Here is a 144179-nt window from a genome sequence, read left to right as displayed (position 1 = left end):
TATACCAGATCTGTTTTATCCATTTATCAGTTGATGGACATTTGGGTTGTTTTCACTTCGGAGCTATTATAAATAATGCTGCTATGAGCACTTGCATAAAGTTTTTGTTTGACCATATGTTTTCAATGATCTTGGGAATAAACCTAGGAATGTAATTGCTGGGTCATATGGTAATTCTCTGTTTAGCTTATTGAGGAACTGCCAAACTATTTTCCACAGTGACTGCGCCATTTTACATTCCCACCAGCAATGTATGAAGGTTCCAAGTACTCCACATCCTCATCAACACTTGCTATTTTCCTTTTTTAATTTTAGCCATCCTAGGGGGTATAAAGTGATATCTTGCTTTGGTTGGTATACCCCTAATGACTGATGATGTTGAACAATTTTTTTCATGTGCAATATGGACATTTGCTTTTCTTCCTTGGAGAAATGTCAATTCTGGTCATTTGCCCAAATTTAAATTGAGTTTCTTTTTCTTATTGAGTTTTAGTTCTTTTTATATTCCAGATACTAAACTCCTAATATACGATTTGCCAATATTTTGTCTCATTCTAGTGTTTGTCTTTTCACTTTATTAATAATGTCATTTTGTGCACCAAAGTTCTTAATTTCAATGAAGTCCAATTTTCTGATTTTTTTTCTTCTGTGACTTATACTTTTGATGTTACATTTTAAAAAATCATTGCCTAATCCAAGGTCATAAGGATTTATACCTATGATTCACCTATATTTCCTTCTAAGAGTTTTATAATTTTAACTCCTATATGTAAGTCTTTGATCCATTTTGAGTTACTTTTTTGAATATGGTATGTGGGGTATAAATTAATCCTTTCTCATGTGGATATTCAGTTGTCCTAGCACCATTTTGAAGACCGTTCTTTCCCCCATTGAATGGTCTTGGCACCCTTCCTAAGAAATCAATTGACCAGGAATGTATGGAGTTAATTCTAGACTCTCAATTCTGTCCCATTCATCTATAGGGCTGACATTATGCCAGCACTTCACTGTTTTGATTACTATAGCTCTGCAGTAAATTTTGAAATCAGAAAGCGTGAGTCCTCCAACTTTGTTCTTTTTTTCCCCCCAAGATTGTTTTGGCTATTTTCTGTCCTTTACAATTCCATGTGAATTTTAGGACCAATTTGTCCATTTCTGCAAAAAAGATCACTAGAATTTTGATAGGTGCTATGGTCTGAATATTAGGGTCCCTCTCCACACCCAAATTCATTTGCTGAAATTCTAACCTCCAAGGTTGTAGTCTTCAGAGACCTTTAAGAGATGATTAGTTCATGAGGTCAGAGCCCTCATGACTGAAATTGGTATCCTTATGAAGGATAACACACAGAGCTAGCTCTTCCCTTCCACCATTTGAAGACACAGCAAGAAGGCACTGTCTATGAGCCAGAAAGTGAGCCCTTCCCAGATGCCAAATCTGCCTTGATTTTGGATTTCCCAATCTCCATAACTGTGATAAATAAATTCTGTTGTTTATTAGTGACCCAGTTTCTATTTTCTTGTAGCAGCTCAAGCAAACTAAGACTATATGCCTTGAATTTAATCTGTAGATTAGCTTGGGTAGTGTTGCCATCTTAACAATATTGTCTTTCAACCTATGAACATGGCATGCCTTTCCATTTATTTAGAAATATTTGATTTTTTCCAACAATTTTTTGTAGTTTTAGTGTACAAGTCTGACATTTCCTTAAATTTATTTGTATTTCATTCTTTTTGATACCACTATAAACAGAATCATCTTTTTAATTTTATTTTTAGATTGTTTATTGCTAAAGTATAGAAATACAACTGAGTTTTGTATATTGATCTTATATTCTGAAACTTTGCTAAACTTGCTTATTAGCTCTAGTAGTTTATGTTGTGCATGGTTCTTTAGGGTTTTCTATATGTTAAGATCATGTCATCTTTGAATAGAGAAAGTTTGTGTCTTCTTTTACAATCTGCATGGCTTTTATTTCTTTTTCTTGCCTAATTGCTCTGGCCAGAACTTCCAATACCATGTTAAACAGAAGTGGTGAGAGTAGGCATTCTTACCTTGTTTCTGATCTTAGGTGGAAAGACTTTAATCTTTCACCATTGAATATAATGTTAGCTGTAAATTTTCATACATACCCTTAAGGTTGAAGAAGTCCCCTACTATTTCTAGTTCATTGAACTGTACATTTCTCCTTTCTATTCTGTCAGTTTTTGCTTTTATGTATTTTTGGGCTATGTTGTTAGATGTATGATATTCATAACTATTACAATTATCTTACAAGATTGACCCTTTCATAATTATATAATATTCTTCTTTGTCTCTTATAACAATTTTTGCCTTGAAGTCTATTTTGTCTGATGTGTAACTACTCCAGCTCCCTTTTGGTTACTGTTGTCTGGAATATATTTTCTAAATTCCCCTTTTCAACCTATTTGCTTCTTTGAATATAATATCAATCTCTTGTAGACAGCATATAGTTCTGCCAAACCCTGCCTTTTAAATGAAGAGTTTAACCCATTTTCTTTTAAAGTTATTGATGAGGAAAGGCTTGTTTCTTTCATTTTGCTATTTGTTCTATATGTCTTATATCTTTTTTGTTCCTCAATTCTATAGTACCATCACTGCCTTCTTTTGTGTTAAGCAGATATTTTCCAAAATACCATTTTCATTCCTTTGTTTCTTTTGTGATATAGTTTAGTTCATAGTGGTTACTCTGGATGTTGTAATTAACATCTTAATTTATAACATTCTAGTTCAAATTAATATCAATTTAGTTTCAATAGTATTTAAAATCATTGATTCTATATTACTCTGCTCCTTTTTATGTTGCTATTGTCACAAATTACATGTTTATATATTGTGTGCCCATCAACTTTGATTTATAATTATTGTTTTATGCAGTTGTGTGTCTTTTTAAATCACATAGGAAAAAAGAGGAGTTACAAATGAAAAAATAGATTAATAATAAATTTTGTATTTACCCATGAAGTTACCTCTAACAGTCTTCTTTATTTCTTTGGGTATATTTGAGTTATTGTCTAAAAGACATTTCTGCTCAAAAGAGTATTTCTTTTAGGGAAGATCTACTAGTAACTATTCTCTTAAATTTTGTTTATCTGAGAATATTTTAATGTCTCCTTTATTTTTGGAGCATAGTTTTGCCTCATATGGAATTCTTGGTTGATAGAGTTTCTTTTTTTTTCCTTCAGCATTTTGAATGTGTCATCCCACTGCCTTCTGACCTCCATGGTTTCTGATAGGAAATCAGCTGTTATTCTTATTGAAACTTAACAATTACACATGATGAGTTGCTACTCTCTTGCTGCTTTCAAGATTCTCTTGTCTTTAATTTATACCTTGATTATTACTTTCTGCTTGTGTAGCAAACTCCACGTAGGAGTAGCTTCTTGGATGTGTAGATTAATGTTTCCATCAAAATTGGGAGGTTTTCAGTTATTATTTTTAAAAATATCCCTCTATCCCTCTTTCTCTTCTCTCTTGTGACTACCATTGTGCCTATGTTAGTATGCTTGATGTTATCCCACAGGTCTTTTAGGCTTTTCATTTTTCTTCATTTTTTTACTTTCTGTACCTCAGACTGTATCATATCAATTATCCTATTTTCAAATTTGTTGATTCCTCCTTTTCTTTGCCTAGATATGCTATTGAGCACATCTAGTGGATTTTTCATCTTGGTTATTGTACTTTTCAACTCCAGAATTTCTATTGGTTCCTTTTTATAATTTCACTTTACTGATATTCTCTATTTGATAATACATCATTCTGATGTCTTTCTTTTCTTTCTTCCTTCCTTCCTTCCTTCCTTCCTTCCTTCCTTCCTTCCTTCCTTCCTTCCTTCCTTTCCTTTCTTACTTTCTTTTATGCCCATGGTTTCCTTTAGCTCTTAGGGCATATTTAGAATAGTTGATTTAAAGGTCTTGGTCTAGTAAGTCCAACATCTAGGCTTCCTCATGAACTATTGATTGCTCTTCTTCCTGGGTATGAGCCATTTGTTTTATTTTTTGTTGTTGCCAATTGGACATTTTGAATATTATAATGTGGCAACTTTGAGGTTGTATTTTTTGTCATTTGTGACTGCTGAAGCCTCTGTTCTATTAGCTTAGTAGTTAGCTAGTGATTGAACAGAGGTTTTCTTAAATATCTGAAACAAGTAAGCAAACAAAAAACAAATCTCCCAGTCTTTGAAGGTGGGCTCTGTGTGTGTATTGGAGCATACCTTCAACACTCAGTCAGGCAGTTGACAACTCTGCCTCAGCCTTTATTTTCTGCTTATGCAGCATCTGAAGGTCAGCCAGAAGTGAGGAGTCAGGATTTCCTCAGGTCTCTCCTGAGCATACAACTATCCCTGGGCATGCTTGTAGCCCAAGAAAGTGTCAGACCTTTTTAAAGCTCTAATTTCCCAAAGCACCTCATTGCCTAGCCTTTCCTCACAAGCATTTTGGTTAGTCTACTGTTTTTTCAAACTGCTGATAGAGACAATAGGTAAAAGAATAAGGCAAGGTCTTTTGCCCTAAGGAGGTCACAATACTTAGGATGAATGAAAATTCTTGATGAAATATTCTGGTTGTATACGACAGCAAAATAATGCTCCATAAAAGTAATAGTCATATATTCAGATGCACCTCCGCCTTTTCTTCTCACCCTCTCCTTTCCTTCTCTCCTTTCCTTCTCTCCTTTCCTTCTCTCCTTCCTTCCTTCCTTCCTTCCTTCCTTCCTTCCTTCCTTCCTTCCTTCCTTCCTTCCTTCCTTCCTTCCTTCCTTCTCTCCTTCCACAAATATAAGATGTGCTAGGCACTGCCTACATAATAAAAATAAAGCACTAACCAAAACAGATTTGGTTTCTACTCTCATGAGACATACACTCTGGTGGTTGAGTCAGGAATTAAAAAGACAATCACAAATGATTAATTACCATTGAATATTGATAACAACAGAGATTTGTGACCCAATCTCAAGGGTCATAAGTTGTGTCCTCAGAGAAAAGATACTTACTGTAGGATTTCAGAAAAGGAGAAATAAGAGTGATGAAAGAGAATAAGTAAGGGGGATGCTCAGGAGCAAGAACTAGGAGATATGCAAAGGCCCTGAGGCAGGAGGACATCTGAGGGTAGGGAATGGAAAGCAAGGCCAGTGTGCCCAGCACCCAGAGGGAGGGAAAGCAATGGTACCATGTGAGAGTAGAAAAGGAATGGTGCAGGGGACATGCCACCCAGGGGCTCATGGTACAGATTTGGTCCTTATCCTAAAAGCAATGGAAGCTGTAACAATCCTGATCCCTAGTGGGGGTGAGGTACTCACAGCTAATTCTAAGACCCAAATGTGTCTCCAGAATGTAACTTTTTCCCTATAACTAATGTCAACATGACCTTGCACCTCCACCACAGAGAAATAAAACACTCACATTTGACATTCTTAATATCTCAGTTGTCTCCAATTTAAAATAATTTCTTTAAGGTTAACTCTTTGTGATAAATATTTGGTCTTTTCAGAAAGTGCTCTCAGTTAATTCTAGAGTTTTCTTACCCCATCTTCAGCCCTTCTCCCTGGGGCAGTCTAGCTGTTCATTGTTGTTGTTTCTTCATTTGTTTGTTTGTTGTGGGGGTGGGGCTTCTGTCCCATCCTGGCATTGTGGAGAGGTGTGTCCAATGGGTTTCTCTTCCTTGTGCCACCCATGGGTCTTCACCAGCCTCTCCAGATATGTTTCCCATCCCTGGTCCCTGGGGGCTGGTACCCACTGAGGTGGGACTGGGCCAGGCTCCCACTAAGTCCACACACTCTGTAGCCTTCTTCCTCTCCCTTCCTTCCCTTCTATGTGGTCAGTGTACCATTTGGGAATTAAAGATGAACCCTCAAATAGTGGCCCATGCATTCTGACCCAGTCACTGGGATGGGTTACTTTGATGCACTCTGTACTCTCACCCCTGCTAGGCTAAAGGATTGTGTCTGAGTTTTAAAACTGAAAATTCCATGCTTGGGAAACCCTCTGGTCCCAGGCAAACAGAGCTGATTAGTCTCCCTTCACCCATGCCTCCTTGCAGCCAGTGGCTAGAAGTCAGGTGGCCAGGGTTAGGAGTTACACAAAGAATGGAGATTGATCCAGAGAAGGAAGGAAAGTGGTCCACACTTACATAGCCATGAGGCTTCCATGTAGGTTTCATTCCACGCTGGTGAGAAAATAAAACAATCTCCTTGCTTGCATTTTTGGCCAAGGAAGAGATATTTCTCAGCATAAATGGATTTGATTAAATAAATAAATAAATAAATAGACACATGCTTTAAAGTGTAGAGATTAAGTAGCTAAGCCTTATGCTGAAGTAAGAAGAAAAACAAGAATCTTAGGTCATGTATCTAAGTTTAAACAAACATCATCTAATTCTTATTTATTTGGATAACACTTTGGAGCAGGAGAAAAAAGTCAAATGTTACAGTTACAGCATCAAAAACATATGTAAAGAAGCTCTTACTAACCCACGCGGTTGATGGGAACTGCCCTTTTGGAAGGGGCACGGAAGAATGCCTTTGTGCTGTGGAGTTTTTCTGTTCTTGACTTACCAGATCAAGGACAGATGTGAATGTATTTTTCAACTTCATAATCAACAGGGAGTATTGCAACCTCAAGCAGCTGGGGAAGAAAGCTGTGTATAATACAACGTTCTTTCTGGAAACTGACTTTTATTTCAATGGGCAAACTGGGAGACGTCCAGGGGGTATATTTTGATTCACTGGGTGAAATATGGTTTTGGCAGGGGATGTCTCGGAGTTTCTCCTGGGGTTCGGAGAAGTCGCTTTTGCCCCCTTAGGGAAAGGCTCCCTCTTCAAATCAGTGCCTGGCTGTCTTTTCTGTCTGCGCCAAACCTGGTAGAAATGCCACCTGAGGGTAGGGGCCAGGCACGGAATTACTTACGGGGTGCCAAGGACTGTGCTGTGCTTTACATGTCAGCTCATTTGAGGGAGGCCGTGCAAGTCCTTGGGCCCTTACCCAGAAATGACTGAGGGCCAACATATTTTTAAATTGACCCTCTTTTTCTTTTTCTCTTTCATATTTTAGAAAAGGAATAATATGGGGCATACACAGTCCAGAGTTCCTCAAACTGCAGCCCACGGGCCACATGCGGCAGGCTGAGGACATTTATCCAGCCTGCCGGGTATTTTTGCCGCTGCCTGTCCTGCTTAGCAGCCGACTCGTCCCGGGCCCACAGTGCGCATGTGTGGAATGTGCGCCACACTCTCCACCGGTCTGAGGGACAGTGAACTGGCCCCCTGTTTAGAAAGTTTGAGGACCCCTGGATACATTACGTGACACCACCACCACCACCACCACCCTGGCCATAGGATCAAACACATTAGCACTTTGCATGAAAAACTATGACTATTCACATTTGGTGGGACAAATAAAAATTATAATTTGCCTTATATTAATTCAAGCCAGACTTTAGAACCAAATGAGTTTTAGTGCCAAACTTTTTGGGGGAAGAAAAGAGAAAGTCTTTCTGTTTTCAGAATTTTCTGCATTTCAGAACAAAAGGAAGGAACGTAGGAATTCTGGACCCCGATTATAATGCCTGTGTAACAGGTAAGGAAGTCGAATGTGCCCATTCGCTCACAGCTCAGTCACTTCTAATTTTCAACAACCATTTCAAGATTAACTCCATCTCTTTTGGGTCGATACTCAGTCTTTGTGGAATCTTGGCTGCCGTGGCTGAGTCTCGGTTGCTCAGCTAAGACCCCTGGCTGCACAGGCACCCGCCTCCAGCTCCCCCTACATCCCAACCGGTTCTCCCTCCTTGTCTCCTCAAGAAGGAGGGTCACTGGGCCAGCAGCAGACAATAATGCGGCTTGTTTTTACTAAAGTGAAACACCCATAGGCCTCCCTGCCTGGGACGATGCCAGTGACACTGTTCTGCTGGGTGACAGATCACTGCCGACTCCCCAATAACTCCCCAATTGCAGGCCGACAGGGGGTTGCGGGTCCTGGCTGGTGGCTCCGCAGGGTTGCAAAAAGTCAGGGAGCCACCAAATTCGCCTCTTGCCTCTTCCGGCAGCTCATGGCCGTCTTTCAAGAAGGTAAAAAGCCTTGCTGTCCAGGAGCGCTCGAGACAGAATAGCAAAGGAGCCCGACCGTGCCTGGGAAGAAAGCAAACTTCTCCCGAAGTGCAGAAGTACTGCGCTGTGTTTGGCTCCCCCGCTGACCCAGCTAATGTTCTAACTTTCAAAGAACCAGGTAGGAGTCTGACATGCTGCCTGCAAAAAGAGAGAAAAATCAAATCTTCCCCGAGAACTTTTAAAGTTACTTTCTTCTCTTCGTTTCTGAAGGGACTTGGGCCCAAGTTCTTGCCTGGAGAGAAAGTGCTCTCAGGAGCTCAGGGGGTGGGAAGAGAGCGTGTGGGCTTGGGAAGATGCCCCGGAGGCGGAGGGGAAGCTGACAGGGAAACAAGGGCTGATGCAGATAACAAAACCCCATCCTGGTCCCCTTGGATCTGAGCCGGGAGCTGTGCAGAGGGGGGACCATTATGCTATGTCATCAATTCTAAAACAAACCTCCATTGCAGGCTGTGACATCACCAAGCTTACAACTCATGGTATCTCAGCAGTGGGTCATAGTTTAAGCCACAGCATTTTTTTCTTTCTTTTTTTTTTTTTTACTTTTTTCAGTGGTACATAAAATAGTGGTGCATCTTATAACCAGCGGCAGATTAGATTTGTGCAAGTCAGGTGTTACCTCATCGTACAGATGAGGCCTGGAGAGGTTAGGACACCTGCCCAAGGCCACACGGCCACTAAGTGGACTTGAAACAAGGTCCGTCTGGTTCTCCGTCCCTGGCTGCCTGTGGGGTGGGAGCTGTGCGTCCCGTCCTGGAGCAGGGGGAGGTCCACTCTCCAGGCGAGCCTGAGGAGGGGAGGGGCCTTGCCAGACCTGGCCCAGCCTGCCAGTGCTGGGAGGGGCGCATGCGGGTGAGAGAACTAGACGGCACAGGGCTGCTCTCCATTTCCTGCACGCAGGGTTCTGTTTTTGTTGCTGCTTAGCTCTTAAGCATCGGCTGGTTTCAGAATCTGCCTCTGAGTTAGATGCACTTTAATTCAGAGTAGCCAAATTGTCAAAAATAATAATAACAGTGACTCCTTCCAGGGAGGCAGTGGGGAAATGGAAAGAGGCCAACTTGGAAGTTAGATGCATCCGATTAGAATCCTGGTTCTTGCTGCTAAAAGCAAGCTGGCAAGTTCCTTAGATTCTCCAAGCCTCAGTGCCCTCATCTGTAAAATGGAAGCAAAGAGAATGCCCACCTGGAGGTACTGCTGATTTCCTGAATGGAAAATGCCTGGGCTGTGGTAGAGCTCAGTAAATCAAAGTTACTCTTTTATCATTATTGTTATGTCATGATGATGATGATGATGATGGAGATGGACAGACACGACAGGCCCTTTTTCTCAATTGCCTCACATCTTTTGTACCCTCCCCCCCCAGGGCTCTGCCATCCGTCTCCCTTGTTGCTGGGCTGATGTCCCTCTCCTGCCCTCTCAGCCACAGGTGCACCCTGAGCGTGACCCAGGCAAACCCAACCTGCCCACTCTTGGGCTCCCCTAGAGAAGGAGCCCTCTGCAAAGAGGTGGCCAACGGGGCCATGAATGTCCCTCTGTTGTCCCCAGGGGCCACTCCCACATTCACTCCTTCTTTTGTTCACTTCAAACAGCTCAGCTCCCTGCTTCCTTGGGCTCAGGGTGGCCCCAGAGCAAATGACAGTGACAGCCTTGCTGGATAGTTTCTGGGTGCTGTGCCCACACTGGGGTCTCCCGTACTGGGGGGGCACCCAGCTTCCCCTGTGGGCTCCACGGGGGCGGTTAAGCTACAGCCCTCTGCCCAGGTGCTCCGGGCACCCGACATGCCTGGTCACTGCCCACAAGATACTCGGGGCTGCTGGCAACCCCAACTTAGGCCCTCCCTCGGGACCCGAGTTCACAGGCAGCTGCCTCTGCTACTCCTCACCACAGCCTAGGAGAAAGGGTCTGTAATTTCCATTTTCCGGATGAAGAAACAGAGGCTCAGAGAGGTTACGTGTCAAGTCCAAGTTTACGGCCGAGATACAGATAGAGCCTAGATTTGGGCTCAGGGCTGACCGTAGTGATCCTCTCCTACATCCAGCACCTTGGATCAACTGCCAGGGGGGCTGTCCTTTGCCACAGAATCAGGGCAGGGCACAAGCAAGAGAAAGGGGCGAAAGGCCACTTGGGGAGGAGAGCTCAGGGATAAAAGCAAGGCTGGAGACGTGGGCCGTGTTCCTGAGCAGAGAGCCTGGCAGGGGACCTGGAGGGCCTCTGAGCTCCTGCCAGCCTCGGTCCCTCTGGGCTTGCTACAGAGGAAGAGCCTTGATGCCTTCTCTGGGAACTCCCACAGATCTATTCTGGATGACGTTACAGAAGAACTTTCTAGAAAAGGTGGTCCCACTGCTCCCCTTCCTCCAGAGCCTATAGTTCAGCTCCCATGGATGGTTATAAACCTGACTCAAAAACACCAGGGAGAATTTTAGGAATCTCCATGCCAAGATAGCCGTCAAATTCCAGCCCAGGGCAAGCAGTACAAAGATCGGTTTCCACTCCAGTGACTTCTGTGGCTGCCGTTTCCTCTCCCCTCCATCTGGGGTTTCCGCCCTGGCCCCCTTCTCTATCTGAGGAGCTCCCAGGCCTTCTCCAAGACCCAGCTCGAATGCCACCTCCTCGGAGATGACCTCCTGACTCTTTCAGAGCCCAGAGCCTCCCCTGGTGCTTCGTACACCTGTTAGAAACCTGTACTAGAGTTGTCGGTCTGCCTGTCCATCATGCCCACTGGAGCACAGTGCTTGTGACACAGTAGCTGCTTAATAGATGCAGGTGGAATAAATACATGCACAGGTAAATGCCCGCTTTAGCTTAGTTTGTGCTGGAAATTGCAAGGAGGTCACCCATTAGATCTTTGATCAGCCTGATGAGGACTGCTCCACCTGAAGATTCTACAGCCCTGGCCGTTGTAAAAGGAGCCTTAAGTGCTGCCGAGGTCTCTGCCTGCACACGGCGCCCGTATGAAGAGGCTGGTAGGATTGGGTCCTGGTAGCCTTGTCTTTACTGCCCTCTCGTGGTCAGAAGTTGCTACTGCATCTGGAAAAGCTAGCAATTCCATTGAGGCAGCAGAGCCGGCTATTTTTGCCTCCTGGAGCAGTCTTTGTAGGATCCCTGAGTCATTTTGAGCCTTTTTGCAGGGCCTTGAAAATATGTTAAAACAATAGTAAGCAAGTAATTGATAGGGTCTGACCAACCTCAAAAAGAGCATTAGAGAGACTCCATGGACTCTGGCTTTGGGTTGTGTTAGGTGCTCGCATGTGGAAGGGGAGGACAGAACAAAGCATGTGACAGATTTCTGCCCTCAAAGACGTTGCAGTCTGTTTGTAACACCCTCACCAGAAGTGAGTGGTTCAGGATCACACTGAACACAACCACGCACTAAAGAAACGTGAACATATCTGTTAGTCTGGTGGCCAAGGTTCAGAATCAGGCAGCCCTGGGTGTTTCTCCTGGTCCCACCGCTTACTGCTGAGGTGACCTTGAACAAGTCACTTCCATCTCTCTGAACGTCGTCTCCTCATCTGCAAAATGGCCAGTGGGTGTACCTCTTCACAGAGCTGGAACAATGAATCGAGATGATACCTGGCAACACCTTGGCCCGGTGCTGGCAGAGAGGAAGTTCTCAAAAAGTTAGCTGTTATTATTATAACAAAGGTTTTTAATTTTCTGGTGCAGATAGAGAACAAAGTGAGATGTAATAAAGAGCTGGATAAATACAGTCCTAATCAGGGCCTTCTTAAGGGCAGGTCACCTTAGCTTTTTTTCCCTCTGAGAGTCCATTGCAATAAGAGTTTATTAATATGAGAGTCCGTCATGGTCAAGGTGATCCACATGGCTGCCATTGTCACAGGTGATGGAGGAGGCAGGCTGTCAGCTGGCTCTCGCCAGAGTCTACTTGCTTCAATCTCTCCTTCCTAGACCACGGCAGACATCACTAATCAATCATAGCTCTCCTTCGCGTAGATCGAGTATGTCATCTCAGAATTCTTCTCATTATAAAGCTCCAGGCAGTTACAACCATTAAGCAGAATGGGCAAATGGCATACAATCTAATTTACCTTTACAGGTCTTGGCACATGGGTAGATTACAGATGTATAGAGGATGGAGGAGGGCATTTTAGCCAGAGGCAGGGAAGTAAGCTGAATTATGAGTGAGAAGACATCCGATTGGAAAAGGAAGTAAATTAGAGAAGGGCTGTGTCACAGAGCCCGGTGACTTAAAGCAGCAGGCAACAGCAGGGAATCACCGCAGGTGTTGGGCTACTAGGCACATGGTGACAGTCCTTTGTGGGCAAGGTCTCTCAGGGGCCAGTGCCTTGTAAGTTGCACTGAGTAAATTGTAAACTGAGTCCAGAGGAGAGGTGAGGAGAGCTGGGGCTCAGGACAGGGTGTTAAGAGAGGCTGGGAAGGAAGGCTCGGTGGACTGGCTGACTCCTGGCACCTTAGGAATGAAGGAAGTGGTGCCATCCAAGTGGCTTCTCTGATCTTGAGCCCCACAGGCTGGGAGAACAATGGCACCTGCCACAGGAAGGTGGCTGGGCGCAGAGGAAAAGATGTGATTTGTGTCGGGCATGTTGAGTTGAAGCGCCCTTGGGACATCCACGGTAACTTCCATGGACAGCTGGGAGCCAGAGCTAGAGCTACAGATTTAGAGAGAGATGAGAGAAAACAGTTCAAGCTTTCCGGGTCCAGCCTCGCTGTTACTCAAAGCAGTTTGGGTAGCAAAAGAAAGAGCGACATATTCAGGAGAAAGATGACCTGGGTGAAGGTCATGGCTTAATTAAGAGGCATTTGCTACAATCTGGTTATTCCAAAAGACACTGCTTATCTGGGTCAAGTATCCTTTTCACAATATCACCTGAGATGAGTAGGAAAAAAAAATTTTTTTTTTTTTTGGTAATAGGGAATAGTAAGTTTCATGTACAGGACCCCTAATGTCCCAATTGCTAAGAAAGAAAGTATATATTTAACTGAAATACCCAAGCAATCAGAAGAGAGGTCAGAGGGACAATTCCTTTAATAGAAGACTCTATTTCCTAACGGGTAATAAAGTCAGTTGGACTCTAAGGTCAGACAGACCTAGATTTGAACCTCAGTTCCACCACTTCCTAGCTGTGTGACCTTGGACAAGATACTTAACCTCTCTGAACCTTGGTTCCCTCTTCCATAAAGTGGAGATAATAGAGTACCCAGTTCATAGGGCTGGCTGTGGTGGTGATCAAATGAAATAATGCATATAAAGGTTTAGTCCAGTACTTGCCACATAGTAACCATTGAGTGTATGAGAATTGTCTTTTTATCTAATACTGAACTTCTTTAGGAAGAGATTTTAAACAGCCAGTGCATCTTTTCATCGCGGACATGATTTCTGGGAAGTTCTCTGAGGGACACAGAGAAGCTCTACACTGATATGAAGCAACAAGGCGAATTTCCTTTGTCTAAGTCCACTGCATCACCCGGTAAGAGACGAAGTTGGAGAGGCTTTGGGAATTCTGCAGGAGTTAGAGGAAATGGAATTCCCAATTTCCACCAAAGTTCACAGACACAGGAGCTCCTGAGGGGTAACGTGGACTGTGCCACGGTCCCCTGACCTGTGGGTGGGGACACCCTACCAAACCAAAGGAGACGTCCCTGAGCCGCAGGCAGTGAGCAGGGAAACGGTCCCTTCTTGACCCTGGGCCTGGCCTTGAGGAGATCTTTGGGCAAGTTTTACCACTGATGACCAGCTGCAGACTAAAAATCTAGAAAGTTCTGGAAGTTTCCAGTTTAGAGTAGAAAGAAGATTTGTTGCGAAAGGGTTAAGTGTGCAATGCAATAGCAACACCTAACATTAACTGAGCAATTACTGTGTACCAGGAACCATTCTAGGTATGTACCGACTCACTCCATCCTCACCATGACCTGCGTGGGAATAACCATTCCACAGAGGGGCCCAGACATGTTAAGTACCTTGCCCTGGGTTCTCACAGTTACTAAGTAGCAGAAGAGAGACTCGAACCCAGGAAGTCTGATGTCGGAGCTCATGCCCTTAACTACTGTGCCTACAGCCCTGCCCACAGGCTGGGCCAGACCTGAGCCAGGAAGGGCTGGCATGAGACCTGCTGACCTTCTGAGGAAGGGCTCCACAGGTAAAAGGAAAGCTGTCCCAGGGCCTGGCCACGCTGCGGTGGCATGCTCTGCCCTGTGCCAGGCTTTCAGGTAAAGAGCTGTCCTATCAGATGAGTCACCCTCAGGAAGCTGCTGACACTTCTCAGGGACCTTGTTCTTTCATCTCCTTGTTCCTTTCCTGGGAAAAAATAGGACACTGAAAGAATTTCTCTAAGTCCTATATTTGCTCAGATATGCTTCTTACCCCCAAACATTTTTTAATAGGAAAGGTAAAAACATCCCTGTTGCATCATTTTCTTCTGAACTCGTGAGGGAACTGGGAGATGGCCCAGGGGTGGAGTTGAATGGCTCTCTTTGTTGAAAGTGTGACCGAGTGACGTGCCCATTCGTCCCTGCCTCCCCCCTGCTTGGAAGTGGCTGCAAGACTGAGCAACAGGAAGGGGCTGCTGCCCCCAGGCTCCCTGCTCAGGAGTAGGAGCTGAAGGGCTCGTGCGGCTCAGGGACACTGTATGTGCACACGAGTGTCTTGAAGCCATTGGCAGGAAGGTACCACGATGGGCCTTAGAACTCAGGACAAAGCTCAGGTAGGAACAGTAAAAGCAGGACCATGACAAGGTGTCTCGGCCACATAGGCCTTTGGAGACAAGGTGCACAGACGCCTCCAGATGCTATTCTGTCCCTGCGTCCTCTCTGAGCCCAAGTCAGGGGCAGGAAAGTTATGAAACAAAAGATTGCCATGCACTCACTCTCAGACTCACTTGTTCATTCCACAAACATTCGCCGAGTGCTTTCTCCGTGCCCAGAACCCTGCCATGAGCTTGGATGCAAAGCCAGGATGGACACGGTCCCCAAGGAGCCTGCAGTCTGGGAAAGAGCAGACTCTAGACACCCAGCCGGAGGCTCCCACATCCCCACATTGCTGTTTGGAAGCTCAGAGACCCAAGGAACCCTTCCTTTCTGCCCCCACTGGGAAGATGCATTGGCAAGGTGAGCTCACTAAGGGCAAGGAGGAGGCAAGTGGCAGCAGGCACCACCTGGGGTCCCCCAGGGAGTGGGCTGCTCACTGACCCTGGATCCATGCTCAGCTGACACCCCCCTCTCACCTCATCCTCGGGGAGCTCTGGGGTTGGCGGGGCTTGGCCAAGTGGAAGGTGTAAAGACACTCCTTCTTCTGTCCTCTGTTCCAACAGCACTGGCTCATGGGAAGAAGGCAACATGGGTCTCTGCAGGCTTCTGTCTAAGGGGCAGGCAGAATCTCGCAGAGCTTAGACAGAGATTTGGGGCCAGATCCATCTCTATTCCAATCCCAGCTGTGCCCCCTTGGGCCAGTGTCAACCTCTCTGAACTTCAGCTTCCCTGATTGCAAAACATTGCCAACAAGAGTCCCTCCCTCATGGGACCATGGCGACAACTAAATGAAACGATGGCTTCAGGGCTCTCAACACAGCACCTGGCACACTGGAGTCTGCAACAAATGGCAACTATTCTTGTGATAGCATTAAGTGTATGCTTACCATGCTCACATTCTTTGAAAAGTGAAGTGAACTTGGAATCAGAAGACCTGGCTCAAAATCTGGGTCCCAGTCCTTCCTCTGTGGCATTGGGGATTTCCAGCTAATTCTATCTTGTTGCCTCTCTCCGTCTCCTGTGACACTCTCAAGTCCCCCGTGGTTCAGCCCTACATCTCACACCTCTTCGCATGTAACCAGGAGTCGCCAGGCATTGCACACCGAGTGTGCTAAGCATTTTGTAAGCACCATCTCATGCTCTCCTCCCAACGACCCTGCAAAAAAAGGGCCATCATTACGCCCATTTGCTAGATGTAGAAACTGAGACTTAGAGGAGTTAAGCGGCTTGCCAAAGGCCTGCCAGCCAGGGCACGACTTTTTCACCAGGACCCACAGCAGGGATTGGAACCCAGGTCAGGCAGACCCCAGGCCAATCTCCTGGCCCCATTCAGAGTCGGGCCCAGGTGGGCACCAGCACATGCACTTTGCTTGGTTACTTCTAATGTCCATTTTATTCCCACCTCACACCCCAAAGAGTGAACTCTGTGCAAGAGTTCATAAATGATAACTACCGTGTTTCCCCAAAAATAAGACCCATAAAATAAGCCTAGCAGGATTTTGAAGCATTTGCACAATATAAGCCCTACCCTGAAAATGAGACCTAGTGGTGGGCGTAGCTACGCAGCGTGTCTGCACAACCCGTGCATTTCATCGAGGAGCGGTAAAGAAGATGAGCAGCCCTTCTCATCTGCCCCATGAGCGCTCTATTGCTCCACATGAGAGATTGGGGCCAATGGTTCTAAAGGAAATAGAGTCGCAAGAAATTCAGGATGGAATTCGAGGTTAGAGAGTTATGATGATGTTCCAGAAGACGACGACTTAACTATATTTGAATAAATGTAGATTGTTGTACCGTACTTAAAAAAAATAACACATCCCCTGAAAATAAGCCCTAGGGTGTCTTCTTCAGGAAAAATAAATATAAGGCCCTGTCTTATTTTCGGGGAAACACAGTACATGCCAGGCAAGGCAGAGAGCACACGTTGGTGGAGGATGGGGACACGACCCCTGTCTTAATTCCATCAACACATTTCTCAGCACGTGTGACGGCCAGGCCCTGTTTGAGGAGTTCGTAGTATGTATTCATTGTGTTTTTTATTTTCTGTATCTTATGAAGTTTTGACATTTCGGGGGGCCTTACAGACACGTGCGGAAGTCAAACAGAGAAACAAAACCATCTTTGTCCTTCCTGGTATAGACCAGCGATTCTCAACCGGGGATGATTTTGACCCACTCCCCATCCTAAAGACATTAATCATATCTGGTGACACTTTGGGTTGTCACAAGTGTGTGTGGGGGTTGCTACCAGCATCTCGTGGGTAGAGACCAGGGACAATGCTAAATATCCTAAATTGCACAATGAAGAGTTGTCTGGACTAAAGTGACAACAGTGCCCAGGGCGAGAACCCTGGTGTAGACGCAAGGACGGGCACCGTGCGCTCAGGAAGGTGGCAGCAGTTGGTAGATGCAGTGGCCCAGTCCCTGGGGCCCCTGAACCCCACCGCCCACCCCAAGGCAAATGTTCCCTGCATCACTGTTGGCATTTCCTTCCCTGCTCCAAAAACTACTCCACTGGGACACAGTCCAGGCCACTTCCTGCCGCTTGGCGCCCGCTGTGTGTCCCAGCTGAGGATGATGGATTTTCTGTGCTCGGGGCCGTCCGTGTGTGTACACAGCCCTGACGTCGTGTGTGTGTCCTGCATCCTGCAGTGTGATTTATTAGGTCTAATCCCTGTCTGCGGGGACGGCAAGTCTTCCCCGTAGAAATGCCGTGGAGGGGGATATGCCCCATTATTATTTCATTAGGACACCACCGGGCATTCCCGGAGTCCCTGAGTAGATATCACATGTTCCTGGGATGATTTAGAGGAGACAGCCCGGGGCCTCATTCCTCCCAAAACTCAGGAAAAACGTCCACGGATTTCCATAAATATGGCCCAGCCTCTCTTCTGATTACTAAATTCCTTCTTTTCACTGCATGCCAATTTGTCTTCCCACGTCAGTAGAATATACAAACATGTTAAAAGAAAGCATCGAGCACTAACTGCTTTCTCAACAATGCAAGTAATCGTCTCAAAAGCAAATGTCAGCAGGGAAGATTTCTCACCTCGGAACTTGTGTTTCCGGTTTCTCTCTGAAGTCAGCACCGACCCAGGCTTGGAGGCCAGTTCGCATTTCATAAGTTCCCTGTCCTGTCCTCCTTCTCCCCAGCCATGCAAACATGCGGAGTGAGGGGAAGGGCGTGGAATTATCAAGAGACTCCCAGCCTCTGTCACCCATGGGAAGAGCCAGCACTCTCTCAGTCACCAGCCTTGCCACCCACACACACACTGCCACCCTCCCCCCGCCCACGTGCAAGGTCAGCTCTAACACACCCAAGGTGGTTTTAATGTCCCCGGATTCTGACTGCCCAACTCACTAGGGTAAATGCTCTTTGCCTGAGCATTTCAGTTCAGAGACACCTTCTGGCTCCTTTTCTCTCCCACCCTGTTGTGGCGTCCGCGACCGATGCAATTTGGGAATGATTCCTGGATGCTGCTTACCTCGATGGTGCGAAGTGCTCACACCTGTCCACGGTTGCCCACCGTTACCCCACCTGCCTCCTTGCAGCTTCACCCATCACCACGGAAGCAGCTGGGCCAGGAATGAGCCCCAGGTGGGCTGTCGAGTGAGATCCTTGAGTTCAAATCCTAACCCTGCACCTGAGTAACTAGATCCCACGCGTAAGTCATTTCCCCTCTCCCAGCCTCAGTCTCCTCACCTGGAGAATGGGAATCACTGTGCTTGCCTTCCTGGGTTGTGGTGGGCAGCACAGGAAATGATGCATGAGAAAGCAGGTTTCAAACCGCAAGGTGCAACGTGGATGTTATGATCCTAGTCCAATATGTCATTTTGCTGTGAATTGGTGGAAACAGTAGGCTCGTGTGAAAGGAAGCGTCTCCTCCTCTCAGGGTAAGTTCAGAGTGCCCACGGCTTGGGCTGTGCAGGGGTCAAGCCAGCGGGCTGACCATCTTATCAGCTGAGTGGGTGGAGGGAGGGGGCCAGCCCTGCACCCCTGCCTCAAAGGCAGATTCAAGGTTCCATATTTGAACATCCCGAGGGTCAGCTTTTCCCCAGGAAGAAAACATCCGACAGTGTAAGACAACAGAAGGATTCGTTCCTTCCCCTTCCACTTGACATACAGCAATGCGGTCAGGGAGGAAAGTTCGCACGCTAAGTTTCGAAGTCATTTCTGTTTAGCTCATCAATAATTGCCTTATAAGAACCATTCCGTGCCTAAGAAGCATTTTAAGCCTTTTTAAGCTCCAAAGATTAGGGTGCAACAGGGAGGGGGTGGGGGAAGGACAGATAAACAACAGACCAGAGTGCATTCTCCATGCAGAGAAGTAGATTCTGTACTTGGGTTAGATTAATCCCCAAATTGAAACGGGCCCTGAGCATCATTCTGAGAAAGAAGAGCAGAGAGATAAGAAGGCCCTCAGCAAAGCCCGGCATTGAAATGCCGGCTGCGCCCTTTCCCTGCCGCCCAAGGACAGAAAGGCAGGCCCGAGGAGGACAAATAGAGGGTGAGAGTTTGCTTAAGGACAGTCGGGGAAGCAGCAGAGGGAAGAGAAGAAGGGGCAGCAGCCTAACACCCCACGAGCAAGCTGGCCCCTTCCTTGTGGCATGCCTGGTTGCCAACCCCAGCACGGGGCCTCCTCGGGGGAGGCAGGCTGTGCCTCCCGATGACTCAGGTCTGTGCGCGAAGGCTGAAGACTGTCATCCGGGGAGCTACCGGACGTGGGAGCTGAAGGTGGGTCCCAGCAGGATTCGCTGGACTGGAATTCCTGCGTCTTCCAAGAGGCCCAATCTAAGGGCACAGCACTCATTTGGAGGTGTCGGTGACTTAAAGTAACAGTCACATTATTTGATAGTCCCACCTGTAGAGACTGAACCGCAACGTCTGCAGACATGGCCCTGCAAGGCCCCGCAGTCAGGAGTGGGATGTGGCGGAATCCAGTGCCCAGGAGGGGCCCCACAGGCCAGGGCGAGGCTGGTGGGGAAGCCGAGCTCCAAGGGCAAACATGGAGCGACAATGTGGGAACAGAGGACAGGAGCAAGAGGGGAGAGGGAGGCAGCGCCTGGCTAGAGCAGACACTGTCGTTCTTCCTTTTCCCCTTATGTCTGAGGCTTTGAGAAAGGCCAAGCAGGGACACAGGGAGATGGGAGCCATGTTTGCAGGTCTTGACAGGTCTCCAGGAGGGTGACAACCAGGTGGCTATGTAGGGAGGGTGACCCAAGACGACGCTGAGCTCCCCATCCTCACCAGGGCTCTGCAGCACAAGGAAGGACAGACGCCCACTGCAAGGATTTGGACCCTTGGGGACCTTTCGATTTCCACGTACTGCTTGCTGACTCAGCTCAGGGCCACGTGGGCGTCTCTGTAATTAATTTTCTCTGCCCACAGTGACTTGGTGAAGAAAGGTGTTGGGGCTGCATGCCTGTCCAGGACCTGAGATACTCCCAGGAGCGCAGGGCTGGGGCGAGACCAGAGCAAACTTGCCAAAAAAGCGACAGTCCATGCAAGTAGTCTGGGCAACCTGGGAGAGGTACACCCAGGGCGAGTTACACAGTCTTAGCTTGTTTTCCAGATTTTTAAGTGGCATCTGGCACATTCCTTCTAACCTAGTCTCTTCTTCCTGCTGCAATGCCATCTGTCTTTGTCTTTTGAGGAGGAAAAATTATGTATTCATGTTATAGAAAATATAATATTAACATATTTTAAACATTGTATCAAAACCACTGATTGCACACTTAAAAATAAAAGATTTTTAAATATTGTATCAAAGTTATATGTACGTATAGTTAAAAAACAAGTAGCACTGGCTTATAATAATAATTTCTTAAAAACCCTCCCCTCTCAATTTCTTTTTAATTTTTAAAATTGTTTCTGTTTTTTATTTCTGCTGGTGATCACCTCCATATCTCCAAATAATCTGCTTTTACCCTTACTTCTTGCTTTATTCACTGTTCACTTGACCTTCTGCCTGGATAAATGAGGACTTGGCTCACTCGAAAATTCACCCACCTCTCCTCCCTCCTTCCCAAAACAGCTAAATCACAGTTCTTAGTTCCACTATTGGTTACCTGTGTCCAAATAATGCATGCACATGTATTATTTAAAAATACATACCATTTACATGCATGTATGTGTCTGTATGTCCATGCTGCTATGTCTTTCTTTTCTGTGTTTGATCATGTTTCTTACCAAGGCTTCATCTACATCTGTGGTCCCCAATCCCTGGGCCACAGACTGGTACTGGTCCATGGCCTGTTAGGAACCTGGCCACACAGCAGGAGGTGAGCCACGGGCCAGCAAGTGAAGCTTCATGTGTATTTACAGCTGCTCCCCATCCCTCACCATCCCCCCAACTCGGTCCTCGGAAAACTTGCCTTCAAGGAAACTGGCCCCTAGTGCCAAAAAGGTTGGGGACTGCTGATCTACATCATCTCAGAGTAGTTGAAAACATGTGTTGGGATGGGGGAATAACCACACACAGCCTTATTGCTGTCACATAGATGCAAAAAGAAGGAAAGAGTGAGATGCACAAGGAGCTGGGGTTCCCAGCCCTGGAAATTGACCCAAATAAAACAAAGGTGGCAAAGCTCATATGCACCCATGCTTACCACACACAGGGTTTGCCAGTGGAGGGTGAGACGCCTATAGAAAGGTGGGGCACTCCCGGAAACACGTCAGCAGAGGCCCTTCCCCCCCCCACCTTCTTTGCCAGACAACTCCTAGTTGGTAACTCTGTGTCCTCAGCCCCCGCGGACCAGTCACCTCCAGCAGGTCCCACTGTTCTTGCAGCAGCGTCCAGCTCTGCTTCCTGTTTTAGCCAGTCACTGATTCCACAGATATCCACTGAGCACCCACCCTGTGCTTAGACGCTGAGGACACCGGCTTGTGCAAGACACAGAAGGTCCCTGAATCCAGGGAGGGGGCGCTTAAGAGGCCAGGGAAAGGGACAGGCAATAAATAAGTTCATGACACATAGTGGGAATGCCATGAAGGATATTGAGAGAGAAAAGAATAGACCTGTCCCTGAAGAGCAATGCCTGCCCCCAGGCATGGAAGCTGAAGCCAGAGAATGCAAAGGAGCCAGGCTTGCAAAGAGCAGCCTGAAGGGAGGCACGAGAAGAGGAAAGTGAATGTGCAAAGGGCCTGTGGCAGTGATGGGCAGCAGGGTGTGTCCAAGGAGCTGAGAGGAGGCTGTTTAGCTACAGTGCAGCAGGCAAAGGGGAGACTGGTCCAAAGTGAGGTTGCCAGAGGCAAGGGCCAGATAGCAGGGCCTGGGTGACCGAGTAAGGAGTTTGAATTTTTGTCTAAGCACAATAGGAAGGCATCAAAGGATTTCAGCAGGGAGTGACCTGACCCGGTTTTTGTGCTCTAAAATGTTCGTCTGGAAGAATAGGCTGGAGGCAACCAGGGGGTCCCTCTGTCCTAACCAGAGGCACGGACACCTCGTTTTTGCAGGGAGAGGGGTCCGTCTCCTCCCCAGATGTTCCCATCTGTGGCCAGCAGATGGTTCAGGGGTCTGGAAGAAGGAGGGAGCTAAACAGGAGAGTGTTCAAACCAAGACGCCCGCCTGGCCATGTTTAACACGGCGACTCTCACATCACAAACCAACAAAAGGTGCACCTGGCTTTGAGCGTCCCCGCGGGGTGAGCGGGGTCTACCTGGGCAGGAGGCTGCCGCAGCCCGCTGCGTCCTTTCCCGGGGTTTCCAACTGGGAATTGGAAGACTGGAATTACAGACAGATGCATTACAGTCCTCTATTAACATCTTTTTTTTTTTTCTTCTTTATCACCTGAACTCCTTTCCGGCCTCCCCGGCTCCGCAGCAGGGGTCCGCATGTGATTTCTGCCGGGATCCACCCCCACTTTCAGGGAGCGGGGTTTGAGGTGCTGCCCTCCACTTTTCAAAGCCCTTCCCCTGGTCATCAGAGAGCGTCTCCTCAGGGCTGGGCTCTGTGAAACAGGGGACTTCCTCTCCCCGCCCCCCTCCCCGCCTCTCCCCTCCCTCCACCTTTTCTTTATATCGAGTTGAGTTACCTGTTCAAAGCAAAGCCATCTCTCTCCTGGAACTGCCTGGATGGGATCCTGTCTCCCATCAAAGCTGCAGAGTCTCTCTCGGGCCCAGCCAGTTGTGTCTGTCAAAACTGGGACTGCTGCCGCCTTTGGGGGCAGCACTGCCCGGTGGTTAGGGTCGTGGCTTGCTAATTAGAGCGAGGCTTGCGCCCCCCACACACAGACCTTCTGTGTAAGGCACACACCCTGCAGGGTAAGGTGAGCCAGGACCCCGAGCCAGGCTGCCTTGTTTCCCAATCTGGCTGCGCCATTGGGGACAGCAGTGGGCAAGTGAACCTCTCTGAGACTCAGTGTCCTCATCTGTAAAATGGGGCTGATGACTGCAGTGCCCTCTTCATAGGATTGTTAAGAGGATTAAATAAGATTAAGACCTATGGAAGGCACTTAGCCCGTGGAAGTATTCGAGGAAGTTCCCCATCATAGTAACCAGAATAATTCCAGATTCAGAGGGTGCTGAGATGATGGAGGAGACATGGAAGTTTCCAGAGATGCCACCAGAAGCAAAGGGAAGGGGAGGGACACCCTGGCTTTGCGATCCTTTGGTCCACCAAGCTCTCACCAGCGCCCCCCAGTGGCCAAACCCACCTGGAAGCCAGATGGCCAGAGAGGCTAATCAGTGTGGCTGCCTCCATGCCAAGTGAAGCCTGGGAGAAACAAGGAGCGGACCCAAGGATGAGCTGGCATCACGCACAGGGTGTGTGTTTTTGCTTTGAGCACACGAGAGCTGTCCAGAAAGTATCCAGCCATCGTCAATACAATTTTTCATAGCACATGGCTGGATACTTTCCGGACAGCGCTCCTATACAGTCTAGCTTGCATGTTCATAAATATAACACATCAGGAAATGACAGCAAAGCACTTTGCACAATCGACCCTATTTAATCGTCACAAAAACCCTATAAGGAAAGGAAAGTGGGGCTCAGGGGAATTGCTTTGCCCAAAGTCACACGAGCCTTAAGCGTGGGTCAGGAGTAGCAGCCCAGCCAGCTTTCCCCGGAGTCTGCACTCCCGACTGCACTGGTTGGCCCGGAAAGTTAGCTGGAGAGAGGCTTTTGGTCAAAGCTACAGACTGCAGGTGACCACACCCGCGCTGCTACAGGAAGGCAAACCCCGCCAAGGCAAACATTCCAGGGCCATCGCTCCTGCTTATATTTTTCTTGTATATGCGCTTACCATTTAGCATTGCTTCTTCAGCAACATTCAATCTAGCAATACAAAAAAGTAAGAAGAATCAATGACCATAGACAGAAGATTTGGGGAAGAAAAATATTCAATTCTGTTCAGATAAATGCAGCATAATTCATTTCTTTTTTTCTTTTCTTTTCTTTTCTTTTTTTTTTTTTTTTTTTTTTGAGACAGAGTCTCACTCTGTTGCCTGGGCAAGAGTGCCGTGGCATCAGCCTAGCTCACAGCAGCCTCAAACTCCTGGGCTCAAGCGATCCTGCTGCCTCAGCCTCCCGAGTAGCTGGGACTACAGGCATGCACCACCATGCCTGGCTATTTTTTTCTATATATTTTTAGTTGTCCAAGTAATTTCTTTCTATTTTTAGTAGAGACAGGGTCTTGCTCTTGCTCAGGCTAGTTTCGAACTCCTGACCTTGAGCGATCCTCCCGCCTCGGCCTCCCAGAGTGCTAGGATTACAGGCATGAGCCACCATCATAATTAGTTTCTGGTAAGAAATCCAAACACCTTCCACCACTCCCTTCTCTCACCCCTCCCAAAGACTGCAGGGAAGTCTGGGCAGGACATAGGGAAAAGGGGTGCACAGAGAGGAGTGTGCATGGTGGCTGCCCACCCCCTGCCCTCCTGTCCCCCCAGTAGCAAGCAGGGACTGGGCTGTTCTTCCTCAGCACCGAGGCCAGGGGCCAGGGAAGTCAGCAGACAGGCCAGCAAATGTGTTCTTTCTTCGGGGGGGAGAGGGAGGGTATAGGGTTGAAAAGAGGAGGGATGATGTCACCCTTATTTTTATAATTAATCACTTGGGCCGAGCCAGCAGGAAGCCCAGACTCTGCCCCCTCGGCAGCCTCCCACCACCGAGTTGTGTCATCTCCCAGGGGCCTGCCCAGTCCAGCGGGAGAATCCGCGCAGGATCCAAACACTGGGAGGAGAGAGAGCTGGGAGCAGAGCCCAAAGCTGGCCCTCAGATGTGCTCTAGGCGACGCCTACAATGTCAGCCCACGCAGGTTACAAATCAATGCATTCACTATCGACTTTTAGACGTGAGGAGATGTTAGGATTTCAGGCTTCTCTGGGAAGAGCTAACTCTCTGGCTACACTAGGCCCACATTCCTACAGGGCAACCACAAAATGAGCTTAGCTTCCAGAAAATACATGGTTTCTTCACAAGAAAATGATCCAGGGGTATAACGGTTGCGACAGCGATTTTTTCAGGGGCACACAAGGAGGAACCAAATGGAGAATGTCAGCGTCATGAAAGAATCACTCGGATGTCACACGAAGTACATTAATGATTTTCTCCTGCAATACACACGATTCCTACATTGTGGTGGTTGCATGTCTTGCTTTTAGACGGCCCACAAAAAGCACAGCTGCATTTATTGAGTGCTTGCTACTTGCAAGGTACTGCGAAAGACCTTCGCATGTGCTGTTTAATTCACTTGGTCTTAATAGTCCCAACTGTGGAATAACCAATCCCTAGAACACGGGGGCGGCAAGATCCAGCCGTCAAGATGGGCTTGCAGCAAAGATCTGCTCGGAGACAGTGGGAACCTCCAGTGGAGCCAGCACCTGCAGGAAGTGACAGACTGGGGACTCTCTGTTTCTGCAGGAATCAGTTCCTAGGGGCCCATTGACAAAGGCTCCTGCTCCTTTTATTTATTTGCTGTTGTTGACTTAGTCCCAAGTGTAGAGGTTGAGGATAAAAATCAGAACAGACTCAGACTGGATTTAGGGACCTGTCATGTCCAGAGGGCACTACAGCCGGTTGCTAAGCCTGCCTTCCTCCTTCCCTCTTTCTCCTCTCTTTGACCCCCTGTAAATGCCCCTCTGAGATCCCCGTCACATCACACACCCTTAAGGTGACATATGCACAGCTATGTCATTCAGCAATTATTGAACACCTACTGTGCGCCATGTGCTAGAGATCCAAAGATGAGAGAATCACAGTCTCAGCCCCAAAGTGTCCCCAGGAGTGGCACACCAGGGCCTTGGGGCCGTAAATGCACAAGATGCCAAGGAGTCCTCAGGGTCGAGAGCTGACTCCCACTTCCAGGGGAAGAAAGCTTCACACAGGAGATCCCAGAGCTGTGTTTTTAAGGAGAAAAGAATGGAATTCTCTACAGACCAGAGGTGGGAGAAGGCTCTCCCGACAGGGAAGCCATGGGTGTGAATAAACGAAGGCATCAGACAGGGTGGGAGCTCAGGAGGTGTCAGGGGAGTGGGGATGGGGAGGGTCAAAGCTGGGGGTGGGGAAGGGGAAGAGGAGAAAGTGGAAGTCCCAGGGGCCAGATCAGCCCGGCTTCCCACACCAGCTAATCAGTCCAGACTTTGTCCAGTAGACAGTGAGGCACGTGGAGGAGTTTTAGGCAGATGAGTGAGACAACTGGATTTGTATTGCAGAAGATCACTCCCCCAAGGCTGGGCTTGAGGGCAGGGCTGAGAAATCAGCGGCTACTGCCAAGGTCCAGGCAGGGTCTTGAGGGTGAGAGTCACATTCGCAGCAGTGAGGTGGGGGCTGAGGGGACAGACAGACAGAAACACCCAAACCTCAAGATCCCGCCTCCCTTTGAGGTTTTCTGTTATAACCTGAGTATTTGGTGGGTGCCCAAACAGATGCCCCACTCACATGTGTCCTCCGCAAAGTCCCCTGCCTGGGGTGGGCCAGGCCCACAGGCTGGAAGGTCCACATTCCGCAGAGCCCAGCCGGTTGGAGGAGAAAATGAACCCTGGAGGAAGAGGTGCATTCAAGTCTCGGGGCCAACTGATAAACAACGACTGCACAAGCAATTGTAGAAATGCCAGCTAGGGGCAAAGCTCGGTGACGGCACGCAAATCAATAACCAACGGTTCCGGGAAGGGGGAAATGGCGAGGCCAACAGAATACCCAACCCTCACGTTTGGGGAGGGCACTGCGTTTATGAAGCATGCCAGCACCTAATAACGACGTTGGCCAAACTGGTGAGATGAACTACATTTTACAGTTGAGGAAACTGAGCGTGCAGGGACGCTGCTGATTTACCCAGGGGTCAAAGCTGGTATGAGAGGGAGCTAGGACTACACCCCGAGCCCTGGAGGCCGAGTTTCGCTCTTCCTGACTGCCTCTTCTCCAATCCTGGGGCCCGTGTGTTCTGTTCCAGGTGATCTAACTCTTGCCCCTTCTCTAATTACGTCGTTAGGGTAGCGACACTGAACGCCGGGGGTCCGTGCTATGTGGCAGGAACTGTTCTAAACACTTTCTGTGTTGTGAACTGACCTAAGCCAATTTGTCCATTCAACGGCTGTCAGGCTCTTTTGGAAATAATAGGGGTCTCTGGTAATGAGAGGGAGATGGGACCTACACATCCTCCCCTCTCAACCTTGCTACTGGTGGCTTTACAATGAAAGTAGTGCTGCCACACGTACAAAGAGGCATAAAATCACCCACATGTGGGTCCGTGTCAGTCCCACTTTGCCTCTTCAGGCTCTCTGACATGCACTTTGCAGGAAAGTGTCATTTTGCAATAGTAGCTCAATGGCAGGGTCAGTGGCCCTCTGGCTGGACCAGGAGTCAGAAGCAAGAACAAATGGAAGCCTAGACCTGGAAGTCTTCTCTTCTAGGTGTCAGGCAGCCCGTTTTACCAGATTCTTTTATTTTGTTTATGCCAGGGTAAAGGTACCTAGCCAATCTTTCCAGCCAGCCCTATAGCTTGAGTATTGCTTATTGCATCAATGAAATGTATTTTTAACATCTTTTATGCTAATGAACTGGGGCGAGGATGCAAGGGCAGTTAGCAATATTTGGAGCTCCGCATAGACACTGCGGAGGGTAGGCCATTTAACAAATGTTCTCAGAGCACTCACTAGGAGTTGGCATGGTTCCAAGCACTTTGAACTTTACACATCCTAACCCATCATAACAACCCCATAAGGTATATACTGATATTTATCCTGATGTCACAGATGGGGAAACTGAGGCATGAATGTGACCGTGGCTGTGGTCTGTTCTCCCATCTCTATCCACAGACCCAAACCCTGGGCACACAATTAATACATGTTAGTAATAAATAGTAATCCCCCAAATGACCATTGGTCCTACTGAAAGGCTGGAGATTGGTTGGGAGTGGGTGTCTGCTGAGAGCTACCCAGTTGTATAACGGAACCCATTTGCATCTATGGTTTTTCTCATGTGCTTCTCTCCAATTCTCATGCATCATGTGGGGCTCAGAGTTGGCCTTGGCAATGACCTTCATTGATATCTGTAGAGTTGCCTGCTTAGGCTTCCCTCAACAGGGACAGAAGTCTCTTCTGCATCTTAGGATGCCATAGTACCCAGCACCCAAAACATTCACCTAAAATGAGTGAATGAATATGTGATTCAGGTAGAAGAATCACACAGCTCTGTGTGTATGTTGTTGTTTTATTCTATGATTGTCTAACTTTTTTTGAAATAAAAACTTGCTTCCTTGATTATCATGCCAATTTGGAGGAAGACTTAACAGTTTCCATAAAAAATTTAATAGAAATAATTTAAGCAATGGAATAGGAAAAGAAAGAAAGATAAATGAACACAAATCCAGCATTTTCACACATATCTTCTCATTTAATCCACGCAAAACTTATTCAAGACAGGCTCAGAGAGGTTGAGCAACTTGCCCAAGATCACACGGTAAGTAAATGGCTTTTCTGCTGGCTCTGTCTGATGCCATCCCAAGCTCTTGCCAGCACACTGCAGAGCTAGCATGCAAATGTGCTTAGGGAAGATGGCAACGCCAGGCGGTGTCTGGAAGAAGTACATTGTAAAGAGGTGTTCAGAGGTCTGCCTTCCCCAAAAGTGAGAAGGCCTTTGAAAACAGCACAGCACGCTCTGTTCAGAAGGCGGACAAGTCTAGACAGAAAGGGACCCCCAAATCTCAAGATCCCTCTTCTCTTTCAGGTTTTCTATTACATCGAAGCGGGGGGGGGGGGTGTGGGACTTTCCAACATGAAAAACGTATGCAGAATTTTATTCAAAAATGTTTATTAAATCAAAGATGCACTTAGAACAAGAAGCATCACACAGCCCAGGTGATGGGTCTTTGAGAGGCTGGAGGTCCGAGGAGGCCGGCTGGTGTTTCTGTCGCACTGATTGACGGGGTGGGAGGGATGGGGGGGATTGGAAGGTGGGGAATACACTCTCTGCCATGGACAGCCACCAAACAGAGGAAATTTATAATGCAAGAGGGAAGACTGAGGCCCCACTGAAAGATTAAAGAAAGGAAAGAAGTACAAATAGGCAGGTCAACTACCGTGTGAAGATCCTGAGTTGTTTAACTCGTATTGGGCTGGGCTGCACTTGGAGGCTACAAGTCGCACTGCATCCGTGGTTCTTACATCTTTCCAAACCTCGTACATCACAGGAGCCAGAACCACCCATGACTCAAAGCTGGGGTTCAGTATGGCAAGAGGGAGGCCTCTCTGAATTTGGAGTCCATGGCTTGGCCATGAGCCATTGCCAAGAGAAGCTATCATCTGTTTTCTGATCAGACGTGGCTGCCCACGGGACCTCTGTCCATCCATCCATCCCATAAGTGTTTATGAATGCTAACTCATGCCAGGTCCTGAGCTAGGGGATGAGCATAGGGCCATGAACACGACAGACACAGTCCCTGACCTTCTGGAGAACAGCGACATGGGTGATTAGGGCACAAAATGAGGCTAGAGAGGTAGAGAGAGTTCAGATCAAGCAGGGTTGGGGTAAGAATTGGGGACTTAATGCAAAGTGCAAAGGGAAGACATTGAAGAGTTTTAAGCAGGGTTGTGGCATAGTCTGATTATAAGATAAATGCAACTGGGTGGTGGAGAATGGATTTAACAGGAGGCAGGCATGGAAACAGGCAGAGAGGAGGAGGCCAGGTTGCAAGAAGTGAGGCAGGGGGTGGCGTGGGCTGGGCTAGGGTGGGGCAGCAGACGTGGAAGGTGCTGGAAGGATTTGAGATGCATTCTGGAGGTATTATAGAAACATGACAATGATTTGGGTTTGGGGAGGGGAGGGAAAGGAGGAAATCAGTGATGAGTTCCAGATTTCCCACTTGAAAAGCCCTGTGTGTACTAGCGCCATTTCTAAGACAGAGAACAGTGGAGCAGGCTATGCATTCCTCCCGTCCTCCAGGCGGCCCTACTGTGTGCTGGGATGCATACCTGCTCCTCAGAAAAAGAAGAGAATCGGTATCCCAGGTTCACCCAGACTCCCGCTCAGCCAGATAGATGCACACCCTTCATCTGGCCACGCTGAGGGGCCACAAGGAACCCAGGACTGTCACTGTGTCAGGGGACTTCTCATCCTGTTTAATCGACTCCAGCCTGCACTCACCTGCTCATGAGGTTTTTAAAAAAATCAAAATTGAACTGGAATTAGCCACTGGGGAGAAAATCCTTTACTTTTCCTGTAAAATCAACTTGCATCTGATGTAAATCATGCCAAATGATCTGATTTTTCTTTTTCCTTTGGCCAAAAAGCAGCTTAGCTATAAATTTGTAGTTCAGATTAATAACTGTTTAGCGTTGATGGTTTCCATAATGGCATTCTGCTTTTCTCCTTGCTATTGATAAATCCAACTAAACATCTGTCACTGTCTGCCCCATGGAGCAGCCTGGCGATGGCCGCGGCCCCCTGCCATCTCCACTTACACCAGGCATGGGCTGGGGACCTTCATCCCAAACCTGCCCCAGCCATTCGGGTCTCCTGAGTTGGGTACCTGAGCTCAGGGCTGTGAACTGGATTTCCGGCTCACGGTGGGAGTGGGGGTGCGCTGTGCCCACAGGTGCCGATTTACACATGAAGCACCCCACCTTTGTGCTGCCAGGTGTTGGCTGCTGAGGGCTCTGAGCTGGGAATTACCATTAACCAAACTATTAATATAATTTGGCTATATGTTATACTCATGATTTGTCCATATTATTCTCTGAGAATTACCCTTAACCAAAGAGAGCTGCTCAAAGTCACGCCCCTTCCATGGGGGCAGCTCAGATCCAGTGATGGGACCATCCCAGTACAAAGGCCCAGCCCTGTCGGCTCACGGCAGGAAGGCGCTAAGGGCCCTTCCGGCTCCAGAACTTTCTACGGAGGGGCCTCTGTTGCGACCGCATTGCAATTCTTCCCCTCTGCCCAGCCCTGCCTCCCGCCCTCCCCCATGCGAGCTGATTCTAAGAGCATCACAGTCCCTGCACGCAGACCCCAGCGTCCCTGTCTACTTCCCAGGAAGCCCAGCCTGAGACAACAGCAGCTGCTGTTGCTGGAAGGACATGATTTCTTTCCTAAACACCGGCCACCGCACCCCCAATAAGTAACGATAAGGACGAGGAGAGAATGAAAACTGGTCGGGCAGTGGGAAGTCTCTGCTTTTGGATGTGTGGTTTTCTTCGATAAGAGCTCCGGTGGCACCACCCCAAGACGCTAGCATCCGTGCAAGGGGGCACTTGGCTTGAAGTCAGAAGACTTGACATTCTGGCGTGTTTCAAGCTATGTGACCTTGGGCAATTTATTTCACCTCTCTGAGCCTCACTTTCTTTAACTACAAAATGGGCTGAATCGATTTGCCTGGTAGTTATAAAGACTTGCATGAGCTCAGGTTCATAAAAGCACCTGAAACACAGAAGCTGCTTGACAAATACTGGTTTCCTTTCACACACTCCGGGGCGTCCTAGTGTGCGCCAGGGCAGAGAAGGGGCTGTGCAGTCACAGCGAGTTTCCGGTGGATGTGAACATACCGAACTGTGCGGGGGCCTGGGGCAGAGCGGGAAGGTAGCTGGCCCCGTGCCAGGTTAGCCAGGCCTTCCCCCGGCTCCCTCCTCCCGCGAGGGGGTGGCCCCTGCAGTGAATGGACCAGGATATGACACAAGGGGAAAGAGCGGTGACACCTCCAGGAGGATGTCTTCTCTAATCAGGGACGACTTTAGGAATGTACCTGAAGACTCGCCACTCGACTCTGAGTGAGGGGCGTCGTGAGAATGTGACTCCATGAGGCTGGAACCTGGTCTGTCTTCTTTGAGTCCCTGGAGCAGTGGTCCCCAACCTTCTTGGCACCAGGGACCGGTTTCGTGGAAGACAATTTTTCCACGGAGAGGGGTTGGGAGGAGGCGGAGCTCAGGCGGTGATGAGAGTGATGGGGAGCAGCTATAAATACAGATGAGCCTTCATGCTACTCGCCTGCCACTCACCTCCTGCTGTGCACTCCCCGCCCCTTCCCAGGTTCCACAGAAGACAATTTTTCCACGGGATGGGTGGGAGGGGGAGGTGCGGAGCTATGCGGCCCTGTCCCTAACAGGCTGCAGATGTACCCGTCTGAGGCCAGAGCTTGGGGGCCACAGCCCTAGAGCACTGGTTGGCACATAATAGGTGCTCAGTAAACAATCGTGGAAGGAATGACTAAATGATCTTTAGTCCTCCACCCAGCAAAGAAGGGTGCTGATTTCCAGGTGTGTGTGCCAAATTTCTGCGTAACTCCTCTGAGGGCAGCAATGTGTCACCAGTCCAGGGCCCCTCCCATGTTTTCCAGTGAGCCTCCCTTGTCCTCTGGTGTCCCCTTCAGCCGTGGGACGCTTTGGCTGCTTCTGCACTGCTTTGTCCTAGAGCAGTGGTCTGCAAACCACCGCCTCCCTCTGTAAACACAGTTTTATTGCAACATAACAAAGCCCGTTTGCATAAGTATTGCCTGGGGCTGCTTTTGTTTTACCACGGCAGGATTGAGTAGTGACAACAGGCACTGCATGGCTAGAAAAAACCTAAAATATTTACTCTCTGGCCCTTTCAGAAAAAGTTTGCTGACCCCTGTCCTAGAGAGATGAAATTAGAGAAGAGTTCCTCCCAAGAAGGTGGTCGTTCTGTCCCTGGCTTGGAGACTAGACTTATCCAGCACCAGGCCCTGTCATCTGGGAGGGGACTGAGCAGATGCCATCCCATAGAGAACTGACCAGTACCAAAGACAGGGTGTTCTGCGACATTCTGCTCTATGCCAGCTGCTGCTCTCACGTGCACCTCTCAGCAACGCCACAGAGTAGGAACTGTATTATCCCTAGTTCACAGATGAGGAAACCGAGGCCCAGAGAGGGTGAGCGACTGGCCCAAAGTCCCACAGTGGGGCTTCGGCAGAGCTGGGACTCACCCCCAGGCCTGTTCTGAGTCCAAGCTGCTGCTCTTAGGCCTTGCTCTAGGCCGCCTTTCCTTACTGAGGCTTGGCAGGAAGAAGGAAAAAGCAGGTTGCTTGAGGAAAACAAACAAATGACGCAGGTTTGTTCGGGCTCAACAGGTGATTGCTGTGTAAAAACAATTCTGCACCCAGTACATCAAAGAGAGGGTCTCACAGCGCAAGGGCGTTGTGAGGAAGCCTTTCCTGTGGGTAGCAGAGTCTGCTATGGAGGACCAGACTCCCAAGGCCTCCTGAGGCAGGACCGGGGCTCTCCCCAAGGGCTCTCCCAGCGGCACCTGTAACCCAACATGTGAGAAAAGGCCCCTAAGCGCAGAGAGACTAGATTAACCTGATAACATCTGACACCCCCACTGGGGTGTCACACTAAGGGCTCTTGTGTTTGGATTTGAAAAACAGAAACTTCAGGTGGGTTCATTCCAACTGCCCCGATAAACACATATTCCATAATAAGCCAGTGTCTTTTGTCCTTCTAAATTCTTCTGAGAGAATTCTCTCCTTAAGAATTAAATGTAGAAATGTATTCCATCTCACATTGTCATGATACCAAAACTTCAGGGAAATAGGAACAATCTATGAAAGGTCTATAGTTATTATAAAAAGAGCAAGATTGTTCCCTTTTTGTTTGAAATAAAGGGAAGATTACATGGGAGAGAAATTAATCCGGATTACAAAGGCGAACAGCAAACTTACCCGGGTCACTTCCTGTTGACACAGGAAGAACAGCTTCTGGCTTGTTTCCTGGGAAATCTCTCCGTGAAGTCAGAAGGTCACTGGCGCACGCAAGGCAGGGGAGGGGAAAAGGGACGCCTGAGTCACATGAGTGCTTGAGGATTTGGCCTGCCTGAACGTTTCCATTCGCGCTTTTTTCACTGTCCGTGCGGATGCTATGAGGACTCCAGCTTTGAATGTGGAAAACAGCAAACTCTGACGTGCGCTGCCTCTTCGGCCCTTGCTCTGGGATCAGATAACCGCCAACGGTATCCTCAGCTCCGCCCCACTGTCCTGCTTGGCCACCGCCGCCGCCATCGCTGCCCCCAGTCTCCAGAAACCTCCCGCCCACGAGGATTTCGGTTTCATTGTTTTTTGTGCAGATCACCCACTAAAATTCACTGTTTGCTTTTCCACCATCTGCCCGTCTCCTCAGCCAGTTTCGTCTGCCTCCTTCAACGCCTGGCTCACGGTAGACCCTCAGTGAATATTTGATGAGTATTAATGGACTGTTCTAGAATAAATTGAAGTGTGCTTAAAATTTCACAAACGCGGTTGGGTTTTCACATCTAGTTTTTCTTTTCACATTGAGTTGGCTGTGCTACCTAAGGCACCCTAGTTATAATATATCCAACTGTCACTTTAATAAAGTGGTCTTTCATTTGTTCATCCCATCCAACATAATTTATTGAGCACCTATCTAGTGTTGGGCATCTATGGCAAGAATTCGATGGTGATCAAAACAGAGTGCCTGCCCTCATGGGCTTCCAGTCTAATGGGGGAAGTGAGGGAACAAATATTAATGAAGTAGCAATACAGATATGGTATTATGACTTTGATAAATGCTGTGAAGGAAAAACACATGCTGGGCTTCTGAGGAAGTAATGTTTGGGCTAAGATCTGAAAGATGCATTAACTAGGTGAGTTAACTAAATTTACTTGCTCAAGAGTGATTAGGGTTATCATCAGGGAAATGCAAATCAAAACCACAATGAGATATCACTTAACTGCAGTGAGAATGGCTTTTATCACAAAGTCCCAAAACAACAAATGCTGGCATGGATGTGGAGAGATAGGAACACTCCTACACTGCTGGTGAGACTGCAAACTAGTTCAACCTCTGTGGAAAGTAATATGGAGATACCTCAAAGAATTAAAAATAGAGCCACCATTTGATCCCACAATCCTTAGGGTATCTACCCTAAGGAAAAAAAGACATTCTATAAGAAAGACACCTGCACTCAAATGTTTATAGCAACACGATTCACGATTGCAAAGATGTGGAAACAACCCAAGTGCCCATCAATACGTGAGTAGATTAATAAAATGTGGTGAATGTATACCATGGAGCACTACTCAGTCACAAAAAACAATGGTGAACTAGCACACTTTGTATTATCCTGGATGGAGCTGGAGCCCATTCTACTAAGTGAAGTATCATAAGAATGGAAAAACAAGCACCTCATGTACTCACCATCAAATTGGTACTAACTGATCAACACTTATACGAGCACACGTGGAAGTAATATTCAGCAGGTGCCGGGCAGGTGGGAGGGGGTGGTGGGAATGGGTAAATTCACAACTAATGGGTGTGGAGCACACTGTCTAGGGGATGGGCAGCCTTGTAGCTCTGGCTTGGGTGGTGCAAAGGCAACATATGTAACCAAAATATTTGTACCCCCCTAATATTCTTAAATTTAAAAATTAAAAAAAAGAGAGTGATTAGGGCTAGAGTTTAGACCAGAATTAGGGTCAGAGTAAGGATCAGGGGAAGGACAGGGTAAGGTTAGAGAATTTTCTAGCAAAAGGGACTAGCGTGTCCAAATGTCATAGGGATCAAGTGGATGTTGACCAGTGGGGAACTGATGTCTGCCTAAAATAGCAGGGACACAAAATAAGTGGAGAAAAGAGAAAAAAGATTGGCATTATTTAGGAAGTAAAATGACAGGACTTGGTTAGTCCTCCAAGGTTCGTGTGGTGACCGAGGCAGGGGCTTGGGGCCTTCTCCTGGGCTGGCAGCTGTGGGCCTTCCGTGGCTGCCAACCTGGCTTCCAGAGATGGAAGCAGGCACTGAGCACTCTGACTGCATGTGCAGACAGGGATGCAGATGGGGGATGGGGTGTGCAGCGGGCACAGGTGAGCTCGAGCCTCAGTTGGCAGCCACGTTTCAGAACCTCAATTTAGGACTCAGGTCTGGAGGATTCCTGGAGCCCGAGCATAGATTACTGTGGGCAGTCAGGTGTTTACAGGAGCTTAAGATCATGTCTATTAAAGAGATCAATTGTGTCCACGAGGGGTTGGGTTCCACGCTTAATAGGTAATTGCTGATTTATAGAGCCCTGCCTGTGACCAGTGTAGCCAAACAAGAAACATAGGAAACAATTGTCCTGATATATGAACACGATGGCTTTTTTCCCTCCCCTTGATCAAAGAAAGACTCCAATGAAAGGGGAAAAAAATAATTAAAAAGTAAAAGCCTTACGTAATGAGATTTAAAAGAAAACTTTTGAAGCCAATAAGCAACTGTGGGCAATACTTCAAAGGGCCCAGAATCAATGTTTGTCAATAGCAGTTTTGCATCCTTTAATTTATCTTTCATGAATATAAAGTGTGATGTTATTAGGAGCCCATCCATGCCTTCATCTTGTTTGAGATTTGATGAATCAGAAGTCTATTAACATTCTGTCCAAATGAGCAATGGCAGAGGCCTGTGGCACAGGCCTACCCGGTCCTTTGTCTTGAGGTTGGGATACTAGTTACCCGGTCAGGCCTTCTGCCCTGAACACTCACCAGCTCCCGTGTGCACTCAGGAGCCGGGGGCTTGTTATGTTGGCCATTGTCTTTGGAGACTTTCCTCCCAGATGAGGAGCCACCTCATGACTCAGCCCAGCCCCAAAGTGACCATTTGTTTAATCAAGATAGTTGGTTTGCAAAACATTAAACATTAAACAGTATTTGATGCCTAGTTAATAATTTGCATCCTCTTCATTTGTTCCTGAATCCTTGGAGACTGACAATTTCCCCCCCCTAAAGGCATAGACAACAAAAGAAATTGTATTGAAAGCAAACTGCGTTCTTCACCCTGCAAAGATGTTTGCCGGAATGTCTGGTCTCCACGTTCTGCTGTTAATGGTTCTGGTAGGAAAGCCAGCCTTTGGGGTAAGTGTTCTTTTCAAATATCTATAGTCAAGGCACTCTGAGGTTATTAGGAGGACCCAACCAGCTGGGCCGGGAGCGCCAGGAAACTTTAGTGTGAAAGGCTGGAGTTGCCAAGTTGAATGTGTCCTGATTACAAGAACTAACGCAGGCCTGTGGCTCTGGGTGCTGTCGGACAGCCAGCCCCGTGGTCACATGCATCTGACTTGAGCCCTCTTAGAGCAGAGCGTCCGTGAATGCATTGCAGCAAGGAGTCTGCGGCAAGAGAATCTGCTAGGGCATGGGCTGTAGACTGCCATGGATCTCAGACACCCCTTTGAGAAGCCTTTGAAAGCTACAAACTCTCTCCCCAGAAAAATACCAGTGCTCACACACACACACACCGAGTTATCCAGCCATTTGGGGCAGACACTGGGGTAAGAACCCAAGTGCTTTGGTGTGGAGGGGAATATTGCTGACTGTGAATCATCCTGGCAATGGGCTTGCTTAGATGGATTTGATTTGGAGTGTAGCCTTGTGGTTGGTACTTTTTCTCCTTTTTCCCCTGACCGCAGTGGATGGAGCATAGAGGGTGAGCGGGGGTCAGGGAAGGTTGTGGTGAGCAGGGAAGGGAAGTGCCATCGGAGGGTCTTGAATGGGGGACTCAAGACCTTTGGGGGCAGACGAGTTGTTGAGATGTTGGCTCCTGCTGTATGCCGTTGTGGTCTAAGGGTGTTAGCGGGATCTCTGTGGGCATGGGAAAGAGACAGAAATGCAGTCCCCGGGAGCTCCATACTGGATGTGGCCTGGCGTGAGTGTGGGCTTTGTAGCCAGGGTTTGAATCTCAGCTTTGCTGCATTCTAGCTGTGGAATGTTGGGCAAGTAACATAATCTCTCCAGGCCTCAGTGTTCTCTTCTGCAAACCAAGTGCTAATCTCTCACAGATTTGGGGAGGGTCATGATGAAACGAGGTCATGCATGTGGCTTGCAATAAATGTTAGCTCTTTCCCCTTAAAATTTCTAGAACGGACACAACTTCTCTATAAAAACCAGAGCACGCTCCCCTTTTGTGGGGAGGGGGTGGTATAAAGTGGACTGAGGGCAAGAACTGAAATAACAGTCAGGAGCTCTTTATCTTTGTAAGAACCTTTGCATTTTCGACCTCCTTTCGCTCCATAGAGCATTTCCTGAAGGAAGCAGATTAAGTTGCAGCTTTTCTAATTAGCGTGTTTTTAAAACAACAGCTTCTCCACCCCTTTTGGTAAACGGTACTCAGACACCTCCATGTTAAGCTGCCAAGTGACTAACTTCTGAAAGGATTTTTCTTTTCAAACTATGACTTGTGTATGCGTGGTGGCTGAATTACAGATGGTTATCGAGCTCCTACATCTTTGATTGCCTGCTGGATGTCTGAGGCCGAGACGCGCAGAAACACCAGAGGTCTAGAGAAAGGCAGTGGAAACCATCACAGGCTCACAAGGGGCCCAGAGAAAGTACCAGTCGGAAAGAATTAGATCCTAAAGTTTGCAGGCAAGGAGAAGCGTTGACTCAGTCTGTTTGAAGTTCACAAAAGGATAATGGTCCCGAAAAATCCCTTTTTTGCAAACCCCAGTGAATTTTTAGGGTTGGCGATGAAATTATGAGTCAATAATGGATAAAAGAGAAAATATGAGAGTTAGCCTTCAGGCAATGAGCTTAGTCAATTCCAAAGAGAGGATTCGGGGCTTTGGAATGTTTTCTTACCCCAGATGTGTGCCAGACAGGTGGTCGGGAAGGCGGCTTGTGTTGCGCAGGCCGGCACACACACAGCAGGGGGAAAGGGGTCGAGTCGCTCAGATGCTTTGGAGAGTTTCGGGCATCTTGGGGGGCAAGGGAGCCACATGGCCAGACGGGCTGGGTGGCCTCTCCAGCCCCGCAGAGCTATAAACAATAACCAACTGCTAGCATGAAATGAGGAGTCCTGAGTGCTAGGCCAGGAGCTTTCCATGAATTGGTTCATCTCTGGAAGGACTCTAAGCAGTAAGTACTGTTACTGTTCCCATTTTACAGATACAGACCTGAATAACTCATCTCCAAGTCACATAGCTGGGACGTGGCCCAGCTGAGCTCTAGACCACAGGCTGGTGTCTGTTTAGACAAGGTCTCCCGCCTGGGGCCCTGGCTGAGGTTGGGATTTCTTTGGGTCATCACGTAGCTGCAGGGGCATGGTCCCTCCTGCAGGGAGAGGAGGCTCTTAGGGGCTCTGCTGGCTGTGCGAGCACAGTGGACTCCACGTGCCTCTGCAACTGTAAAGAAAGGACCTGTGATCGCTACCCGGGGACTCTCCCACGATTTCAGATCACATAGCAAGTAAAGACTTCTCTTTGAGATCATCTTCCGTGTAGATTTTATTCAGATATCCACTATCACAAGAGATGTGGCTCAAATATCATTGCCCTGAACTCCAGGGCATCCTTCATACTCATGCATAGTGCCTTCCTGTCCTGGCCTAGACAGGCCTTACCTGTCAGTTCTGAGCGCCTGTCCAGCACAGCCTGTATCATCATCCCTGTTTTACGGATGAGAAACAGGCCCAGAGATGTTACACCAGCTTTCCAGCCAGGTCAGTCCGACTCTTTGCCCGTCCAGGAGGCCTGCTCAAAGGTAACGGACTCAGAATCTCCTCTTGCTGGGTGTGGTTCTAAGGGTGATTTGGGGTGGGGCAGGGTTTGGCCATGATGGAATTTCACCTCTTCCAAGGCCAGAAGCTGGAGGACAATTCCTACAGGCCAGCCTGCTTATCACAGCCCGTCCCCAGAGAGACAACGGCCTGTCCTCTCTCCCATGAAGGGAACTGCAGATTGAATTGCTGTTTGCTCACATCTCTGGGCTTTCTAAGCCCTAGAACTCTAGAATCTCCCCAAACGTAGAGCTGCAAAAAGGTTTGCATAGACCAGAAGTTGCAAAGTATCAGCTTGGAATCTCTTCTGCTCACAGCTTGAGTTTTATTTGGCGGGTAGAAGATCAGCCTGAGGAATATTCTAGTTTTCTTTTAATTGCTTGGCAACATTTGAAAATCAGAATGTTTCACGTGAAGGTAGAGATCTCTAGCTTCTCTGGAAAGTCAGACATTCAGGGCTTCCGTTCTTGCCCGGCACGTGGGGAGGAGTGGCAACCGCCCTCCTTAGGAGAAGCAGCTTGGGTCTCCCAGACCCAGCAGTGCCCACCACTTTCTAGAACCCTTCCCTCTTGGCTTATGCGCATTATTAGCCTGGTTCTGCCTGAGAGAGAGAGAGAGAAACATCGAGGTCTCAGAGCCAGTGTGAGATGGGCAAGTGATCTGGTTCCGCATCTGATTCATTCAAGCATGCAAAGCTGCGTGGCCAGACCCAGCAAGACCTTTGGCAGGAAGGCACGAGCCACCCTCTTCAGAGTCTCCTTCTGGCCTAGGAGGGCCTGGAGGGACGTCCTTCCCTCTTGCCCTCTCCACATCGTCCTAAGGAAAAGGGAGGGACTGAATTTCACTGCAACTTCTCACAGATTTTGTTTTTTTTCTTTTTAAAATTGATCCTAAGACGAGTCGAACTTATTAGCTTTGGCAGCGTACACTGGTATTTAAAGAAATCAGGTCGCAGGAAATCGCCTGTGTGTATAGGCACAGATATATTTATATTTTAAATCCATTAGGGTTTCCTAAATGCAAAAGCAGTTCTGCTGTCACGGAGAAACAGCATGGCAGAATATTCGGCAGCCGGGATTTTAAATAAAACATGCTTTTTCTTCATAATTAATATAACAAGGTTTCCTGGCTTAGGACTTGGCAAGGATCCCAGGAAAAAGGGCGGGAGGGGGAGGAGGTTGGCGTGACGTGCCTGTGACCTGACAAACAAGTTCCAGGAAAAGTTTGTGCTGAGCCAGCTCTCCTCAGTGAACCCGCCCCTGGGGGTGTGCTCAGTGATTTGCAAAACAAAACAGAACAAACTCAGGGACCACGGAGGCTAATAATAGTCCTAATAATAATAGTCCTAATAATAATAGCAGTAACCATTGATGAAGTCTTTAGATATGCCAGATACTGTGTGCTTTATGTTTATTATGTCACTTAAGCTTCCCAACAACCCTATGAGGCAGGGACCAGTGTCATTCCTATTTTACAAATAAGAAACTAAGCTGTGGAGAAGTTAAGCAATCTGCCCAAGAGGCACCCCGGGGAGTAACAGGGCTGGGATTCAAACCCAGGTCTGCTGGATGATGCCAAAATCGATGCTCGTAACCACTGTGGTCTAGATTATCACGCCCGGCGCTGCCCACAGACAGACAAGCCCGTTCAGTGTGGTAGCAAAGGTGTCAGGCACCAAAGGTGTCAGGCGGGGCAGGAGCCTCAGACTCCAGCTCCCAGCAGGCGGGGAAGTGACTCCCACCTGGAGGCTCCCCCGGCAGCCCCGGAAGCTTTATTTACCTTCTGACACCAGAAGGATCCTGTCTTGCCAGACAGCTAACCAATCAGTTCAGTGTGCTCGAAACTTCAGTGGCGAATGAATCCCTCTGCAGGAATTTTGCCAAAGCTCAAATTAGTTTCTTAATATGTTTCTTAAACAGAGTCACCTTTTCCTCTACTGAAATTGACTTATTTTTAAAGGAAATTGCCGCTACTATAAAGCGAGCAAAGAGGTGTCATGGAATTCTAGCTGCTGCTGTCGTTGGAGAGCCCCAGAGGGCAGCCAGCTTTCTCCTGGAAGGGGAGACCAGCAGAGGTAGGGGATGGTGACACACCAGCAGCCAGCTGAGTCCTTCCTCGCGGTGGCCTTGAGAGGGTTGACAGGAAGCCGAGAAGGGAATGGCTTTGTCACACTGCACTGCACTCTCACATGCCCCGGCCAGGCACCACCTAAATCAACTCAGGTGCCACCAGTGGTTCACGTCCCACACCGTGGAAAGCACAGACGTGAGGGCGGCCGCAGTGGCGGCGCTGGTTCCCAGCAGCGGGTGGTTACCTTCCCCAAGCCCTGGGCTGTTCGCTGGGGTGACTGGCCAAGAAGGTTAACGTGGAGTCTTGTGCCATGCGCGGGGGCCTCACACTCAGCCACTGTTCGGTTTGGTCTGCCCATCCGCCTTTTCAAAGGGCTTCCAAGTGCATTATCACAGGCCGAGATGAGTGTTCTCATCCGGTCTCCTTGTCCTGGATGGCCTCAGTCCCTAACCCTCAACCCCCTACCCCCAAGTCTCTGGGATGATATGTACAGTTGTTTCCCACCAAGTGCTCACCTGGAGAGGAATCATTGCAAATACTGTACTCCCCCTGAGCTGCCAGATTCCCTTGGATAAAACATCGGCTTGGGTAAGGGAATTCTTCCTTTTATAATTGGGGAAACTGAGGCACAGAGAGATTAAACAACTTGCCCAGGAGCAAAGATAGGCCTTGAGTCTCTTTGGCCAGGGGCTTCCTGCCTAAGAGATCTAGGTGTGGCCAAGGGCAGAGTCGCCTGGGCACTGGCTGCAAATGCACGTCCTGGGCCCACCCCAGGCCATGGAAGCACAACCCCTGAAGGTGGGCCCCGAGAGCTGTGTTTTTATTAGCTTTCCAGAAGGTCCTTCTGAATACTGAAGTTTGGGAGCCAGTGCCTTCACAGTGGAAACTCCCCAGCTGTAAACTGGGGCTCGTCTTCTTCTGCCGCTTGCCCCTGTCCTGTCTCTGCCTGCCACTGCCACGTGAAGCTGCAGCCCAGCCCTTAGGTGACTGGGCAGGGTCTGAGAGGCCCAGCTCTGGGCCTTCAAGCAGGGCAGCTGCAGAGTCCCTATGAGCCAGGGACAGGTGATCAGTGTCAGGGCCAGGAGATCTGGGCCTCATCTTTCTCCTGTGTAGATGAAGAGTTGAGGCCAGTTCCTCTCGATGATGCCTCCTGCCTTGTCACTGTGGTCCTGTGAACGGCTTCACCCAGGCTCCCAGGAAGGAAGCCACCCACAGGCACCTCTGGCCAGTGCCTTCTCCTTTGGTCTCCAGATTTCCCCATGAGAGCCCCCCCCCCCACTTGCCATTAGCTTCAGATTAAAGCAAAGCCACAGGGAACCTGCCCATCCTGAGACAGCACTGAGCGACTTGTGTGTTAAAGCAGGAACAGCAAGAATCCTCGTGCCTACAAAGAGAGTGGCACCTCCTCACACCTATTAACATGGGTATCATTTTTAAACATGGAAAATAACAAGTGTTAGTGAGAACACAGAGAAATTGGAACGCTCCGGCATGGCTAAGGAGATGTAAAATGGTTGGGTTGCCATATGGCAGTTCCTGGAAAAGTTGAACATAGAACTACCATATGACCCAGCAATTCCCACCTGGTTATGTATCTATAAAAGAATGGAATGTAGAGACTTGAACAGATTTCTGTATACCAATGTTCATAGCAGCATCACTCACAATAGCTAACAGGTGCAAATAACCCGTGTCCGTGGACAGATGAATGTGTAAACAACATACGGCAGAGAGATACACAGAGATAGATGCACAATGGAATACTATTCAGCTGTAAAAAGGGAGGAAATTTTGATCTATGCTACAACATGTATGGACCTTGAAAACATCATGCACAGTGAAATAAAGCCAGTCATAAAAGGACAAATATTATAGGATTTCACTTATATGAGATATGCAGGATAGGTAAATTCACAGGGACAGGAAGTAGAATTGAGTTTACGCGGGGCTGGAGGAGGAAAGAGAGGCGAAGCTATTGTTTAATGGGCATAGTTTATGTTGGGCATGATGAAAAAGCTCGGGGTGTAGATAGTGGTGATGGTTATACAACATTGGGAATGTAATTAGTGCCGCTGATTGGTGTACTTAGCAATGGTTAAAAGGATAAATATTAAATAAATATGTATATTTTAGCACAATTTTCAAATAAAAGACTGCCTGGCTTGGCACAACTGCTCGTCTTCCAGGATAAGGTGACCTGTGTCTGTCAGTCCTACTGACTTCCAGTGTCATCTCCTTGGGGATGGGACACATGGGTCCAATCTGTTTTGTCCTATCTTGAATCAGTGAGTATTTCAATCCAGGTGACATGACAGCTTATGTAGCAGCAGGAGCCAGAGCAGGAGGGTGGGATTAGGCAGCACTTTTGACCTGGACACTGAAAACCCCTGTCCTCTGCCACCTCCACCACTTGCTTGGCCTTGAGCTCTCCGTCCAGCAGTGGGGACTGGCCCTGCTGAACTGTGCACACTTGTCCCTGTCCACCTCCCGGCCCAGCAGCGGCAGCCTCACTTGGCCATGGTGCAGAGTTCTCTGCTGCCCAGCTATCTTGGAGTAATTCAGTCCTTCCCTGGTAGACCGAGGCATCTGGTCTACCACCAGGACATGGTAGAACAACCAAGCAGGAAGGGCTGGCTGTGATCAGAGTCCCAGCCTTTTACCTACCAGGTGAAAAATTTCTGTTTTGGGTTCATTCTGAGCTAAGCCTTTGTCCCCCAAAGACAGAACAAGCCCTACCTCCCCACTCCACTGCTTTCCAATCCTCTGGAAACATTTTCTATCAACTAATTCCTGGAACATATCAACTCAAATTTTTAGCTTTTTTTTTTCCTCCTGGAAGGTTTGGATTTCTGATCTGTAAGGTTTCTGGAATTCTGCATGGTTTTTGGAATTCTGAAACGCAGAGAAAGAACCTGCATTGAAATAAAGTACTGGATTAAAGATAGGACAAAATAGATTAGATCTTCCCTCCACCCCTGATGAGATTATACTGTAAATCAGTAGGACACTGAGACACAGGATCCCTCTCTCTGCCCCTCCCTGTCCTCCTCCCTAACCAAGCCTATCCTAGAAGACACCGGACTTTGAGACAAGCTTGCTTGTGGCTTGTGCCAAGAGCCTGCTCCTAATCTCAGGAATGTCAGTGTGCTGAGCCATGATCCACTGCGAAATCCCAAGTGTGGAGCAGAAGGAAGAGCAGTTGAATCTAGAATGGCCTCTCTAAACCTATCGCAAAGCCCCTACCTTTCCATGTGCGAGAACGGCAGTGTCCAGCCCTCTAAGAGGAGCTGGCCCGGCTGGGACCACGTGATGTTTCAGCCCTGCTGAAACGAAGACCGGGTGTGGTGGGCGCGCTGGGCAGGGGTGCGAATGCCTTGCGAGCTGGGGGGAGATGTCAGTTAAGACGTTAGCCACGGCCGAGTGGGTGAGGCTCAGTCGGACTTTTGTACTTTCCCCAGTTGTCACTGGGGCCCAGTGGCCTTCTCTGTGGCCTGCCAGGCCTGCGCCAGTCTGGACAGTGCCTTTTATAAAGCTTTCCAGGAACAAGGCCCCTGATACTTTAACCTAGCTCAAGACCCTGCCTCCCTTAAGGTTACGAGCTCTTCTGTTTCCTTGTCTTCCGTCTCTGCGTTACGATTTACGCTGGCTGTGGCTCCCTCGTCCCCACTGCCATGGCGATGCACAGCACGCACGCTGACGTCACCCAACTCTGTCATATCCTGGCTCCAGCATTTACTAGCTGAGTTATTTTGGGGGGCTTATCTCACCTCTAAAATGGACATAATTATAGTACCCTCATTATCAAGTATTGTGTGCAATGAACCAGACAAAATGCATGTAAAACATTTAGCGCAGCTTTGGGACATTGTCAGCTCTTAATAAATGTGAACTGAGGTCATAGTTCTCTCCTTCTTCTTCCTTATCTCCTCCTCCTCCTCCTTTTGCGTTGATCTTCCTCTTTGGATGCAAGTCCCAGGAGTGTGCGTTCCTACATACTTTCCCTGTCTCTGTGGAAAGAGTGAATGCAAGAATGGGACGAAAGGGGGCAACCGTTGTGTCCACCCTGCCCACCGGCCAGCATCCAGGTTGGTTTCAGGGACCCAGATGTGGGGCTTCCTTAGCCAGCTGTTAGCCTGGCTTTTCCCATATGGTCCCCAGATACCCAGCCTGGTGTTTGGGCTGCCAGTTTGCCGACTGCACGCACCATGGCCTCTGTGGGTGGACACAGTGAGTCACAAAAGGAGCGACTTGCTTCGGATCCCTGTGACACCTTGACATGCGGCCCACGCTGCCTGACTGGGCGGCAGCAGCCCCAGACTCCTGAGAGCCCAGCGGGAAGTGTGGCTGGCTTCATTGTTTGGTTTCCAGCCGAGCACCTGCTCCTAGGAAGGGCATGTCTGCCACCTGCTGGCTGTGGGCAGCACAGCACCTGGCTGTCCCTCGGGCTCCAGCTAGAGCCAAGATTGGGGCTCTGGCCCAGGCGCAGGTCGTGGGGGCCCTTCTCTGCCAGGACCTGAGGAAGGATGCTCCCCAAAGTCCTTTCTTCTGTCCTTCCCACTTCTCAGGGCCTGGCCCACCCTATTCAGCTCAAAGAGAAGAATCCGTAGAGAATCTGGGTGGAGACAGGTAGAGAAATGGAAGGGCCCTGGGCTGAGGACAAGCTCCGCAGAGAGTGATCGAAGCAGGGCACAAGGACCAGGGCCAAGGCACCACTGCCTGGCTTTGATTACGGTGAGATTGAAGGAGGGGTAACCTTTGTCCTCAGTGTCCCCTCATGCCCTGTCTTGTTGTACTTCTCTCACACTCCCAGAGATGTCAGTTTCAGATGCCGCCTATTCTAGCACCCCAGGCCCAGGGGCACCCCTAAGGCCTCAACTGCCCTTCCCCTGGCACACCTGTCCACCACCAGCCCCCACCTTCACGGAGCGCCCGCCTGTCCTTGTCTCACGCCTGCAGAAACAGGGCTGGGGCCGGGAAGTCATTAGACAGCGGCATGGTCCCAGGACTAATGCAATGAATATTCTTCACCCAGACAGGTGCCACAAATGTTAACATTTTGCCACATTTGTGTTGCCTCTCATTCTTGAGGAGGGTGTGTGTGTGTGTGTGTGTGTCTGTGTGTGTGTGTTTACTGAGTGATTTGCAGGTAAATTGCAGACATCACCCTAAATACTTCAGCATGTATTTCTTAAGAATATTTTCCCATACAACCACAATGCCATTATTTACTTTCAAGAAAGTCGACATTAATACAATTATACTATTAACATAAATCTATATTCAAATTTCCCAATTGTCTCAATGTCTTAGTCCATGTCAGGTGTCCTTAAACTACAGTCTGTGGGCCACATGCACCCGCTTGTTTTTTTTACTTCAAAATAAGATACGTGCAGTGTGCATAGGAATTTGTTCATAGTTTTTTTTTTTAACTATACTCCGGCCCTCCAACGGTCTGCAGGACGGTGAACTGGCCTCCTGTTTAAAAAGTTCGAGGACCCCTGGCCCATGTAGTGTTGCTATAAAGGCATACCTGAGGCTGGGTAATTTGCAAAGAGGTTTATTTGGCTCACAATTCTGATGGCTGGAAAGTCCAGGAGTGGGCAGCTGCGCCTGGTGAGGGCCTCAGGCTGCTTCCACTCATGGTGGAAGACAAAGGCAGGGCAGGCATGTGCAGAGATCACACGGTGAGAGAAGAAGCAAAACAGGAGAGGAGGTGCCAGGCTCTAACTGACAACCTGCTGTCCCAGGAACTAACAGAGTGAGAACTCATTCACCCCGAGGGAGGACATTAATCTGCTCATGAGGGAGCAACCCCTGTGACCCAAATACCACGCATGACGCCCCACCTCCAACAATCGGGGATCAAATTTCAACATGAGGTTTGGAGGGGACAAATATCCAAACCATCACACTCAGTAGTGTCCTTCATACCATTTTTTTTTCAATCCAGGATCCAATCAAGGATTACACACTACATTTAGTTGTCATGCCCTTTAATAAAAAACAGTTCCTCCATCTTTTTTTGTCTTTTATGTGTTGACATTTTTGGGGAATGTAAGGCTGGTTATTTTGTAGAATGCCCCACAATTTGGATCGCACAATTTGGATCTGTCATGTTCCTTATGAATAGATTCAGGATAAGCATTTCTGCCAAGAATACTATTGATGCTGTGCCCTCAGTACATAGTCTCAGGATGGGTTCTTTCTTTTCATCTTTCTTTCCTAATTTATTATCTGCCTACTTCCCAAAATCATTTAAGGAAGCCTACAGTAAACCAGAAAATTAAAAATTCTGCTGAGGTAGAGGAAGCAAATACACCAAAGTGTCCTGCTTGACGTGGGTATGGGAAGATGCATCGCATTGATCTCAGCTTTCTGGCAGCCAAGACCCAAAGGGAAATCTGTGGAGTGATAGAACCCTCATTGTTAAAATCAAGGGTCAGCAAACTTTGTAAAGTGCTAGATGGTAAATATTTTGGGTTATACTTTCCCTGTCACAACTATTCTGCTATTGTAGCACAAGAGCAGCCATAAATCATACGTAAACAATGAGCATGGCTGTTTCCCAATAAAACTTTATTTGTAAGAACACAACTTCTGGGCTTGACCCAAGGGCCTTAGTTTGCTGACCCCTGATTTAAATGAAAGGATATATTCCAGTTATTAAATGGGTAAAACTTTCTTTTTCTGGTTAAGTACTACATATTAAAATAACTTTATATCATTATTTAGTTATTCTACAAAAACTTTTTTTTCCTTTCTATTTGTACAAATTTCTGGGCTACATGTGCAATTTTGTTGCATTATTCAGCAAAAAGTTTTGAGGAGTGGCATGTGCCAAGCACCGTGCTAGGTATTGGGTAATAACACATCAATGACAAAACAGGCATGATCCCTGCCTTTTTGACAGAGTCTATGGTGAGAGACAGATGGCATGCAAGTGAACAAATATAAAACCACATCCTGTAATAAGGACAGTGGAGGGAAAGAATGGGTAAAAATAATGGGGCTGGGGATGTCATACTGATAGGGTATTTGGGGAAGGCCTCCTTGAGAAGGTGACATTTAAACTGAGACTTAGTAAAGATCATGAGAGAGGATTTCCAGGCAGAAGGGATGGCACATGCAAAGGCCCTGAGGTGGAAGGAACTTGGTTTGTGCCATTTTGAAGGCAGGTGTGGCTGGAAATTATTCAGGGGCAATGGTAGGGAGGGATATGGGAGGAGGTTTGTAGGTTGTGGCAGGTGTTTGCAATTTATTCCAAGAACAATGGAAGCCACTGGAGAGTTTTAAGCACCTGTCCATCCCCAGTCCCCAGGAGCTATCTTCTGAGGAAAGCACCAATAGCTGAGCACGAATCCTAACCCTCCCCTGTGTGACCTCTGAGTCCAGATAGTCTCATCTGTAAACAAGGCCACTAAATCCTCCTCATAGGGTTGTTATAAGAAGGAAATGCAGCAATGCACAGTCAGGCAGGAGTGGGTGGAAATCACCATAACCGACAAGCACTCGGTACCTGGCAGCCGTGTCCCAGCACAAGGACCGGCGCATACAAGTGGCAGGCGTCCCTGCGGTGCACGAAGGGCAATGCTGGCGTGCTCAGGGAGCGCAGGCAGTGGGGCGACCTTAAACAGACCCACGCTCAGGAGGGCGCCCGGCTGGCCCGGCCGAGCCCGGTCTCAACCTCGCTCTGCCGTGTTGTTTTGTTTTTCAGAGCTTCCTGACATCTATATTTGAACACCTGAGCACAGGTGAGTATGCGGGTTCCCTGAGGCTTTCCACCAACCCCAGGATGGTTCTGGAATGGAGAAGGGGTCTAAGCATGGGAAAGTTGACGGGATCCCAGAGCTCCACTGGTTCAGGGGTGTCACAGACCCCCGTGACAACTTGCCCAGAGTGTGATGCTTCACACAATTTCAAGGTGCCCGTGGACATCCCTGCTGCCCAGTTTCAGGACCCCAAGGGAAAAGCTGCTGATGTAGTTGAACTCTTTGATTTTACAGAGAATGAAACTGAGGCCCAGAGAGGGGAAGCAACTTGCTCCTGGTCACACAGTGCCTTAGTGGCTGAGATGAGGTGAAAGGCCCAGGCAAAGTGAGAGTGAGATGAAACAATGACAGGCCCCAAGCACCCAGTTCACTCCAGGGTGACCCAAGGCTGGCACCCCGCTGGTGACAGCCTTTGCCAGCACCTCCACCGGGTCTCCTCTGCCCAGTTTGTTTGTGTCCTCAGGCTCAACACGTCTGCCACCCCGTGGGGCCTGCTCTCTCACATGAGCTTTCAGACCCACAGACTCACTCTCTGCCCGGCGCCCACAGCCGGGCCCTGCTGAGGATCTCGCCTTCCTGCCACGTCATCCACTCTTGGTCCCTGACTCTGGGCCCCAGCCTCCCTTTGCTGCTCTGAGCCCTGGGGGGAGAAGACTCCTCTCACTGCTTGGTCTGGCCAGAGGCCAACATTCCCGACTGGCGGGGGCCTGGGCTGGGCACCCACATGGGACCAGAGCCAGCAGGCAGCTCCGGGAGACGGCAGTCGGGCTTGTTTGCAGCCAAGATGGCCGTACCTGGGCCAAATTCCGTCTGACAGTCAGTATCTCCAGCAGCGAAGCCCGGGGTGGGCGGAGTGACTCACGCCTGCTCACAGCAAGCAAGGCCAGGTCTTGGTGCCACCCCACGTGCTCAGAGAATAGCTGTGGCATTGAATAGGAGTACGTATGTGTGGGGTGTGTGAGTTTCCGAGGGCATCTGTGTCTTTTCGCAAAGCAGAGGAGAATATTCAACGACAGATTGTTCACTTCCTCAGAGGACCCTCTTTCAGAGGGAGCCCCTTGCTGCTGGCCAAGCCACCATCCACACTGGGGGCCAGGAGGGGCAGAAGCCAAGGAGCTAGGCGAGCGGCCTCCTCCCCAGCTGTGAGCACAAATTGCTCAGGCCCCATTAAAGGGGCCCCTTTTGCGCCTGGGTGTCAGAGAGAGCTGCAGATGGAAGAAACGGGCGTAGAAGACTCAAGGGGCCTCACTGCTTCACGTATCCGAAGAGCAACACCCCCGCCCCAGTCTATGAGGCAACTTTGTGGGAATTAACAAGTGTCTTTACCTCAAGACTTCGAGCTGCCCAAAAATTGTAGAAGATATCTGAAATGAGGTTATGACACCTTGGAATTGTACAGTGCACAGCTTGAACAACTGCAAGCGGTGGCCCTACTGAACAGAAATCACGGAAAAGGGAGCAGATTCAGTCTATGTGTCCATAGGTTTATAGCTTTAATTCAATACGTTGGGAGCTACAGGGTTAGATTTGATCTGCAAAGAGCAAGAACTTTCTGAACACTAGAGTTGTCTGAAAATCTGAATGGGCTGTTGGGGTCTTAGGAAGTAATGAGCTCCCCATCACAGGAAGTATTTAAGCCCAAGCTGAAAACCCACTAATAGGGAGTGAGGAGTATTGGATTTAACATCCCAAGAACCTGGGCTCTATGAGAACTCTGCCAAGCGCTTCTGACAGTTTGGGGAGTAACTGAAGGGACCTCGAAGCAGGCCGCCCCTGGGCTGCGGGCTCCTTCTCCGTGTCTTCCGTCTGCCTCTGGCTGTGGAGTGAGATGAGATGTAGTGGTTGGGCCTTTCTGCAAAGAGTAGATTAGGTTTAAAAACATCCCTGTTAGGTGTCTGATTTAATTTCACACCGGGGTTGTGCTTTGATGGAATTTGTCAGATCCCTGCTGGCTCCAGACAACAGTGCAGTCAAGGAGGCGCCGCGCTCCTGCCTACAGGCAAGCCGCGTCTCTGGTGGGTCCTGCCGGAGACCGTGCACGGCAAGGACTTCTGGGGCAGAAGGCGCCCAGCCACGGTCCCCGTGCGTGGCGGAGGAGGTAGCCCTCAAACATAGCAGACTCTGCCCATCTCCCCAATGCAGGTGACTCGGTAGCCAGCAGGCGCGTGGAATGCCTCTTCTGAGCTGGCGTGGCCCTGCCTGGCAACACGGGCTGAGCCCATCCATCAGCTGTCCCGCCGCCTGCCAGCCAGGGTCTCTGCTGGGCTCGCCCCGCCAGCCAGCTTGGACGCGTCAAATGCAGCTTGACAGGGTTGGGGTTTGCGGGAGGGCCCTCGGAGGAGCCGTTTGTGCCACAGTGATGGATGACGCCAACAGGGACGACATTCCGGGGATTTTTATTCCGTTCCACACATCTGGCAAGCTCCTTAACCAGAGCAGCTGCAAAGCCCCCGTCGCAGGAACTCCGAGCTCTTCTGAGAGACCCTGAACATGGACCATGTTAATGCCGGTCAAGGGACCCGGAGCATGTGCTTAAGATGATTTCCCGATGCGTGTCACTTCCTGAAAGCTAAAACCCATGGAGTTTCGTGACACCCAAACCCACGAGAGGTTCCAGGATTGTAAAAAGGCAAACAAGCGGTGCAGTTAGGTAGACCTGGGTTGTGATGCCCTCCCCTTTGGCCTGAGTTTTCCCTCGTCTGTAGAATAGGAATAATAGTACCTATGCCACAGGGTTGTTTTAAGGTTAAATAAGATTGTGTGCAACCACAGTGATTTAATTTAGTGTCTGATATATAGAAAATACTCAGTACATTGTAACCTATTATTAGGATGATTTGTGTTAACTCAAGATACTCTTACCATTCTTCCTGATAATTTCTAGAGACAGGCTCTGATAAATTGAAAATCCACAAGGCTTTCTTTTTATGTCTGATATAAAATGCTTCTCATAGCTGCCCCTTTCTTCCTGAAAGTTCTCCCTGTTTCTATAGCCTCTAGAAAGTCTCAAATAATCTGTGTTTAAACCTGGAACCCAATTTTATATCAGGCTGTGATCCCTCTTTACCCAGGAAAGCATTTGAGAAAGTTTCTAGATTTCTACAGAGCTCATCAGGCATTTTCTTTACTAAATACCTCTGACCCAAATCTCACATAGTTTTACCTAAATCCCCCATTTGCTCTGCTTCAAGCAGACATTTTTTTTTCTAGCAGAGCTATGTGTGAGACAGAAAACTTGGCCATAAAGGGAAAAATCAACTGTCAAACACATACATTAACTACATGTAGGGCACTTGCCGGGCACTGTAGGGTAGAGAGAAGAAAGAATAGAAATAGACCTTGCTCTATCTAGTTGGAGGAAACAAATCAGATAGACCAAGTACCAAGAGAGAGGTCCCATCTGAGATCCAGCCATCAAACCTAAAACTCTCCAGCCAACTGGGCCACTAAGGGATGCTCTTGTATCTAAAATTCTTATCCCAAGAACAACCTAGTATCCATCATGCCCTGCCTGTCAGTTTGTTATTACTGCATAATACGCTAACCCAAACTTAGTGGCTTAAACCACTGACCATGTATTGAGATCATAATTCTTAGGGTTGGGAGTTTAGGCTGGGTTCAGCTGGGCAGTTCTTCTGGCCTGCATCAGGCTCAGCTGATCTTGACTGGGCTTGCTCACGTGCGCCTGCAGTCAGCTGGTGGATTGCCTGGGGTCTCATTTTGCTAATCTTGGCTGGGATTTCTCGCATGTCTGAGGCCTAAGCTGGGACCACTGGGCCTGCTGCTTTCCACATTCTCTTATGCTCTTGCAGAACCAAGAGAAGAACCAACAGTTGCAGACCAAACTGTTCACATGGCAGACATAGGGGGCCAGGAGAGAGACAGAGAAAGAGAGAGGGAGAGTGCATGTGAAACAGCCCCAGAACAACTTCTAGAGGCCCAGGCTTTGAGCTGGCACACTGTCCTTCCACCACACATGTGTTGGCCAAAGCAAGTCCCAAGGCCGGCCCAGACCAAGGGGCAGAGAAACTGACTCTATCTCGTGGTGGGAGGAGCTGCAAAGTCGCATTGCAAAGAGTGTGGACGCAGGGATGGGGGGACAATGGAGGCTACTTTTCTCATCAGACTGGCTCATACCAAAGCAGAGTTCCACTGTGGAACTTGAGGCCACCAGGCCTAGACGTGGTCACATTTGGCTCCCTCACCTCTTCACTACCCTTTGATCTCCTTCCTTGGCTGACTTTCTTTCCTCACCCAACCTTGACTGGAGGCTCCTTTGAGGACAAGGACACATTCCTCTCTTATTTGTATAACTCTTCACTGTCCCCAATGCCATCCTGCTCCTGGCATAATACCTGATCCTTTGTAGGTGCACAATGCAAGCTTCTTACATCGACAATAGGATTAAGTGCCAACAAATGGAAAAGACAAAAGAAGCTTTAAGTTTGAAGGTAGAGAAACCCTCCAGGTGAGGCCCCTATAAAGCATCTTCAAAACACATTACAGCCCCCTCCAAATGGAAAGGATTTGGGCGTTTTCCCTTGCACAGCCCCCAACTGGATGGCTTCTTCTAGCCTGGTGATCTGGGGCCACCGAGCTCTACTGGTTCTATCCCCCTCAACCAAGGACCCTGGGCTCCAGAGAATAGGAGCACTTATTGCCTTGCTTAGCAGGAACATGATTCGAAGGCTACATATTTTATTTCCCCTTTAGCTTCACGGAGAGATGAGCAGACCTTATTAGTAGGATGGATTCAAGTCAAAATCCTCTAACAGACATTTCATCCATCCCCCATCACCTGGAAAAGTCACACCATCCCATCTACATAAGAATCTTCCCCATTTCCAAATATCTGCAAAGGGAGTAATTCTTAATGACCTGGCCAAGATTACCCTGTCTGACCCCCAACCTATGGGAGAAATGGGAGAAACTACAGGAGCAAACTGAAGTGCACTTATCTATAAACTCCTGTTGGAAAAACAAAAATAACTTCTCCAAAGAAAAAGAAATAAATAAGCGATGCAATCATCTCATTACCAAACCGCATTGTCTCTCCCAAATGTCAGTCTGAAATCTTTCATGTCAAACTCAGAAAAACATTTTTTCCCCCTCACTTCCTCAATCTCTCTGCTTTATCATGCCAGATGGAAGGAAACTTGATTTGCTCCAGGAAGACAATAGCCTTATCTTCAACCTAGATCCTCGTCCCTGCAAAGGTGGCCTCCCCCAGGAGCATCTTCAGAGTGGGGAAAAGCAGCTCCGGAGAAATAATGAGCAAGCAAAGGGAGTCTTGACTTGACACTGTGATAAATGAGGCAAAACTTTGGCAAGGAACCAGAGTTGGCTTATTCAAAAAAGAAATAAAAAGATAGTTCCATTTTAATGGGAAATATAAAACAGCCATTGTGCAAAAGTCGATTTTTCAAAAGCCAAAGAGATAAAGACTATAACGGAATGACTGAGAGACGAGTAAGATAATGTGGTTGATAATCAGGCCATCCCCCAAGCCACCGCTGGCCCCGCAGGAGTGCCTTTTCAAGTCGGCTGTCTGCATGCGCTCCTGCCTCATTGTCATATGCATCTCCGGACAGCTTCCTCCCAGCTTCAACTTGCCCACTTGCCATACTCCCACCAGCTGGAGAGAGCCAAGTCAACCCAACTTTCTTCAAATCCCAAACTTCCCCAAAACTACCAGCCGCAGAGCTACCCGCATCTCCCGGGGCCCCAGAGAGCAAAGCACTGCAGTCCAGCCTCACCCACACCTGCTTGTCCCAGCGACTGGCCCAGCACGAGGTTCACAGCTGTGGGCAACTCCACACGCTGTCTTCTCTTTCAGTGGGCAAGACCCAGGAACTTTCTTGAGGTTGTCCTTGGGCGAGTCCTAATTAGCAGGCTGGATATTCCACAGGGATGGTGGGACACATTTTCCTGAGGGTGGGTGTGGATGTATCCAAGGCAATGGAAGGTGCCAGTCGAAGCAGTTGAGTATTGCAGTGGAGCTAGTGGAATTTAGTGGTTTTATGGAGACAAACCGCCTTAGTTCACATCCTGCCATTTATTAGCTATGTGACCTTGGCCAAGTTACTCAACCTCATTCAGCCTCACGTTTCTCAACTTAAAATACAGTGACTAATGCAACTTCTAGATTTTTATCAGGGTGAAATAAAATGGTGCATGTAAAGTGCTTGGCACAAGGCCTGACATGCTAAAACCTCAATAAATAGTATCTGTTAAAATGACTCCAGAGATACAGCTTGGGAGCAGTTTTATGCCAAGACCAAAAGGAAAGTAAAGAGTTTCTTTGATATCATTAAGCTAAGATGACTAATGAAGTCCCATCAAGAAATGTCATTCACAGAACCACCCAACCAGGCACTCAAGTGTCACGTGATGTGACCCTGGCCAGACACCATATATAAAACCCTGGAGTCCTGCTAGCGCCCATCCTCTCTGCCTGCTGTTCAGAGATGAGAAAACCAGGGGGCCAAGAATACAAATGGCTTACCCAAGGTTGCAGTGAGCAGAAAGCCAGGACTCGACTTCTTCTCCCCATTTCCAATCAGGTGCTCTTGACTCTGCCAAATGCCACCACTACCTTGCTGGGTCATAACCTCCCCCACATGAAAATGCACAAAGTCTAAACCCCTCTGACCCACCACTATTGGTGTGAGGAGCTGGATAGACACAGGATTCCTCCCTGAGGACTTTGAACTCTTTAGGGAAAGGTGTTTGACTACTTAAAATGCTGACCTGTTTGAGCCTGGTGACTGGACTCTCTCTGTCCTGTTCCCACCCCTGCAGATTGGGCTGGTGGCAGCCACGATGTGCACAGCTATGAATACTACGATGAGGAAGAGCACCTCAGTACCCAACCTACCCACCCCGACAATCCTGACTGGTACTACGAAGAGGACGGTAGGTCCCCAATCTGTCTCAAGGGCCCTCCAGGGAGGGGGGCAGCATGTCCTCAGGGGAGGTGTACGTGTGACCATTTGCAAGGGTCCCTCTCTCTTCCCTTCTCTGACCAGCATCATAAAATAAGTATCAAAGAAATTACTGAGACTGGCTTCTTTTTCAGTTAGAGTCATGCACTGTGAGAACTGGGGAGGTTCTTAGACACCATCTCCCCTACCCTCAAGTGACGGATGAATGAAGTAGGGCCAAGAGAGGAGCTGATTTGGCCAAGGAGTGGGTTAGTGCAGCGTCATCTTGGTTTCCTGACACTGAGGAGCCGTCATGGTCAAAATCACTCCCATTGCTGAGGTCACGGGTCAGGTCCTAAGTATGCTGAGGAGTCTGCTTTGGTGTCGAGCATCGGACTGCAGCGTTTAGAAGTTTGGCTTCAGGACTTTCCTTCCCTTCTGCCTTTGCTGTGTTTTTCTTTCACTTGTCACTCTTTAGACGCTTTCCACAGCTGTTAGGGGCTATGTGTGTGTGCATGTGTATATATGTGTGTGTGTGTGTGTACTCACACACGCGTGCTTTTTGTTTTTGTGGCTTCTTTACCCAAGAAATGGGCCAGAAAGGAAAAGAAGAAGCTGGGTCCAAGCAAGGCCATGTGACTAAACCAGGAGAAGGAACGCGAAGCACTTAGCAGCTGGAATAAAAGCTGTGTAACTGTGCGAAGTGGCCTGGAAGGCAGGGCCAAGATACAGGGCATCGGGGAACATCAGAAAGAACCATCAAAACAAGAGCTGGGCCCAGGGATCCTAGTTCCTGAACCAAAGAGCAATGTGTGTGAACAGAAGGATAAAGAATTCCCCAAGGGAAGATCCATTCAGACAACCATGAAAAGCCAAAGGCACAGATGAAATATGACAAAATCTAACTGAACAAGTAGTTGAAGAAAGATGAAGGCCACTGGGTCATTTCCTCCTCGCCGCCGATTCTTCTGTCACCCTCTTGCCTTTGGTCTTCTCTCCTGATGTTCAGAAAGCTCGTGTTTCATTAGGGGTGGGTTTTCTTTCCCCAATCCTGACCTCCACCCCTGGGCACTGGAAGTAGGGGAGGTCTTCAGGCTTGTGAAATGCCTTCAGCATCAGAGACAGACCCTGTGGCACTCCCAGCAAGACTGGGAGGAGAGAGACACAGATGAGGGAAAAGGGGAGTTTCTCAGTGAGAAAGGTCCCATCCGAAGCCAGGCCGAGGGGAGACAGCCACGGTTCCTTCTCGCCCCTCCTCTTACTAACCTGAATCCCTCTCTCTGGTCTGGTGACTGCAGTTTTTCTTGCGGTTTGAGGACAATATGTGTTTTCCTCCTTTCCCCAGTCACTGGCTGTAGAGTTCCTCTCTCATTTGGGGCAGGAGACTGAAACTAGATGAACAAGTGGGGGCTTCTCACCCGCGCGCTGTCCCTTACCAACACTGACTTCCACCCATGTGTCCCAGATGCGTGCCAGCCCAACCCCTGTAAACACGGCGGGGACTGCCTCACCGACGGGGGGACCTTCACGTGCAGCTGCCTGGACCCTTTCTCTGGGAGCAGGTGTCAGAACGGTGAGTGCATCTTCACTAGTTTCACTCTCCCCTCTGAGTGAAACAAGAGGCAGTTCCTCCTCCAACTCTGGGGGTAAGGAAGAGCGGAGTGATTCCCAGGGAAACCATCAGAACTGCAGGAATTGTATCCTGCACAAGGGATTCCTCTGCAGGGTCCCAGGCAGCATCTCACCGAGTCCTCTCCCCTGCACTGAGAGAAAGAACTAGTATGTATGTCCATCGTACAGATGAGAAGATTGAGGCCAAGAGGGGATAAGAGCTGGACTCTAATCAACACATGTTCCAAACTCAGGACTTTGTGTTTAGAGTGTTTGATTAATTATAACAGAAAAATGGTGTCCTCAAATGGGAGAGCAAGAAGGATCTCAAGGCACATTAGGCCCAACCCAATTAGAGAAAAGGAGACCAGAGATTGCAGGTGACTTGCCCATGGTCACGCAGCTATTATAGTTAGGTGGAGAGCAGAAATTAGAGCCCTGGTGCCTGACTCCCAGCCCGTGCTCTTTCATCCTGCCATCCTCACTGTGTCTGCCTTTAGGGAGCTTTTGTGGGCATAACATGAGGCTATGGGATAAAATATCAGGAGTAAAACTTGTATGGGCTAAGTGTACCCCTAGAGAGAGACTGGATTCTTTCCAGACTGGTAACCATCTAAGTAGGGGTAGGGGGCAGAGAGGGTCTTATGTATATGTAGGGCTTTGTGGTTGACATCTTTCCACTGTACCCTTCTCACTTATTCCTTCCATTTTCTCCTTTCTTCCTTCCTTCCCTTCCTTCCTTCCTTCCTTCCTTCCTTCCTTCCTTCCTTCCTTCCTTCCTTCCTTCCTTCCTTCCTTCTTTTGACAAAATCTTGCTCTGTTGCCTTGGCTACAGTGCCATAGCAACCTGAAACTCCTGGGCTCAAGCAATTCTCCTGCCTCAGCCTCCCAAGTACCTGGGATTATACCACTATATCCAGATAATTTTTTTGTTTCTATTTTCAGTTTCCCAGCTAATTTTTTTTCTATTTTTGGTAGAGACAGGGGTTTCAGTTGCCCAGCTAATTTTGTTTTTCTATTTTTAGTAGAGACAGGGGTTTCACTCTTTTTCAGGCTGGTCTCAAACTCCTGACCTCAAGCGATCCTCCCGCCTCAGCCTCCTAAAGTGCCAGGATCCTTCCATTTCCAATCCTTCAATCCCTTCAGTGAATGTTGCAGAATGGTAGGGGACATTGGGTATAAACATAATATCTGGGCTCATCCCTCAACTTCTCAGAAGAAAGACAAAACTGTGAATAGAATATGAAAATGGAGAGAATAAATTGAGACTCTGTTGGCTGAGGTGTAAAAATTATCAATGCTTTTATTAAGATAGAAACATTAGGATTATAAGCACTGGAAGGAAATGGGAGGGGATCACCCATGACTAGAGAATAAGAAAGAAGGAGAGAAGCCTTGTCCTGGAGCAGCCTGGCATTTCAGCACCACGGACAAGGCCACACGTGCTCTGACAGCCACCCCACCCCCAAAAGTACTGCGCAGGTAATCCTCTGCATAAAACGGGCCCCAAATAATGTCCTGTGCTTTGTCCCTGTGTCTCAATGGATCTCTTACAGTGCAAAACAATTGCAAGAACAACCCGTGTGGCCGGGGCCATTGTCTCATTACCCAAAGTCCTCCCTACTACCGCTGTGCCTGCAAACACCCTTACACGGGTTCACGCTGTTCTATAGGTAAGTGGTGGAGGCCCCTTCTGTGCTCGGCTTTCTCTGCCTCGGTCATGCCTGGGGTCCCTTCATCCTATTGTGTGGAAGTCCAGATGCATCTGGTGTTTTTGTGGCATCCAAGATGGCCCTTTTCACTACGATTTCTAAAGATTCAGCATCCCTGGAGAGCCCAGTGGGAATTGACTGATTTGTGTCCCTTCCCTTCTAAAAAGAATCATCCTAAAACCCGCTTCCTCCAGGAAGTAGGTCCTGCTGTATTCCTGAGAGGGGCCACACAGGGGAATCAATACATATTGATTCACGATTGCGAGTCAGACTCAGTCCCAGGAGATTTATATTCTCTCTGGCATTTCCCCAAAAACACAGCAAGGAAGAATTTTAACAACAAAGGAACTGAAACTTAGAGAGGTCCACTGACGTGCTCGTGGTCACCTGGCTATCACAGGGCAGGGCCAAGGTTCAACCCAAGGCTCATCTGTACAGGTACTAGAGTGTCAGTGGGTCTGTCTTTCCCCTTGGGCGACCTGTCCCTTGTGAGAGGATGGACACCAGAGGACAGCCACCAATACCTCCCCGTCCTCTCAGACGGAGGCTGCAACTCCTTCTGAGGAGCCTTCCCGGCCCCTTCCTGTGTCCACAGTGACTCCCGTGTGCAGGCCGAACCCCTGCCGGAACGGCGGCACCTGCTCGCGGAACAAGCGCAGATCCAGGTTCTCCTGCTCCTGCCCTGCCCACTTCAGGGGCAGACTCTGCGAAATAGGTACGAGTCTCTGCCACCACTTCGTCAGGAACTCGGGCCCACAAGTGAGGCCTCTGGAATCCCTTTCTGTTGGGGTTGTGTTGCCAGAATGCGGTTCAAGTTAAGTTTCCCAAACTCTTCCACTGCCTCAGCCTTCCACCCTAGGGCCATGGGGTGTGTCTTTCTCTGTGTAAAGAAAGTAACAAACCGAGATATAGAGTAGGCAAAGCAACCACTGGGGTGTCCCTGGGCCTCACCCCACCCTTCGCCAGTGCTTGTGTGAGCCGGAATTGAGGGACTAAGCTCCCACCTGCCACAACCACTGTATTTCATGTTTTGAAGCAGGGTTCAATGTGGAACACTCAAGCACCTTTTGTCTAGAACTTTGTGCTGAAATCGCAGGGGGAGAAATATGGAGGCCCAAGCCCAACACCCCGTGACACACCCACCCGCCAAGCCCGTGTTGGGAGCAGCATGCCCACCGCTGTCAGCTCCCACGTCCCCGCCTTCTCTCTCCGAGGTCCCGATGACTGCTACGTTGGCGACGGCTCCTCCTACCGAGGGCAAGTGAGCAGGACAGTCACCCAGCGCACGTGCCTTCACTGGAACTCCCCCCTCCTCTTGCAGGAGAATTACAACGTGTTTATGGAGAATGCTGAGGCCCAGGGCATTGGGGAGCACAACTTCTGCAGGTAAAAATCACCTTCTTCCCTGTGCTCAGTCCTGGTCGCTTGGTTTTCAAGCAGATCATTGACAGTCATCAGCCTTCTTCCTAGGAATACTCTCCTACACAGGATAGGCGAGGTGATGCTGCTATAACAACCAATCCCCAAATCTCAGTGGCTCAAATACATCAAAGTTTCTTTCTTACTGATGCTCCCTGTGTCATGTGGGTTCGTGGTGGTGATGGTTGGGGATTCAGTTCCACAGATTCAGAAGGACAAGAAGAGACTGGAAAGCAGACCATCACTTTTTTTACTTCCTCAAATTAGAAGTGAGACATCAACTCCCCACACATATTTCATTGGTCAGAAATAGTCGTGGGGCCTCACGTAACTTCAAGGCAGAAATGTAGAGGAACAAATGGAATGTCTGTTGGGCATGACAGTCTCTGCCCCAAGATGTTCAAGTTTTCTCATGTAAGGACAATGCCATCACCCTCCCTGGTGATGACTTTAGCTACCTCCTTTCCCTTCTGTGGCCTGCAGACCCCTCTGCTGTTTTTCTCCTATTGTGGTTTGTCTAACCAAGGCCAATGACTTAGAAGAGTCGCATGTCAGGGGCAGGGGTACTTTGCAATGGCTTTAAACTGGCTCCATAAACAAGAGGATTTTCCTTGCACAAAACACTAGTCCACCTTCCACTTGCACTCACCGTGAGCTCTTCCCTTCGAGGAGCTGTATTCAGGAAGCCTCTGGCAACCTCCCTCAGGGGTTCCCATTCCTTTCTCAGAGGAACCCTGTGCTCACCATGTTTCTGTGGCTACTTTACTTCCCTGACAAAGAAGGGTCTTCAACAAGGATCTCATTTCTTTTCCCACAAACAATTTGATACATTCCATGGATCTGGCACAAGGCTTGCGAACTATTCCCTGGTCCTTTGGATTCTTCTCTGGAAGTTAAGATTTGGCCAAGAAACTATGACCACCCCTCTATGCCAAGTTTGCTAACCTGTTGGAGGATTCAAAAGGAATGTGGTCCCAGAAGGGGCACAAGAGACTGGCACCCTGTTACACACAGGTCCTTTAATGAGATGCAGTTGGTTCACTGAGCCTTGGTCCTGAGTTACTATGTTTTATATTTTAGAAACCCAGATGGAGACCAAAAGCCCTGGTGCTATATTAAAGTTAACAGTGAAAAGGTGGAGTGGGAGTACTGCGAAGTCTTTGCCTGCTCAGCCCAAGGTGAGGCTGTGGCTGTCTGAGGCCCCGGGGCTGGGGAGGTTGCAGATGCACAGAGTGACATACCTGGCACCCCCTCCCCCCCACCCCTCCTTCCCCCACACCTGCATTACCAATTCCCATCCCAGCACCAACCCAACTCCCAGCCCTCTGCTCCCCTCAGGATGCTACACAGCCTGGATTCCCCTGTAAGCTTGGGCCAGGTGGGTCAGCTGTAAACTCATGCACCGACTCCAAGTCGGTGCACCCAGCAGATACTTATCCATCACTTGTGGTGTGCCAGATGCTATGCAAGGCCCTGGGCATACAGTGGTGCTCAAACATTGCCTGGGCCCCCATGGCCTCTCAGGATGCAACATATCCAAATCCATCCTCACAGTCTTCCTGCCAGTCTGCCCTGGCCCCCTCCGTCCCCACATCTAGAACAATGCTCCCTCCCACCCTGACCAATGGGATTCCCTCCCTGAACAGTTTCACATCTGAGTCTTTGCTCTCATGGTCACCTCTGTCTATAATAATCCATCCCATATCTCCTCTTGTCCATATCCAACCATTCTTGGAGAACCAACTCAAGTATCCCCTCCTCCAGGAAGTCCTCCTTGATCTCTCAAGTGAAGTGCTGTCTCTTCCTCACAAACCCCAAGGAATGAATCAAGGCACTGCCCTCAAAACACTTATTGCTCTCTCCTTTGTACCATAGTCATCTGTGCCAATGTCTTATTTAACCTATTCTACTTCATCTGGATATCCAACCATCTACACTCTACTGGATATCCAACCATCTACACTCTACTGGATATCCAACCATCTACACTCTACTGGATATCCAACCATCTACACTCTACTGGATATCCAACCGTCTACACTCTACTGGATATCCAACCGTCTACACTCTACTGGATATCCAACCGTCTACACTCTACTGGATATCCAACCATCTACACTGAACCCCTAGCTCAGTACATACCCAGCGATGGATTTATATACTTACATTCATATCGATGTGTGTGTGTATACATCTCAATCCTAGGGATAACACACTTGGAAATAAGAAAAAAAATCTTCCCTGTTAATTCCCTAGACTGGCTTTGCCTTAATCAATATATTCAACAAATACCATTTGTGCCCCCACTCACTCCGTGCCCACCCCGTGCGCACCAGTGCCGTCTTCTCCGCTCCAGCGCCTTGCTCATGGCTGGACTCCGAGTCGCACCTCTGCCTGGGTCCTTCTGAGGGGCCAGCGGGAGGCTGAGTAGAGTGATTTGTCTTTCTTGTGTCCCGCAAACATCGCCTGCCCAGAGGAAAGCCCGACTGAGCCCTTGGCCAGGCCTCTGATGTTCGAGTCCTGCGGGAGGACCGAGACAGCGGAGCGTCACATCAAGAGGATCTACGGAGGCTTCAAGAGCACGGCGGGCAAGCACCCGTGGCAGGTGTCGGTCCAGACCGCCTCCAGGACCCGGGGCCACTTCTGCGGGGGGTCGCTGATACACCCCTGCTGGGTGCTCACTGCCGCCCACTGCACTGAGTAGGTGGCCCCTGGGGGTGGGGCCAGGGTGACTGGAGAGTACAGCGGTCCCCTCTCCTTCCCCGCTGAGCAGCATTTGGTAGCTCTGGCAGGATCGAGGGTCAACCTCAGTCCGAGGGCAAAGACATGGCCCCTTAAAGCCAGACGGAAAACAGCTACTGTGTCTGGATGCTTCCCACGGGCATTGCATGCGTCATAGGACGTTTAATCCTCAACTGTCTACCGGAAGACAAGCTAAGGGAGGGCTGGGGGTTTTATCTGTTTTATTATTATAAATTGTGGCATCTCCAGTGCCTCGAGCAGGTCTCTTTGTACATGGCAAGGGTACAGTAAATACTTGTGGAGAGAAAGAGTGTACTATTACTCCCTTTTCATAAGTAAGTGCGCTGAGTCTTGGGAGGGTTGAGCAGCTTGCCTGAAGTCACGTGGAAGGGAAGCGGGCAAATGTAAATCCCGGTCCATCTGCTTCCTTAACCTCCTTAATCCTGCCCCACTGTCTGCTGCCATCACTCACGAGCCTTCTGGGGCAGGTGTCTTCAGTCAGGTCTCCTGTGTGCTACAGAGAAGCCAGTACCTTCTGGGGAGCTAAAGAGTCATGACCCCCTCCAAGTTCCCTGTGCTCCTGGTCAGGGCTGGTCCCAGGAAGCCCGGGTTTCAGAGGTGGCCCTGAAGATCTCCCAGTCCATCTTGTTTTGAAATGATTTCTTCTAGGATTCTATAGAGGCACTGCCACGAGAGACCTAGCCAGCAAATATGAGCACCTACCATGGGATTTTGGAAGATTTGTCCAAGAAGGCAATGGCTGTTCTTTTGCAAGGCCCAGGGAGAATGGGAGGTCTCCCAAAAACTGGGTTAAATGTTATATTTGGAGCTTGCTTCCATTAATAAAGCAGCTCCCTCATCTTATCTGGACCCTGCAGCAGGTTATGAGTGAGACAAAGGTCACAGATGAGGATGCCAAGGCCACAGAAGGTCGGGGGCTTTGCCAAAGGTCACACAGCCCATTAGGAGCAGGGCTGGGGGGATTTGGCTTTAGTCTCTTACATCCCATGGCTATTTTCTGTCTTATTTTCTTATCTTGTAGAGAAAAAGCTAGATATCTAACAGTGGTCCTGGGAAAGCAGGACCTGAAGAAGACAGAATTCCACGAGCAGAGCTTCGGGGTAGAGAAGATATTCAAGCACTACAACTACCATGAAACAGATGAGATTCCCCACAACGATATTGGCAAGTCTCCTCTCTCATGGATCTCCTGTGGGTCTGGAACCTGAGGTTTGGTTCTAGAAGGTGTTCTTGATCACTGTGGCCCCTTGTAGATCCCATAAGGGAGAGAAGGTAGTCCTGGGCTTTTGAGTGCTTGAGAGTGTGTGTCGTCGATGTTGTGGGTAGATGGGCACATACTTTTAAACGGAGAGGAAGAGATGCTGGGAGCACTGTGCCATGGAAAGAGCTTGGCTGTGAATCCCAGCTCCCCCGACTTTATAGCCAGGAGCTGGTCTCCTCCCTGACCCTCTGTTTTCTCTTCTATAAAATGGGGACACTGATGCGCAACTCTGAGCTTCCGCGTGTTCAGTGACAGGATGTGTGTGCAGACACGCCTGGCACCCAGTGAGCGCTCAGGTGCAGAGATGATGATGCTCTTAAGCTACTGGCCACCCCGTTCCATACTCCACTGCCCCCTTCCCGGGACCCCTCCCTCTCTCTCCTTCCTCAATAGCTCTTCTTTTTTTACTTAGGGTCTGTTTTTTAACCAATGGATTAGAAATTATTTCAAGCTCACTTATTATTTCTTGATATTACTCCCAGCCTGAAGTGTTACTCCTCCCCAAGTGGAAGTTCAAAAAATGCAATGAGTGAGGAAGAAGATTTTCAGGCAGGGGGCTGGGGGGGGTGCGCTTTGTTGTGCCCACCTTCCAAAGCAAGTGGAAGCTGATGCTTCTCCAACAAAGAAGCAATGTCACTCACATTCCCTCTGTCTCTCCCCGCCCAGCTTTGCTCAAGTTAAAGCCAGTGGATGGTCACTGTGCTCTGGAATCCAAATACGTGAAGACCGTTTGTCTGCCGGATGGTCCCTTTCCCTCTGGGACTGAGTGCCACATCTCGGGCTGGGGCGTGACAGAAACAGGTGCGTCCAGCCATGCACTCCCCCATGACTTAGGTGAGCTCCATCAACCAGAGAACTCGACGTGCTACTCATCTGAACTTGACATGTTATACTCAAAATGCATTATCAAAAGAAAGTCTCTGCCTCATCGTTCAAGCTCTAATTAAATCTCTTCACCTGCCTGCCCTAATCTCTATATCTGTCCCTGGCCCCTACCCCTAGATGCCTGAAGTTTATCAAGCACTGACCCTGAACCCATGGAGACCTCACTCCTTGCCTAGGCAGATTGGAAAGAGGATATCCTGGAAGGAACATAAATTTTGGAGTCAGATAAACTTGCATTAGATTCTCGGCTTTGTTGCTTGAACAATTGATTTTTAGTTTCCCAATAGTCACCTCCTAGATTTGGAATCATGATCACGGGAAATGACAGACGGAGATATTCGTTGAGTGAGCCCTGGGGGGGGGACAGGGGGGGCGGATCTCATCTCTGTCTCTCCCATAGCACATTGGTCAGGGATTTCCACATAGATGTTCTATAAAATATTGTTAAATTGGGCTATTGATTTGTCTTTAGGATTTAGTCTTATCTAAAACAGTAACCAAAGGGTTCCTTTCATCATAGTGCTGCCAAGATTATATTTTCTACTGGAAAAAAATTCAGAAGGGTATTTGAAGTCTTTCCCAAATACTCAAAATATATTTCTCTTCCTTCCCAAATCTTTAAGAATGGACAGCAAGAATCACTCTAAATAGGTCTACATTCATGAAGAAAGTAAAATGTAATTTACAAATTTGTCAGAGGCTTTTGGGCAAGGAGATTTCTGGCTAATTTGATTTAGGGTCAGCCAGAAAGCTCTCTGTGGCCATCTTCCTTGTGGTCCATGGGAACCTTTCCACCTCCGCTCTGCTCAGTGTGGTCTGGCCAGTACGCTGATGTCTCAGATGGGAATCTTACGGGCCCTCAGGTTAGAATTATTTTGTTTTCCATGAATAGGCCTCTAAGACTTTATGTTCAAAGTCAATGATGTGTTTTGACTGATTTCATTATCGTTAGAGGGCGGAATGTCTGCTCTGGGAAGCAGATAATCGAGTGCACCAGGGCACTCATCCATCCATCCATTCACTCACTAAGAGTCTGCTCTGTGCCAGCCTTTGGTTAGTCATAGGAAATTAAAAAATGGTTTTGACACCCTCCCAAACCTCACAGTCTAGTTGGGGTGACAGAGAAGGGGATAAATGATCCTGGTCCATCATGGCTGGGGCAGCATTGCAGGTCTGCACGAGCACGGTGAAGGCTGGTGTTGAGGTGTTTCTCCCTGTCTCCTGGGAAATCTTTTGTCCTGAGCTGAGAGCTGGTGGCCTGCTCCTCACTACTGATAGTTTCTGATGAAGTCAGTGCCACCTTGGTCCCCACAGTGATGAGTCTTTTCTCTGCCCCGCAGGGGAAGAGTCCCGCCAACTCCTGGATGCCAAAGTCAAGCTGATCACCAACGGTCTGTGCAACTCCCGCCGACTCTACAACCACCTGATTGACGACAGCATGATTTGTGCCGGAAACCTCCAGAAACCTGGGCGAGACACCTGCCAGGTCAGAGACTCCAAATGGCGCTTAGGGGAGGAGAGGCTTATAGGACGTTCCACTGGGCACAGAGGCCCCTGACAGCCCTGGGCTGGGCGCTAGTTTCAGAGTCCACCTGCTGTACAGCTAAGGCACAGGCAGGGCGTGTCTGTCCCTGACACATCCTGGACTGACTCGGCAGGATGACCGTAGGGGCCACTTTGCCTACGTTATCTAATTTAACTCTCTCCACACTCTGGTAGAGGGGACGTCTTTATCACTGTGGTACACATGCTTACAGAAGTTCTGTTGGCCTAGAGCAACTGGATGGTGAGTGGCAAGGCTAGAATTTGAACGAGGGCTGTGGTCTGCCACGTTGCTCCACCATGCTCAAATACGAAGAAGGTGCTTCTTGGCTTCCATATTGGGCAACATGTCTGAAAATCACAGTAAACAGGGAACTGTCCAAAAAGCCAGTGGTTAGAAGGAAAATGATATAAGGCCTAGATATTTCACAATAATATTAACTAATCACTAGGACTTGTATGTGTATGGGGGTTGGGGAGAGAGTGATCTAGCCCTAGCAAACTAAGGAGCCCTGTGGCCTGGGGCCTGCCTAACGTTCCCCTGGTCTAGGACTTTGGGAAAAGCAAGCTGCTGAGGCCTCTGGCCACTCAGAGACACTGCTGGAGGAGAAGGTGGTGGCTTCACCAACTGGTGCCTAAAGTGACCTCAGGCCCCTGCCCCAAGTCAAAATCCACTTCCCGTCACCCCTGTCTCTGCAGGGGTCACACCACACAGGGTGAATCTTTCCCAGACTCAGAATTTTCTGCCTATTGTCCTCATAAACCATCCAACTGGCCGGGAAAAACCCAACATGTCCACATTCACATCCTGGCTCCCTGATGGAACCTCCCTAAAGAGGGACCCAGCAATGATTTGCTGGCCTTGGGCCCACTTGGGGATGGGAAATCAAGGGCTGTCTCTCCAGGGTTTGTGGCTCTCCTGGGACCCCCATCCCTTCCCACGGGGCCATGGAAATTCACATGCTCAGAGGAGGGACATGGCCAGATACATGCAATTTTCCCTGAGCTTCCGGAAGATGAGTAATAAGAGAGATCACTCCATTCCCTAGACAATTCAAGGGTTTCACTTACAGGGTTTGGGAACAGTTGTGGGTCTGAAACCTGGCCCTGTCTCTTACCGTGTCACCTTTATCAATCACCAAAGTAATTCTCTAACCTCAGATGCCTAATCTATAAAATGGAACATATCCATAAGATCGTAAGGTTATGGGTAAGATTAAAAAAAGAGAATTCATTTTTAAAAAACCCGCTAGTTGTGGTGGGTAAGTAGAAGTGTCTGAGAGCTATCCTCCTCACCATCATCATCCTCCCACTCAGCCAAGGGCTCAGCGGCACTATTCTAGTCTATGTTCTTTACTAAGAATCTGCACAAGAGCCCTGGTGGAAGGGACATCTGATACTATCCACAGTTTACAATGTGAGACACTGAGCCCCAAGGGTCTGGTTTGGAGCCCAGAAGGTCCCTATAGACTGTGCTGAACACCTAAGTCATGCTGCCCCTGGGTCTCCATCCCCCTCACCTGTGTGTGCCCTGCTGGTCCTAGAAGGGCTTCCTCCAGCAGGTACCACCCCGTGGTCGGCCACCTGAAGGAGCAAGTCAAGGGCCCCTGAGGACTCACAGTAAATATCGGTAGGACCAAGAGTCGGGAAGTGCAGCCCAGTGGCCTCTGTGCCGAGCCCTCGCAGGCTCAGGGACAGAGGACAGCATTAGCTTCTCTCCCTCCAGAGTCTTGTATCATGTGACAGATGGGGAGGACCTTGCCACGGCTTTCCAGAGAAGCCCCCCATGGGGAGAGGTGGAGACATCTCCAAGTATATTCTGGATCACAAGGCTGACCTTGTGCCCGTTTCCCTTAGGGTGACTCCGGAGGCCCTCTGACCTGTGAAAAGGACGGCACCTACTTCGTCTATGGCATCGTGAGCTGGGGGCTGGGATGTGGGGAGAAGCCAGGGGTGTACACCCAAGTCACCAAGTTCCTGGATTGGATCAAAGCCACCATCCAAAAGGAGACTGGCTTCTAAGGTCCTGTCTTCTGATCCTCAGAGCCCATCCTCCTCACACCCAGATGAGGGGAGGCCCCCTGGGCAGCCACAGACACCCCTGGGAGTGTCCAGGACACAGTGGAGCGTCCATGCACTAGGCAGAGACCACCCAGCCTGCGCATTCCTGGACCAACACCTGCCTTCCCGGGTAACCCAAGGAACGATAGAATCCACACAAATACATTATGTCTGCTTCCCCTGAAACAACTGTACCTTCTAGAAAATCAGTGTTCACAGAGACTGCCTCCACCTGGGACATTTGCAAACTCGGACTACAGATTTCCCGGCACCAGTGGGAGTCACCTTCGCACCTGTATTCCCCACCCCGGACACTCGAGGTACCAAACAGAACCAGCCAACCACGTCTCGGATCCGAGAGAGCAACAAAAACACAACATTCTCCATTTGCTTTCAGAGTTGTTACTTTAATAAAGGCAGGTCTGGGTGGGCTCGTGAGCCCTTTTCACAGCTCGCCCAGACCGAAGCCATCTATGGCACGTCTCTGGCGAGCAGACGTCCTCTCTGCTGGCTCCTCTCTCGAAGAATCAGGCTGGACGCTGTTCACTCACAGAGGCAGAGCCCTCTTCCTTTTGACATGCAGAATCTCCATGGCGTCCGGGTTCACCTCCCCCATCTGCTGATCTCCAGCCTGCACTGCCTCCGGGCCCCCCTGCAGGAATCAAACAGCCCCCCTGAGTTCAAATGAAGCTCCATCCTGCTCCCACGGGACATGCTAAGACGCCCCGAGAGCATCGCACACGCTCGCACTCCCCCTCCCGCTCCCCTCCGCCGCCCTCCCCAGGAGAAAGGATCCTCAAGGCAGGAATGAGGAAGAAACAAAGCCAGTCCCTCATTTAGACGAGGCATCTTTCTCCTGAACAAAGTCGGGTTCAAAATGCAGACGGTGATAGCCAGCGAGTCCCTGACCCTTTCCGAGAATGTAACGAGCAAGCAGTCAGCACAGCCTGGGCTGCCCCGGCCCGGGATTGATGTCGCCCCGGTAGGTTTGCCTCTGCAGAACTAATAGCTGTGACTTCAGAGAAAACCCTGCAGGAAGTTTAACCCGCGTGTCATCTGCCCGGTCATCTCAGACCCATGAAATTAGGCGCCTTGCTTGAGCTGCATTTCACACTTCTTTAGAGCTAGCTGACCTTTGGCCAAAAATAAACTTTGAAAAGAAACAATGAGTTTGTCTTTCCCCCACAGCCTTGCGAGCCAGGGTGGGTTGGCAGCGTGCTACTCACGTAAGCCCCCCGGAGAGCCAGGCCCCTCGCGTTGGCCAGTTCTGCCGCCCGCCGAGCCATCTCCACTCTGTAGGAGCCAGGAGGGGTCCAGCCGACACCTCTGGTCAGGTTCAAGTCTGATTTGTACTTGACCTTGGGGAAAAGAGGCAAGAGGATCATGTTAGCAGGGTCTGGGGTGGCTTGACCACGGAGTAGACAGGACCAAAAAGGCAGCCACAAGATGGGGAATATGCTGTCGTCAGTAAAGCCCGAGCGAGGGGAGCAAACCCACTTCCAGCAGGAGCGCCCACGTGCTACGGGCTGGGCCAGCACACTGCTGTTCCTTGCACTCGTCCCATTCAAGGGATGGGAGCTGCAGTGGGGCGGGTAGGGGACACCTGCTCCTACTGAACTCACTTTGTGGCCTTGGGGAAGTCACTTCCCTTCCCTGGGCTTTAGTTTCTTCCCAGGGAAAGGGCGAGGGCTGGGTTAGGTAACTAGTGAGATCCCTTGGAAGCAGTGCAGCAGAGCCGGCAAGAGCCTGGGTGGGCTCTTGCATCAAATCAAATAGGGTTCATGTCTCAGGCCTGCCTGTATTTGCTGTGTGATCTTGAGTAAGTCACTTAACCTCTCTGAGCCGTAGATTCCTCTTCTGTAAAATGGGACAGTACTGGGGTTGTTGTGTTACGTGGCACAATGCTTAGAAAGCATTTGTCACAGAGCCTGGCCCATGGTACAGATGCAAGAAATGGTAGTTATTGTTATTATTCCTCTGGCACCAAAGTGTTAGGGGGCTTGGATTCTATCTCAGCCCGGCTCCCCCCAGAAGGGAACATGGCACGCGGGACTGTGGAAGAGACACCAGGGGAAGGCGGCTCACATCACTCTGCAGCTGGTGAGCCTTCTGCGCGTGCTTCAGGCCCAGCTGCTCCGGGTCGCAGCTGGGCTGGGGCAGGGGCTGCCTATAGTGCACGTCGCTGGCCAGCTGCTGGCTCCTCTTGGCGTGAAGGAAGCCGGGCTGGTCTGTGCGGCTGTGGAACTGGGACCGATTCTTGGCAAAGTCCTTTTTGTACTCATTGTCACTCTGGAGTCTGCTGACGTTGAAGAAATGCCTCATCCGTGGGTCGTCGTGGATGCTGCGGTACCCAATCTGCAGGCCCCGGTCCCGCAGGAAAGCCTCTTTGTACCGGAACTGCAAGGACGAGCAGCAAAGGTGCATCACAGGTGCATGACAGGTGCGTCACAGGTGTGTCACAGGTGCCCACCTCCCCCTGGGCCAGCCTCACTGATGGGGCCAGCCCACAGGATTCTCAGCAGGAGGCTCGAGAGTAGGTTATGGGCACAAGCTCTGGGTTTAAGCAGACCTAGCTGTGTAGCTTTGGGCCAGTTACTGAGTCTCTCTCTGAGCCTCAGTTTCCCCATCTGATAAAATGAGAAAACGATCTATTGCCTCCTTCTCGGGGGGTGTTGAGACGATTCAACCAGACAGAGGCTGAGCTTCAGGTCTGGCGCCAGCTCGTGCCCACTGCGTGGTGGCTGCTGGAGTCTCTGCTGCTGCAATTAACACTCCAACAGCAGAGAAGCGTGCCAGTTCTCACACAGCCCCTCTGCCTTCGCTTCCTTCTAGCTTTCAGAGACCTAGCCCAGGGCTCCTCAGACCATCTACAGTGAAGGACCACTTTCATTTTGTTTTGCTTTTTAACTTTACAATGCACTAAAGACCAATATGTGGTCCTACTGCATGTAACTAGGATGTAGTAGTACCATGTGCATTGATAACACCCGAACTGGCCTTCACCCCGTTCGGTGAGATGAGCCCACTGGTCACTACTTGGATGCTGCAACATCTAATTGCTAAAAACATTTAAAAAAATGCTTGCTCTGATTTCTGTACTTATCACATTGTGAACCAGCAAGAAACCATTCCCAGGTGAGCCTGTGTCTAGTGCTGTGGGACATTGTCTCGTCCATGACGCCCTGTTTTCTGATGATAGTTGCCGTGTTTTGAACACTGGTTATGTGCCAGACACTATCTACCATTGTGTCTTCATTCCCATATCAATCCTAGCAGACAAGATCCCTATTTCACAGATGTAGAAATTTGAGTTCAGAGAATTTAAGCAACTTGCCCAAGACAGACAGCCAAATTCCTAAGTGACTGAGCCAGAATTGGAACTCATGTCAGTCTAAGGCAAGAGCCCAGTCTCTTTCTACTCTTATCATACTATACTCCAGCTAAAAGGAGTCCCTCTCTTGCAAATCAACAAACCAATCACAAGTTCATTGATTTCTACTCATTGACTTTTAAGAGTGCCTCTCTTAAAAGAGAGGGAGCGAAAATACAACCTTCCACGATCTTAAATTTCTGGCTAAGATCCTAGAAAATAGGACCCATTTTTTGTTTTGTTTTGTTTTCATTTAAAATACAGTTTATGAACAGTTTTGGTGCAGGGGGAGAGAGGGAGAGAGAGAGAGAGAGAGAGAGAGAGAGAGAGAGAGAGAGAGAGAGAGAGAGAGAGAGAGAGAGAGAGAGAGAGAGAGAATCTTAATGGGTCCTGGTGGTTTGCCTTTCAGCAGAACTGGGAAAACCAGAGTAAACCCTATCAGTGATGAAGAGAGAGCGTGCGGCCTTACATCACTGGCGATCTCCCTGGATGCCCGGGCAGTCTGGAACGGGATGGCATCCAGCCTGAAGTCGTAACTGCCAGCCCGGGTCTGCTCCCAAGAGTTCCTGTAGACTTTCTAGATTGGGAAAACAAAAACACGAGTAAGCAGGGAGTCACGCCACTGTCTTGCGTGCTGCTGGTTCTCAGCATGGTGGGTGCTAAGCCTGGCATGGTGGGTGCTAAGCCTGGGCACCCTTTGCTTTGTTGGTTCCCAGGATGGCAGAGCCTGTCCTGGGGACTCCCCAGCTCTGGGATTGGCAGGCTGGCCACAAAGGGCTTCAGCTCTGAGCCCCCAACCCGACTCTGAGGCCCTGCTCCTGTGGGGCTGGAGGTCAGTGGGTCTGGCTCATTTGCTACTCCCCTGCCCACTCCTTCCTGTCTCTGCATCCACTTTCAGTGCCTCTGACTGGCAGCTTCTAGATGCCAGAACTCAAACTTCCAGAATCCAGTTTCTTCCCACACGCTGCAAGTGCTGTTCCTTGGGTCTCGGCACCCATGTGTTTGTTAGCTCCACTGACTTCCGGGGGGTGCCCCCAGCCTGGCTTTGATGTCGCGTCCCACACCGTCACTCCGAGGCATGCTGCATCTCACACACACCCCTGGCGCCTGCACGAAGGGAAGAGCCTTCACCTGAATTAAATTTATTGTCAAGAACCTGACCGAGTACCTGACCCATGTGTTTCATATCTTCCTCTTTCATTTTTTTCCCTTTTCAAGTTGTTCTCACACGCCCTCTGGGAGTCTGTAATCATATCCTCTTAGTCCTCAGGTAGACCCACATCACCGATAGAGGCATCAAAATCTTCTGTGCCTTCATGTAGCTAATATTTTTTTCAAGATAAGGGAATGGCTCCATAAAAGGAGTCATCTGGAGCTCCCAGTGGAGGGCCAGGCTTTATTCCGCTGCAGAGAAGGGCGACAGCGGGAGAGGCACATCACCAACAGACGACAAAGTGACAGCCCCAGACCGTGTCGGTCGCTCACGCGTTCCGCGAGCTACAGCAGGTCAGGGGGCCCTTAAGAACCTTACTTTTGTCTCCTGGAAATGGAGGTCAAGGCTGGCGCTCTGTTCTGCAGGGGCCTGGGGGCGCTGAGCAAAGGAGGAGTGGCAGATGAAAGGCCAAGTGCTCCACCCCATCCCGCAACGTGGCCTGGAACCAGGGAGGACCGCGGAGTGCGTGGGCCAAGCATGGCGGACCTCATCCTTCCCATGCACTGCGGTCACTGTCGCCTCCATCACTGCCTCCAGCCCCAGCACCCAGCACCACAAACCAGGAGCCAACGCCTCTGGGTTCTCCCGGAAATGCAGAACCGTGCATCTCTGGGGGGATCACCTAATTGGCACATCACAAACAAGAGCCAAGATGCTTAGATTGACTGGGTCACTGTTGAGTCCAGCAGCTAGGACGGAAAGACATGTAGGGGACGGGAATGCTCAGATAATGACAACAATCCCCCTGGTGTGCGGGCCCCACAAGTATCAGAGTAGCAGATGGAGTCCAATCCCTTCTCACTCTCTCCAAGGGGGATTCAGGTCCTTTCTCATAGGAGGCTCCACACCAGATCTGGGCTAGGTATTGACACCAAACTTTGCCCGACATCAAACTCCAGCGTCACCCTGCTTAGGTGTCCAACACCCCCCAGCTTCTGCGTCTCTGTAACTCAGGGTCAACTAGAAAGCGTGGCCCAAATCGGGGGTCTCCCGATGCGCCCGCTTCCTTCTCCTGGCAACTTGTCCCTGTATACTGTTTGCTGGATTGTGGTCTCTTCCTCCCCGAGTTTTTTTTTTTATTCTGTTGAGGTTTTTGCCTTGCCACTGGGAGTCTTTAGATTCCGTAGGCTCTTTGATTTGGAACCCTGGGCGTTCCACTTCTTTATCACAGTGGGCACAGTTTTGTCCTCGTCCTCACACATTAGAGTCATTTGATTTTTAGTTATTTCGGCTGCCTTACACATCTCAATGGCTTTCTTTGCCCAGGAAGGTCACTTTCCCTCCACATCTTCCTCGCAGAGCACTTGATCCAATTGTGCATGTTCTACACGCCCCCGAAAAAGTGCTCTTTCAAAAGAGGTCCATGAGTTCTCCATATCCGCATACCCTGGCGGCTAATTTCAGCGCCAGGACTCTGCGGATGGGCGTCCCTTGTGAGAGAGAAGATGCTTCTGTCACCAACCTGGGGTGGCTGTCCTCCTTACATTGGGCCCCAGGCCGACTGGCAGTTTTATTCTAGTTTCCACAGCTATGGGCCTCCAATAGCTCCTCAAATGGAGGCCTGGCCTCCCCCCTCCTGGAAGCATTAATGAGACGGATGTTCTGTGCAAGCTCTGCCGAGGGGAGGCCCTGCTTCCCCAGATGAAGGTCAGCCCACCGGAGCTGCTGTTCTAAAATTATCCCTTGCACGTCCCTCAAAAGCATCAAATGGTCATAATAACTCATATTTACAAAGCACCATCGCATTCACTGCATGGGATCCCACAGGGCTTTACAAATGCAACAAACTAATACACACGCTAACTAGAAGGCGCCTCTCGCCAACCCCTGTGAGGCAGCCACCTCCGGGGTGAACGGCAGCAGCTGTTGATCTGCGCGGAGCCCCAGGACACAATGGCCAGGCCAGGGAGGGAAGAATGGCTGGACTCTGGGAGGCCCCACACTGCCCCAGGCCGACACACTCGGCCTGTGTTATTCTGATCTGACAGTGTCTTTTGATTCTGCCGCCTCTCTACCTGTTATCCGAGGATCACAGCTTCGCCGGCGGAGCGGCCGCCTATTCTATTACAACCGGGGCCTCCAACCCCTGCTAACAACAAGCCTGGGTTTAGGAAGCAGCGTCTTGGTTATGCACGCAAAGGGCACACGTCCGAGGGAAACTAAAGTGTTGAAGGCCACAGTCCCATGCACAAAGGAGCGCACGGCATTTGGACAGGCTGGACTCCAATCGCAGCCTCTTTCCAAACTATGACAGCACCACTCCGTCTCTACAGTTATGCTACTCAGAATGGCCGAAGAGAGGGGTCCGGGAAACAAATAGAGCAGGTGTCTACGCCCGCCAGGCCAGGGGACCACCCCCATGACTGCTACTCAGCACATAACAGAGGTCTTTGGAGCCACGGCCAGAATCACAATTTTACAACTTTAGAAGGAATTTCGGTTTAGCTCAGCCTCCTTCCCATTTTACAGGTGAAAAAACAGAGTCCCAGCGAGGAAAGCGACTGCAAGTCACACACACAGTTTGTCTTACTCTCAGTCCAGTGTTCTTTCCTAGGACTTTTAAGCAAACAAAATCCATGTTGGGCACAGATAATTTGACAAAAATAGGCACCCACCATACGAACCACTGGTTCACTTACATCACTCAGATGCAGCGCGTTGAGGCGGGCTCGGGCGAAATCAGGGTGGTCGGGGATCACGGTGTACCTGTGCAGGGATTCGGCATCCCCCGACCTGTACAGGCGCTGTGAACAAGACAAGCTCGTGGTAAGTGCAGAACTGCACTTGCTGAAACTACATGGGGAAAAGCGGATTCCTTCTTGCCCCTCCCATCCAAGTGCCCCCTGGATGGGGCAGACCCCAGTCCTGCCCATGGAGAATATCGCTCCAGAACCCACTGTTCAATGGAGGGTGCCTTTGTAGCCAGGGTCAGATGGGGGCTGGTTTTAAATAGACCCTATTAAGAATATTCATCAAGATCTGCTCCAAATGAGCCACAAACCGACACTGTAGTTGGCCATACCTGTGTGTTTTACACAGTATAAGAGATGTAGATATTTCAGAGAATCTTTGCAACTGAGCATTGGACATGCTTTTTATTAATAACAAGATATAGCCTCAATGCCTTTGTTGTTTAGCATTAATAGTAATAATATTAATATTAATGGTGACAACTAATACACATAGCTAATAAGTCCTTTTTATTATAAAATGCCTTAATATGTGTTCAAGAAATTAAAATTTTCATAGTCTACCTTGGTCCTAGGAAGACACAATTTTAAAACTCAAATTTTATCTTGACTGCTATTTTAAGAGCAACAATTTAAGAATTGCAAACAATTTTAGGAAATGTTTGCATCTTATCTATTTTTAGAGATGAAACTAGAATATTTCGATCCATTCCCAAATTTAATTCGGGCTTTGCAAACGTGAACTGGTCAGTATGGCATTCAGGCTTTCTGTGAGGATGGAATAGTTTTGTCACTGTGCATGCAGAACTGAATCCCTTGACAATTTCAGGGGAAAAAATATTTAACTTCCTATTCCTTGAAATAGATACAGGCGAGAGGAAATGGGGCTAAATTACACAAAGAGGAAAAGCAGACAGAAGCTTTGAGTATAGCTGGGTTTCTTTCCAACTGGGTTATACTAAGCTTTCAATCCCATTGCTATCTATCAGCAAGTAAGATGCATCTGATCTAGCGTTTGGTAAAGGTTCATCAATAATACTTGGTATTATTATCATTGTGATTATGAGTCAAACCATCATAAGGACCATTTATTGAGGACTTACTATATGTTCCAGGTACTTGACAAAGGATTTATGTGCTTTTATTTGTTTAATCCTCATTTAATTCCTTTAATCTTATGAAATGATTGCTGTCATTATCTACTTCCCACCACGGCCTTCAAATAAAGGAACCAAGGTTATAAGGGATTAGGTAACGGGCCCAAGATCACCCAGGCAGTAGACAGAAGGTTTGCACCCACATCTGTCCAGAGCCCGTGTCCTCGGGCACTGACCACTGAGCAGCAGTGCACTCCTGAGGTCAATGACGAGAAAGGACCCACCTCATTGCAGTGCATGTAGCTGTTCTTGGCATGAACCAGGTCTGGGGAGTCAACCACCGTGGTGAACTTGATACTGTCTGGTTTTCTACGGTATTTGGTCTGTAAGAGAAAGACAAAGATTCCCACAAAACACAGTTAAACATCATGCATTTTTCTGGGTGCCGCTTCACCCTGCCTCCTCCGTACCAAAGGTGCCATTGACGTTGCCAGAAAACAAGTCTTCCTTCTTGCTGGGCTCCTAACAATCGAGAGTATGGAAAAGATACAAGCTGCCTCTGTGACAAGGAACATTTTATAGGTATTTACTCTCTTGAAAAAAAAGGCTACAAAATGCCACGGCCCCTTACGGTAAAGGAATTCAGTAAAGGACAGGATTTGGCACCCATGTGGCTCTGCTCTGACCCTGTCCAAATGTGTTCTGTTATTAAGACACTGAAGAAGGCAGTGTCAGCTTCAAGCAGAGGCCAGGGCAGTGATTCCCAGGCCGTCAGTCCGGTGGACAGTTCAGTTAAGGTAACTTAACTTCAGTTAAGGTACCCCTGTGTACCTTCTGACTCCTGAAATCAGGTAACTCCTGGACGTTGGACACTGTCAGTAAATTCAGTGGGTGTGTGGTCAATTCCTCCCCCTCTCAAGGAAAATAACGGGCCAGTTTAGATCATAACTGTACATAACGTATTTGTGAAGAACTTTACGAATACAGCATGCGTTTAGTTCCCCGGCAGTGAATTCATTTGGATGGAAATTTCATTCTCTCTTGAGATATGGTTGCAACTGGCCCCCCCAAACACTGGGAGTCCAGTGGCCATGGGGCCCCCTCTTGGCATCTTTACCACCTAAACTGGTTCCCTCTCTAAAAGGACATGCTAGGTTGCCCTTGTGAGTCCTGGTGGGGACAGGTTGACGGTACCTCGCTGATGAGTTCTCCAGCCTTCTTTGCACTCTCTATCTGTGGGGATCTCAGAGCCAGCCACCCTATGCCCTTCATGCCGATCAGGTCTGACTTGTAGCGCAACTGCGGGAAGAACGTCATGGGCTTTTATCAGAGAGTGCCTACGATACGAGGGCATTTCAAGAAGACCCTTGATTTGTAACAGCATTTGTAATAAGGCCCCATCACGACATTTCACCATCTCCATTGGAAGCCCACTCTGCATGTCTTTAAGTCAAACGGTTTGAATTTGTATGTTCCACCAGGAATTAAATAATGGATCACGCACAAGATACAAGAAGGCTCCACCAGTGAATTGGCAGGATTTGGAGCAGAAAGTAAGGACCTGTGCAAACCATCACTTAAAGAGAGAGCTGAGATACGTGCTCACATCCAAGCATCAGCTGGGATTGTTTTGTTTCATTCTGCCAGTGAGACAATTGACCGCCTGCCTAAATAGAAACATTCTACACACTATTCAGCTGATAAACGGCTTTGAGCTCTGGATCCAACCTGCCATGGTTCTGAGCAAACCACTTTACCAAAAATGGGATTCAGTTTCTCTCTGTGTTACTTGAAGGTCATAACAACCCCTCTGTTCTCATGAAAACACCTAAGTGCTCAGGGAGAGACAAAAGCCACCCTTTAAGTTAGATTTTTGCTCTTGTGGCAGTGGAAGCAGAGGGGTCAGTGACAACAGGACTTAGCTAACAGTGAGTAAGCCATTTTCATCTTTTCATGCCTCAGTTTACCTTTTCCTCCCCGTAATCACTGTGATGATTTGCTTATGTTGCAAAAAACGGGCTAAGCCTTGTTGTCTTTCCCCATTTTAAGGGCTCAAAAGATTAGGCTACAGCATCATTCCTGGGAGACAACAATAAATGGCGCTTTAAGACACGATCAGGAGCCTCCGTAAACGTTCAACGTGATTACCATTCCCTGCTCTGCCCACCATTACCTGCAATGAGACAGTCGCCTGAATGCTTTGCTTCTCCTCTTTATGGAAATTAGGCATTTTTAAAGGTGGAAAAAAGCCTCTCTAAGGAAATCTAAGATTTGGATCTAAATGAAGTTGATGGCATTTCTCTAATTTAGATATAAGCTGTGCTGTAACGCAAAATATCACTCCAGAAATCAGCCTCTCGGCCTTTTTAGTTTCCTTTCATTTCAGGATTCACAGCATTCCTCACAGCTGGCCTCAAAGAGGGTCCGTTTCTGATCTACTGTCTGCTTGTTAATGCCCCTGTGCAAATTCGACTCTGCTTTCCAACTGGCGAAGGGAGACATCACTCAGGCTTGGGAGCAGGTTTCAAAACCCCATGTCAGTAAGATTGCTTTTTATACCGCGATCTTTCAGTCTACACTGGCAAAGCTTTTGCCTTGCACTCTGATAAAGAACAGAGAAAATTGGATAAATTTCTAAGTTGGAGAGAATAATCCTACAGGGCCTCTTCACAGCCGGGCCTTGCTCCTTTCATACGCGAGATGAAGTGGGGAGCGTGCTTTCAACTTGCCTTTTGTTGAGCTGAACAGTACGATCCCAGGTAAGTCAGAAAGCAAGATGCAGGTTCCCCAAAGATCTGACTGTGCCTCAGACTCTCTTATAAATGGATCATCTATTGATATCTCAGCTCCCAGCCCAGCTTTGACTATTCACGCAGACCCTAAAAACAACACACCTGCCCCAGACTCCACGATAAAAGAGGGGGAGAGGGGAGAAGAGTCGAGAAGAATCTGCTACCCTAAGGTGATTTCGAAGAAGAATTCTAAGATAATGAGAGACCGTCCCCAGCTGCCCGACTGAATCTGACTTCTCCAAATGGCAGCCTTGTTCTTTTCCTTCACGAGTCCTAAGGTCTGGAAGCCACCATCTGATTCCCACGGGAAGTTTCCTGGCACCCCCAGTTTGGAGCACTGTGTTGCAAATGCAAGAGCTGCAGCCTTCACTGCCTGAGCTCTAATGCAGCAGGAAGATGCAAACAATTGTGCCCAGGAGGTGCCTGGGGGAAAGAATGTCTTTCTCTTATCAATAAGAAACACCATAATCACTACCTTGTACAGGGTGGGGTTTGCTTTGGACCTACTGTTTCATTCAGTCCTCACATCATCCTGCAAAGGAGAGGTTATTCTCACCCCCAGAACAATTTCAAATGATTATTTAGGCTCTTGGAAGAGCCATCAGCTGTGGGTGAAGCCACACTTGGAGTGGTTAAGAGGCAGGAGCCAGAGTAGCTGGGTTCATAATCCAGCCACCTGGAGAGGCCAAAGAGACTGACCCAAGAGTCAGGAGATAAAAGCTGGAAGCCCCACTTTGCCTCTTACTAAACTGCATGGTCTGGAGCATGACATTTCCCCACAGCTTGTGGCCTTGGGCAAGCTATCTGTAAAAACAGGAGTAATACTAGTACCTACCTAAATATTAAGTGAGATAGTTTGCACAAAATATTTTTTTTTTTTTTTACCTCCCCGCCCCCCACCCCCAGCGCGTCGCCGCCGCGGCCGCCGCCGCCGCCGCTGCCGCCAATCTGCACAAAATATTTACTTTACACTAATGCCTGGCCTGGGGTTAGCATCCGTAATTTTAGCTACTGTTATTGTTGTTGCTATTATTTCTGATGGGGAAATTGAAGCCCAGAGAGCTTAAGGAGTCTCTGCCTAATGTTGTACATGGTTGTAAACTGTCCCTATGACAGTTCCTGCATGTATGTGCCTTTGAGGACTCCCTGCAGCCCCAGTGTGAGACCGTGGAGGGAGAATGGGGTAGCAGACTTGGAAAGCACCTAGAACTAGCACCTGGCCCGAGGACTCACAGTCTCGAGAAGAGCTCAGCCCCAGGTGAGCAACTCTTGGCAGGTGGAGCAGCTGAAGGCCGGGGCCACTCAGTTGAAGTCCTGCAAGCATCTGTTTTCTTTTCTACATAATATATCCTGGTGAAATTGGGTTTTTGACAATGGCTACAATAAAGCTGAGGTCTCAGAATCAGCTGAACATTTGGGGGTCTACTGTTCGTGGTCTCTTGGAATCCAGACTCCCAAATTAATCTGTTCGTTTTTTAAAAACAATGTATACAGCATAATACGGTAACTTAAAATTTAAGCAATAACTTCTTACCGTTCAAAAATGTAAGACCTATCCTGCTTTTAAAATGTCAATAGATCTCCAACTCCTGTTTATTGGAAAGGGCTCTCCTTTTTACATTATGTTCTCTCTACTTTTTTTAGTGTTAAAATCTCCTTTCTTTTCAGAAATAACAGTGACATAAATGGTGGCTTGAGGTGGTGGTTAGTTTTTTCTTCTTTTTCTTCACTTAGTAAAATAAAATCTGACATATGTTGATCCCACCATTTTTAAAAAGAAAACATTTTCCCGTGAATTTCAGCAGTCTGAGATCAGGGATCAAATTGAACCTCTTTGCTTTTCCGACTGAGAGATGGAGGCCCAGAAAGTGAAGTGATCACTCAAGGCAGTAAGGGACAAAGCTGAGCCTCCTACACACATGTCCTGACTCCCACCTCTGCCTCCCTGACCTCTCCCAGGTGGCCTCTGTATCTTCCTCAGGGCCCTATCCTACTGTCCTATCCCAGAAGGTCTCTCTTCTCCCAAGAAATAGACCATTGACAAGAGGGTCCCTAGTTGGGCACCAGAGCGTCATGCTGTCAGCTGTTCCTGGCCTCAGAATCACCATCCAGCAAGTGGCAGGACTTCGTAGGTGGAACTTGGGCTGGCACTTCAGCAACTAAACCCCTAATGGGATCCCCGACGAACTCACCCTACTCCACCCTCTACTTGATGTGATATTGTAGTTCTAACAAATCGTGGTTAATAATTAAATGATAATTAAATTATTAAATACTAAAATCTTGTAATGATAATTAACAATCAATGATGGGTTTGTAATACTTCCCTTATCACCATATATAATTAAACTAAAAGTAGTCATTGCCCCGAGGGCAACCAGAATTGGGAGGGTTGGTGCAGGGAACATATTCCAACAGCTAATACTTATTCTAGAGTTTCTACAGATAAGCCATCATGCTAAGTGCTTCATATTAATCAGTTCTCAACTGAGAACTGATTCTCAGCCAGGGGTAATTTTGTCCCCCAGGGACATTTGGCAATATCTGGAGGTATTTTTGGTTGTCACACTGGGGGGTGCTATGGGCATCTAGAGGATAGAGACAGGGATGTGGCTATGTATCTTGCAATGTACAGGATGGGCTCTTACAACAAAGAAATGTCCAGGGTGCAGAAGTGGGGCAACTCTGACACAGATGCTAGGTTATGTTCTAAAATGAGAGCACCTTCCTCCTGGGGTTGCTGCGGGGCCTATAGAAACCACGTGAGACACGGTGCCTGCTACACCATGCGTCCTGCCTCACTGTGCACCACAATCCCATGGTCTTCATCATGTCCCATGTTCCACGTCATCGTTACCATGTCTGAGGCTTGGGAAGGGCATGGACTAGTCCAAGTTCACCCAGCCAGTGGAAAAGCTGGGATTCAAACCCCAGGAGTCTGGCTCCAGAACCTCCCCCATGGTGTGGGAGGGGCAGGACCTCTCCTTTGCGGGCCTCAGGGTCTACGCCTGCACTTTGAGGGGTGCCTCCCCTTCTCTGAGCCCCTCCAGGACAGCAGGGTGGGTAAGAGTGTGGGTTCTGGAGCCAGCCCACTGCACCTCCCATGTGACCTCGTCCCTAAAATAGGAGTAACTGCTGTCCCCACCTTGGAGCGCTACAACGAGGATACAAGCAAAGATGAGTGTCAGTCCCAGTTACTTATCACCTCCATCCTTACTGTGCTCAGCCCAGACCCTCTTCTCTCTCTGACCACGTCTCCTGTGACACCCCCCAACACACTCACTCACTTGCTTCAGTCTGGCCTCAAACATGCCTGGCTGCTCCTGCTAAGGGACTTGGCCTTTGAACTTGCTATTCTACTTGCCTGGGCTGCTCTATCCACTTCTCTTGTCTCCTTTAGGGTTTTGCTCAAATGTCACCTTTTCAATGCGAACTCCCCATGCACCCTATGTTAAATGGTACATGTATCTGTAAATATACACACACATGCACACACACATACACCCTTCTACCTCACTTCCCTGCTCTATTTGTCTCCATAGCATGTACCCCCATCTGTCATACTATATATTTTACTTATTTATCATGGTTTATCTCCCTCCAGTATAACGGAAGTTTCATGAGTACAGGAGTTTTTGGCTCTTTTGTTGACTACTGTATTCCCAGGGCCTAGAATGGTGCCTGACACATAGTAGGTGCTCAGTAAATATCTGCTGAAAAATAGGATGAATGATTTCAGCCTAGACGACATAAACTGCTGAAGTCATCATTTGGGGGGTGGGCAGGGAAGGAAGGCTCCAAAAGGCTAAGGAAGAAGCAGAGATTTATGCCCAGGCTTGGTGGGAAGAGGAAGGTCAGGGCTGGTTTGCCTTCCACGACGGCCCCTACCTCACTCTGCAGGGCATGGGCTTTCTTGGCCCAGGCCATCTTCAGGTCCTCGGGCAGTGCTGTGAACTCGTGGCACTGTGTCCTGTAGTCGTAGTCACTGGCGAGGGCCTGGGCCTTCCTGGCGTGGACCAGGTGCACCATGTCCATGGGTAGGTGGCACTGGGCTTGGCTGCTGGCCGCCTCCCTCTTGTACTGATGCTCGCTTTGCAGCTGGCCCATCCGCCGGCAGTGCTGGAGCCGGGGGTCGTCACTGACACTCTGGACCCCAATGAGCTTCCCTCGCTCCTTCACAAAGTCATGTCTGTAGAGAAACTGGAAGGGAAGACCCGCCAGTGAAATTCCATCTGTGCATTTTCATTGCGGACCCTAGAAAAATCACCTGTTCTTACGCTAGGAGGTGATGATTATAAGAAAAACCACAGAGGGGTTGGCCTTCCTCCCTGGGGGATGAACAATTAAAACATCGCTCCATTTTTCCCATCTAATTAAAATCAGATCCTCAGAACCAAAGCATAGGCCCCACTCCCCTTGCGTGTCCTATGGCCAAAAGGAATTTATCAAAAAGGGTCAAAGAGAAACTTGTGCTTTATCCATTAGCACTTGGCAAAACATTAAACCCAGAAGACAGGATCCATTTATTTGAAGTCCACATTCTCTGTGATTTGTTTGTGGCAAAGAAAAAGTCACCTTCATGTCCCAAAGCTACAGACGTTATGAACAGAGTGGCTGAAACACAGCTGGCAAATCCTGACACCAACGTGTGAAACTACAGAGAGCCAAGAGGGAGGTGGCTCCAGCTGCATCGCGATTTTTCTATCGACAGTTCTCCTTCTGACTCTGGGTGCGGTTGGAAAACAGGCAGTTCATGCATTACAGGGGAACCGTTGCCTAGATGTTGCAATTAGAAATAAATTGCAATCGCAATCTTCCTGCTGGAGACCTTTGCCTGAATTTAGCTTCTGATTAACGGAGCCTTTCTTTCCCAACCCCTGTCTAAGAATCTCATTCAGAACTAATATATTCTGCAGGTGACATCCTGTCTCACATGGTTACAGATTTGCTTTAATTCGGGAAAACCAGCCATAGACATTGTTTTACATGAAGTTAACAGAAATTAGGCAAGATGGAAGGTCACAGCATTCAACTCACATCACTGGCTATATCTCCAGAGGCCCGGGCAGCCTGGAAGGGGAGAGCTTCTATTGTCAGCTTATAGCCTTGAGCACGAAGATTATGCCAAGATTCCTTGTATTTTGCCTAAAGTGGGAACACATGTAAATTTCCTTTTAAAAAAATTATCTGGATCAACGAACAAAGGCTACCCCTTTCATTTGTAGTGCAGTGTTCCAGAACTGATTTCTATTTGGTGGAGAAAATCTCATTCGCACACCCCCTGTAGTAGGCTCTGAGTACACATATATACTCACCGTTGTGAGAAGGTATATTTAACATGGGCATCTAAAAAATACACGGTTTTAAAAGTTTCTCTGAAGGCCAGAAAGATCACTGTTAGATCACTTCACAGATACAGAGAGACATGGCTTTGGAGCATGCTTGAACTTAAGCAAAAACAAAGGCTTACGTCACTCAGATTGGCTGCGTTTATTTTTGCTCGGATGAACTCAGGCAGACCCAGAGTCATTGTGTATTGGTGTCTTGCGTCCTCTCCAGCTGCTTTATAGAGGCGCTGGGGAAAAAAAAAATATATATATACACACACACACACACACACACACACACACACACACACACACACACGGCAAGAACATGAGTGCTGTGCATTTCTGCAGAGCTGGAAGTCCCTCACTTGCAACTGGGGAAATATGATAGTAAAAGGCTGTTCGCTGTGTCGTGGATAAACGTTCAGTCTTAGGGAAGATGTTTCTTTCAATAAAGACAGTCTTTCATGAGTCAAATTAAGTGACATAAAAGGAATATGTGAGGAATTGCAATGTGCTTTGCTGAATAATAGGCCAAGGAATGAAAAACAAATTTGAGAATACTACTGAGGTTCTTTACATTGTAGACTTTTTCCTTGAGGACACAGCACAGAGATAACACTAAGACCTGGGAAATTTAGGAGAAGCTCTGATCTGCATCCTTTACTAAAGCCCTGCGGTCCTTTCCACTGGAAAACTCACGCCAGTGCTGCCCAGGATGGCCCCATCAGGCACAAACATGTCCATTCTCACGATCAGAAATGAGTCTGTGGTTGCTGAATTTTCCAAGGTCAGAGGTCATCATAAAAGACATTGTTACCCCACAGTACCCGGTTCCCAAAGTAGTCAAGAAAGGTTAAAGAGGAATTTAAAATTGCTACTGTCACTATACAATAGCATGAATTCTATCCCTTTGGACTTTCATAACCCAAGCTGTCATTTCTTACTTTTTGACTTGGGGCGAGTGAAAACTAATAGCATAAATAGCCAAATCTCAACTTCTTCTAAAAGTTAGAGTCAAGTGGAAAATTTTAAAAACTAATGATGATTCAAGATTTAATTCTCTGCCAAGCTCACTTATTTCAAACCTGTAAGAGAGGCACTAAGAAGATGTAAAACTCCTATGATCATCAGAATGGCAATATAAAATTGGTTAGCCAGAATTTGCATAGATAGCACAAATGCATTATAGACCAGTACTCCTCAGACTTTAATGTGAAAAATACTCACCTGCAGATCTTGTTACATGACCATTGGGATTCAGTAGATCTGAGGTTGGGCACTGCCAATCTGCTCCCAGGAGATGCTAACATAGCTGGTTCATGGCTGCACTCAGGAGCAAGACTACAGACTAAACCAGATTTCTAACTGGGACTTCTTTCCCTCTGGAAAATGTGTAGGCTCTGTACAATGATTTTCTTGTCTTTCTAAACCTCCATGCAAATACCCAAGCTCTTTCCCCACCCTCACTCCACACACATATTTTTTTAACAATCTTGCAGTTTTTTAAAAGACCCATTCCAATACCCTATTACTGTAGTACCTATGTGTCCACTTAGGTGCTGCTCAGTTAATAGCAGTTTGCTGGTGAGTATATGTGGTGCTTATTTTTCCATTCTTGGGATACTTCACTTAGTAGTATGGGTTCCAGCTCTAACCAGGAAAATATAAGATGTGCTATATCACCGTTGTTTCTTAGAGCTGAATAGTACTCCATTGGGCAGGTGGGAGGGGGGAGGGGCGGGTATATACATACATAATGAGTAAGATGTGCACCATCTGGGGGATGGTCATGCTGGAAACTCAAATTTGTGCGGGGAGGGGGAAAAGGGCATTTATTGAAACCTTAAAATCTGTACCCCCATAATATGCCAAAATAAAAAAATAATAAAAGACCCATTCCAAAGCTATCAGATTTTAGATTTTACCTCGTTAGTAATCTGGTTGCTGAATTTTGCATGAAGGAGGTTGGGAGTGTCTGTCACAGCTGTGTACTTGAATGAATGAGGATGCTGCCGATATTTACTCTGAATACACATACAAGAAGGGAAGAAGAAGACCCAGTAAGGTAAAAAACCAGAAGAACAAGTTCTGTAAGTATTATCTGTAAAGTCTCATTTTGCAAAGGCCACTAGTCTGTCACTCTGGAATCCAGTTTGTCACCTGCTTTGTGACCCCAGAATTCACAGGGATGGGGAGGCAGAGAGGAGGACAGAGTGGAATCAATCAGATACTTCTCAACAGGAGATCTAATCCTTTGCCATGAACTTGAACATGAACATGGCCATTTAAATTCGTGATTTGCTCCTGATCTTTGCTCACCGGAGATCCGATACTCCTCAGCCTTGATGGTGCACCACAAACAACTATGCAGCTTAAAAAACATATACATGCTGGCACCCACCCTGGGAGACTGGGATTCAGTAAACAGTCAGTTGAGCTCAGTCTTCTGTATTTTTTTAAAGCTCCAAAAGGGGTTCTGATGTACCATGAAGTTTAGAAAGCCACTTGCTTTAGAGATTTCATTGGAAAAGCAAAGCACAAAGTTAAATCTAAACTCCCACCATAAGCAAACCATAAGCCCATCTGAGCACTCAGTTCAGCTGCCGAACACCTTTTACTTCCAGTGCTTTCCATTATGCCCTCCTATCCTTGCATCTACCATGAATGAAAGTCCCATCACCCTCTCAGGAGTGAGTAAGGTTCCCCAGGAATTCAGAAAGCTCAGAATTCTAAGCCTTCTATATTTCCACCAAGAAATTATCATCAAGCTTATAGTAACCTTTTCATATACAGCTGCCAGGAAAGCACAGTGCTTGGATTAGCGCTAATCCTCGCAAAAACTAAACATGAGAGGTATGAGTATACCCATTTGATTAATTACGAAGCTGAGGCTCAGAGAGGGCAGGTCACTGGCTTGAGGTCACACAGCACATGAGTGATGGCCTAGAAATCTCAATCTCTATCTGCTGGTCTTTACAGCCTGACTTATTTGCATTGTACCACAGGGTCACTCTTCAAAGGGATTCAGGGAAAGTACATCTCATGGACAAGTGAATAATTCTTATGTGCTAATAGAAGAACTGACTCAAAGCTATCTTCAATGGCATCCAGTCTGAATGTAGAACCCAGCAAGAAAAGAGGCCAGCCCAGGGGTTAGGCAGTAAGTTCCCGCTGCCAACAGTGTAACTGCCTGCAGGCTTGAGCAGTAAGAACAAACTGATTGCTGTGGGACAACCTCTGCCATGGACATGTCCTGGACACCTGTCACCAGAATCTCTGGTTACCTCGCTGATGAGTTCAGATGCTTTCTTCCTCCCTTCGATCTCCAAAGTGCCTGGAATGACGCAGGCGACGCCTCGCATAAAGTTCAGGTCTGACCGGTACAAATTCTACAAGGAACAACACAAAGAATCAGAAAAGCCAAACTCTCCGAAAAAAGAAGCAAAGACTAACCAGAGGTCTCACGACATATCATTTGATAGTGTCATAATTAGAACTCAAGGCTAAACCTCTCCCTCCAGATATATCACTCTCAGTCAATGCTCACATGCTTCTTAGTAAATGCTCACCAGGGGGAAAGCAATGTAGGTCAAAAGAAAATAATTCCGCTGTCACTTGTCTCTGAGTTGCTGTTACAGGGATGCTAGACAGATATTTATTTTAATGTGGGCTATCAAAAAATAAACGCTGGAGCGGATTGTGGTTAGAAAGTCAGTTGTCTTGGGGCAAATGTGGAAACGGGTCTAACGGGTCTTCTGAAACAAAACCCAGCAGCAGCGGGTGGCATCAATTAATCATGGGGTAAAAAAGGACTAATAAATGAATCCAAAATAATCTGGCAAAGGCCTGTCTGAGTCTGGGCGGGTGGGGATGAGCGTGTGCACCTGAGTGACGGGGGCTGACAGTTTAAAGAGTTCCCAAATTCACTCCCCTTCAGCCAGCACGGCGCCCCCCGGGTGTGTTGCCTTCCAGTTGCCATCACAACTAGAGACAGGGCAAGCCAGGGCTCTGCTCAAGTGACAAACAGGCCCCCGAGATGAGCATGGCAGCTCCCTCGTTCCTGCAGCTGCTCTCAGGTTCCTGACAGTTTGTGTCATTCAGTAAACGCTGTACACAGGCGTGAAATCCACCCAGACGACAGATACCCAGATCTGAGCGGCGCTCAGCTCGCAGGCACTGCCAAACCGGGAGAGAGGGTCTGTGCAGCGTTTTATTTTCCTACGCAGGCCCATTACCTGCAAATCTCACAGCAGGGAAACCTAGCAAGCTGGGAAATGAGGTGAGTACCAAACAGGATGCCACTGCCTGTTGGGAAGAACATCCCGTATCTCCTTGGGAAGGAGAAACTCCTCCAATCCTCCTTCCTAGCCTCCTGAGCCTGCCTGCTTCAGAAAACAGGCGTCGTGAGTTAGAAATGCACGTCAGAGGAGCACGAAGCCTCCGGAAAGGACTCGGGAAGGGTCTCCAGGGGCCTGATTTCCCACTCATCTTCTCAGCACCCTTCTCTCCCTGAAGTGGGTCTGTTCCGACAGGCTCTGAGCAGCCTCTCCCAGCAGACCTCAGCCCCCCTCCGCAGATGGGCAGGTAGCACAGGGATGTAGGAAGCGCCAAGAGGAATCCTCTTGTCCAACTGGAGGCCAGAGGCGATGCCATCGGCAAATCTTGAACATGCAAAGCCATGAACCTTGAGGGCATTTTGTGATTTGAACCTTAAGTTCAAATCCCGGCACATCCATCTCTCATGCATAGTTGTGTGACCTTGGGAAAGCTATTTAACTTCTTTGTGACTCCCTAAAATTTCTCTGTACAACGGGGATAAAGACTATCCATACAGGGTTATTGTGAGGATTAAATGAGATCATGCATAAACACAAAGCATAGAGTTCAGCAAAAATACTCAATGCATGGTGGCTACGGTTAGATGTGTGCAATTGCACAGAAGGGCTGAGCAGGAGCTCACGGGCTGTGTTCCCAAACAAGACCCAGGTGTAGGATTCCTCATCTCCAGAGGCGTCCCTGAGTCAGCAGGAGCTTGCAGGTCATTACTTCGTGGTCAAACCGGAGAGGAGAAGGGTCCCGAGAGAGGCCGAGTCTCCTTACCTCACTCTGCAGTTTGTGAGCTTTCTTGGCACAGCTCAGCCTCAGGTCCTCTGCCAAGGAAGTGTACTGGGGCAGAGGGTGTTTGTAGTCCTGGTCGCTGGCCAGGGTCTGAGCCTTCTTGGCATGCACGAGGGTGACCATGTCCAACGGCAGATGGAACTGCGCCTTTGTGTGTTCAAAGCCTTTCTTGTAATTCACCTAGAGGGGCAGACAGATCAGCAGCGGCTATTTCAAAGCCACCATTTGCAACAGGACCACCAGGGAGAGCAACTGCAGTGCAGTTGTCCCAGGTAAGCCGGGGGATGATGTCAGCAGGGCCAGCCTCCTTTCTTGTGGGGGCGGCCCAATATGCAGGGCTCGTCTCCAGGTCCGGACACTCACCATCCCCAGCTCCTGGAGGTCACTGATCTGGACAAAGAAGACCCACAGTTCCCCCATTTGGGGAAAAGACAGAAGTTCGAGGAACAGATACAATGTCAGTGATTCCCTTGCTCACATCTTTAGATCTTCCCGTTTCTCAGAGGCAGGAAGATGCATGGCTCACCTGCTCCCTGCCCACAGCATTTTCCCCATCACCCACTCAAGCTCAGGAACCAAGGATTCTCCTCTCGCACTAGCTCAGGTTGGGCTTCTTCAAAGCACTATATGACTGTCTGGTCCACCCGGGAGCCAGGAACAGTGGGAGGATGCTTGGAAAGCCAATCCCAAAAGGCCAACACACAAGCTGAGAGAGGCGCAGGGAGACCTGTTCCAGACCACCAGCTTCACTGCAGTCCTAGAGGAGCCGTGTTTAAAGGTCTGGGAAATTCACTCAGGGCCGTCTTGGGAATCAGATGCATAAACGCCACCACTGCCTCCTCATCCTCAGTCCTCCCATTGCCTCCCCACTGCTCGGCCACCCTTCCCTCACCTCCCACTCCCATCCTGCCCTCACCCCTAGCATAAGGCCAAAGACTATCATATCCAGCTCTACACTCTTAGGTCAGCAACCCAGGACAGAAAGGGCAGAAAAAAGTTAGAAATGGGGAAACCGAGGCAGAAAACATGTGAAGCTGTGGAAAGAGCGTGAGAGGCAGAGCTGGCTCCCTGGCCCAGCTCTGCCCCTATCTAGCTGACCTTAGGCCAAGGGACTGAACCATTCAGAGTCTCGGTTTCCTTACCAGAAAATGAGGATGAATAACAAGACCTGAGTTCCTAGAGGTAGTTTGACAGTTAAATGAGATGTCACATGTAAGTGTTTAGTCCCCTGTAATGTAGTGGACACAGACTTCATCACCGACGTTCACTAACTCACATACGTGCAAGGAGGCAGAGTTTACCCACATGCGCCAGCATCCAGAGGGTCACAATCAACAATGAGAGGGTCTTTCTGAATCCAGTGCCTACAGGGCCAGGCAGGTGGCATAAATAAATAAATCAAGAAGTGGGGAAGAGGGTGGCTGCGTGGCCGGGAGAGCACAGCTCCTTCCAAATGAAGCTGTCACAACCCACCCTGACCAACCGGGGCCTCGAGAAATGCGGGTCCTGCTTCCAGCCATAAGCCTAAAACTTTTATGTTGAATCTTCTGCTTTTAAAGGTTTGCAATTAATTCATTCGGCAGACCAAACGAAACACCTCTGGAGGCCAAATCCAGCCCACAGGCCCCCATTTGTGGCCACCTGTCAAAATCGTAGACTGCCCCACTCAGAAGGAACCATAGGGGTCAGCTAGTCCAACGCCTCATTTTTACAGGGGAAGAAGCTGAAGCCCAGAGGGGACAAGTGATTTAACAATGCCAGGTAGCAAGTTAGCAACAGAACAAACGCCCACGCGCAGAAGGACAAACGGCACGCGTCCGCTGCGCCGTCAGCATCCGCAGGTGGGAGGCCCACTGTCCCGGCTGCCTCTTCCCCACTTACATCACTCTGCAGTGAGGTCGCGTGCACTGAATGTGCAAGGCTGATATCATCTTCCAAGCTCCGGGAGCCAAGCATCTGTCCTTTCATTTTCTCAAATGCCTCTTTGTATTTGTACTAAAGGGAAAGAGAGCGGGAGAGAGTAACAGCTCGGGGACAAGGGACACGGAATGGAAGAGGTGGGTATTGGGTGAAAATGTTTTGTTCTTTTGACAGTAACTGGGCGAGTTGAAAGAAAGCGCGCGGGAGTCGTCAAAAGGTCTATTCTTTCATATGCAAGACTCCCAATGACTAAAGGGCTCGGGTATGAAATGGCAGGACGCGTTAGCACGTGGGCGGCCTGCGCTGGAGGAAGGTGGGTGCATTGTTAACTGTCTCTTCACGTGGACTTGCTTTATGAACGCTCTTGGTGGAGGGTGCATTTCATCTGCCCAGGGTCTGTGTTTACAGTCCAGCATTTGGCTTTGTAGCCCAGGCTAGGGAATTTTTTGTTGTAAGATACATTCTTTCTCACTGGTCATTATCTGATTGCCCTAACACAGTCAGTTCAGAGAGCAGAGGATATTATCCACAGGCAAAAGAAGGCAGGGGTTGGGGGCAAGAGGAGTGAAAACCGGTTAGCATGAAACATTGTCCCAGTAATGGAGGTGAACACTCACATCACTTATGATTTCACCCGAAGCCTTTGCCGCTTGGAATGGAATGGCATCCAACCTCAGCTTATATCCACTGTCACGCAGTTTGCTCCAGGACTCCTTATAACGTGTCTGTTGGGAAGATGAGCACCAATAAAGACCTTCATGTGACCTGGTGCGTTCTTAGCCTCTGGCTTACCAAAGTGGGAATCTGGTGTGCTGTGGCTCCCCCACCCTAGCTGGGGTTAGAGATTATTGTGGTTTAACAAAACCCACCAGAGTTGGATCCTGCCTCACACCCACCCTTGGAGGCAGGGTGGGGTAGAGGATTAGAAGGGAAAGGTTAAAAGTAAGGACTTTGGAGTCTAGACACCCAGATTATTTTGAGCAGCAAGTTGATTGGAAGAAGGAAGCATGAGGTTACATTTGCAAGGTGCTTTATGTAAGATAAAGAAAAGTCAAATCTCTCTATCAAAGGACAGGAATGGTGGGAGAGGGTGCTGATAGAGATTATGGAGGAGTGGAGTTAAGCCCTCAAGTCTCTCCTGGGCACAGCCACCAGATATACTAAATGGATATATATCACTGGATATATTCCAATGTTCCCACTTTTCAGCTCCTGGGTACCAATGCTTTTTATACCAGACAGACAGCTTTTCCAGTCTCATTCTTTCAAATAAGTTGGACTGTTCTGCAAGACCAACTACATAATTTGCAGGGCCCAGTGCAAATGAAAATGTGGGCCCCTTGTTCAAAAATATCGCCTATTTCAAGATGGTGACAGGAGAGCATCAAACCACTGCGGGGCCCTTCCGAATGCAGGGCATCCTGTGCACGCCTGACCTCCCATCATAAAAACCAGTGCGCTCTTCGTGAGCCTCACCTCGCTGATGTTCATGGCATTCAGCTTGGCCAGCAGGACTTCAGGGAGGTCTGCAGTCTGGGTGTAATGATGCTTTACGTTTTCTCCTTGTTCCCTGTACAACCTCTGTGGATGGAGAAAGATTTTGTATGAAACTAAGAACCCCGCCCCCCATGCAGCCATCAGCCAAGTCACACTCCAAGAGACCAAGGTGCTGCAGCTGCCACCTCCTTGTAGAGACACGATTGCGGGTGCCCTGCCTCCACCCGGATTTCACGGCTAGTGAGGTGACATGCACATCATTCTCTCCACTTCCTAGCTTAGAACGTGACAAGCCGACACTTTCCCACTCGTAGTGTGCTGCTGAGCGGGCTGCCAAATGAGAAAACGAGGTCTAGTTAACATTGAGTAATTTGGTTATTAACTATAAGCCACGAGAGAACATCCAGATGCAGAAGGCATGAGAGAAGACAGCTCTTCCGCACGTGATGTTTTCACCCTCCCCACCTCAATCCTCAGCTCAAGGATTCTTGTCCTATCAAATGTCTCCCGGGTGGGTCTGGGGCCCTGTTCACCCATGACTCTGATTTGGGCTTATGCTATCCCAGTAGTTAGCAATGACACATGCAGTTGGCATCAGTCACCAGGGAAAGTTTCTGAACCAGGCTTTTCCATCCCAAGTCTGATCAGCTGTGTCCAAGTTTCTACGCATCACAGCAGTGCCCCCTAGAGTTGGTTAGGGGAAGGAAGAAACAGGTATTGTTTTTCTTCACACAAAAGTTCTTGTTTGACCATCTGTTTCTCAGAATTCAGTTTGATTCTGACCGACTGATTATCAAGAAATTACAAATTCCTAAATGCATAAGCTTGTAAATGATTCCATCACATGTTCTGACAGGCATTCAGGCCACTTGAGAATGTCTGTGGAATAAAGCACCACCAGAATAATTTGCTCCATCTTGAAGCCAGGGAGAGAATTTTGAAATTCACCCCACCTACACACGCAGTTTGTAAATTTTCCTCGTGGCAAGTTGAATGGTTTGAAGACATTCAAAACCCTCGTCTGCCCTATGCAAGGATCCATGGGCTTCTCCCAGTAGAATCAGCCAAATAGGGTTAGTCCATGTCCTAAAGTGAATTTCTACGAGACCTCCTTGTTCACTTTCGTCCCCAGCAAATGCTGCACTGGGAGAGCTGAGGGTCCAATCTTGGTTTCGCATGGTAAAGCGAGTGTGGGAGACAGTTGGCAAGTTTGTCTAATGTATATAAATCAGACCCAAATCATATTCAAAGTCTGTGGGAAATTCAGGGAGCAACAATTCCTGCTCTGGGGTACTAAAGAGCCCTAAGCATGGCTTCAGTATTCCCAGTTCTGAAAACACTTTCAGACAAAAGGAGAGGGGGAAAAAAGGCCTCTGCACTGACAAATCTTCGAGACATGCAAATGGGAAGGAAGGAGAGCGTCTGTGGGGCAGTGGGGTGGTGGAGCCCCACTTGGCATCCTAAGTGCAGTAACACCCCATTTACATCCTAATGAGGAGGCACCCCCGCTAAGGGGAGCCTCAGCAAAGGACAAGGAGCTCCTTCATCCTTAGGACAACACAAGGAGCCAGCCCAAGAACCCCTCCGCTTCAATCGCCGTGTTGAAAGAGGAGCCCACTCTTAGAGTCATAATGTATATACATTATCACTTACATCCACTGCTTGGGTATAACTAATTCTGGCCTGGACCATCTCCGGAGTGTCTTTAATACTGGTAAACTTCAAAGCATCTGGATGCTGACGGTACTTCTTCTGTTGAGCAGAAAAAGATCAAAGCTGTGAATTTTGTGCTGCTCTTTCATGCCATTTGAAAGAGAAAATCATAGGTTGCTTGAGATTAGAGTGAATTTGTGAACATAATTATTATTCTGCTTCCTCCATCTTTCTATCCTAGGTGCCTTCAGGTTAATATTTGTTTCAATTTAAGAATAACCTCATGTCAATTAACATTAAAGTATTTCTACCCGGTGCAAAGAAAACATCTCAAAATTAGGTTATACCAGTAAAATACTGTAGGATACACACTTAGGAAAGGATTCTTTTTATAGGCTTCAAATACTTTGTCGCTGTTGTTTACATATCTTAGTTTGGGTCTTCTAAGCAAGAAAGACATTCATAGTTACGTTTATCCATTTAAGCTTTCTATTTTCCTTCCACAAAAAACTTGGCAGATATTATCACAGTCAAAATGCTTGCTTTTAACAGTGAGTGAGTGTACACTATCTGATCACTTTAGAGCCTGGTTCAGCTAATATATGTACTAATTCTTTAAAATATTACAAAAACAAGAAAAGAGGTGCTATTGTTGAAAGGAGTTATCATACAGTTTGAAAGATGCTGAAACAAACAAAAAAAATCACAAAAAGCTTAAATGCTGGCAAAGGCCTAGATACCCAATTTTGAAGTATTCTGTATATCATGCTTAATTTCTTTTTTTTTTTTTAAATCAAAGTACATTTCTAAGGGGCTGAAACAATTACTATTTTAATGGGACCATGGAGTTTATGTTTTCCCAAATCAAATACTTATTTTGTAAACACCCCGCTCATTTATCTGGTTGGATTTTTGTATACTAGGTTGTCTTAAGAAAACACAGTTCAATATCCCATCCAATCTGGCTGGCCACCTGTTTTTGTAAATAAAGTTTTATTGGAACACAGCCATGCTCATTTGTTTTTGTATTATCTATGGCCATTTTCCAGCTAGTTGTAACAGAGACCATGAGACCAACAAAGCCAAAAATATTTCCCATCTGGTTCTTTGCAGAAAAGGTTGCTGACTCCTGCTTTAGATGACAGGTGTGTGTGTGTGCATCTGTGGCTCTTTCAAGCAGTGCCTGCATTCGCTCTGGAATTTGAGAGGGTATCCCAATTTGACACTTACCCGGAAACATACCAGTGTGAAGTGAGATGGTTGGGAAAATTGCAGAAAGATGTCTTTTCTTACTGAAGTTTGAGGCCTGGTATGAGGCCAGGCCATCAAGGAAGATAAACACATTTGTTGAGAAAGTTTGCAAAATGAAGTGGCAAAAATTAGGAATGTGGTGGGCTAAATGGTTCCCAAAAGATCCCTTGGCTACCAGACTCAGAAAAATGAAGGAAATTGCCTTGAAGTTTAAATTATACATATATGACCATTATTCTTTGTTTCCTTTTATGAGTGGGCCCAATGGTGAGAGTCTGGGTCATAAATCCTCAAACCTAAATGTCTGTCCCTGTAAGTTTTTCCTGTTCATCCTCCCAACAGGGCCTCTCCTTAACTACACTGGGTAGTTAACTACATGAGTTAGGGCAGGGCCATCCCCACTGAGTTCCCAGGGTCTTCTGAGCCCTGAGTGTTCACCAAGGTCTCTAAAAATTAGGCCAAACAGAGGTGAGGCCACCTTTGAAATCAACTCTGTGAGGGTCAGGGAACTAGAATGCACTCCCATGGGAAAATATCAATGTTGGACAGATGTGTTCCAAAAATCAGCACAGGTATCTCTCTGTTTTAACTATTCATTCAGGAAGAAAGTCTCCTAAAAAAAGGTCCCTGCAGGCTTGTTGCCAAAGCTAAAGTCCCCTGGGGCTATGGCCATTATGGTCCCCTCCCCACCCAGAAAAGTCCAGCAAGAGCAGGCTGCTCTGAAGGCAAGGAAGGAAATACTCACTTGCGTTCTGAGCAAGCCCCTCCCCAAGCAGTCATGCAGGGAGGCGGATGTGAGTTGTTTGATGGTGTCCAGCCTCCGTGTGAGCCTAGGCCGGCAGCTTTCCACCAGGGACAATTCTGCCCCCTAGGGGAGGTTTGGCGATGTCTGGAGATGATTTTAGTTGTCACAACTGGGCAGAGGGTACAATTGGCATCTAGTGGGCAGAGGCCAGGGAAGTGCTAAACATCCTACAAGGCACAGGACAACCCCAGACGACAAAGGACTATCAGAATATCAGCATTGCCGAGGCTGAGAAACTGATCTGGTCTTTCAAACGGCTGCTCTGTGATACTGTCCTAAAATGTGAGGACACAGTTCTTTGGACGAGCAGGAATGCCTTAAGGTCCAGCTGGGGTGGCTAGAAGTAGGCAGGAGTCAGTAGAAGGGAGACCCCCTCCCCAAGAAAGACCCATGTCACGTGTTGGACACCATGTGAATATTCAAAAACTGTTTACATTGTGGCACAGAGAGGAAGAATATGTGCATAAAGTCACCAATGGGCTTTCTGGGTGTAATAAATGTATCTTTCCATCCTCTCCTGTGTTGCTTCATTAAAAAGGTAAGTTGGTGGGTAGCAATTGAGCTCTGTTTGATTATCATTATTATTCATAATATCATTTGTCACCCACTTTGTTTTTGCCAGGGCTCTATGGGCCCCCACTGGTGTGTGTTTGGTATGTGGTTTCTCTCTAATTACCAGCCCTAGTCTGGGTTTTGAGGCCTTTCATGTGGCTTTGCCTTTTTCTTTGCCTTTTGAGTGGAAATTATTTTAATTTTATACAGAAACGCTGCACGCCTAATGTAGCCAGGCCTGTTACAGGCTGTCAGGAAATCTCACCTCGCTAATGAGTTCTCCTGCCTTCTTCGCCTGCTCCACATTTAATGACCCGGTGGCGACCCAGCCCGTGCCTTTCATCCACTTCACATCTGCCCTGTATTGGTTCTGACAAAGGAGAAAGGGGGGGGAAAAAAGGCAGGCCATTGTTGGTGCACAGACATTTAAAGGGCTATTAACAGCTCCTGGCGCAGCCTTGGTGCCAGCTGAGTCAAATTAGATGCCACTGTTGTCTTATCCGTTTCTGCACAGTCACAGGTAGGGCTCCAAAATGTAAATTAATTTTCCCCTTAATTGGAGCCGTCCCTTGGGATGGTGGCGTGAGGCCCCACCCAACACTACTGGAGGAGGCTGGGGGGCTGAGGGCCCATCCACCTTGCCCCTCATTACAGACTCGTGTCTACCTCGGAAAGAAGCGCGTCCTCATTGTCTGCATTCCCAATTTTCTTGTTTAAAATGACATGCAGGGGAGAAGAAAATGAGAATTCACAACAGAACCCAGGTGGGAACTATTCGAGGGAATTTCACAAGACATCCGAGGCCTCCCACGGTGCCAATTCCTTCCTATGCACCTCGGTGGGGGACAAGGGGTATTTCTTCTCATTTCTTTACTTGCCATTGAATGAGGAGTTTTAATGGGAAGCCATTTAAATGGACACTTCTCTCAAACTAGTACATCATCTGTCTATCATGAAACAGCTCTACCAGGAAGGGTGTGTCTACACACACACACACACACACCGTGTGTAATGGTCTGGCTACAGCTCAACTGCCTTTCAGCTCACCCACATTCTTGTGCAAGAGTCAACTGAAGACAGAAAGCAAACAGAACCAGGTGGGCGATGTAAAGAGAAAGGGGAAGGGGTTATTGAAGATTAGTGAGCTGCTCATTCCAAAAATGGGAGCCACAAAAGTTGGAATGAGTTATCAGTGATGTTCTTCCGCAGCAGGGCCACATCTAAGTATGTCACAGATACCTTTTCCTTCTGGCAATAAAAAGAAACCTGGAAAACATATACGGATCAGAATGCCAAGAAGAAAAATGTAACTCTATGATTCTTCTGTTTGTTAGTATAGAATCTAAAATGGGCATAGTTTGAATAAAAGCTAAACTACTAGGAAGCTAAAGTGTTTCCACTTAGGGATCCTGAAACAGGCATTCCATAAGCATAAACTGTTGTCCTACAGGGTTTGGGGCAATACCTGCAATGGCACGAGTGCACACACACACACACACACACACACACACTCGGTGCAGGCACATACATCACTCTGTAAGCCGTAAGCCTTCTTCGCCCATTCCACCTTCATGTCAGTGGGCAAAGCCGTGAAGTGATGTGATGCTGTCTTGTAGCCTATGTCTGTGGCTAAATGCTGAGCCTTGCGGGCATGTACGAGGTGGATCATGTCCAGGGAGACGTGGCACTGAGATTTGGTGTCCTCGAACCCCTTCTTATACTCCAGTTCACTCTGCAGCTTGGACATGTGCAGTGAGTGGCTCATTTGTGAATCGCCCTGTGCACCCTGCGCCCCAATGAGCTTCCCTCTGGACCGTTCATAGTCCTCCTTGTATTTCACCTAAGGAAGAGGAATAGAGCAGGGATACATTAGAACCTCCTAAAGGAATTGTTAGGCGTCAAACCACAGGCATGAGAGTTCAAACAGAGCCATCTGACAGAACCCTATCAGAATTAGAGTCATAAAGAAAGTTTCCCTCCTTTGAACAACTGATATGCTTCCTTTCATCAAACAGTGACATAAAATATTACTACCCATTAGTTCCCTTTTCACCTTGGCTGCCGGAAAGCTCAGAGCTAAACCAAATGCTCTGCTATGGTTTTCTACCAATTTTCTAGTGAAATTCCATCTTTTCTCTAAATATTTCAGATCACTCTTTCTGGATTTATTTTTAAGTGGCCTGTTGTTTTCCATGAAAGCCACCTTAAAATATTTTTTGATAATAGTGAAAATGTTATAAATATAAATAGCCTTGAAATGAAAAAGATAAAGAATAGCCAAATTACAATTGCTGTTTACAAAAGGAGCTCAAATGAAAGGACAACTAGGGTATATATAAATAAATATATAGGAATATGGGGAGCAAAAGGTAACACGTTGTTAGAAAAAAAAATAAATACTAGACCAACAGTAATGAGGACCAGAAGAAAGAATGAATATGAAAACATTTGAAAACTGTAGCAAGATACCAGCGTGTGGCATCGTTTTCAACGTTATCATTATTACGGCCATCAGGAGACTCAGGCTCGACTCTCATCTCTGCCAACAACATCAGCACCAATATCTGCCACCATTTATTGAACACTTACTCTGAGCCAAATATGGGATACAACTACACAAATCCAAGCGCATCCACAGACCAGGGCTGGTTTAAAATGTTACCAGCTGACAAGATAAGGTGCTTATGTCAGAATGTAAATGAACCAGATCACTAAGCCACCATTTGGTTCAGCTGACTTTTTTTTTTTTTTTTGAAGCAAGACTTTCTCATTGAGGGAAGAAGGGTTTGAGTTACATTCTGGCCTCAGTTCCTTATCTGACATCAGACTCAAGAGATTGCATTAGATGATAACACATTTAATATGCATCGATTCATTTCATTTCCTCATCACTATTTTGCAATTGCCAATTTACCAACATGTTAACTGAGATTTTTAAAGGTTAAACAACCTGCCTGAAGTAACGATGCTAGTAGATGATAAGGCTGGGATTTTATCCTACCTGACACCAGAGCTGGTATTCTTAACCATTAACAGGCCATGTCTTTAGAAATTCCTGGGATGGGCCAGGCATGATGGCTCATGCCCGTGTAATCCTAGCACTCTAGGAGGCCAAGGTGGAAGGATTGCTTAAGCTCAGGAGTTTGAGACCAGCCTGGGCAAGAGCAAGACCCTGTCTCTACAAAAAACAGAAAAAATTAGCCAGGGGTATTGGCACACGTCTGTAGTCCCAGCTACTTGGGAAGCTGAGGCAGGAGGATCGCTTGAGCCCAGGAGTTTAAGGTTACGAGGAGCTATGATCATGCCACTGCACTCTAGCCTGTGTGACAGAACGAGACCTAGTCTAAGAAAAAAAAAAGTCATAGGCTGTCTCTGGGCATCAGTTAATCTGTAAAGTGAGGAATCTGGATTATTACTCTTGCTATCACTACCAATAAGTTACCACTTAGCAAAAATCAATGTGCGACAAGCAGTTCAACTGACGCTGACATGATTATGTCATTGCAAGGTGACTGTTGCAATGAGGTTGAGAGAGATTAAGAACCTGCCTGGATGCTTCGAGACCCTCCTGAGTGTAAAGTGACAGGATTCTGTGATCTCTCGGGTGGGCTGGGGACTGACTCACCTCACTAGCCAGGTCCCTCTTGGCTTTGGCTGCCAGGAAGGGCAAGGAGTCAAGACGTAGTTCAAAGCCTTTTGCCTTCTGGTTCTCCCAGCTGCTCTTATACAGTTTCTAAGGGGATTTGGAAGAGAAGGGGAGAGGGTTTCACATGAGAGGGCTTCTTTAGGCTCCATCACAACCATTCTAAGAAAGCAACACCCATCACATTCTTCCATAGAAACTCTGACAGCCACAGAAATCGTGCACTCTGAACACAGCCAGGCCTCCGTATTACTGCCTTAATTCCTGCCTTCGTATTCCTGTGAATTCCTCCGTATTCACATAGGATCGAAGCCCTATGTGAAGACACATAGGGCTTCAATCCAAAGAAGCAGAAATGAAACTCCAGAAGCCGTGAGAACTACTAGGAGTCTTCACAGAGGTCTCAAAGCCAAGCCAAAGGTGGAAAACATTGCAGACACAGCAACATTTCTGCAGTCTGTTCTCCACCTCTGCCCGAAGTACCAATGCTAGCAGATAACAGAGCTGGAATCTACCCAGCTGCACCCCACCCCCTTTCTCTTCCCACTCCTCCAGCCTCTCGTCCACCTGGGTGTTTTCCTTGCCCCTCCCATTCCCTCTCCTGCCCCTCCCTGTAGATTTCAAGATCTTTCTTCTGGAAGGCTCCCCTCCCTTTCCGGGTATGAGCCAATTTATTCTGTCTCTCCGTCCAGCTCTCCCCACTACCTATGACTCAGGTCAGGAACCAGAGACCTGGAAGCTGAGCAGGGCGACCCAAGGAAGGCCCCTTCTTGGAAGACACAGACAGGGAGGCGGTTGGGACTAGGGGTACTTTCACGTCTAAGGGCTACGATTGCGCTCACTTTTCCGACTGCTTTGTGTGTGAGCTCAACGAAGCCTCGTGGCAAACCCAGTGGGGAGAGGATGGGTATTAGGCTCATTTTACCAATGGGACAACTGAGAGTAAAGAATTTGGCCAAGGTCACTCACCTAGTAAGTGGCAAAACCAAGGATCAAATCCAGGCAGTTTGGAGCTAACATTTGAGCTCTTCACTCCTTTCTACCGAGACTGTTTCAACTCTGGTCCCTGAAACAACCACTGCCTCCTACCCCAGCACATATTTGGTGGCTCCACCAGCTCACCCCAGTGAAAGTTCATCTCCCACTCCCCCTAAGACTGATCTGGAGCCAGATCTGCTGGGTGAGCTGTTTTTAGAATGACCAGACTGTGTGACCTCAGCAGACATGGACACCACCGATGCAGCTCGTGGGCTTGGTTGGCCAGGCAGCTATACGCAGGGCCCACAGCTGCCCACTGCCAGCTGCCCACTGCCTCCCTCCTGCTGTACCTCACTGAGATTTGCAGCGTTGGCTCGGGCCTGTAAGAAGAGAGGCTCATCTTTGCTGATGCTGTACTGGTGGACAGACTGCTCGTTCCCCGCCCTGTAGGCCACCTGTTGGAGAGACTCTGAATCAGGAGCAGGCAGCAGAGGCAGGAGTAGACGGGGTGGCATTGCTCATGGTGTCTTTATTTCTGCTTGGCACTTCTCTGACTTGCACAGAAAGTCCCTTACAAAACCCACCAGACCAGACTCTGGGGGCAGAACACAGCAAACGAAGTTAAGGCAGGAGAGGAGATGGCAGGAGAAGCAGCAGGGAGGAGCCAGGAGAAAAACATGGCTGGAGGACCAACCTGAAAACCCCTCTAGGGTTTCTGTGTTTACACCTGTCCCTTGAGATGGTGTCAACTTCCCCAAGCTATTGCCATCTACATTGTCCACGGCCAAAAAAATACTCCCCACAGGGTTGAGATGAGCACAGACTCCCCAGGTGGGAAAAATAAGAGGCCCATGCTGTCTCCTGCACCCACATAATTAATCTTAATGCCTTCACAGCTACTGACACCGAGAAAGTGAGCACGCACAGACATCTCATGGAAAATTCATCACTCTTCTCTTTCTCTCTCCCCTTCCACTCTAACCCCAACTTCAAGTTTCCGAACACTGGCTTCTGCCAACTCTGAGTTATGTTGACAGTTCCTTCCTGGCAGGTGTACCAGGTGTTTAGGAAGGGAAGCTAGGAAGGTGCTAGCCAGACTGTGGCCACACCTGCTCGATGCTGAACACTAATCTGTAGATAACGTATGTGGTGCCTCATCGTTATGGCCCCGTATTTGAGCTCAAGTGGGCATGAGCTGCCAACATCCCAAAAGCAAATGTTGTTCTCCTCCAAGATAATTCTACACTGGTTCCAGAATTATAGAGTCTTTGGTACAGAGATAGAAAACGAAGAAGAAGAAGAAGGAAGAAAAAAGGAACTAGGGCATATTGAGAGCTGAACAGAAATACTGTAGGTCCTGTGTCATCCCTAAAAACCCAGGGAGAAGTATGGTGGGTGAAGCAGGGGTGTGGGGAGCCTGCTGCCCAGTTCCAGAAGCAGCCTGGAGGCCTACGGAAAGCCAGCCAGCCTATTTAAAGGGAAGGCTCTTTGGTTCTTGGATCGTGCCTGGGCAACACCTGCTGTTGTCCCCAGAGGTTCCCAGGCCCATGACACAGCACTTGGTGGGGAAAGGGCAGCCCAGGACTCACCCCACTCTGCAGCCCCTGGCTCTTCTTGGCATGCTCCATCTGGGCACTGTCTGCCACGCTGGTGAACTTCAGCTCGTCTGCCCTCTGTCGGTAGCTTTTCTGTTTCAAAATAAGAAGGACCCCATAGCATTAGGTTTGGGCTGCCCCTGCCACCCTACACACACACACACACACACTTTCTGTGGCCCAAGTGTGTCCTTGGGGGAACATTCCAGTTGGTCCTGCAGCTTAAGCAGAACCACACAGCCCTGAGACAGCCACTCTGGGGAACACATGTTTTAGTTGCTATTACTGATGGAAAATTTTTGTTCCCTCTGGCAAATCCTGTATTTCCCGTGTGCTCTGGGATGTATGCATTTTATAAATCTAAACTTGACACAGGACGGTGAGGGGGAGGGATCATAGACTTCAAAACCATGAAGACTGAGCTTCAAATCTTACTGCCCCCTCTTTCCAGCTTCGTGACACTGGGCACATCACTCAATCGACCTGAGCCACCCTTGCTTTGCTTGTACAACGGTGACAGCAGCAGAAGCTGCCTTGTCCTGGGGTGGAGCGGAGGCTTCAGTGCTTTACGTGTGAGTCAAATCCTCTGCACAGTGTTTAGGACCATCAACCATGGTGTTGTCATGATTATCCATCATGTCACCATCAACCATGGTGTTGTCATGATTATCGAGGACGCAATCAGTTCTAAGGAAGGGGAGACAGCAGCAGGCACCGACAGATGGCCGGTGCTCGGGGTTCATCTGTATAGCTTCTTATGCCCCAGATCGCTGTGGTCTTGTCCTCACAGTGTTCCCATCCCACAGCCACGAATTAAGTGGCAAGTTTTCAAACATGCTAATTCTGTCCCCCCGCAGGGACTTCTTGTCTTTCCTAAAGATTAGCTCCTTTGGCTTTTCCATTGGAGTTGCCAAAGTCACTGGGAAAGGTGGCCACCGAGGACGGCCGTGGGAGCAAAGGCTTCCCACGGTGCGGCGAGCAGAGATGAGCTCAGTCTGGTTCCGGGGCCATCCACAAGAGGGTTATAGCTACCAGCTGACCCCAAAAGAGTGATTGGGACATTGGAAACTCCAAATTTTCTCGTTTTAGGAAAAAAAAAATCTAGAGAAAAACATTCCAAAGAGACTTCTTATTTTCCTTCTGAGTGCCACTGTGTTGAACAGGAAAACTTCTTCACCACATAATTGAAGGAAGCCACGTTGCCCTCCCATTGTTGGAATTTCTGGTCCTCCTGCATTAGCCAAATCGTTAAGTCTTTACTGAGGAGCCAAGAATCCACTTTTTTCGGAGCACAATAGGGGTGCAAAAGTGGTGAAGTAGATGACAGCCACTTTAAGGAGCTTAAAACTGAGTAGGCGGTGCAGGAAGTGAGATAGAAACTGACCTTCCTAAGGCTAAAGGACCACCTGACTGGGCCCTCTTCTACCCCACCGTACCCTTGCCCAAGACAGATGAATGCCAAACTGCCTGTGGTTAAGAGCTGGGGCGTTGGATCAAACACACTGTACAGATCCCAGCTCTGCTACTTGCTTAAAGTCTAACATAAGTCTCACTTATCCTATACTAATAGGATAACCATGGTATCCACTCACATAGGGCTACGGTGACCTGCAAATGGCAATATGTATATAACACAGTGGTCAATAAATGACACCATTGATTAAGTAATTATTATCAGTCCATAAGTGGCAGCTATTGCAATCACTGTTATTTTCATTTGCAACACAGATGCCGACTCAGCCTTCCTGGCCCTGAAGCAAGAATCCCCTTTGCAGATCCCAAACAAAGTTCCTGAAATAGTCACACTTCCAAATGAAATGTCCTTCAAAAGTCCTCCTCTGCCTGCTGCCAAAGCCAGCTCTCCCTGGCATGAAAAGAAGCACAGGCTTAGAGACTCAGGGACCTTGGAGAGTATCCATCTAACCTCAATTTTACATGAGGGACCAAGAAGGTTGAGTGACTTGCCCAAAGTCTGCAGTGAGTTTAAGGCATGTGGATAATGAGAACACTGGCCTCCAAATACCAGACTGATTTGGAAGGAATCACATGCTCCTCACACAAGAAATACATTTTTCTCATTTACATTACAACCTCTCTAAACAAAATTCTTCTCTGGATGCAACTGCTACTTAAAGTAAAATGGTATGCTTCTTTAAAATATTATGGGTATGAAAAGTTAGTTTTGCGTGTGCTACATGTGCAAAATGAAGAAGTAATCCCTTTTGAATCACATCCACAATAAGCTTAGGGGGTGCCGAGGGGGAATCAGAGAAAAAGGTCACTCTCAGGACTCCAGGGCTGAGCACTGCTAGAGGCCAGGGGCCAGCGTGCAGGTTACCTCGCTGACCAGCTGTCCAGCCTTCTTGGCCTGTTCCAGGTTGAGACTCCCCTCGGTCAGCCACCCAACTCCCTTCATCCACGCCAGGTCAGCCCTGTACTGCAGCTGCAAGAGAAAAACCCCAAAGCTCTCATCAGACACACGGATGCAGATAGGACAAAGGTGATGGGAGAGTTAGATAGATCTTGATCCTGCACTTGTCTTCCTAGAAGAACTGCTCCTGGCTCTGTAATAGTCAGGCAGATCTCTAGCTGGGAAGTGAAGCCACTGGGCTCAACTTGTAACGAGAATAGCACGTTCTACCTCAGTGCTGAGACACCACCACCTTAGCAAAAACAGCATTTCTCATATTTTTTGACCAAGGACCATTTTTGCCAGCCTGCAAAAAATCTTTTCCAAGATTTTCTTACCATTTTCAACATTTGCTTCCCTTCCCTTCCCTCATCCGCATTACCAACACCTCTTGACTTTCACAGTAGCTCTGAACCCCAATCCTCTGCCTGTTGTCTAGATTATCTCTCCACCTCCCCGCTTGCCCTCCCTGGGCCTATCCCATCTCTAGCAGTTCTTCCTAGTGCTCTGAGTTTTGTAACAGACTCATGCACAGGTCCGATATCATTCTGAAGGTGTATCTGATTGCAAGATATGCATGGGGAGCATGGGCAGTGAGTGAGGGCTCACCTCACTCTGGAGCCCATAGGCTTTCTTGGCCCACTGAGTCTTCATGTCTTCAGGCAGCACAGTGTATTCATGCAGTTTCTTCCTGTAGTCCAGGTCGCTGGCGAGAGCTTGGGCCTTCTTAGCATGCCTGATGTTCACCATATCCATGGGAAGGTGAAACTGGGTCTTGCTCTCTTCAAAGCCTTTCTTGTATTCAACCTTGGATGCACCAAAATAAGGCCCATTTAGTTAGTCAAAGCCTGTACTTTTGGGAGTGATACGAAAATGCAGGAAAGATTCTCAGGCTTTCAGAAGGCATTGGCACCATGGCCAAGGCCACCCTTCTGTCAGAAAGGTGTGACTCAATTCCTGGCTCTGTGAGGCATTGTCAGAGGGAAGATGAGGCTCCACATGACTTTCTTTCCAAGGGTACTGTCTCTCGGCAATCCTACGTCTTTTACCTGGCTGCTCTAGAACACTCTATACATGGTTTCCATAGAAGCTTTAAGAGATAGAGTTTGGGCTACAAAGCCAGACAAGCCTGAGTTCAAACCTGATCAGCCCCTTACCAGCTGGATGAAAGTTACATCGCCTCCCTAAGGGCTCATTTTCCTCTGGGAGACTGCTGTGATAAGTGAATGAAGTAGTAGCTGAAATGTGCTTAGTACAGGGACTGTCACCTAGAAAACACTTGGTAAATGTTAGTAATAAGGATGACAATGACAATGGTGGTATAGTGGTGATGATGATGGTGGCGGTAATGATGGTGGTGAAGGTGGTAATGATGATGGTGGTGGTGGTGATGATGGTGATGATGGTGGTGATGGTGGTGGTGGTAATGGTGGTGATGATGATGGTGATGGTGATGATGATGATGGTGATAGTGTTGATGATGATGGTGGTGATGATGGTGATGATGATGGTGATGGTAGTGATGGTGGTGGTGGTGATGATGGTGGTGATAGTGGTGGTGGTAATGGTGGTAATGATGATGGTGATGATGGTGATGGTGTTGATGATGATGGTGGCAGTAATGATGGTGGTGATGATGGTGATGATGATGGTGATGGTGGTGATGGTGGTGGTGATGGTGGTGGTGGTGATGATGGTGGTGATGGTGATGGTGGTAATGGTGGTGATGGTGATGGTGATGGTGATGATTGATGATGGTGATGGTGGTGATGATGACGCTGGTGCTGATGATGGTGATGATAGTGGTGATGGTAATGATGGTGATATTGGTGCTGATGACGGTGATAATGGTGGTGATCGTGGTGACAATGATGGTGATGACAATGGTGGTGGGAAGAGGTAGTATGCCATAATAGAAGGAGTGTGGTGCCAGGCAATTAGAGTCCTATAGTCTAATTCTCTGTCACTCTACCACTATCACTGACTACCCAATGACTTTGGGCAAGACAATCTTTTTGGCCCCCAGTTGCTCCAGTGGCAAATATAAAATACCAATTTGTTCTCCATGTAAAATGAAGCCAAATTCTCAATGCCTCCCTATGCTTCATGACTATGCACTTCATACGACTCATACTATAGACACATCCAAAACAGCTGTTGACCCAGATGCCAACTCTCTTATTCTACTTAAGCCATGGCACCTTAATGATTCTTCGGATAATTATATCCAACTATACCATCGAAGCAGCAAAAGCTGACCTCACAGCTTGCAGCAGGCAGTCATAAAGCAGAAACTCCATGCTCATATGTCTTTTTTTGCCTGTTCAGCATTGGCAGGGAAGACTTGATTAGAAACTAGGTCTGTCCCTTCTAGCAGAACTCTCCTTCACCAAAGGCTTTTGGTAAGTGACATTTACCAAGGTTAATCTCCAGCCATTACAGTTATTTACAAAGAGTGTCATTCTGATTGGTTGGAGTCTGGGATACCCCATTTGTTTGCTAAATATTTTGAATACAGTGTGTGTCTGTGACCACAGAATTTGTCCAGGGCAATACCATAATAAACTGAATACTTCTGCCTAACTCCACCAGCAGAGTTAAGCTCTGAGGGAGGAACTTATGTGCCGTCTGTTCGTATCTCCCCAGGGTCTCAGGCAGTGTCTTGCCCATAGAGGTCCCTTGGTAAACATCTATAAGATGCATAAATGCAGCTGTACCTTGATCAGTAGAAATTGTCACCCTAGGGCCACACTCCTCATCTACTGTAAAAGAACAGTATGCTTTGACAAAATAAAGAAACCGAACAAACTTCTTTTGCAAGCCAGGAAAGAAAGAGTTGCAAGGGAAGTCAATAGAAAGGTAACAGTCCCAGGTGAAGTAGACCCAGAAAAACTTTTAAAGTAACACAACTCTAAATGAGGGGTTGGGGGGTTGAAAAAAGAGTTTACCTCGCTGCTCATCTTGGCAACCTGCAGGGAGTGCAGAAGCCTAGAGTCGGCAGTTTCTGTGGCTTTGCCTTTTGTTTTTTCATAATCTTCTTTGTATTTAATCTTGAGAGAAAGAAGAAAGTCTACTGTGAGTGAGAGAGAAACTTTGCCATCTAAGGGGCCCTGGTTTTAACAAGTGCAAGGGGAACAATTCTGAAAAAACACCTCCTAGTCTTTCGAGAATCCAGAAGAAGATTAAAGTATTGTGATGTTTACAATGTTAGCAATCATTATTTTTTTCTGCAGGACCACTGACATTTTATTGGAACCATTTCTTATGCATTTCTGAGTTAATGAGAGAAAACCTACATTGCTAGCAAGCTCCCCAGAGGCTTTGGCGGCCAGCAGAGACATGGCATCCAGCTTCATCTCAAAGCCTTTCCCCTTTGTCTTCTCCCAGCCTTCTTTGTACTTAACCTGACAAACAAAAACACAGGTGAATAGGAGTTGCTATTCATATTCCTGCCAAAATGAAAGAGGATTTTTTTTTTTACAGCAAAGTTTGTTTCTTCATCTATTTACAAACCAGAGTCTTGGCTGTTATTATCAAACTGATAATAGTAATTATGAACACAGTTATCGATTCCTTAGCCATAGGGCTATGCAGGGTGGTGGTAATGGGACAGGACAAAGAGAAGACCCCTATGCTACCCTCACTCTGCTGTCCCTAATCATATGAACTTGGGAAGCTACCTCTTTGGGCCTCAGTCTACCATTTGCAAAAATAATATCATATTATCTTTCTCAGGATTGCTGTGAGAATAAATTTGATATGGTATATGAAAAGATATTCTAAACTGGTGAAATGTAACACTGATGTAAGGTGTTCATATTGCTGTGGTAATAACAGCCACTGATTATTGGCTCTTTCCTAAATGCTTTCTACTCATGCACTGCAAATCTTCACATTAGGCCTGGGAGGCTCAGAGAAATTAAATAGCTCACCTAGCCAGGGACACATAACTAAAGAATGACAGTGCCAATATCCAAACCAAACATCTGATACCAAAGCCCATGCCACTAGCTGTGCCCCTACAACACCTCCTAGAGATTATCCTAATTCCATACATATAGTGCCTACCCCAGTATAGAGAAGACGTTCAAAAAATGTTGGCTCCTTTTTTTTCTTCTCCTGCCCTACAAATCCCCTCTAGAGTGAGAAGCCTAATCACAGCCTATTTGCGACTCCAAAAAGAATCTGATGATTAAGATTTGTCTTCTTAAAACTTGAATTCCCTACACACAGCAAATCACCAGGCCATCAGGATGTTGGTGAGGAATGCGTGTGTTCACAGGCACACTGTAACACGTGTTCACATAATGAGAATGAAATTGTTATGACCAATTTAGCCCTAGTGAACTACCATGCTCCATGAGACAGCAAATTTCAACATTATCACATGATGGATGACTTTGATGAGCCTCTCTCGGGAACAGAACACCCCTTACTTGTTGGACCACCCTGGTATCTTTGTTCTCACACCCACATACAACCCCAACTTTCTCGCCTGGTGGCTTGCTTACCTCACTAAAGAGTTCGGCATTGGTTTTGGCCTTCACCAGCTGAGGCACGTCCTGTGGCAATGTGTAATTCAACTTATTTTTCTCATAGTCAGCCCGGTAATTCACCTGTTGGATTTAAAATAAATCTGCAGGGTTTTTATGTGGGTAGAAGGAGAACTTTGGGGATAATATCTTTCCCACTTTCCCCTTAGATCTATAACTGAGAAAGAGTTTCTAGAAAAGGCATTTTACCAGGCAGCCTGTAATTTTGTGAATGTTTGAAATTAATAGATGGAAGATACCAAATGAAAAGTATTCTCTCTACTTTTAAACCTATTTGAAACTTTCCATAATAAAAAGTTTAAAAGAAGGAGGGTCATTTCATGGCTGTATGTGTCACTATTAATGAAAGTAAAATCCTTGAGGGTCAGATGCCCAGAAACCTCAAAGATATTGCAAGATCCCCAAGTCCAGCCAGGCGAGGGCAGGTCACTTACATGACTCAGTTGCTGGGCATTGATTTTGGCTTGAACAATCTGTGGAGTGTTGGTCACAGAGCTGTACTTCAACTTATCGATGCTTTGCCTATAGTTGACCTGTTAAAAATAAGCCCAAGAAGATGTCACTTGCTCTTTTCTCTAATATTTGCTTAGCTCCCTTCCTCTAAGCCTAGATTTTCCAATTATTCCAAAGAAATCAGAAATTTATATTATTATGCAAAATTTTATAATTTTTAAATGTTGGAAAATAGTTCAATATTTTTAAAGTCCAGTGACCCAAGTGAAATGGACCTAAGGGCCACTTTGGGCCCACTAGGTGTTAGCCTGCATACTCCATGCCATCTCTGGATCTTGTAATCAATTCATTCTTGCCTGTCCCAATGCCAGCTAATAATAATTACAACTAGCACATGACACTTACTTTGTGCATGGCACTATTCCAAGTGCTTCACACATATGAACTCATTGAATCCTTCCAACCTTAATAATAAGACATTATTATTATCCCTACCTTACAATGTAGAAACTGAGGCACAGAGACCTAAGTGACTTGCTTGAGGTTGCCCAACTGATAAGTGTCAGAGCTAGGATTCAAATCCCAGAAGTCTGCCACCTAAGGTGGTCTTAATCTATACGCTATAATCCTGGTTTGCCAAAACTAGTGTGCTTGGAACTATAGCTTGTTATTTTACAGAGGCACAAAGGGTTCCCCATAGCCAGAGCTAGCATTGTTTAGACAGGGAAATATATTCCAGGCACAAATAAATGACTTACAAATTAACCTCTAGAACAGGACCTAGAAAAAAACAGAGTGCTTCAGACACTGGGCCAACAGAGTGTCTTGTTAGATTTGGAAACACAGGACAACATTGCTTTGTGCTTTTTAGTTAATGATTCAAGGAGAAAATTTTTTACATGTTCTGAGTTTGGGATATGGAGTTATGTAAGGAAAACTAGGAAATATAAAGTCATTTCAATGTCAATTATTAATGAGATTAGTGTACAGTGGCTTCCTAATGCATTAATTCAGAGGGGAAAATTATCATCTCATAATAGAGTCTATTAGAATTCAGAATTATGCACGACGAAATGTCACAAAAACTATATTTTTTAAATGGCATATTCCTTTCCGATAATTCTGCATTAAGTATGTTGCAGAGCACAATTACTTTTCTCTGCAGGACATAATTAACAGTTTCCATGATTAATCACATCTTTGCAATATCACAAATGCTTGGCCATTGCTTCAATCTGCATTTTGAAGGGTTTTTGTGCTAAAGACAGAGTCTCATTTTAATTCTACTAGTGTTTATAAAATCTGTCTAAAGGGAATGTTCTCAAATTAAGGACCCATGCGTGTTTATTTAATTTCACAGTTATTTTACCACCTTTAAGGCTACCAGACAGAGAGACCACAGTATTCTTGTAAATGGATTCCCCAAGCACCCTGAATACTGATGTCCTTATATCAGGGGTGATAAACTCAAATGCACACCAGAACCAGGAAGGTAAGGTGAAGTAAGGTGAGACAATAGGGAACAGCCACCCCTCAGTTCCAGCCAGTTGCTGCCACATAGGAAGTAGGGCCAAATTTCCCAGAGTTTTAAGAAAAGGTAAAAATATTCGTTTTTATGTGAACTCACAACTTCTACATGTTGGTTCAATTTTTTTTTTTAAATGCTGTGTGGCCAAACAAAATGTTTCTGCAGCCTTGACGTGGCTTATGGGCTGCCAGTTTAGAACCCACCTCTACTAAACTCAATTGATATTTCTAATCCAATCTAATTTAATTCTTTTATCAGACTTCCCCAGGTGGACTAGTTATATTCTAGGTGCATAGTTTGATCCGGAGTTTTTATTTTTATTTTTATTTTTTATTTATTTATTTATTTTTTTTTTTTGAGAAAGAGTCTCACTCCCTTGCCTGGGCTAGAGTGCCATGGCATCAGCCTAGCTCACAGCAACCTCAAACTCCTGGACTCAAGCAATCCTCCTGCCTCAGCCTCCCAGGTAGCTGGGACTATAGGCACGCACCACTATACCCGGCTAATTTTTTCTATTTTTAGTTGTTTGGCTAATTTCTTTCTATTTATAGTAGAGACGGGGTCTCACTCTTGCTCAGGCTGGTCTCCAACTCCTGAGCTCAAGCAATCCTCCTGCCTCAGCCTCCCAGCGTGCTAGGATTGATCCAGAGTTTTATATAGACAAATGTAATAATAGCAAGTCATGTTATAATGGGAACACGGAGTTGTGGGAACCTATCCTGTTTTGTTTGTGCTACTTATTAGGCATGATTTCTAGAATTCTACTGCAAATGCACTCACAACTTTTAATGAGGTACATTTAATGTGTGTGGCCAGAAAAAAAAAAAAAAAGCAAGCTTTGGCAATGGTCAAGTTTAACTTTGGGTTTTATTGCAGTAAAATGAGTAAGTTGACCCTACCAAACTTTCTGAGAAAAGGTAAAGCAAAGTTTAGACCCTTTATAATCCCACCCCCTGCTTTATTACAAACTTGAAAAGCTCCTTTCATCCAATAGACTATCGTCTGCCAGTGCTTGCCCTTCAATGTCCTGGACACTGTGTTAGACCCTGAAGATACCAAGCTAAATCCTACTACTCCTACTTTGAGCAAAAGAGAGAGAGAGAGCTGTGAAAACTTATCTACCAATAGCAACACCCAAGTCAATTACTAGGGTTGTGCTAATCCCAAAGGAATGGGAAGGAAAGTAGCACTGAGCATTCATAAATAGATGTTGACTTATTTGTTAAGTTTTTGGTTCATTGAAAATAACCTTCATTGACAAAGGCCCATGACACAACTCACTTCTGAACCATGTTAAGTACTTTTTAGGATAGTAGATGACTTTTTTCTTTGCGTTTGTCTGTATTGTCTTAATTTTCTATAATAAATATGTAGTCAAATTCTTATAATCAGAAAAGAATAAATTTAAGTAGCTGTACATATTTTACATAAATAAATAAAGTCACTGCTGCAAAACTTAAGGGAAAACTTATATATATATATATACTTTCCCATGTGCTCCTGAGAAAAAATTAAGTCAACATTACCACTTCCTCTCAACTTATTTTCATTTTATTTTACTTCCTTCAGTCCTTCACACACCATACTCCAAAGCTTTTTTAAAAAGAGAAAAAAGACATCACCATTGTTAAGGAACAGCTATTTGAAATGTGCCCAGCAGACACAGCCTACCAAATTCTAAGAGGAGAAACTTAACCTCGGGTCATTTTGAAGGTAAAACCAGAGTTGTCGCCACTTTACATTGAAAAGACAGGAGTTTGCAACCATTTATAAATGGACTTCCTAGTGCAATGAAAGAGCTTCCCCTTCTCAATTCCTGCACCATCCTATGAACTGTTGTAATCATGTTTCTTTCCATCTTGCTGCCTACAAATCACTGCACAGGAATGAGTGTCACGTAATGAAGCAGAAGGAGTTACTGGAGTTGGACTTACGTCTTTCAAGGGCAGCAGTTTCATTGTTGTTTGATAGGAAGGAGTGAGAGTGGCAGGGTAGTTATAGTCGACAACATCGTTTTTATAATCAGCCTTGTAGGCAATCTGAAAACACAAAGAAAAGAATAAGAAAAGAGAACTCTCTCTCCACTTTCTTTTGACCTTATTTGAATGCCATCAGAAATATTTTTTAAATATCTAGAAACAAAATTAATTCAGTTTTATCACCTCCAAGGAAAATTAAATTATATTCACACTTTTGCCTTTAATTTGAATTCCTAATGAATCCAAAATTAGTTAACTTTCATCTGTAGCACATTTATTTTATCTTTCTTATTAATTATGGAACTTCTTGTCATTTTCGTTAAAAAAGAACTGTTTGTACACGGGTATACAATGAAAGAGCTTCTTAACTAACCCCAAGAAAACAGATGAAAAGTTAAACATCTTCAGAGTATTTAAATTTGTTTTAAAGGTCAAATTTGATATTCTCATGCAGAGAAAATCTGACATTGTATATCTTAATAACAAAATCAGCTTCCTTTACCCCCAAGATTTACAACCTGGCATTTGCCAACATATAAACTGGATGGGCAAAGCCAAAGAGAGATTAATAGATTCCATGCTACAGGGGAAGACAGGGACATGATCTATTTTGTTATCTCATTACCTTCAATGAATGCAGTGATTGAATAAAGGAATAAATGAACAAACCAGCTAACCAACCAACCAACTCCAAGTGGATCGCAAAAGCTTTGGAAACCTGGGCAATTTCAAGTAAGAATCATGCTCATTCATTTCTCTTTACCTCACAGAAATTGAAAGTTTTTACCATATTACATCAATTATAACAGATCTAAGTACTCTTCAAACCAGAGACAGCTAAGATAGATAAACTGGAGCCTTGAAAAATTTTCAGGGATTTTACCTAGCTTTGGTTGTACTGGTTTACATTTGGATATTCTTATGTGTCAGTTTTTTATGCAATAAAACATAACTTAAAAAAAAAAAGATTGAAAAAGAATTGGCTGAATTCCTCCTCTCCCAGCCCCTCCATTCCTATAGGCTCTTGCACAAAAGAACTCACATTGCTTGCCAGATTGCCAACTTTCATAGCATGGAGAGTGCGTCTGTCCATACCAACTCCTTCATAGTGGCCTTTCATGTGGTTCTGGTAATCTTCTTTATATTTATTCTATGTGGAAAGACAAAGTTTTCAAGAAAAGTATTCTCTAGTTAAAGACAAACCTCTCATCTTAATGCATTAAATCCCTAACATAAATGATTAAATATAACCTATTTAAATAATCAGTGTATCATTGAATAAAAAATAAGACCAACTTTTTAAAAAATAACTTAAATTTCAAGCAAGCATAAGAAATTGGAGGAAGAAATTACAGACAAGGAAACGTGGAATCTGATGAGCCTAGACATGCAAAACAAGCTTGATTTTTTTGTTCGTTTTTATGTTTTCAGTTTTAAACTTAGATTTTTCCAATGTGAAAACTTTCCCCAAGAGTGTGGAGCTTTCTAAGGGACAAGCACTGATTGTTCATGCACTGCATGCAAAGCCCCATGCTGGGACTGGTGCAAATCACTGCATGCTATTATCTTCATTTCTAAATTTATGAACAATCAAAACTAAACTTGGCCAAATTCTGTGATGTAAAAATTGGTCAATACTGCAACCATGTGGAAAAAGTCACGTTACATTCCAAATGCTGCTTATCAAATAAAGAAAAGACCAAAACAGGATGATGAGAAGGCCTAAGGAGGATATTTGGGGTAGTTTCTAATGAAGCTACATTAAGAACACCTACCCTGGGATACCACTGAGTTTCTAGGCATTGTGAGTATTCAAACAGAATACTATTTATTACCATACATCAGATATGATCCTATTTATCTCAGTTAATCTTCAGAAGCACTCCATGAGGAGGAAGGAATTATTATTGTCCCCATTATCCATATGGGCAGAGTGGCTCAGAGGGCTTACACAACTGCCCCCAAGTCTGCCGCTTGGCTAACCATGGAAACAGATAAAGTTGGCTCCAAAGCTGGTGCTCTTAACCACTATATTTATGCAAAATAAATTCCTCACTGAGCCTTACAAAGTCCCTTGTGATTTTAAATTTTACTATGATATGCAGCTAAACAGAAATGAAGTTGTAAAATCTAGTATAGGTCCTTGATGTCCTCAAGAATGCATCTTCAGACCTTCTCTGAGAATTTCCAAATTTGCATATGCCACTCTAGCATATCTGCTCATCTGTAAAATAGGGAAATAGTGTCTGGCTTCCCAGGTGACTATAATGGTTAAATGAGATTGCGTCTTAACTCAGAAGCACAAAGTCATATTGAGAGGGGACATCACATGCTCTGCCAGGCTCTCTTGCCAGCATCCCTCAGTAGGAGCCAGACACTGTGCTGCACACAAGGGATGCAAGAGGATGGAGAGGACAGATCCTGCCCTGAGGACTCAAGGTCAAGGTGGAGTGGGGGGGGTTACCAGGTGATGTGACAGAACTTAACACTACATGGCCACCAGCCTCAGCAGGAGCAAGACCCCATCTCTACTAAAAATAGAAAGAAATTAATTGGCTGACTAAAAATATATAGAGAAAAAAAGTAGCCGGGCATGGTGGTCCATGCCTGTAGTCCCAGCTACTCGGGAGGCTGAGGCAGGAGGATCGCTTGAACCCAGGAGTTTGAGATTGCTATGAGCTAGGCTGACACCATGGCACTTTAGCCTGGACAACAAAGTGAGACTCTGTCTCAAAACAAAATAAAATAAAACAAAACAAAAACCACTACGTGGACCAATCCTGGCAGGCAATCTTAATAAAAACTCATAGGATTTGTGCCTAAAAGGCCATGCTTCTCCAAGACACACAGATGCATTCACATAGATTGTCTCTTAGGAGACATGCAAATTAAGCTCACAAAAAGTGCCCAAACAAATGCTTAGAATTAACAACTCACATCGCTGGTAAATTTTGAGATCTTGCTCACATTCCTGAATTGAGGTGTTTCACAGTAGTTGATACTGTGACCTTTACTACTTTCCAGATCCTTCTTATACTCCACCTTGGAAATCAAAACACCAGACGTACAATAGAACCAAACCCCAAGTCACTCTTGAATGTCTCTAGGACTTGACTAGGATATTTTTAGAAAACTTTCAACCCAAGATTTTAAAATACCGGGCATAGGATACTGTAAGTTAGCAGTATGTGTTTTCCTTTGTTAAAACAAATCATAAATAAGTAAAAAAAAATCAGTTTCGTTCTGAAAATTAAACATATCTAGTCCCCTTCAAGAACAAATGTTGTAAGATTTAATATAGCTCAAAAAATGGCAAAACTGGTTTTAGAAATCATGTGGCTATTCTGGGGTGGGGGGAATGTCTTAGGGGGATTATGAGGAGGTGTTCAGACTTCTGGTCATGTTCCAGTTCTTGATCTGAGTGATAGTGGCATAGAAGTGTCCACTTTTGGAAATCCTTCTCTCTGTACATGTAAGTTATGTACACATCTTTGTATGTATACCTCAATAAAATTCAACAAAAAGCTACTTTATAAAGGAATATAATAAATGAGACCACTCAGATACAGAGTATCTTCTAATTTAAAATTTGTTGGCTATTTGAGCTCTGCTAGGTGGCTAGATGTAAGATGTGAGGCTATAGTTATTAAATAGATTCCAGGTGGTCCCAGGGAATTGCAAAAGGCACCTAAGACCAATTACTATTAATAGAGGTATGGCTGGTTTGTCTTACTGGCTAAACACAGGGGCAAAAAGAAATCGAAGGTTCACTTGTGACCTCCTAACAAAGGAAATGCAACTTAATTTGTTATCTTATGACACTATATGGTGGAATATGCCTTTTAAAGTATGCAAGATGCATTACAATGCTCACAATATGATACAAAGTTTTAAAAAGTATACAAAACTATATATACAGCTGAATTCTAATTCTATAAGTGTATGTTTTTCAATTCATCTATTGTGTTCTAGTATATTCACAGAGAAAAAAGCCAAAATATTAACAGTGTTATTCCTAGGTGGTAGAACTGTACTATCAGTGGTCTGGTTCCAGTTCTGTCCCTAAAAGTCTTTATGAAACAGAAAGGCCTTTTCCAGGCCTATAACAACGTGATGGCCTAAAAATGGCAAAGGTCCCATCTAGATCTAATGTTCAGTGAATGAGAGCAGGGGTGGCAAACTTTTTCTATAAATAACCAGATAGTAAATATTTTAGGCTTTTGAGTCACATGTTAACTACTCAACTGTGCCCTTGTAGCTCCAAAGCAGCCATAAACAATATGTAAACAAACGTGATGTAGCTGTGTTCCAATAAAACTTTATTTACAAACACAGACTGTGGGCCAGATTTGGCACTCAAGTTGTAATTTATTGACCTCTGGTCTAGAGCATCAGAATCATATGGAACATGTGTTTAAAATGCATATTTTAAGGCTTCAGCACTCATCTACTACTTCAGAGTATCTGAGGGTCCTGATGACTCTCAGGAAATGTCACCCCTGGTGATTCTGAGCCATCCAAAGTTAGAGGACCATAGGTTACCCTTCTGGATAAAGGACTGGCTTTTAGAGGTTAGGGAAAAAAAATAATTTTGGCTATTTGCATATCTGTTTCTGAGTTGCAGAGAACTTGTTATGTGAGTACTTTTCATAGTCATAACTGTTCTTATTGCCAGAGGTTGCCAGCTCAAGTGCAGAGCCCAGATAAGAAATGCAAATGAGAGAAGATGCCAGGAAGAGACGCTAAGAGATGAGAAGGGTATGTGGGATCAGAGGGGACATTTTCTTGCCAAACAATCCTCACAAGACTTAAAAAGACTTAAACGTGGGTAAGCCAAACAACACACATGCCTCTGGCTGCCACTTCAGCCTGCAAGGTAAGGGGAAGTCACACATACACAGCTTCTCAGAACTCTGACTACAATAATGAGAGGTTGAGAGAGCTTCCATGGTAAAATACTCTTTCTGATCTTTGATTTCCACTCTAGGATAACAATATATTATATTAAAGGCTGGATCATCCAGTATTCTTTCTGCCAACTAGAAATCTGTCGCCTGGAACTTATGAATATCTATAGCCCTATGAGGATTTGGGAAGAAACTATTAAACTACCAGAGAAAGATTTAATTGGTTTGGTTCTAGGCTCTCTCATAAATTGTATTTTTGTTTTTTGGAAACTGGTGACGGATGGGTAGTATATGTGGTGTCACAGTCTTAACCGAGGCTTTTTATCATAGGGTCACCCCATTTACCTGCTGCTGTAGGAGATGAAGAAGGTGGCGTGTGACTGTCCCTGCATACCTACCTCACTCACAAGCTTGTTTACACTCTGAGCCCGTTTGAGAACCAAGTTGTCTTGGGCTGGAAGAGAATGATAATGGGCCGCGCCTTTCATCTTATTGAAGTCCTGCCTGTATTTTATCTGAAAGAAACACACAAAGTCTGGACTTGTTTCCATGCTCTGTGAGAGAAATCACTCCAAAGTTACCCCAGATTTAATGTCAACATTTACTTAAGAGAATTTTCTGAAGGAAAAAAGTTCATGTGGGCTTTTTTCCCATTAAATCTACAAACTACTCAGTTTTGTTTTTTTTTTAATTTTACTGGCACTTTTCACACTTTTACACTTTACAGTCTAATTCTGCATGGAAAAAAAAACAATCTTAAAATGATCATGGCAAAAGTTGTAATTCAAAACCCATTCTGCCCTTGGTTTCAATATCTTGTTTCAGCCAGCCTGCTAAGGAGGGGCAGAGTAATGTCTTTTGATTTCCTTCCTCGGGGCAAAGGTTAAGTGCCGGGTAAGTGGGTAATAACCAAATAGTTATTCGATAAGGGAAAGGAAAGAGAGAAAAAGAAAGAAAAAGGAAAGAGAAAGGAAGGAAAATGGCAAAGGGAGTGAAATGAATGCTAGGTTCTGATTAGAGACCAAGATCAAGTTGGCACATTAAGATCTGCAGCGAGCATGTCACTTTACCAAGTTTAATTATAGCCTATCTTTCAAGGACTGCCAGCTGGCTAGCATTCTGCAAATAAAAACCATTTCATCACCAGCTTACACCCAGTTTGATCATCATGAGACTTGTTTTAAACCACTTGTCCCCTAAAATGCTTAATCTCTACATGGGCCCTCTGGTGAAGACGCTCCTAGTCCCAGTTTATGGGTCTAGACCAGCACCTGTACTTGCTTCTAATGGCCTCAAGTGAGTTATGCTGTTTGTGCACATGCATCTCCTTGGAAGCAGAGAAATGTGAGCAAAGCAGACATCAGAAATTTGGGTGGGAATTGAGGGCCGGGCTAACATTCCACTTGGGCTCAGCTCTCACGAATGTATCTGTGCAGGTCCCAGCAACCACAGCCTTCAGAGACTCCCTTCTCCTCTGCCCCGTGGCTCCGCAGGTCATGCCTACATGGTACTTACATCGCTAACGAGTTCGTTGGCCTTCTTGGCGTTCTGATAAGCTGGAGTGATCATGGCCGGGAAGCTGCCCTTTCCCCGGTGTTGGTGTTCCTCATACTCCTCCGAGTAACCCTGCTGGGTCAGTTGAAAACTTCAATCAGTAAAGCTCCCCTCCCCGAATGGGTGGGGATCCATGATGAGCGCTCACAGAGCCTGTTCCCCCAGAGGCCCATCCACACTGGACATTTCTGCAATGCCCACGTGGTGGTCAGGAAGGCAGACCCTGCAGTCAGCGCTAAATGATAACTGTCCTCATGATCATCATCATTATGTGCACTGGATAAATCAAGATACCTATCACTCTTCTGGGCCTGTGAGGTTTGGGATGTTCATTTCCTAGCTGACACCAGGGAAGTCCTTTGTCTTCCCGTGGTCTCCGGCACTCCCTTACCCAGGCCGGGTGGCAGATCTATGTGGAGGGATGCTCTGACATCTCAAATGCTGTCTCCCAGGTGACATGTGTCACATAACCAGAAAAGAAGCATTATAAAATTTTTGTAATTTGGGAGGATAAATCTCAACTTGGTATTAAGATTATCTGAAGTGGGACAAAATGAGTATTGTAGGCTAAGGATTATAATTTTAGTCCTACATATTTTTTTCCTCTTCCCCATACCACCAACCTACTCCCATCAAGGAAAACCTTCTCTTTCATGAACCTGTCATCACATGACTGGGATAACCCTTCCTGGGCCAACAGATGTACTTCAAGACCCCACTTAGATGTGACCTTCTCCCTGTGGAGGTCCCCAAGATCTCCCTCACCCCAGGACCCATCCCAGGCAGAATCAGCTGCTTTGTCATCTGTGTTCTTGCTGCATTTTGCCCACAAGTCTTCGCCACAAATCTGTGTCTCTTGGGCTCATGACTCCATCTCCCCATGGCCTCCTCCAAGGCAGGGCCTGCCTGTCTCCAGCACCAGGTTTGGACTCCGCACACATGTGGGTCAGATTAGAACAACCAAGCTTCCTTTGATGCCTTAATGAAAACTATTTAGCCTGGGTGTTCCTCCTTGCTTGATTGCCAGAATGGTCTGCTCTCAAATTCTTTGGTAATCTACTCTATGGTTTTGTCCATTCTGCTCTATAGTTTTATATTCATAGTTTTATTTTAAACCCCCCCCCACTATATCTATATGTATGTATGTGTGTTGTATGTGTGAATCTTTTTGTAAGACACCTAAACCTATTGATTACATGCTATAGCGTTTTTAATGACTCCAGTTACTCATTAAAAAGAAGAATGAATTGCTTGGCATTTAAGGCACTGTGGATATTTATAGTTTATCTGCCTGCCTGCTTCTCCCTCACTCCTCCTCCTCACGCCCTGGCAAGTCACACTAAATCACACAGTGAAATGCCACACTAGACTGTGTGCTCTCAGCAGCTGCTAACAGGGCTTCCGAACAACACCCACTTCGATTCTTGTATCTGCTATTATCAGGAATGAAAACTTCAACCAAAATGTCCTGAGTATCAAGAACCAACCATGATACCATGACGTTACATTTCATCTGTGTGTACAGACATGTCTAGGTGCACATGTGAAATGATACGCACATATTACGACTCGTGGCAGATCAGACTATCCAAATACAGAACAAACTATTTTCTGCCAAATATATAAGCTGGATTTTTTTTTAATAAAACTGATTTTTAAAAGTTGTCCTGAGCCTTCTAAACAATATATTTAAAATATGAAACCAGTAAAAACATATTTTCATTGACCTTAAAGCACTATGAAACTATTTAATCAACTTAGAGAATTTAATAAAATGGCCTTTTTCATCCAAAACCAAGCATTTTTACTCAGGCAGACATTGGCAAAGAGGTCACAACCCACCTTTACACACAGCCTAAGACTCAGATGGATATTTGGCCAAGTATGACAACTTGTTTTTCTAAAGAAGAGAAATAAATTCTACATGGTTGCTTTTATAAGTCATGTGTGTTATAGACAATCTACTCACTGCCAAATAATTCAAACAACTGTCTCATTAAGAAAAAAAATCACTTAAACTCAGCAAATGTACTCTTCCAGTGTATATACTTGTCCTTCCAACATTCTTTACTTGCAACTGTGAAAAAGTAATGCTTGCTTTCTCCCCTATAATCCCTACCTAGTACCAGAAAATAATAGGGATGTGCCAATAAAAATTAGCTTGTAAGTGTAATCTCAACCTTTTCACTCCCTGGTAAGATAGAGTTCACTGGAGAAGTGAAACTGGGAAAGAGGTTTGCATTCTCTGGGATCCTGCTTTATCTAGCAAGCTACACAAGAAATTCACTTTCTAAGAAAATGAGTCCCAATTACTCAGTGAAATGCTCAATACTTTTCAAGATGCGCATTTTGATCCCTCCCATGCTTATGCCATGACCAGTTCAACACAGCCAGTCTTAGTCCTTGAGATGGTTCTTCAATGAATAGATGAGAATGCTTTATACTTCACCAAGCGACCACATTGGTATAGGTCCTTCGTTTAAAAAACAAAAAAAGTGCTTCAATCTGTTTTCCTAAGTGGGTGCAGTTGAGCCCTGTGTTATTGTTTGTCCACTACTTTCTAGCTTAGAAAATCCACTTTTCATAAATAAGGCAAAGATAAACCACAGCCCCACCTCTGATTAAATGGTCATAGTTGAGTCATAGCCTGGAGGGGGTCAAACTGAGAACTGGCCATGGAAAAGGGCAGTCTCCCTCTCCCAGGAAGGCATTTTACCACATACCTGGCCGTACTGGTCTACACATTCCCTTGTCAACATGCCCTCAGCTCCAGTGGCTGGACCAGCCATTCCCTTCATCTCTCTTTGATATTGTTGGTGGTACCTCACCTGTTTGAAGAGAAAGGATGAACCCAGTGAATTTAGCCTCCCAGACACAGGGGCCGGAGGAGTAACAGTGAATGTCTTATGGAATGTTCTTTTTCTGTTTGGGTCTAAGGAGAGTGTCTTAGCTGTTAAAGTGCCAGATTACTGTCATGGTAAAAACTCATCAAAAACTATGAAGGAAAGTTATGTCCTGGCTCCAGGGTCAATGCAAAGGTAGACAGGAAGTTGGACTCCCCAGGCCCAGGTTAATGTCCCTCTTCCTCCCTAACATGACAACACTGCTGGGGACACTTACATCACTCGCCAGCTCATTGGCTCTCTTAGCTATCTGATAAGCAGGTGTGATCATAGCAGGAAAACTTCCTTTCCCCCTCTGTTGCTCATAGTCCTCTGTGTATCTCACCTGGAAGATGAAAAAAAAAAAAGGTTGAATCACATTCCCCCAATCCCACTATCTACTAGGCAATTTTAGAGAGATGCCCTGCTAAGGGCTCCCATGACATCCTGTGCATCCCCGGAAGTAGGACATTTAAATTCTCTAAGTTAATTAAATGGTAGGGCAGCTCGTATAGCTTGTCATTGGCTGATAACTTGATGGACCATGTGCACCTTGTATAGCTTTTTATTCCCAATACCCAGAACAGGGCCTGGCACATGGAGACACTCAATGTGGCACTCAACACAAACTTGTTAAGCACCTGGTGTGGGCCAGGTGGTGGGCATGGGCAGAGGAATAAATCTCCTCTTATCCTCAAAGAGCTACCAGTCAAGGTTGGGAAACAAAAGAAGCTTCTCAACGCCAGAGCTAGGCCAAGTCAAGTGGAAACCACTTACTAAGGCGAAGCTGGATTTGTGCTTCAACCTTCCATTCACAATGGTAAGCTCTTGGTCTTATTATACTATGGAACATTTGGACTCTGAAAGGGCAAATGTTAAAAATTCTTTAGAAATGATGTTCTCTAATTTGTGGTGGCAAGAGAGATTTCTTTCAGATTAATCAGATACATCCCATTTGGTACTAATCTGATCTAAAGTATTCTCTCTAAAGAAGTGTTTTCACAAGGTCTGTGCTGGCTGACTTATTGGACCTTAGAAAGTTCTTCCTGGCACCGACACAGGACTGGGATGCCTCCTACATGCTCCCTCTGCCTGCAGGTAAGGAAAGAATGAGGGATCTTGAATGAAAACCACTGATTCATCTCTTACATCACTCTGAAGCTGTCCCCCTGCCCTGGCCCGGAGCAGTTCAGGGGTATCCGCCACTGTGGTGAACCTGGAGACGCGCTCATCGTGCCCTCTCTTGTACTCCACCTGAGGGGGAGACAGCACAGAGTCAAGTGCACCCACTTCTACGTGTCCTTCCTGGCAGCTCTCCGGAAGCTGCGCCATCAGGCTGCGCTCAACACAAACCTTGCCAAGTCCGCTATGGCTGGCTTCATGGGCTCCTCCTCAAAAAACAGCTATGCTAATGTGCTAGGTCCAAGAGAGTGCCAGGCACTGCCACACTTCAACAAATATTAACTCCCTTAATCTCCAATACAGTCACATTTGGTAGGACTAATGTTTTTCCCACTTTACCAGTGAGAAGCCAAGAAAGAGAGAAGTTAAGGAATGTGCCCATGGTCACACAGCTACTAAGTGATAGAGCCAGGACTCAAATCTCAGCACTCTCACTCCAAACTCTGAGCTTGTAACCAACAAGCTATGCTACTCTTCAGGAGGATCTGACATCCAGTTACAAATCAGTATCCTCAAAGCTAAATCAACCTCGAGAAATCATTTGGTCCAGCATGTGGGCGAGCCACCTGGCCTTCTCTCCATTTTACAGATGTGGCCCAATCAAGGCACCGAGGATAATTGATCAGGAAAAGGTATGAACAACAGTTTTCTCCACAATACGATACTAATGCTACCTCCTGCCCTAAAGCAATCTCTTCCTGTTTTTTTCTGGAATCACGGGGTTCATTAATAACCAAAATTAGTCTAATCAATAGTGACCCTCACCTGGCTGGCCAGCTGGTTGGCTTCCTTGGCTCTTTGATAGGCAGGTGTGATCATGGCTGGAAAGCTCCCTTTGCCCCTCTGTTGCTCATAGTCTTCTGTGTACTCCTGCTGGTCAGAACCAACGTCAGCATGAGAACTAACACGATACTGAATGAGAACTAATTAAAACTGCAATCAAACCAAAGAAACTGGATTCATAGGGTCCTTGGGAAATATTTTAATCACCTGGAATAAATTTGAAAATGGCATTCAGCTGGTGATTGGAATAACACCATCAACACTGAAGAACTCATATTTCCCAGGTCAAATGGGTTCCCTTCCAATGCTTATATCAAAACACATGGACCTGGCACAACACAAGGGCTGTCCTTTGACTCAAAGGTCTGTACAATAACACAGCCATTAATACGAAGGAGACTTTTCTGTAATTCATCTACTGGAGATAGTCCTACGGCATTGGGAGTAAAATGTCTCTCTGATGATTAATTATGACATGATATTATCTGGTGATAATGAGACATATCATCTTAGCACTTGTGTTTCTAGTGTTTTCTTTCCATTTTCTAAAGGAAATGTCATGAAGACTAACAATATTTTCCAAAGTGGATTCTTCAGAGGGTAGGCATGTGGAGAGATCTTGAGGGCAATGTGTGCAAATGGTTGAGGATTTCCACAATCTGAGCTAAAGTGCCTTTCCTACATGAAAGCCTACTGAGGTCTCTCTTACAATTCTTGAGGTCATTACTTTGAAATGGGCCACCCAGTCTGGTTCCTTCTGGACGTTCTAAAGGATTATCTATTTCTTTGCCTTTTCCAGCTTCCAGAGGCCCCACATTCTTTTACGTGGCTTGTACCATCTGTTTCTGTCCCCACCTTTGCTCTGACTCTGGCCGCCCTGGTTCCAAGGATCAGGACATGAGAATCTTTGGGGAAGTGGGTATTATTCTATCTTCCACTATCTTAAAAATAAAGGAACATTCAAACTAATTGCTGATTAATCACTGAATTCATTTTTAGGGCCCTTACCTCACCAAGAGACTTTCGAGCCTCAACCATCCTTACGATTTCAGGGTCCGGCAGAGCTCCCGGGCACCAGGCATTCCCTTCCCCATATCCGGTCCAATAGCCTCTCTACAGAAGAAGCACATAAATGCATATAAACACATGCCTCACGTGTTTGGTTGGCAAGATAACCCTACCTACCCCAGAATCACAGCAACATTCACATACATTGTCAAAATAAGATATCCTCTAAAAACTATAAATAGGAATTGGTAAATGGTGGGTCTCAGCTAACTAGAATGCTCATTTCTTTGAGGCTACAAAATGACCTAATATCCTAAATAATTGAACCTTCTGAGATTTTCTTATGTCATAGAAATATTCTGAATGTAATCTAATATTTCTTTGCTCATCATTGCATCAGGATTGAGCAGTGGGGAGTCACCAGGCAATCTGAGATAAAGTAGCATTATTCAGACAAGCTTTATAAACCTACTACCTATTATATGTCTGAAAATTGACAATGAAAAAAAAAGGAAAACAAAGTTCCTCTTGTAATGACCTTGCTCATGACCTACCTTGTGAAATAAAACTAATATACAAAACAGAAAGCAATTAGAAACATTTGTATATGTAAATGTAATATACAGGTGATGACTACAGCTGGAGTTTTTAAAAAGCAGTCTGTGTGAGATGGGCCCCATTTTTGGCAGAAAGACGGAATCTGAGCTGGACCTCTAGGGCTGAGGTCAGTTAACAGAGGCCAAGGGAGAAAGAGAACAGCATCTGCTCTAGGAGGTCAGTTCCATGAAGGCAGGGATTTTCATGTTTTGCTCATTAATGTACCCCCAAAGCCTGGAACAGTGCCTAGAACATAAAAGACATGATGACTATTTGTTGAATAAATTCCAGGAGCTTGGGATGCCTTGAATAAATGCATGAAGGCAGTGATGGGCTTGGCTGAAGGACCATGAGGAGCTGAGTTTGATTGGACTTGAGGGAAAGAGATGGGGAGACAGGTGGGCTGGAAGGGAGCAACCTTGACAGGATGGGTAGAGCCGGCCTTTGGAAATCTGGAAAGACAGATAACTCATATGCGAAAATATGCTCAATCACACTAGCAATCAGGGAAATCTAAATTAAAACAACAAGATGCAGATCATCAAAATATTTTTCTGGTAATACCAAGTGCTGGTGAGAGTGTGGGGGAACAGGTATTCTCAGAGTCTTCCTTTGAAAGTATAAAATGCACAGCTATTTTAGAAAGCAATTTGATAGTCTCCATTAAAATTAAAAAGGCACATGCCCTTTGACCTAGCAACCTCATTTTTCATTATTTTTTCTAGAGAAACACTCATTTGTGTCCAAACAATATATTGAACAAGGGTGTTCACTGCAACTTTATAAAAAGAAAAAAATAGAAATAACCCTATTAATAGGGATGGCATGGTACTGTACATCCCTTCTTAATGGTGCATCCATGATACATCCATCCATAATAGCTTAAAAGGGCGCTGATGTGGAAATATCTCCAAGATACAGTAGTTGGAAGGGAGAAGACAATGAATTTGGGCTAGAACAGATAGAGCTGAGGTGATGCTAGAAAACATGGATGGAGTCTTCTATAGACAGCCAAAATTACAAACTGGATTATAGAAGACCTAATTGATTTTCTCTAGAAGTAATAACAATAACAACACATTTCATTTGCATAGTAGATTGTTTCTCTTTCATTTTCCAAACCCATCTATCTTCTCTCACCTCATTCACCAGCGGTTGCCTGTTGGGTGCACCTGTCCCATCCTTGGATTTCATGTCCCATTGAAAAACCGATTTAAACTGTTCACCGTCTTTTTGGTCATGGATCTGCCCAATAAAGACATTGTCGGTAATGTTTCCATCAGAAAAGAGAAAGAAAATAAACAAATAACACCTAGCTAAAAACTGTGGGATTTTCCTAAATCTCAACTGCAAAACATCTGAACTGCACTATGATACATGCTGCGCTGTCGGTCTCACTGTGGTTTTATCTGCACTGCCAGCCAGGTGGCACATATAGAGCACCTGCTGTGTGCAAAGCTCCATTGAGCAGTACAATTAAAGAGACTGAAATAAAGTCTCTATTAGCTTACCACATGGCACAAAGTATTCAGGTTAGAGTAACCTCAGACAACACTGGACATTAGAGTAGCGGTTCCTAACTTTAGTCTGTGTATCCATCACCCAGAGAGCTTGTTAAAATTCTGGCTTCCAATTTCATGGAGGTATTGTCCTGCGCTTTATAATTTTACCTTTAATATCTTGATTTATAATATACCTTGAGTTAATTTTTGTGTATAGATGTGAGGTAGGGGTCAAGGTTCACTTTCTTCTATATAAATACCCAGTCACTCCAGGACCATTTATTGAAACACCATTCTTGCTACGTTGAATTGCCGTGGTGCCTTTGTCCTAATTCAAGTGACCATGTATGTGCAGCTCTATTTCTGGACCGTTACTGTAGTCTCCTGGTCTGTTTATCTATTCTTGTGCCAATCCTATGCTGAGTTAATTGTCACTGCTTTTGTAAGTCCTGAAATCTGGTAACCTAAGTCTTTCGATTTTGTTCTTCAAGATTTCTTGGCTATTCTAGAACCTTTTTGTTTTCCTATCTATTTTAGAATCAGTCTGTCAATTTCTATAAAAAAATAAAAACACCAGGATTTTGATTGGGACTGCATTGAATGTATAGATCAACTTGGGGAAAACTGACATTTCAACATCTTCATGACCTTGGTATAGGCAAAGATTTCTTAAATAGAACAGAAAAAGGATTAATCATAAAGGAAAAAAGGTCTCGGGCCCAAATCAAGATATCACTATTTTTAGGTCTTAGATGAGGCCTAGAAATCTGAAATTTTTACAAGTTGAAGTTTAAATCCTTAATTTTACAGATAATGAGCAAACAAGGTCAGAGAAAAGTTTAAACCCAAGGAATTCTAGTTCCCTAACAAAGGCACTTTCTGACATTGACTTTCTGGGCTTGCTGCTGCTTAATGCTGCTTAACACAGCTCCAATGTGTATATTTTTAAATACATAAATTGAGAGATCTCTATATGCTTTTCCCCTTTTATTTTAAGAAACTATCATGAACATTGCACAGACTTAAGGCAGGGATTCTTGCCTACAAATAGCAACACTAATATTTTGAGCCAGTTAATGATTTGTTGTGGGGGCCTGCCTTGAGCTTTGCAAGATGTTTAACAGCATTCCTGGTCTCTACCCACCAGCTGGAACAGTACATCCTCCACCCCAGTGTGACAATCAATATGTCAGCAGACATCGCCAAATGTCTTCTGAGGGGTGACACTACCCTCCTTGAGAACCCTGTACTTAAGGAATCAGAAACAGATGGCCAAAATAGATATTCCATCTCACTTCTAAAAGGCTGTAGTTGCGGCCCTCCTCCCCCAGTACAAATCCAGCACTGTGGAGGGTTGGTCTTCCCCAGAGACCTTTCACGAGATTCATAATCACACAAGGAAACAGGCAGAGGAGAAAAAGTCACAAATACTGCTAGTGAAGTAAGGAAGCATTAGGGGCTTAAGTTCATTCTCTGAATAGAAGAGAACCTAGATGCTTTATTCTACCAAAAACTCCATTCATACCTACCAAACAGGAAATTCTGTCTTTGTAAATATTTGTTTATTTTTCAAAGAGTGACTTTTAGGAAACAAAAAACTGGAGATGTGCTCCAAATGCCAATTCAAAATCTTTACCCTACTTTTCTCCTTCCTCACCATCACTGAAAAATCCCTTTCTTTCTTTTTTTATTTTAGCACATCCACAATGAATTTGTATTTTATTTAATTGGGAAAGTCTCTCAGAGATGCCAGGGGGTACAGAGGTAATTCATCATATACCCTAGGGTAGTTGTGAGACCTGGGGGCTGGGAAGGACCTGGTTATTCATTTCAATTTTTCCCTTGTAGTAAAGGAGAAAGTGATCTCAGGAGTTAATTTTTTGATACATACACACATACCAGATATACACATATACACACGTATACATACACCAGATATACATATACATGCACACATATACACACCATATACAGATATACACATACCATATATACACATACAGATACCACATGCATACACATATACATACATATGCATACACATACCACACACACTATACACACGAACATGTACATGCATATACACATGCACACATATCACATGCATACACATGTATGCATGTGTGCACATACTCATACCTATATACACACGTACATACACTCCCCATATGCACACATATGTACATATACACATATATACATAGTCACATAGATGCAAACAAATACACACACACAGTCCTCCTGGGAAGCTCACATCACTGTCTCTGGCTGGAAATAGAACCAGTGACGATCCTGGCCTTGCTCCAGGTTGGGTCTGTCATACATAATTAAAAGAAAGTGAGTCCATGATGACCTCAAAGACAGGTAAGTACTGTGTGACCTGTTGCATGATGGTAAGGTAGAGGCATGCCAACTGTGGCTTAGGTTAGAGTAGGAAAGTACAGACATCGTGGATCTTTCTGTAGAGCATGTGACACATGCAAACAGCATTCTGATGTATAAGTACATCTCCTTGTGTTTCATCTGTCAAATTCTGGCTATACAACTACAAAAACATCTGGGTATCTGAAAACATGAATAAGTGTTCTTTTCTTCTGGAGAATTTGCCACTCTCTAGGTATATATGAAAGTGAGCCAATAAGGTGGATTCTAAAGTCAGACAGATCTAGATTTGTACCCAACTAGCTGGGTGAAACTGGGCAGGGTACTTACCCTCTCTGAGCCTCAGCTTAGCTTCCTCAACCCTAATATAATAGTACAGAGGTTCTCATGAAGAACACATGAGATCACATAAAGAACTTAGGGGAGTGTTTGGCACTTTGGGTAAGAACTAAATCCAGCATTTATTGTAATTTCATGTAGCTGGCTTCAGACATCAAAAGATGAAAACAACGTCCTAAAAGAATGAGCCTTCTCAGTAATGTACAATTAACAATTGCTTTTGAATTCTTAAGGCTTGTGAATCCTTAGGAATCGATGCATGAGCAACTCTCTGAGCCTTAGTTTCTTCACCGGTAAAATGGAATAATAATAGTATCTACTTCATGTGTATTAAATGAATTAGGCACTTCCACAGTAAATGCTACATAAGCTTGTGAAATAAAAATAATAATAACCTCACAATTAGCGCAAAGCACTTAGTGAAATAAGGTATCTTGGCAGTCTGTCGAAAACCACCCGGCCAGTATCCAATACATACTTCCTTGAGGAGGAGGGAGGTCAGGACAGGCAAGAGAGTGGGTATGAGGCCGGGAAACATTAGGAAGGGAATCATGGGCGAGGAGAGATTACTAGAGAGACCTTCACTTCATGAGCAATTTTCTAATTTTAGAAAGCCACTAAACTTCATCCCACAAAGCAACTTCTTGTGGGCATGGGTGAGAGCAGCTCAATGATTCATCATTTTAGTGGGCGCAAGAGTTGCATCAATAGCTGGTTATTTGACAAAACACTGTTGATCTTTCAAGAGGTTAGGTTTACCCATGTGGACTCTTTGTCCACCTTCTCTTCCCAACCCCCACCTCCCAAACCACACTTCATTTCCGAATCAAAATATCTTTGACCTGTCCCCACCCCAAGGGGAAAGAAGAAAGAGAGGCTGCCAATAATCTTAAGCAACTACTGAATTCAGAGAGATTTAAGAGTGTGAAACTACAGGTTTTTAATTTTATGTACCACAGCATCACAAGGGAAAGAAAAACTAGCAATGTTTTCCAACTATGTAAACTATATATTTTATGTATCAAATACCTAGTACATTTAGGGCCCACTCTATAAACTGTCATCAATGTGTCCAGAACTTGCCAGACCTAAAGATTATACTATAATCAAAGATTTCAAATATTCAATCTAGATTATCCTATATATTGACCCATAATATTATGGGAGGACAAATAGCAATATTTGTTACTTAAATGCACTTTGCATGTGTATGTGGCAGAAATGGGCAGGTTCACATATAGACAGAGAAACTTAAAAACCTAACAGGTGCCTAAACAAAGGGATTTTCTTTTTTAAAAAAATAGATACATAATATTTGTACATATTTATGGGTATGTACATGCACAGAATGTATAATGATCAAGTCAGGGTTTTTTAGGGTATCCATCATCTCGAACATTTATCATTTCTATATGTTGGGTACATTTCAAGTCCTCTCTTGTAGCTATTTTGAAATATACATTATTGTTAACTATAGTCACCTTACTCTGCAGTCAAACATTAGAACTTGTTCCTTCTAACTATGTGTTTGTACCCCTTAACCAACCACTCTTCATCCCCCACCGACCCCCATATGCAAAATTAAGTAACTTACCTCACTAATGGCCTCTGGAGACTGCCTCATATTTAGATTTAATGGTGTATAATAGACACTCGTGAAAGTGTTATTCTTCGGGTTATGGCTACAAGAAGTGGATATAAATCGCAATTAGAAATACACTTTATCCAACATGACTGAGTGACTGTTCTTAAAGGTACAGTCATTTTTAAAAATAAATAAAAATCAATAAATATAAAACTTAATAATTAAGTTAATGATTTTCCAGGTGATGAGTCTTACAGAAAAAAAAAGCAAACCAAATAAATTCAAGATAATATAACTTAAAGCCCAAATTTAACTGGAAATGATCATTTGAAAACTTTCTGATAAAAATAGCAAAGGATTCTGAAATTATTTAAAAGACTTTAAAGCTCTATATGTATATCCATGGCAATTGTGATGTTCTGCACAACATTTGATAATTTGACATGAGGTTATAGTGTATAAATTTGATCTTTTACTTAGAATAAATTTGAAATTTTCTGTCCATTGCATAAAATGCCACCTTAGGTCTCTGCAATGACTGGATATAAGGGAACCCTTTCGGGAAGACATTTCTTGGATTTAACCCTGGAGTATCTGTTGTGAACCTTTAGTTGGCTACTTTTTGAAAACAAATACAACTCAAAGAGGTGGCAGGGAGGAGCATCAAACACTTACGCATGACAATACGGCTTTTTCTGGTGACTCACAAAGTTATTAACAGATAGCATCATCTTGCAAACTTCACAGTGAAAACATGCTTTATGCCATATCTAGAAATCATATAGAAAAGATTTAGCAATGATTTTTTTTCTAGACTCAAGATTCTTATATATTTTAGGGTAAAATATTGAGCTTTAGGGATAAAATGGTGATCAAATTAAAAATCACACACATAGCTAGAATAAACACACAGTTAAATAAATGGATCTTTTCTTTTTCAAGACAGCATAGAAGAAATAGAAATGTGTAAAACTAAATAAAGGTAGGAAAATTTCTTATGGTTCATAAAAACCCCACATGTCCATACTTGAGAAGATAAATTTCCCATTGTTGTTATTATTCCCATAGGCCAAGAAATGTCTACTGACCTGATCTATGCAGCTGATCTTCTCAGCAGGGTAAACCCCATACCCACACCTAGAGCAAGCCTGCACATTCATCCTGAAGTCTGGAGAGAAGAGACAAAGATAGGCAACAGGAAAGAAATCCAAGGAGAGCCCCGAGTCTAGTCGTTCAAGTCTCCCAAATCCAACAACTATTAAATTCCTGCGGGCACCTGGATCATTCAGAATCCAACTTCCACTTTCTTTTGCTGACCTTCTAGTTCGATGTCAGCAGTTGGATGGTTTTTAAAGCTGCCACTTACTCAAGGGGCTATTTTGGCTACTCACTCAGCACGCATGCGTCTGGGAAATAAGGTGGAGGTATTTCTAGCTGACATGCTTCTCTAAATAGAAAAGTGAACTCACAACAGCATCATGTTTATGTGGATAACCAAATCCTGGTGTATGATCAGGCAGCATGGAGTGGTTTAACACTAGCTGTGATCAGAACCCAAGAAAAGAACTTAAATGAAGACGCTACCCCGTCATCCGACGATCAAATTAGAAAAGCTTGCTCTACGCGTCCTATGACTCAAGCAGAAAGGCCAGCTCCCAAAAATATAGGAAATAAAATGGGATTGATTCACTCCCCTGGAAGCATAAATACTATATTTGAAATTTTAGCACTATCTGCTAAAAATGTTCACAACAGTAAAACTAAAAACTTAATATTCATTTGTGTTTAGCTTCTACTGGAACGCAAAAATAAACACAAATGAGAACTTGGTGTGTTAGCCTCTGTATTTTATGTTGGAATGTTCTAAGACATCTTCTTGATTGTTCCTTTGCCTCACAGGCTTTAATGGGGTGGCTTGAAGACAGAAATCCAAAAATCTCTGTTTCTGGTTCGGTGAAGCCTCTCACTGCCTTTGGTTGCTGGTGAAATGTCATCTTGTCACCTTATAGAAGTACTTTATGCAAAATGGCACCTGACTCGTCCCCACCCCTAGCTCGTTGCCTTCTATTACCCTTAGCCTGTTTGGTGGCCTTCATGGCAGTTATTACCACCTGATACAGTAAATAGAATGTATCTGTTTTTTAAAATCACGTCCCCCCCATCAAAATATAAGTTCTATCAAAACAGGATCCCTGGCCCTTGTTGTCACTTCCATTTTCCTAGTGGCTCGAACAAGGCCTGACACTTAAAAGTGCTCAATAAGAATTTACTGAATTAATGAAATACATTCAATACTCACACCAAAATGCCTACGGAGGCCAGGTGTGAAGCCCTATGTCAGGCATCCTTAAACTACAGCCCACGGGCCACATACGGGTGTTTTTGCCCGTTTGTTTTTTTACTTCAAAATAAGATATGTGCAATGTGCATAGGAATTTATGCATAGTTTTTTTAAACTATAGTCTGGCCCTCCAATGGTCTGAGGGACAGTGAACTGGGCCCCTATTTAAAAAGTTTGAGGACCCCTGCCCTGCGTGATGGCAGGAACCAAGGTGTGAACACACATGCCATCTGAGGCAACCAACTGCTCCCCAGTCCCTGCCAACCGTTATTATGAAAGAATCAGTGTCCAGTACTGCCGAATATTCTGTTTTTTCCAAAGAAGCCAGAAATCTGCATTTACACATGAAATTTCCAATTTTGTATATATAAAAACAAAAAAACAGGGCTATGGGCAGTATTTGGCTGGCAGGCCACCAGTTTGTGACCTCTGACCTAAGTGTTCTGAGATTAGGCTAGTGTCTTCAGGTAGGGTGGAGAAAGGCCAGTACTATTTTTGTGTTGAGTTAAAATAGCGAGGGGGAGGAGGAAGCTCTCACGTAAATGAAAAGTGGCGTTCATGCTCACATGAGACTAAGGGGAGGGTGGAGTCTGAGGTTTTCCCACTTGGGGCACGGAGCAGCTCTCTCAGCACCTGGAGGGACTCAGAGCAGGCACTCCCAGCTCAGCAAAGACTCCCACGCTGAAATGTGATCAGGGCAGCAGGGCTGCCACCAGCCTGAGCAAATGGGAACAGCAACTGGCACAGGACAAAGACCCAAAGGGTCCCCAGATGTTTTGCTCTGTACAAGACTTCTCGAGCCTTTCCTGGGGAGTGGAGGGAAGCCCCAATAATCACCAAGAATGAACTTTTCCCCTCCAGATGGCTGAGGAATCAGAGTAAGTTTCATTTCAAGGAAAAGCTGTGTGACATTTCTTCCCTGCCAGAGGTTGTGATTACAACCTGTAGCTGCTACAAAATTCTTGGTCACATTTATGAAAACAAGGATTACCAAAATGGAAGATGCTACATTGGACTTGTACCATCACTTCTGCTTGATTAGATATCAGAAATTATGAGGAGGAACAACCCACAGAACTGGAAATGGGACAGTTTAAGCAACAGGAAGTAAATGCCCATTGTCAGGGCAAGGCAGACACAGCCTTCCCCTACTTGGTAGACCCTGGGTGGGTCCACACCACCACTCTCATGCTGTGTGGCCCCTCCCCCTCCTTGTCCTAGGCCCCTCCCTCTTCGCAATGATCACACTAGGCGGTCCAGGCCTAGGCTGGTAAGCACACCAGGTTTCTCTGGCCTTCGGAATTGGATCAGACAACGTCAGTCCTAGCCTGGGTTTTCCAGAAAACAGAACCTGAGACAAAGGCTCATGTGCGAGAAATTTATTTTGAAGTGTAATTCCAGGAGGAGTTAGAAGGCAGGAAACGAGGGAGGGGAGGGCAGTCAGTATAAGATTGTTTCTCACCGTGGCCGCCACCTGGTATAACGTGCATTGGACCGCTTGATCTCCATCTTCCAAGAGGACATATAAACAACTGCTACTCAGGATATCTGAGAAGTGGGGAGAATTTATCTGTTGGCCCCTGTCTCCCACAGGTGAAAGGTATTAACTCCCCCATGCCTCTATGCTATGTATGCGCCCAGGGAGACCTGCAGCATTTCTTGCCTCAATATCAACAGGAAGACACCAAGGGCACCAGAAGGCCGAAGACACTGTTGGTTGTGCCCATGAGAAGATGGCCAGAATCCACACACTGAGCTAGTTGCCACTACCAAAGCTGGGCTGGCACACATAGGCAAAGGCCTATGACAGGTGAGGCCGAGGTATCTGATACACTATCCAATCAGCAGAGCACCCAGGACCTGGGCGTGGAGGTGGTCAGCTGGAGCCAGACCCTGCAGGGCCTCATGCATCCTTCATCTGGATGCTTCTGTCAGCACCACCCCATGTTGCTGCGGCTTTTTCTTAAAACCTTGACTCACAGGGAGCTTCTGATGAATGAAAAACCCCACAGCCTTTTGTTTCATGTTAATGACTTTTACGTTGTTCAGCATGTGTACAATTGGTTTCCTTTTTTGAAGTTAAATGTAGCACTCCTTATTTATCTCTTTTAAGTTTCATCCAGTTGATGGTGGCCTCCCTACCTCAGTGGTCAAGGTCATTTTGTGCCTTGATTGAGCCTTCCAGGATATGCGGCAATTCTGCCCAGCTCTGCATCATTTCCCAGCCCTCCGGGCCTGTGCCTGTGAACTGGTTTTGAAATTACAGAGAGATGACAAATGTGAAGGGAGAGGACAGCTACTGACCCTTCACTCTCAGCGTTGCTCAGGTTAGACTGGAGTTGTTCGTCCTGTGCTGGGGGGGTTGTGCATGCTTTAATCTAGGTTCTCCCGAAAGCAAGGGCTTGGGTGCAGGTAGGTTATTTGGGAGGTGGTCCCATGAGGCAGAGGTGAAGGTTTAGGGAGAATGAGTCAGGGAAGGGAGAACAGTCAATAAAGGGTATATTCTGAGCTAGTTACCACTGTGGGCATCTGGGGCTCAATTTTGCTGGGGACCCTCTGAGAAACTGTACAATGTGCCTCAGAATTGTTCCATAGAAGGATGGTCACTTATGCACTCAACTCTTATCCCCCATTGGTCGAGGGTTACTGTCAGTGGCATTAACTCCCCTAAACCTTTAGGGGACACTTGTCTGCATGAGTTGAAGGGACCTCAGCAGCTTTGGGGAAAGCTCAGAGGCCCAGCCGAGGGACAATGCTGCCAGAGTTAAGGAGTGGTGACATGTATGGAGCTAACACTGGTGAGCAGAAGGGATGTGGCACAGGGTACCCCAAGAGTTGGTCACTTGGGGGAAATGGCTGCAGGCAGGGTATTTATGTGAGATGCACCATGAACTCCCACTGTCCTGCTCTTCTTGGCTGATGGCATCGACTTTCTTCCATCCTTCCATACCTCCGCACCGTACTACGCTGTGTCCACACACTTGGGGTGGAGAATTCAGGAAGCAGGGCCTTGTCTTGAACTCTCACACTTTGCGAGGTCAGACCTTCCCCTCTGCCTCCCCATCCCTGGGCCTTACAGGTGCCCAGGGGGAAAGTTACCGTGGGTGTTCAGATGGAGTTAGATAGGGGCAAAGTTCCACAGGCCTCGGCTGATGGGGGTCAGTGACTTCAGAGAGAAGTAAGTTCCTCTGTGCGGTTGTAAGACCTGAGCACTAGATGGTGGTGACCGTAGTTAGGCAAGTAGCTCTTATCACCATGGGGAAACCTGATCATTGGTGAGGTTACCTAATGCCCAGGCTTCACCCTGAGATACTGAGCAAATGATCTGTTGGTTTATAGAAACTGCACTGTGTGCGGGAACATGAGAGAAATATTTTGCCTCCCCTAAAACCTAAATCTGGTTTGAGACCACTCTTGAGTTGAAAGTTACTGTTTGCTTTGGAGGTGGGATTTTGTCTTTTGGTGTAAAATAGGAGTCCACAAACTTTTCTCCAAAAATGCAGATTGTAAATATTTCAGGTTTTACAGGTCACATATGATTAATTTCTATTGCAACTTCTTTTTCTTCTTCTTCTTCTTTGTACAACCCACTAAAAATGTAAAAAGCATTCTTAGCTTGTTTGTTGTACAAAAATAGTCCATAGGTAGCCCATAGGCTATAGTTTGTCAATCCTGGTCTGAAAGGTCCCTCACAGGACATCAGGAACAACCAGATCTAATATTCTCTCTTCTCCAGGAGAGGGAGGGAGGAGGCAGGCAGAGGAAAGGATTAAGAATTGATTCAGCTTCTGCTGGCTGGGCTTTGACTGTCTGCATTGGAATATTATTCACGTGTGAATAATAATACCCAACTGCTGGGGTTAGTGGTTGGGGTGGAGGTTTCCCTCTGAGTCAAGAAATGCATATTCCCACTGCTGAAGGCCACAGAATCAGAAATGAGGCAGCCGTTGCATTGGGCTGCCTCAGATATTTCAAATATCTGAAAAGTTGATCATACAAATTGGGTCATTCTTGTCATACTCAACTAAAACAAAGGTGATTGGCCAGGAGAAAAAGGCACTCAGGGCACATAACATTGCTCCAAGAACATAATTCTCTTCAAGCCTGGCTGCTGAAACTGTCTGTGGAGGCCTGAAACCAGTTTTATCTAATAGCTGCTGAAAAACCTGCTGTGCCTCTAAGGATACTTTTAGCCACTGCTGTCACTCACCCATCAAAATTTGCCAGCTTCCCAAACCCTTACTAGTGACAATAAACTTTCTTGAACAGCAATACATAACATTTTTCCTTTTTATAAAACCTCTAACCTTCACTTTGTTCTTCAGATGTACCAAAGACCACCGGTCTCCTCTCTGTGTGTATCTGTGTCCTAATCTCCTTTTCTTACAAAGAAACCAGTCATACTGGATTACGGCTCACGTTAACAACCTCATTTCACCTCTTTATTTATTTATTTATTTTTGACAAGAGTCTCGCTTTGTTGCCCAGGCTAGAGTGAGTGCCATGGCATCAGCCTAGCTCACAGCAACCTCAAACTCCTGGGCTCAAGCAATCCTGCTGCTTCAGCCTCCCGAGTAGCTGTGACTATAGGCATGTGCCACCATGCCTGGCTAATTTTTTCTATATATGTTAGTTGGCCAATTAATTTCTTTCTATTTATAGTAGAGATGGGGTCTCGCTCTTGCTCAGGCTGGTTTTGAACTCCTGACCTGGAGCAATCCGCCCACCTCAGCCTCCCAGAGTGCTAGGATTAGAGGCGTGAGCCACCGAGCCCCGCCTTGTTTCACCTCTTTAAAAACCATATCTCCTAATACAGTCATATTCTGAGGTCCTGGGGGTTAGCACCTCAACATGTGAATTTGGGAGAAACACAATTCAGCCGAAAATAACATAATATAACATAGCTAGCCACTACCCTGAGAGCTGAGATAGGGGACCCCAAGGAAGATCCCCTTACCTCGCCCTATCCCCCAGGCTAAGATCCAGACCTTGTTGGAAAGAGTATAACCTTGGCTCACTAGGTGACAGAGAAGTCACTATGGTGCCACACCAGTGGAACTTGCTAGAAATTTGTCCTCTAGAACTTTCTGGAAATCAATCATTTAAGTGCCAGAGAGAGCTGTTGACGGGAAAGTGTCTCTGTGGAGGCACTCTGCTCTGAAACCACCTGAAGGAAGTTTCAGGGGAAGTGGCTAACTGCTGGGTGCTCTGTCACTAGGCAGGTGACAGAGGCTGGTGCTGAGAAGCCACCTCCTCTGCAGGAGCGTGACTCTGCAGAAGCCCCCCAGACACACCAGAACCAGGAAGCAAAACTCTTTCAATCCTGTAATGTCTGACAAACCTTCACATCAGGCCACTGACAAAGGAGCCCAATTAAAGAGTCACTTAAAAATCTCAGTTCAATTTTCACAGAATAGACAAAAAGGGTGAATTTTAAGTTGGAAGGCAATCAATTGGTAACAAGTACAACATGAATTCCTCCTTGTAGGGAAGAAAGGGATTCTACCTGGACCTGAGGAGAAGCCTGCTGGAGCCTCGGCAGGGGCCAGAGTTTGGGTTTGGACTTGTGGGTGTTGGGAGTAGCATTTCTGTTAATCTTGGGATAGCCTTGGTGGAGTCCTGTATCAATCACAGCCTGGCCTGAGCTGTCCTGTGGTGAATTGGAGAAGCAATGGCTGGTGGCAGCCCTCATGGGTGCTATGCCCAGCAGGCTGGGGATGGGGAGTTACCAGCAGCCTGGTGACCAGAGGAGAGGGCTGGAGGGAAGATCCAGGGGAACTGGCCCAGGAGCACCCATGAGGTCAGCCCTTTGGACACCATCCAAATAAGGGAGGTCAGGAGATTTTTCTGGAATGAGGGGGAAGGTTCGCACTGTAATTATGTGAATATAAAAAGGAAGTATAAAAAATTACATGGACCACAACTGGAGAGACACAGGAAGGAGACACATTTAGGAGAGAATATCATTTGGATCCAAAGTGTCAGTACAATGATTAGAGGGGAAAATTTCAAAACAGTTTCTTCTGTGACAAACCGGCCTCAGAACAATAACTTTGGAATTTCTCACACTAGCCTACAATAAAGAATAAAAAGAAGTTTCCCTGCAAACCACCTCTCATCTGAGCCAGCTATGAATTCTTATTTGCCAACCCATTGTAATATTCGCTTGATTTATGGTAGAGCCTTTCTTGTGGATGGAAAATTCATTATTTTCCTAGGCAATCTAGTCCTGGTTCTGCCACTCCAAAGTCTGTGATTTGGGCAACTGTTCTGAGCCTCCGATTCTTTATCGAGAAAATGAGCAGAGATTAGTAGAGAAGGCTCTAACATTTCACTATGTTCCAGGAATAACCTGCAAAATCCTATATTGACAGATTAGATAAATCAGAGAGTAACTTATTTGCTTTGCTAATAGGAGTCTTCATTTCTCAAATGATTCACAACTGAATTTCTTTACAAACTAAATTATCTCAGTGGCTCAAATGGCTTCGTTTACCTCAACATTTCAGGCCGTGAGCACTGAGTAGAGTAGCGCGCCCATATTAGCTGCCGCGTTATTGCCTGCGGAAAACACTCAGGAGTTCAGGATTTTCACAGGAATTAATCAACTGTAATTATTTCCTTACACTGGAGGGGGTGGGGGGGAGGGGGCAGTCCTTTTTCAGGCCAAGCAAGTGTCCTCACCTGGTGAGCATTTAGAGACAATACCTAAGTCTCAGGCCCAAGCGAACAGAAGCAAACAAAAAGATAAGATGTGGTTCTTACCTAATGTCACACCGCTAAGCTTGCACTCCTTTCGCTCAAGGCTTTGGTAGCTCTTAAAAGCAAATAGTGTGTCTGTGGAAGGAAGAAAACTACAATTTCTTCTCACATATTTACACTTTTAGTGTGAGTTAATTGGTGGCTTCCTTGAGGAG

The 144179-nt window shown here is 46.6% G+C and overlaps 2 protein-coding genes across 10 annotated transcripts; one reads left to right on the top strand and one right to left on the bottom strand.

Moving 5' to 3' along the window:
* The first annotated feature begins 36965 nt into the window (after positions 1-36965).
* Positions 36966-70939, top strand: HABP2 (hyaluronan binding protein 2). The gene is made up of 13 exons (XM_012772239.3): positions 36966-37122; positions 49542-49578; positions 56398-56511; positions 57985-58092; positions 59687-59803; positions 60438-60557; positions 61057-61228; positions 62342-62439; positions 63736-63961; positions 65046-65188; positions 65952-66086; positions 67511-67656; positions 69570-70939. Exons 1-13 carry the CDS (start codon positions 37054-37056, stop codon positions 69732-69734), a joined length of 1650 nt encoding a protein of 549 aa, XP_012627693.1. The 5' UTR covers positions 36966-37053; the 3' UTR covers positions 69735-70939.
* On the bottom strand, positions 70321-136263 carry NRAP (nebulin related anchoring protein). Of its 9 annotated transcripts, none has more exons than XM_020280684.2 (43): positions 136010-136263; positions 135597-135691; positions 134931-135018; positions 132870-132929; positions 130254-130358; positions 128517-128621; positions 127491-127598; positions 126693-126797; positions 125782-125889; positions 125385-125489; positions 122623-122736; positions 121506-121622; positions 119138-119242; positions 117243-117350; positions 116156-116260; positions 112675-112773; positions 112199-112303; positions 110984-111091; positions 110636-110737; positions 108297-108494; positions 107616-107720; positions 105272-105370; positions 104033-104137; positions 102687-102794; positions 100590-100901; positions 99327-99431; positions 96454-96552; positions 94780-94884; positions 93921-94028; positions 93265-93378; positions 91366-91563; positions 89550-89654; positions 88191-88289; positions 86406-86510; positions 85973-86080; positions 84824-85135; positions 79338-79442; positions 78428-78526; positions 76996-77100; positions 73613-73720; positions 71859-72170; positions 71000-71131; positions 70321-70425 (listed from the first exon to the last, which is right to left on the bottom strand). In XM_020280684.2, exons 1-43 carry the CDS (start codon positions 136079-136081, stop codon positions 70321-70323), a joined length of 5265 nt encoding a protein of 1754 aa, XP_020136273.1. In that variant the 5' UTR covers positions 136082-136263. The 9 variants fall into 9 exon arrangements, with proteins under 9 accessions (XP_020136273.1, XP_012627648.1, XP_012627639.1 ...); XM_012772194.3 differs by having other exon boundaries at positions 122623-122733; XM_012772185.3 differs by having other exon boundaries at positions 127491-127595.
* Positions 136264-144179: the final 7916 nt, after the last annotated feature.

Source organism: Microcebus murinus, chromosome 14, assembly GCF_040939455.1.
Source record: "Microcebus murinus isolate Inina chromosome 14, M.murinus_Inina_mat1.0, whole genome shotgun sequence".
NCBI lineage: Eukaryota > Metazoa > Chordata > Mammalia > Primates > Cheirogaleidae > Microcebus > Microcebus murinus.
This window is presented reverse-complemented; position numbering and strand designations above follow the sequence as displayed.

What these genes read in the sequence shown, in the direction of transcription:
- HABP2 (XM_012772239.3), top strand. Translation starts at nt 37,054, where the DNA reads ATGTTTGCCGGAATGTCTGGTCTCCACGTTCTGCTGTTAATGGTTCTG. An exon ending in CTGGTACTACGAAGAGGACG is followed by an intron (nt 56,512 to 57,984) that starts GTAGGTCCCCAA and finishes CATGTGTCCCAG; the next exon opens with ATGCGTGCCAGCCCAACCCC. An exon ending in CTGGGGCGTGACAGAAACAG is followed by an intron (nt 66,087 to 67,510) that starts GTGCGTCCAGCC and finishes TCTGCCCCGCAG; the next exon opens with GGGAAGAGTCCCGCCAACTC.
- NRAP (XM_020280684.2), bottom strand. Translation starts at nt 136,081, where the DNA reads ATGAATGTGCAGGCTTGCTCTAGGTGTGGGTATGGGGTTTACCCTGCT. An exon ending in CTCGAAAGTCTCTTGGTGAG is followed by an intron (nt 127,599 to 128,516) that starts GTAAGGGCCCTA and finishes GGTTCTGACCAG; the next exon opens with CAGGAGTACACAGAAGACTA. An exon ending in CCAGGGAGATCGCCAGTGAT is followed by an intron (nt 72,171 to 73,612) that starts GTAAGGCCGCAC and finishes TCGTCCTTGCAG; the next exon opens with TTCCGGTACAAAGAGGCTTT.